Source organism: Anomaloglossus baeobatrachus, chromosome 4 (genome assembly GCF_048569485.1).
Source record: "Anomaloglossus baeobatrachus isolate aAnoBae1 chromosome 4, aAnoBae1.hap1, whole genome shotgun sequence".
In the NCBI taxonomy this organism is placed as follows: Eukaryota; Metazoa; Chordata; class Amphibia; order Anura; family Aromobatidae; genus Anomaloglossus; species Anomaloglossus baeobatrachus.
The window spans coordinates 387,047,052-387,191,230 of record NC_134356.1 but is presented as its reverse complement, the minus strand read 5'-3'; positions in this window follow the sequence as shown (position 1 = coordinate 387,191,230).

The window sequence follows — 144,179 nt, the reverse complement described above, 5'->3', positions numbered from 1 at the left end:
ATTTTATTCCTGGGCTTTACAGGTCAAGGGGAACTTGTGTGTACAAAAAAAAGCTTTTTCCCCATTGGTCAGTGGTAAATACCATTCCTAGTTCCTTTTCCCATTCTCTTTCAAACCACGGCTTAGTCCCATCATTTTGCCGGGTAAGGATTGAGAAGACCTGAGAGATGGAATGTCGAGGAGGTGTATCCTGAATCAGCAGAGAAACAAAAGGCATTAGTTCCAGCACCTGGTGGCCGGAGGGCATGTAGAAAGGATCGGAGCTGTAAATACAAAAACCAGGGTATATGCTGGTCTGGGAGGGAGCGTCTCAGGCTTGATAAAGTAGGGAATGACTGGAAGGTAGACCACACATGAGCAAGTCTGCTTTAAATGGCTAACTGTCCACATTAAAAAGCTCTCCACCCCCACTCCCAGTGGGAAGTCAGGGTTGTCAGTGTTGGCAAGTTTTGAACCAAATGCTATGTGACAATTTTTGTATCCACTTTTTCCACTCAATATGATACAGATTATCAACACAGATTATTTCCAAATTGCCATACGAAACTTCAGCAAATAGCAGCTAGTTACCCACCATTTTGATGAACAGTGAAGGTCCAAAATAAAGTTAAAAAAAATAACAATTCTCATGACACAGGTCATCTGACTCATTACTCTCTCTGTCTGCTATCCATTCCTCTTCATTTCTTCTTTTCACCTTCCATCTTCGCAGATATTTTCTTCAGCCTGCTTCACTCTGGGTTACAGCTTCTGGCGTGACTATGCCTCTGACGTTCCTTCTCATTGTGCCACGTTCCCTGAGGCACTGACTGACCTTAAACTCTTAGTTCTGTCAGAAGCTTGGGCCCAGAGTAAGGCAGGCCAAGACAATGTGTATGACAGTAGAAGGAGAAAAGTTGAGTAGGGAGGACTGTGGACTACAGGATTGGTGCAACAGATGAACGCTGAGGTGGGCATTATAGTTTTTTTTTCCTTTTTTTCCATAATATATTCATTATGCTCTTGGGTTTCCTTAATTGATTTATGCAATGATTCAATCATTTCTAAATGTTGCTTATTTTGCAAGTCAAGTGCTGCATTTAAATGGGCTGATCGGAGAATAAGTGTTCCCTAGAACTATGAGGACATCTAAACATGCTTGTAAATCAGTGTAATGATTTTTTTAGCCTGCTAAAAAAATAATAATAAAAAAAAAAAATAATCAATCTCGGCAGCACAAGATCCTATGTGAAGGCGACCATGTGCGGCTGAGAATAATGATATTGTATGTATACAGATCAATCTGTGCAAATTGAAGTGACATCAGCCCATCTAAATGGGCCATTATATGATCACCAATTAGCTTGCCAATAGCAAGTTGATCAGTCCATTAATGGCCCAGGTCTACAAGTGTGAACACAGTATTAGATAGGACAGTATAACCTCCCTAGGAAGATCTCTTTAAACAGAGGCAAATTCATTTCAATAGATAAAATACGTAACACTACATTTTAACGAGATTCAGAAAGATGCAATTGTTTTCTGTAGATTTCATTTATTTTCCTGCAACTTCATCATTTTAAATTACAGCTTTTCTCTATTGGCATTTGTTATATTACTTCATGTCTGCCTGGAGCTAGCTTTAGAAGCAGTGGTAGATCACAGTTTTTCCTTTATGAGTTTTGGCTCTTTGGGGTATAGTGGGTTTATAGCTATAAATGCAAAGTATTTAAAGCTAAAACAGACCATAGAAAACTCATCACTTAATAATCGCCAGAATATAGGCATTATGTACGTCTATACAAATTGTATTTGAAACTTTTATTATTTTAAGAAAGAAGGGTTTTAGTTGAAGACCTCCATGTCAGCTGTATCTACGCATGTCCTTTGTTCTTACTCAAATGTTAACTGTCTAAGTATTTGACATCCTCAAATCGATTATAAAAGATACATAATAATAAAATAAATTTGGGTTATATAGCTCATTTTGGCTATATATTCAGTATGTATTATTTTATATAGGGGTTTATACTGTATATTGATACCATTCAAAACTAGTAACTTAAATTTGATTCTGGAAATTTTGGGTCTATAGATGTATTGATTTTACCGAATTGCTCTTCAATGCACATTAATGTTTTTAGCTCTTAACCCTTTCATGTCCTATGACATACTGGTAAGTCTTAGTTCGTGTTCTTTGCTTTGATGTGGGCTCACACGTCGAGTCTGAATCTTTCCCTTCACATGATGGCTGATCTGATCAGCCAACATGTGTCTGTAACAGTTGCAGGTAGATCAGAGACCCGCCTGTGGCTGTTAACCAGTTGAATCCCACTGTTAATCTCTGATAGCAGCATTAACTCACGCCAGCGAGGAGTGTGCCATTCTTCATACTCATCTGCACTCTTGTGACATCAGTGTGGGGTGCTGATGTGTTATCATGACAACCAGTGGTCAGCTGATGACTCCTTTGTATTTAATGAGACTTTTCCTGTGAATGCCAGCTGTGAGCCAGCACTCACAGGAAACCCTGATTTCTGCTGTACAAAGCAGTGCTGATGAACTGCTTTGTTTTGCAGACGTGATCAGATGATTGCAGCTTCACATTACTAAGGGGACTAGTAAATATGATTAAAGTTAAAATAAAAAAAAGTTTTTGAAAACTGAGTTTTACAGGCAGTCAGTCACTGACACCGCTCTCACGTGCTACTGTACAACAGTCATAGAGATCAGTGATCAGAAATTTGTTCCACAGTGGGACTAAGTAAAAAAAATAAAAAGTTTAATAAAAGGTGTTAAAAAGTAATAAAAAAAAAACCACACAAAGAAATAAATGCACATAAATCATAAAAACTCATTTTGCCACTAAGAGTGCAACTTTTATGTTCAAACAAAAATAAACAAAGAGACATACAGAAATAGCGATACCAATTCTGTGTAACAATTATACAAATGTCACATTACTTATACTTTATGGTGAATACCATAAAGAAAAAAATAAACACATAAAAAAGGCATTTCTTCATTATACTGAAAAACAATATGTAAATTGATCAAAAAGTCATGCGTAAAAAAATGGCAGAAATTAAAACATCAATCTGTACCTCAAAAAACAAACCTAATACTGCTCATTAAAAAAAAAAAAAATTACACCTCTTAGAATATGGTGATTCAAAAACAAATTAATTTGTGTAAAATATAGATTTTAGTGTTGTGAAAGTAAAAAAGCATAAACAAGAGATGAGTCTGGTATCACTTAAAAAAAAAAAAAATTGCTGTTTTTTGTCAATTTTTGATCTGAAAATTTGAATAAAAAGCAATCAATAAATGTCATCTTCCTCAAAGAGATCCCCACAAAATCTCCAACTTGTTGCGCAAAAAATAGGCCCATATGCAACCTTAAAATTGGAATAAGGCTTGGCTGATTTTTATCCTTCTCTCTCCCCAGAGCACATACATTGTGGTTTCCGTGTAAATGCTGAATCCTACAATTCAAGCAAAACCACCATTGGAACTACTCACTCTAATGAGGCAGATGGAGATGCTCTGTACTCCATGTGGTCTCTGTTCTGTCCCGGCAATGTCCCATCATTTTAGGCATCTTTTCAGCACACAAATGTGGATGACCACAGACCTGTGCATGCCTAATAAGATGGACACCAGCAAAACAGTCGCCAAACAGAGTCTAAAGGGTCTCGAGCTGCCTAATAAAAAAGGGGGTAACAAACTGTGTGCCCACTTTTTGTTGGTACCTTTTGTGAAAGTGAGAAATTTAGTGCTAAATCAACATTTTGATGAAAAAAAAATTACATTTTCAATATAACAACTAATTATATAAAATTCTGTGAAATATCTGTGGGTTCAAAATGCTCACAATACCAGTGAATAAAATGCTTGATGTATCTAGTTTCCAAAATTGAGTCACTTGTAGGTGCTTTCTGCTGTTTAGGTACGTTACAGGCCCTGCAAGTGCGACAAGGTGCCCGCAATCTATTTCAGCCAAATTTGTGTTAGAAAATTCAAATAGCGTTCCTTCACTTCTGAGACCTCCTGTTTGTCCAAACATAGGTTTCTGACCACATGTGGGATATCAGTGCACTGAAGAAGCTGGGTGACACATTTTTTGTCTATTTTGCCATGCTACTTCTTGTAAAAGAGAATAATTTGGAGTTAAAGCAACATTTTTAGGTAAAATGTGTTTGTTTTTTTCGTTCCACTTTCCATTCATTCCTGTAAAGCATATGAAGGCTAAATAAACTTGAATGTTGGGTTGAGTACCTTAAGGGTACAGTTTTTAGAATGATGTCACTTTTGGCTATTTTCTGTCACCTAGCCTCTCAAAGTCACCTCAAATGTGATCCCTGAAAAAATAGTTTTGTAAATTTTGTTGGAAAAATTAGAAATCGCTGATAAGCTTTTAACTTTTCTAATTTCCTAACAAAAAAACATGTTTCAAAAATTGTGCTGATGTAAAATAAGCATTTAGTAAATGTTATTTATTAACTATTTTATGTGACATATCTCTGGTTTAAAGGGCATAAAAATTAAAATTTTGAAAATTGTGAAATTTTCCAAATGTTTGCAATTTTCCACAAATATTGTCTTAAGTTTTCCACAATCATTCTCAGGATCACAGGGATCTGTTGAACCATTCCAAAGTTATCACATCATATAGTCACAGTGGTCAGATTCTAAAATTTTGACTGGTCATAGTTACATAGTTACTTAGGTTGAAAAAAGGCCTAGGACCATCTAGTTCAACCTTCCTCCACCAATTCTACATTTTGTCCCTAAGTCATTTATAACCAACAATGTTATGTGTACTGAGGAAATCATCCAGCCCTTTTTTAAAAGCCATTATAGTATCTGCCAAAACTACCTCTTGTGGTAGGGCATTCCACAGTCTGACTGCTCACATGTATTTATACGTATAAATGAGATCTCCTCTGAGACGTCTTTTTTCTAAGCTAAACATATCTAACTTTTTTCAACCTCTCATCATATGTGAGGCCTTCCATTCCTTGTAGTAGTCTAGTTACCCACCTTTGAACTGACTCAAACTTCTGAATGTCCTTTTTAAAATATGGAGCCCAAAACTGAAGCCCATATTCTAGAAGTGGCCTTACAAGTGATTTATAGAGGGGTAACAATACGTTGGGATCACGGAATCTAATTTCTCTTTTTATACACCTTAAAATCTTGTTTACTTTAGCAGCTGCTGCCTGACATTGAATACTGCTGCTCAGCCTGTTCTGTAGTCCTGAGTTTACTTCCATTTAATGTATACGAAGTTATAGGATTACTCTGTCCTAGGTGCATTACTTTACATTTATTAACATTAAATCTCATTTGCCAAGTGTCTGCCCATTCTGACATCTTAAGCAGATCTTTTTGGAGTATTGTACTATCAAGGTCAGTTTTTAATATCCTACATAGTTTGGTGTCATCAGTAAAGACTGACACTTTACTATCTATTCCATCCACAAAGTCATTAATCAAGAGATTAAAAAGAATTGGTCCTAGCACAGATCCCTGTGGCACCCCACTGCTGACTATAGCCCATTTATATTAATTAATAATAATAATAACAATAAAAATAATAATAATAATAATGAGTTAGAGTATGTCCATTTAAGACTACTCTTTGTTTCATATCTTTTAGCTAATTCCTTACCCAGTTGCATATAATTTCCCCTATTCCTCACTTTTGAAGCTTTAGTATAAGGCTATTATGTGGTACAGTATAAAATGCCTTTTGCAGAGTCCAAATAAATCACATCAGCTGTATTACCAATATCCAGATTTGCACTTACCCCCTTATAGAACCCAACAGGTTGGTTAGACACGACTTTTCTTTCATGAATCCAAACTGTCTGACAGTTATATTATTTTCTGCAATATATTTTTGCATGTCATCCCTTAAAATGCCCTCAAAAACTGTGCATACTACTGATCTCAGGCTTACTGGACGGTGGTTGCCTTTATCCACCTTCTTACCTATCTTAAACATTGAAACCACATCAGCAATCCTTCAATCCTAAGGCATCAACCCTGTTACAAGCGAGTCTAAGAAGATGAGATACAGCGGTCTGTTGATTACTGAGCTCAATTCCCTCAATTATCGTGGATGAATGCCATCTGGCCCGGGGGATTTGTCAATGTTTAATTTACTCAGACGCAGACATACTTCTTGTGTTAAATTAATTATATCATGTGCTGAACTTTGATTTTTCATTTGTTGAATGATCCCTGGAATTGTCAGTTCCTTGGTGAACACGGTTGAAAAGTGCCTGTTTAATATCTCAGTCTTATGTTTGTCCTCTATAACTTGTTATTGTATTTTAAGGGGCCAATACAAAATTGCACTGTCATTAAGGGGTTAAACTAATGTATTTATGTGATGTGTTTTTACTGTAAAGTATCCAACACTTCTGCCCTCAACCAAAAAAGAATTTAAATTATTTTGTTTTTTGCTCTACAGCTATATCAATAAAAACAAATAATTATGTGGTTCTTAATCTTGCATTCTTACAGAAATGCAAGGTAGAATTAAAATTAAGTCCTTAAGAGCCAAATAGGTTAAAGGTCAACATATTGCACCAGTTGTACAGACTTGGTGAAAATATTACAAACCTAGTAATATTGATATTTCTTTGGGTACAGGTTTATTTTGCCCATAGTATCCCATTTGACAATTTTCTACACAGTAAAACTGTAACATTTAGTACAAACTTCATGAATATGAATTCCATTCAAGGAAATGTCAGTTGATATAACAACTGAAAATTTTTGACAGATGTTTGTATTCATTTAAGATTTAAATAACACTTTAACGTGTTGTATATTCTGCTAAGAACTCATTCTATTGTTTTGGTCAAATATGCTGATTTAAGATACTTGTGATATGTTCTTTACACCTGGAAAAACAAATGTACAATATATGCAATGATTCACATTCTTCACAATTTACATAATTTCCTACAATATAAATACTAAAACACTTTTCAAAGATTACTTTTGTAAAGATGATAGATAAGACAAAAAATAATGTTACCCAGTAAATCTGCGTGATGTCAAATACTGTTTGTCTAAAAAAAAAGTTGTGATATTATCAGAATGATCTCTTGAAAGAGGTGGTTCACTACTCTACAATAGTGGCCCCCTCTCTGTAAAACTGATAGGGAACGCTTTTTCTAACTACATTTGTCAGCCAATTCTGCCTCTGAACGATGCTAGCATGGTCCTCTTATCCCCATGAAGTGACCCCCGGGACTCCATGACCTTTGGGATTCTGTGATGTCAGGTCAACTTCCAGTTGACCTGACATCACCTAGGCCGGCCTCAGTCTTCCTGAGTAACTTGGCTGTGGGCAGAGTTTTACCGCTTGTCACAGCCCAGCATCGCTCCTGCTTGTGGCGCTCTGCAGTGACATAGAGTGCACGTGACATGCTGATTTGTGGCACTGGGTTGTGATGAGTGGTGAAACGTCTCACACAGTCCAGTCCCTCGGAAAGACTGAGGCCGGCCTCGGTGCTGTCAAGTCAACTGGACTTTGATGTGACATCACTGGATTCCAGAGGTCATGGAGCCCGGGGTTCACTTCATGGGAATGAGCGAACCATGATAGCACCGTTCACAGGCAGAATTGGCCGAACATGGTATTTAGAAAAGCATTCCCTATTAGTTTTACAGGGATATGGCCACTATTGCAAAGTAATGAACCAGCCCTTTAATGAGTAGCCTAATCAATGTGTTTTTGTTCTCTGAATATTTCTTGATTAGCCTATAACAGGTGTCATCCCTATAATATTGACACCTACATAAATATATTAACTGTTATGATGGGGACCCAGGGAAGCGTGCCAAGATGGTGAAGAGGCAGCTTCCACCGGTCAAGATCCACTGTGCAGTGTAGGGTACCGGCTATGGTCATTAGAGAGTGAGCGGGTTGTTGCTGACGATCGTCTGTTACGTAACAGATGAGTACACCGGCTCGCCCTAACCCGTGAGGGTTGTATGGGACGGGGCTTACAGCTCGGTGCACTTGTTACACAAAGAAGCACAGTGGCACCCACACACGTGTGCCCAAACGGAAGTCACAGAAACGTGTCACGAGGGTAGCACAGCGGTGCCCGCGCACGTGTGCTTCAATAACAAGGTGAATCCAAGGAGGTCCCGAGGAGCTCACCGAAGGCAAGGACACGACCTACAAAACAAGGCGCTGCCCGAGCAGCAAGGGCAAAGCCCACAAGAAGACAATAATGCCTGTACAGCGGCATAGCAGCACGCTGCCAGTCATCCAACAAAAGAGGACGGTCGCGCGCCACCATATTGGAAAGCAAGGCTTTTTAAGGAGGCGCAGCACCACCCAAAGGCGGGCGCGAGGCGGAGAAGACGGATTTGACCCAATCGGAATCCACAACGTCCAAGCCCGGCCAATCAGGGTTCACCACATCACCAGCCTCTTCATCAAGCCGTGTGATGTCAGTGGGCGAATCAAAACCTGCCACATGGTGCACATGCTCATTCTCCTGCCTCTGAGACATAGAGGTGGGATCTGTGGCTTCACAAGATGCAGGGATAACGAGATTCTTGCTGCTTCCCTGAGTAGCTATCCTCTGCACATTGTGTAGTCTTCTAGACCTTTGGCGCTGCTGAGCAGGAGGGCTCGTAGCAGGCAAGGAATGGGAGACCACATCATTCCTTGCAACAGGGGAGCCACATAGTCTCCTAAACCTTCAGCACTGCTGAGCAGGAAGGCTCGTGGCAGGCAAGGAATGGGAGACCACATAATTCCTTGCAACAGGTTAGCCACGAGGTGTAACATTACCCCCCCGTCTAGGGCCCCCCCTCCCGGAGCTCGAAGGCTGCTACCAAACCCGGGACGCGGATATGATCCTCTAACTCCCAGGATCTATGCTCCGGGCTACAAGCGGCCCACTCCACGAGGTAGTACCTCCTGCCCGATATGACTTTTGTCTCCACCAGCTTCACTATCTCAGGGTCGTCTTTCACTACCTCAGGGTCGTCGGACGAGAAGCCGGATTGTGTGAGCAAGGATGGTTGACCTTAGGGAGATCAACATCCACCACTGCGGAGACACCATCACGTGTTTCTCAACGCAGTGATTCTAGAGCAATGCCCCCTGGGAAATATTCAAAGCAAGAAGGCCTGCGGAGACACCATCACATGTTTCTCAACGCTGGCAGAAAACTAGCCAGGTCTTTCACCGGGAAGGAACAACCACGGGAAGGGCAGTCTCCAGTCAAGGAGACCACCTATGCCAAACATGGTATCCATCCACAGACAGCCGTTTCGGGGTATTTGCCCCTCATCAGTGTGGAGTAGGAATCTGGCTAGTGGGACATTGCCTAGTAAAAGACTATGTGAGCAAGGATGGTTGACCTTAGGGAGATCAACATCCACCACTGCGGAGACACCATCACGTGTTTCTCAACGCAGTGATTCTAGAGCAATGCCCCCTGGGAAATATTCAAAGCAAGAAGGCCTGTGGAGACACCATCACATGTTTCTCAACGCTGGCAGGAAACTAGCCAGGTCTTTCACCGGGAAGGAACAACCACGGGAAGGGCAGTCTCCAGTCAAGGAGACCACCTATGCCAAACATGGTATCCATCCACAGACAGCCGTTTCGGGGTATTTGCCCCTCATCAGTGTGGAGTTGGAATCTGGCTAGTGGGACATTGCCTAGTAAAAGACTATGTGAGCAAGGATGGTTGACCTTAGGGAGATCAACATCCACCACTGCGGAGACACCATCACGTGTTTCTCAACGCAGTGATTCTAGAGCAATGCCCCCTGGGAAATATTCAAAGCAAGAAGGCCTGCGGAGACACCATCACATGTTTCTCAACGCTGGCAGGAAACTAGCCAAGTCTTTCACCGGGAAGGAACAACCACGGGAAGGGCAGTCTCCAGTCAAGGAGACCACCTATGCCAAACATAGGTGTCTCCGCAGGCCTTCTTGCTTTGAATATTTCCCAGGGGGCATTGCTCTAGAATCACTGCGTTGAGAAACACGTGATGGTGTCTCCGCAGTGGTGGATGTTGATCTCCCTAAGGTCAACCATCCTTGCTCACATAGTCTTTTACTAGGCAATGTCCCACTAGCCAGATTCCTACTCCACACTGATGAGGGGCAAATACCCCGAAACGGCTGTCTGTGGATGGATACCATGTTTGGCATACGTGGTCTCCTTGACTGGAGACTGCCCTTCCCGTGGTTGTTCCTTCCCGGTGAAAGACCTGGCTAGTTTCCTGCCAGCGTTGAGAAACATGTGATGGTGTCTCCGCAGGCCTTCTTGCTTTGAGAAGCCGGATTGGGCCGGCAAAGACTTTGAGAATTTATTAAGTCGTACGGGTTTCAGAAGGGACACATGAAAGGTATTGGCTATAGTCCAGCGTGGAGGAAGCTGGAGCCGGTATGCCACCAGGTTGACCTGCTCTAAGACTTTGAACGGCCCCAGGTACCTAGGGGCGAACTTGGCTGCCTGTACCCGTAGATTGATATTTTTAGAGGACAGCCACACTAGGTCGTCAGGGGCGAAAGATGGTGCAAGGCGGCGGTGCTCATCAGCCGTCGTCACCATCCGGTCCTTGGCCCTCTTAAGGGCCTCCTGGGTGTTATCCCAGATCTCCCGGGCCTCGGTCGCCCAGTCCTACACTCTAGGGTCAGGTGACGTAAGGGGCATTGGAACCGGGATTCTGGGATGTTGTCCGTTGTTTAGCAGGAACGGGGTCTGGCCAGATGACTCGTGGACCACATTATTAATGGCAAATTCAGCCCAAGGAAGGAGGTTAGGCCAGTTGTTGTGGTGCGCAGAGATGAAGTGGCAGAGGTAAGTTACCAGGGTCTGATTGGTCCTCTCCACCAGTCCATTGGTCTCAGGATGGTATGCGGAGGAGATGTTAAGCTCTATCTGCAAGAGCTTACAGAGTTCTCTCCAGAAGCGAGACGCGAACTGGGGACCCCGGTCGCTCACCACCTTGTCAGGCATGCCATGCAGCCTAAATACATGCCGAATAAACAGGGTGGCGAAGGCACGTGACGGCGGGAGTCGTGGGAGAGGCACCAAGTAGACCATTTTAGAAAAGTGATCCGTGATGACCCACACGACCCTGTGCCCTGCTGACTTGGGCAGATCTCCCAGGAAGTCCATCCCTACCACTTCCCAGGGATGATCCGGCACCAGCAGTGGGTGAAGAAGACCCGCAGGTCTCTACAAGGATGGCTTATTCCGTACACACGACATACAGGCTCCCATATATTCCTGTATGTCCTGGGCTTCTCTCGGCCACCAATACTGCCTGGCCACTAGGTCTCTGGTCCTTTTGACCCCGAAGTGACCCCGACCTTGGAGGCATGGGCCCAGGATAGCACCTCGTTCCGTAACTCAGGGGGAACGAGGGTCTTGTCCGGTGGCACCTGGTCCAGAAAAGTGGGAGTGACCATCCTCAAGCTGTCCGGGGGTAATATAAGACGAGGCTCTTCCTCTTCTTCCTCCAGCACGACCATACAACGCGACAAGGCATCGGCCCGTGCGTTCTTCTCACCAGCCACGTGGTGGATAATTAAGCGCAACCGGGAGAAGAACAGAGACCATCGAGCCTGCCTTGGGTTCAGACGTTGTGCTGTCTGGAGGTATGTGAGGTTTTTGTGGTTTGAAAATACTTCAAATGGATGCTTCCACCCTCTAGGAGATGCCGCCATTCCTGGAATGCCAACTTCATCGCGAGTAACTCCCTATCCCCTATGGAGCAATTCCTCTCAGCCGGAGAGAAGGTTTTTGAGAAAAACAAGCACGGATGCTTCCTTCCTCGTTCGTTCTTCTGATACAGGACTGCGCCTGCACCGACCGAAGAGGTGTCTACCTCCAGTAGGAAGGGTTTAGAGACATCTGGACGATGGAGAATGGGAGCTCTGGAGAAGTGGGTTTTAAGAGCGTGAAAGGCCTCTACCGTCTCCCGTGTCCAGGCTTTGGGATTAGCACCCTTGCGGGTAAGGACAATGATGGGTGCTGCCACCGTCGAGAAGTTGGGAATAAACTGGCGATAATAATTGATGAACCCCAAGAATCGCTGGATCACCTTCAGCGAGCGGGGCTCAGGCCAGATCATCACTTTCTCCAACTTCCCCGGATTTATTGCCAACCCCTGACTGGACACGATATATCCTAGGAAAGGCAAGGACTCATGTTCAAAGACACACTTCTCCAGCTTGGCATATAACGAATGGGTGCGGAGCCTCTTGAGTACCCAAATGACATCCCTCCGATGGGTGGCAAGATCGGGAGAGAAAATGAGGATGTCATCCAGGTATGCAACCACGGAAAGATACAAATCCCGAAAAATGTCATTCACGAAGTCTTGGAACATGGCGGGGGCATTGCAGAGTCCGAAGGGCATTACGAGATACTCATAGTGAACGTCCCTGGTGTTGAAGGCGGTTTTCCACTCATCGCCTTTTCGGACTCGCACTAGATTGTATGCCCCCCGTAAGGCCAACTTCCTGAAGACCTTAGCCCCTCGGAATCGATCAAACAACTCTGTAATGAGGGGCAATGGGTATTTGTTCTTTATCGTGATTGCATTTAATCCCCTGTAATCGATACAGGGGCGCAGATCCCCTTCCTTTTTTTGCACAAAAAAGAACCCCGCACCGGCCGGTGATACAGATTTGCGAATAAACTCTTTCGAAAGGCTCTCCTGAATATACTTGGACATAGCCTCCGTCTCTGGAGCAGAGAGTGGATAAACTCTGCCCCTAGGTGGCTCGGAGCCTGGTTTCAGGTCAATTCGGCAATCATATGGCCGGTGTGGGGGAAGAATATCTGCAGCCCTCTTGGAGAAGACATCCCTGTAGGCCTCATAGGGCGCTGGTAAATCCGGGCCCCCTCTATTCCCCAAGGGTCCAACCGACCCAATAGTAGTGGGTAGTCCAGTGGTAACGAGGTGTTCTCTACAAGACCCTGCCCAGGACGAGATCTCCCCGGTTGCCCAGTTGAGCGTAGGAGCATGCCGTCTCAACCAGGGGAGGCCCAGTAAGATCTCATCCGTCCCCTCGGGAAGCACCACTAAGGACACCTGCTCATAGTGTCTTGGTGGTACGTCCATCCTGAGAGGAAAGGTGGTCTGGGTAATGGGATCAGCAAGCAGGGACCCATTGACTACCCGGATCTTAATTGGTTTAGGCAACAGAACCAAGAGAACTGAGTACTGAGTTGCCAGGGAAGTCGAAATGAAGTTGCCATCAGCGCCCGAGTCCAAGCAAGACAGGGCAGAAAAGACAGTAGTGCCGAATTGCAACAGGGCGTTGATGGTCAACCTAGAGGGAGATGCAGCGTCTAGAGTCCCCTCTCTGACGGAAACTAGACGCTGCCTTTTCCCGATGGTTTTAGGACATCGGGTAGCTATGTGTCCCCTCTGCCCACAGGAAAAGCAGAGGACAGAAGGTCGAGGACCTGTGGCTGCTTTGGACACCTCCATTGACTCCACGGAGTCATCTACAGAGCTGGCTGGGAGACCTGTCTGGTGGAAAGTAGGGACCAGACGCTTTTTGGGCCGGGTAAACGTGGGTGCCGAAGAGACCTCAAGCCTCCGCTCCGTCTGGCGGATATCTATGCGAGAGGCAACTTGAATCAAGGCCTCTAAAAGGTAGCAGGCACCTCACGTGTGGCCAGTGCGTCTTTGACGAACCCTGCCAGGCCCTCCCAGAACACAAGGACCTTATCTGAACAGTCCAGCTCTGCGGCGAGTGACCTGAAACGTACTGCAAAGTCCTTGTCTGAGGCAGACCCTTGCCGAAGGTGTTGGAGCCGCAGCGCGGAGTCGTGGGTGACTTGAGGCCCAAGGAACACCGTTGTCATGGCCCCAAAAAAAGCTGTAAGGTTATTCACCAGCCGATCCCCGCACTCCCACAAGGGCGTGGACCACTTCAGCGCTTTGCCTGTGAGCAGGGACTGGTCGAAGGTTACCCTTGCACTCTCAGTAGCCTAGTGGGTAGCGGATAGTTCCAAGTAGGTGGTAACCTGAGTTATAAAACCACGGCACTCGGCGCTATCCCCGCTAAAATGCTTTGGAAGCACAAGGCGAGATGAGCTTCTGCCCAATGCCACAGCCTGAGTGGCCGCCTAGGTGCCGACTGTCGCCAGAGCAGCCTTGGGGGAGGGCTGCTCCACTGCTGCCAGCCGTGACTCCAAATGCTGCACATAACGCAACAACTACTGCTGCTCTCCAGCCATAGCCAGACCTTTGGCGTGACCGTAATGTTACGAGGAGGACCCGGGGAAGCGTGCCAAGATGGTGAAGAGGCAGCTTCCGCCGGTCAAGGTCCACTGTGCGGTGTAGGGGACCGCTGCTATGGTCATTAGAGAGTGAATGGGTTGTTGCTGACAATCGTCTGTTACGTAACAGACGATCTTGCGTACACCGGCTCACCCTAACCCGTGAGGGTTGTATGGGACGGGGCTTACAGCTTGGTGCACTTGTTGCACGAAGAAGCACAGTGGCGCCCACGCACGTGTGCCCAAACGGAAGTCACGGAAACGTGGCACGAGGGTAGCACAGCGGTGCCCGCACATGTGTGCTTCAATAACAAGGTGAATCCAAGGAGGTCCCGAGGAGCTCACCGAAGGCAGGGACACGACCTGCAAAACAAGGCGTTGCCGGAGCAGCAAGGGCAAAGCCCATAAGAAGACAATAATGCCTGTATAGCGGCGTAGCAGCACGCTGCCTGTCATCCAACAGAAGAGGACGGTCGCGCGCCGCCATATTGGAAAGCAAGGCTTTTTAAGGAGGCGCAGCTTCACCCAACGGCGGGTGTGAGGCGGAGACGACGGATTTGACCCAATCGGGATTCACGACGTCCCAGCCCGGCCAATCAGGGTTCACCACATCTACAGCCTCATCATCAAGCCATGTGATGTCAGTGAGCGAATCAAAACCTGCCACGTGGTGCACATGCTCCTTCTCCTGCCTCTGAGACATAGAGGCAGGATCTGCGGCTTCACAAGATGCAGGGATAACGAGATTCTTGCTGCTTCCCTGAGTAGCTATCCTCTGCACATTGTGTAGTCTCCTAGACCTTCGGCGCTGCTGAGCAGTAAGGCTCATGGCAGGCAAGGAATAGGAGACAACATCATTCCTTGCAACAGGGGAGCCACGAGGTGTAACAATTAACCATGCCATTGATCATAGCCATAATGTTCAGAAGAACCCCGGCACACAGAATGGGAAAAGAGATATCCAGTCAATGGTTCTTTTTTAATATGCTCATGTTTTTATTCAAGAAGATTTTCATAACAATCAGTGTGTAGCAAAAAGGACAGATATAGTCCGACGTTTCAGCTCATACAAGAGCCTTCACCAGGGACATGAAATACTAAAACAATTTTAAACAGAAAAAAACACAGGAAAGAAAAATTACAATTGCATCATGATATAATATCCAGCATATCAACATAGCGCCCGTAGGGTAAGGTGAATAAACCTGAGTTAATTATACTGTGCATAGGTGAAAAAGGTGTACTGATTGAGTGTACATCCGAATTTTATTAGAAGGACCCAGGGGAGGGAAAGGAGTGAGGACGTGGGGGTCCAAAAGGAAAAAAGAGAAAAAGAGAAAAAAAGGAGGGAGAAAAAGGAAGAAGAGAATGAAGGAAGGCAAAGGGAGGTTGTAGGTGGAGTGAAGAAGTGAAGAGAAGAAGGAAGGACGGAGAGAGAGGGGGAAATGAGGAAAAGAATTATGAGGAAGAGAGCAGGTGAGACATACCCGTAATGTATAAAGGAAGAGTCCTGTACACATAAGGTGAGATGAAAATAGGGCACTGTAGGGAAAAATAGGGTATATAATATTAGGATCCAAGGGTTAAAATTGATAGTAAATGGGAGGGATAGTGACTTACATGTTATAGGAGAATTATAAGGCTCCCGATAAAGTCTATAGTTCCGGATGAACAAAGGCGTAGAGAAGTTGATCATAGCCATGACAGAGGAATATATTTATGCTCAGACTAATGACTTCCAATATGTATTATACAATAATTCGTTACCTGTAGATATTTCCAAATTCTAGTTTCAAATTAATATTTTCAATTAGTTGGTTTTCAAATCCAAACATCTGCTATGAAATAAAAAAGTATCACTTTCTACCAGAGTCCCAAAAATGACTTAAAATATCCTAATGTTCCATAGATGATTGGCACAGGGTTACAGCCTACCGTTGGCCATACACAACATATAAATGGGGGCTGCCAATTTAAGAATTGCCAAAAGTGAAATCTGCAGGCACAGAGCCCAGCTGTCTGTCATCTGGTGTCTGCCGTATATTTATCATTGGAAATATTGCCACTTCTTTTTCCATCAATAACATTTATGATACAGAGGGAGTTAATTTGGAGCTGTATTTTAAGAATATGTTAATAAAAACTGAATAAGTGAAGACACATTTTAGGAAACTCAAACCATCATTTAAAGCTGTGGTCAGGGTACAGACTGCAGTGTTTTCTCTGTCAGGCACGTTCCAAGTTTTGGGCTATGATTTGCAATGCACATTAATAAGTTACCAAACACCATAAATAATATATCCAGTATTTCCTACCACTAAAGTAAAATACTGAACTGTTACTATGAGGCTGTGGAAATGTCGTATTTGAATTGTCTAACCAAATCAATCATATTAATTAATTTAACTAGAACACACCTAACAAAACAAATATATTTTATTTTAAGTAATCTGTAATGTTTACTCTTAATTTGAGCAACAAACAGTAAAACATAATTATAACATGCTTATTTTGGCCCCACACATATTTTAATAATTCTATTCCATCATTAACCATTTAGGAAAAATTTAATTCAGACAAGAGTCGGTATATATATATATATAAATATTTTGCCTATAATGTAAGAAATATTGCACGTGCTGCTGGCATACAGTCTGTTATATTTGTTAGATTTCAACTTGGAGTGTTGACATTACTTAGGTTTATGATTTGTACATCGTAAAGTTAGTGGATATTTTCTTTCTTTCTTCCAAAGAGTGAAAGTGAACACATCTGAAAGGAGCCATTGAGTGAAAAGCATTTAAGAGTTATTTCATCATCTGACAGCTAATATATTTCCTTCCTAGCATAAGAAGGGTTCTGTTAAAAAGATTTTTTTTCTGTCCGCCAGCACAAGCTAAAAAAAGTCTGTTATAAAGTTCAATCTAAACTATTGGTTTATCAATGGCTTTCCTTTTATTTACTTTATTTCCTTTCTCTGCTCTATGTCTTTTAGTAATACACTTGATTAAAATTGCTTTTAAAGCCATAACTGCTTAATGTAAAGCAAGATAACACATGTGAACTATGGAGATTTCTTGACAAAAGTTAGTTATGTAGTTAAACTAATTCATAAACTAGCCTAAAAACATAATTTTTCACAAATCCCTTCTTTTTTACATTTTTGAAAGTTCAATCTATAATGATAAAAAAAATGGATCATGATGACCTCATTTTTATACTGGACAGATCTGAAAATTAGCTTCATAGAAAAAAATGGCTCATTTAAAGCCAGGAATTGGGACTCATCAACACAGCAGTTACATGTTTAAGATTGCAAAAATGATCAAGATATTTATTGCCTAGTTCAAGAGGACAGAAGCCTTTTCCCCCCTGACAAAATACATATGCATAGTGATTAGGGTAAAAGTGGTAAATGTATTTGACAACAGTATTTCTCAAACAACCCTGATTAGATTTTATGGGGAGGTGAATAGTAGACATGAGCTGAGAGTATGAAACTTGAATTTGCCTATTCAAGTGGATTTTTCTGGGAAATTTAATGTGCAACAAATTCATTTGCCACAAATCAATGTTTTTTATTATGTACTAGGGTCTACCCAGACTCCAGAGTATAATAAACATAAAATCAAAAAAAGTAATACCTCATCGATAGAGATGAAAGGACCCGTACTTTGAAGTTCGGTGTTTGTATGGAACACAGACATTGCAAAACAATCATTGTTCGAATTTGGAGTTTGGTGCTTTATGTTTGCAAAGCATACACGAGCATTGCTGTGCTTGGGTACGCTTGGTGCTCAGCCCAGTGCAAGGCGCTTGCAGTTTTTGAATGGCTCTGAGAGTAAAATCAGCATTATTGGATGTAGTGTGCACAGTACAAAAATTTTTGCAATTTTAAAACCCTGCCCCCCCTCAGTGCTTTATTTATGTATTTATGGCTGGCTGTATGTGGTTGGAAAATTGAACTGTCCAATCAGTGGCTTCCAATGAGGTTCAAGTCAAGTTCGAGTTCAGAAGAGAATGTTATCTAAAATCTGGCTGAACCCACAGAATTCGAACTTTCACAGGTCCGCTTATCGCTACTAGAGATGAGCAGACCCATCGAAGTTCGACTTGGGAGATTCAGACGAATTTTAGATAAAGTTGAGTTTGGGACCTGTAGTTGCCATGAACCCCAAGGGAAATAACTAGTTAGGCAGTTTGGGTCTCTACCCACATGCAGCCAGCCATAAACAGAAAAACAAAACCTATAAAGAACCATGAATGAACGAGCCTGATAATTAAAAATATATTTTTTATTGAGTAATTATTTAAAAACATAAACATGTAGAAGACAAAAATGAGGTCACAATCAGATACCCTCAGGTGTTACGAGGGGGACCCGGGGAAGCGTGCCAAGATGGGAAATGGACAGCTTCCGCCGGTCAAGGTCCACTGTGCGGTGTAAGGGACCGCCGCTATGGTGGGTGAAGAGTGAGCGGGTTGCTGCTAGCGATCGTCTGGAATGTCACAGACGATCTATGTACACCGATCTGCCCTAACCCATGAGGGTTGTATGGCAGGGATCTCACGGCTCGGTGTACCTGTTGCACGGGGAAGCACAGAGGTGCCCACGCACGTGTGCCAGTGGAAGTCACGAGAATATGGCACGAGGGTAGCACAGAGGTGCCCACGCACGTGTGCTTTCAATAACCAGGTGAGTCCGGTGGAGGCTTGAGGAGCTCACCTGAGACAGGAACACGGCCTGTTGAAGGGGATACTGCCGGAGCAGCAAGGCAGGAACACGGCCTGCAAACGAGGTACTGCCTAAGCAGCAAGGGCCAAGCCTACAGAAGACAGTAATGCCTGAGCAGTGGCGTGGCAGCACGCTGCCAGACATCCAAACATAGAAGGACGGTCGCGCGCCGCCATGATGGCAGGAGGAGCTTTTAAGGAGGTGTCGTTCCACCCAAGGGCGGGCGCGAGGCGGAGATGACGGACTTGACCCAATCAGGGTCCACGACGTCCCAGCCTGGCCAGTCAGGATTCACCACGTCACCTGCCTTGTCATCAAGCCGTGTGACGTCAGTGGGCGAATCAGAACCCACCACGCATAGCACATGCTCACCCTCCTGCCTCTGGGAAATAGAGGCGGGATCCTCGGTCTCACAATGTGCAGAGATAACGGGAGTCTCACTGCTTCCCTGAGCAGTAAACCTCTTCACATTGCTCAACCTCGCAGACCTTCGGGGCCGCTGAGCAGGAGGGCCTGTGGCAGGCCAGGAATGGGAGACCGCTTCACTCCTTGTAACAGGAGAACCACTAGGTGTCGCCCTTCTGCTGCCTCTCTGAGAAGGTATCTCCTGCACACTGCGCAGTCTGGCAGACCTTTGGCGCTGCTGAGCAGGAGCGCTCGTGGCAGGCAAGGAATGGGAGACTGCCTCAGTCTTTGCCTCAGGAGGGCCACGAGATGTAACACTCAGGTATCTGATTGTGACCTCATTTTTGTCTTCTACATGTTTATGTTTTTAAATAATTACTCAATAAAAAATATATTTTTAATTATCAGGCTCGTTCATTCATGGTTCTTTATAGGTTTTGTTGCTAAGTGATTGAGCCATTACTTATGACTTTTGGTCTAAAATTGGTTTTCATAAACAGAACAAATCTGGAGGATTGGTTGGGGTTTTTCCATTTTTGTTTGGTGTACACTACATCTGATCATGCTGTTATTATGCCCAGTGCGAGCCATTCAAACAGTGCAAGTGGCTCGCACTGGGCTGAGCATCGAGCCTACTCGAGAACAGCAATACACGTGTGAGTGGTTTGCATGCGTGAACCACCCAAATTCCAATTGCTGCTTTTTTGTAAAGTCTGTGTTTGGTACGAACTCTGAACATTGAATTTCTGATTTGCTCATCTCTAAATCTTTACTCATTGATCACCACTCTAGCTATCCCATTGTTTGATGCCAGCTGTCTTGTCCTCAGGGCCTCTTTAATTATACTGCATGGTAAATGCTGTAAAATATAATTTTAATAAATTCCAGATTTAAGCTGTGTGCCCAGAAAGAATTTTTGTTGAGATTTTGAAGCTGCTTATTTCTGCGTCATCAAGAAGAACAAAGCAGGAGAAGAAGGGTTAAATCCATTCTGCCATGTAAAGCAAAGAAGCATTCAGGAACAATCAGTATCGCAATTTTATTGTTCTACGCATTTCAGAATCTTGCATCTTCTTCGGGACAAAAATAATCATCTTTACCGTGGATATTCGACGTACCCAGGAAAGTGGGAACTTATCGTATTTTGGATATCCCTCTAGACTGCAATTCTTAGAGAACTGAAATTTGGGGATTCTAGGTATTTAATTGGGGATTTTAACAGAATCCCCAGATAGGGAAACGAACCCTCAGACCAACTAAAAGGGAACAATTGCAAATGTAGTTTGAGGGGATCTGGGATATTTATTCCAAGAATTAATTATTTAGATGCGTTGACTTTATAGTAGCTGATACTTCCAAAATTCTGAATTATATTAACAATCATTGAGAGTGAGGAGAGAGGATTGGAGACACAGAGGATTACATCATCCGCAAATAATTCTATACGATGTTCAACGGACCTATACGATTTTCCGTGAGGTTTGGGGAGCAGCACATTGTTTGAGCCAGGAGTTTCATCAATAAGAAAAATTAGAGGGGAAAGTGGGCAACCCTGACAAGTTCCATTAATTATGAGGAAAGGAGTGGAAATTACTGCCAATGTATAGACCTGAACAGAGGGTTTGGAACAGAGGGTTTTTCTGGCTGATTGAATGAGCCCAGTAAAGTTAAACTTTTTAAGCACCTCTTCGAGATACCGCCAATGAACACTGTCGAACATCTTCTCCTCGTCCAAAGAAAGGAGAGAAGTCACCTGACTCTCCTCCAAACCAGGAGATTAAATCAATAAATTGCCTAGTACCATCACTCGTTTGGCAGTTTTTAATAAACCTCACTTGGTCACGGTGGATCAATGTGGGGAGAATATTTACCAGTCTTGTGGTAAGGATTTTAGTGTAATGTTTCAAATCAGTGTTGATTAGGGAGATGGGCCTGAAGTTAGCTGGTAAGTCTGGAGATTTGCCCCGTTTAGTGATAGTCACTATCAGGGCCTTTGGCATTTCTTGAGGGCAAATAGCTGAAGAGGAATTTTGATTGAGCACTCCAACCAAGAAAAGGGACATAACATCTTTATACTTTTTATAGTATTCATTAGTTAACCCATGAGGGCCAAGGGATTTATAACATTTTAAACCATTAATGGATTTGGCAACTTCTTCTATGGAAAACGGACATGAGATAGACTCCAGCTGTTCTTGAGTGAGGGATAGTAGGTGTTTTGAGTGTCTCTCGCGGATGAGAGATGCGTGACAGTTCTATGATTTGAGCTTCACTCATTATTGAGTGGCTCAACATATTAAATGTATTTGCTTTCTGTTGGTACTTCAGGAGTTAATGCCAGTTTATCCCTGCTAGCAGCTTTTAGCTAATCTCCTTAGGTACAGCCGATGTGCTACCCCTCCCATCTCCTTTAAGTAGTCTCTCCATACTTCAGCTTCCGTCGGAAATAGAATATTCTGTTCCTGACCACCTTGGTGACACTGACTACATATCTGTAGGAGCTACTGTAGTTCTGCTGCTTTTCTAGTTGTTGGAGTTGTGTCAAAGCAGCTATCAAGTTTGTGTTGTTCAATTTTCCCCTGTCCTGTCTACCTTTCCCTTCCTGTTGATTAGTTCAGCGGTGAGGCTAGTGTTTCTCGCTAGTCATCTCCCTAGCCAGGGTGTTTGCAGGGCTAGTGAGGGATTAGGTATCCAGCTCGGCGACAAGTTGAAACACCCCATATAGGGATGCTAGGGAGCTCAGTATACAGCTTGAGGTGAGTCCAGGAGATGACCCTTCACCTCTCTCCCTAGCTACAGGGTCCATTGTTGTAAAAGTGCCCCCGTTGTCCCTCTTGTTTGTTTGGGGTTGTGTAGTGCGCCAGATGTCTGTGAGTCTGAGTGCAACTGTCACGCAGTATATCTTCCTACTCCGAGCGTTACATTATTTCTGGCCCCATAATACTTTGCCTGAGTCAATATGGATCAAGCAGCAGCTTTTGCACAACTTATGCAGTCCCTTTTGAAGGATGTTACAGATCTGCAATCACAAGTGGTGCAGCAGCTGCAGCATAGCTCAGGTCTTCTGGCTGTAGCTCACGTCCAGGCTCAGCCGGAACCCAAGATAACTGTCCCGGATAGGTTTTCTGGGGGGGGGGGGGGTGGAGTTTGTTACATTTAGGAAAGCTTGAAAGCTGTATTTCAAGCTTTACCCTCATTCCTTGGGGAGTGAGGAAAAGGAAGTGGGGGATCATTGTCTCTTTGTTGCAGGGAGATCACAAGTCATGGGCCTTCTCTCTGCTGACTGACTCGCAGTGGACAAGTTCTTTGTGGCTTTGGCCATTGTTTACAGAGACCCTGATGGAGTTACCCTGACGAAGTCTAAACTCCATAGGCTCCAGCAGGGGGTGGGGTCAGCAGAGGAGTACTGCTCGGAGTTCCGGAGATGGGCCACTAACACTCTTTGGAAAGATCCCTCACTCAGAAGTCATTTCTGCCAGGGGTTGTTAGATAGCCTGAGAGACTTTCTAGCACAATATTCTTCTCCTGAGTCATTGGAAACCCCCATGACCCTTGCTATCAGGGTGGATAAGTATCTAATGGAGAGATCCACTAAAACGCTGCTCTTATTTTCCTCCCTAGGGAGGAGGTTTAACTTGCACAGGTGGACAAACCCATGCAATTGAGGGGAGCCTTGCATCATACTGGCTCGCTTGCAGTTCGCCTTAGAATGGGTTCATGCTTCTATTGTGGTCACAAGGGTCATCATATTTGAGTTTGTCCTTTGATACCAAGACGTCAACATCACCTAAAAAGCTGTGCTCCCCTGGTTGTGTGGAGGGAGGTGACCAGGGAGTATACATTTCTTATATATACACATCTCAGTTCACCATAATGGCTGAAGTGGTTCTTGGTGAAAGAACTGAGACAATTTCTGTTCTTGTGGACAGTGGAGCAGGAACAAACATAGTGAATTCTCACTTTGCTCAGACTCGGGGTCTCTCTTGTAGTATGCTAGCAAGATCCATCCCTATATTAGCCATCGATTCTGCTCCTCTGAGCCAGAGGGAGTGTACCCATGAGGTAAACTTGCGAATAAGGTCTCTCCACAAGGAGAGTCTATCTTGATATGTCTTGATGGGTTTGCCAACTCCCATAATCTTGTGCCTTCCCTGGCTTAAAAAGCACAATCTGGTAATAGACTGGCAGACAAGAGAAGTGGTTAGTTGGGGCAGTTTTTGTGAAAACCATTGCCCAGGTACTATCATCTCCACCGTTCTAAATAAAACACATGCCCTCTTGCCAACCTAAGGTGACTACTGTGTTTCCTAAATAAAAGGGCTATATGCTACCCTCATCCCAGCTTAATAGTTGGCATCTACGCTCCCATGGTAGAGGTGTTCAAGGGAGAGTGGTCATCCCCTCTAAATGTCCTGCACCAGAGGGTAAAGTTTTGGTGACAAAGGAGGATGCCTCTGTTGTTGGTCCTTCAAGGAGTTTCACACGTGCCACAAAATGTATGTATGCTAATAAACAGGAAGGTCCATACCTGTGTGTGAATAAATATGTATGGGTGTCCACTAAAACATCAGCTGGAGGGGTGCATCTAGGGCTCTAGACTCAAGGTTTATCGGTCCATAAAGAGTTGTGGACATCATTAATAGGGATGAGCGAATGTATTCGCCACTATTTGGTATCCGACGGATAACAGGCTATTCGAGACATTCGGTATCCGACGGCGAAAACATCCGCTCCGATACTTTCATTTTCATTTCTCACTTCCTGGTGCCTGTTTTCCAGCCAATGAACACACATATGATGTTGCCTGCTCTCACAGTAACGCCATAGCCATCTTTGTTGTGGTGTTACTGTGATTGGCTTGGCCACACAGTGTCATAAGGGCTATATACGCCAGCGGCCATTTTGTGAACAGCAGTCATTGAGGAGCTGGCGGTGTAGATAAACTGTATTGTGTGCGGCTATAGGGCTCTCTCTGTCCTTCAGTCTCTCTTTGTCTGTCTCTCCCTCTCCCCCCCTCTCTCATACTCACCAATCACTGACCGATCACGGGCGCGGCACTGCACAGTTATCACACTGCCGCGGCTTCTCCTGCTTCTGAAAATGCCGGCCGCTCATTATTCCATCTCCCTCCGCCCACCGACGCTTATGATTGGTTGCATTCAGACAAGTCCCCACACTGAGTGACAGCTGTCTCACTGCAACCAATCACAGCTGTCGATGGGCGGGTCTATGTAAGTGCAATAAAATAAATAAATAATTTAAAAAAAAAAACGGTGTGCGGTCCCCCCAAATTTTGATACAAGCCAAGATAAAGCCACACAGCTGAAAGCTGGTATTTTCAGGTTGGGGAGACCCTCGTTATGGGGAGCCCCTTAGCCTAAAAATATCACCCAGCAGCTGCCCGGAATTGCCGCATCCATTAGATGCGACAGTCCTGGGACCCGCCTCTTCCCGAATTGCCCTGGTGCGGTGGCAATTGGGGCAATAAGGAGTTAATGGCAGCCCATAGCTGCCACTTAGTCCTAGGTTAATCATGGCAAACGTCTGAGACACCCCCATGATTAACCTGTAACTTAAAGAAAAAAAAAAAACACAAACACCCAAAAAATCCTTTATTTGGAATAAAAGACAAAAAAACCCACCCTCTTTCACCACTTTATTAATCCCTAAACATCCCTCCAGGTCCGGCGTAATCCTCACGAGGTCCCACAATGCATCCAGCTCTACTACGTGAAGCTGACAGGAGCGGCCATAGAACACTGCTGGTCCTGTGTGCTCCACGCAGAAACTGAAGTGAATCGCACTGTCAGCGGTGACATCACTCAAGTTTCCCGCGACCACCGCTCTCAGGAGGAGGACTCGAGCTGGCCGCGGGACACCTGAGTGAGGGCACCGCTGATCGCGCGGCTCACTTCAGTCACTCAGGAGATTTGCCGTCACCGGTGAGTCCTTCACCTGTGATCGCAAATCAGGCAGCGGCGCACAGAAGAGCCGCGCGATGACAATGAGGTTGGGTGAAGTTGATCCGAGTTCATTCTGATCAAGCGGCTGTCTGGCAGCCAGCCATGCTCTATGGGGATGTAGCAGAGCCGAGTGTGACCGCACTGTCAAAAATGCATTCAAAATGCATCCAAAACGCAGCGTTTTGGATGTTTTTTGAAACGCACATACAGTGTAAAGTATGAGGATGGGAATGTGAATGAGCAGAGCTGCAGTATAAAGCATGGTAAAGGAAATGTGAATAATTAGAGCTCCAGTGTAAAAGCCTGAAAAAATGGAAAATGAATGAGCAGAGCTGCAGTGTAAAGCATGGGACAGCAAACGTGAATGAGCAGAGCTGCAGTGTAAAGCATGGCAAAGGAAACATGAATGAGCAGAGCTGCAGTGTAAAGGGAAAAAGAGAGAGACCAGGCACGATTCCAGCACAGCCATTCTCACAGCAGGAAGCTGAGCTCACAGACACTCTCTGCTCTTGCGTCCAGCATTTATTGTGAAGGAGGAGGGATCGCAGGGATCAATGCTGCGCCAGGTACAGAGACACCGGGGGACACCGGGGAACACCAGGGAGACATAGGGAGTGACTTAGCTGGACTCGGGGAGGAGTTTTCTGTCGCATGTGTCATGGCAGAGGAAGAGGGTGAATTCGGGCGGCGCGGTGGTGTGTGTGCTGCCATCTTGGATGATCGGGAGTCGGTTGAGGGTCGGGAGGCAGAAATACAGTCACGCACCTTCTGTAGGCAGTGCCCACACTGTTTCTGCCTTTTCCCATCCATTTCAGCCTCTTCCTCAGTCACCACAGCTCACCGTTAGGTCCAACATGAAATTATTCGGGTTTTCCATAGGCTTACATTGGGTATCAAATATTCGTTGAAGCGGATATTTTGGTATTCAATCATCCCTAGTGATCAGAAGCGTTCTTCCTTCCCCATGTTTTGTGATATAGCAAAGCTGCATGGGTTGAAGAATACAGAAGACAGAAGACCAGAATCGTGGAGGGGTGAGAGGTAGTAATAAAGATGGAGTCTCTAGGTGTGTCTGTGTACAGTATTTAGTTCTTATAAAGTATTTTTTCTCTGTGTGGTGTCTTTTTTTTAACCCTTTATTGGAGATTCTTAATGGCCAGGTCAAACTTGGCCTGACGTTAAGAATCTCGGACTTTATATCAGCTGGTAAAACAAAGCTGGTATTAACCCCATTATTACCCAGCGTGCCACCCGGCACCAGGGCTGCTGGTAGAGTTGGATACAGCACCAGAATATGGTGCTTCTATGAGCGCACCATTTTCTGGGGTGGCTGCGGACTGCAATTTGCAGTGCGGGGGGTGCCAGAAAGATTGGGCTACCCTGCGCTGCGGATTCCAATCCTCAGCTGCCTAGTTGTACCTGGGTGGATACAAAAATTGGGTGAAGCCCACATCTATTTTTGGATTATTTCATGAACTAATTAAAAAAAGGGCTTCCCTATATTTTTGGTTCCCAGTTCGGTACAAATAGGCAGCTGGGGGTTGGGGGCAGCCCATACCTACCTGCTGTACCTGGCTAGCATACAAAAATTTGGCAAAGCCCACGTCTTTTTTTTTTTTCGGAAAAACTTAAAAAAGGGCTTCCCTGGATTTTCCATTGCCAGTGAAGGTAACATCTAGTATTAGGGGTTAGCAGCCAGTAGCTGCTTTGATTACCCTTAGCTATAGAAATGCAGTGGGAACCCATGCATTTTGTTTTTTACCCCTAACCTTGGGTTAGGTTTTTTTTTTTATTTCTTGAGGATTTAAAAAAAAAAAAAAAAATCGACATGGCCTTTGCCATATTTTTGTATGCTAGCCAGGTACAGCTTGGAACCAAAAATATAGGGAAGCCCTTTTTTTTTTAATTATTCCATGAAATAATAATAATTAAAAAAAAATATATATATATTATATATATAAATATATATATATATATATATATATATATATATATATATGTGTATTTTTGTGTCCTGCCAGGTACAACAGGCAGGTACGGGCTGCCCCCACCCCCAGCTGCCTTTTTCTACCCATCTGTGAACCAAAAATATAGGGAAGCCCTTTTTTTAATTATTTCATGAAATAATTAAAAAAAACAGAAAGACGTGGGCTTCGCTCAATTTTTGTGTCCAGCCAGGTACAACTAGGCAGCTGGGGATTGGAATCCGCAGCGCAGGTTGGCCCAAGCTTTCTGGGCCCCCCTCTGCGAATTGCAGTCCGCAGCCGTCCCAGAGAATGGTGCTTTCATACAAGCTCTATCGTCTGGCGCTGTAACCAACTCTCTCAGCAGCCCTGGTGCCAGAATATTAGAAATAAAACACCATACAATTAGTGACTCCATCCTTACAGAAATAAAGAAACCTCCCCCGATGTAGTCCTGGGACCCACGATGTCCAATCCGGATCTAGTATCATCTGATTGGTTTTCTGGAAGGCAAAGCGATCAGATATTGTGTCAGGTTCAAGGACGTGAATCAAATGACACATCAGCTGATTGTATAAATGCCGTTTATACAATCAGCTGATGCATCAGTAGAAAAAAAAACTACACACTTCTTTGCAGACTTCCGTCCGATAGCTCCAGGAGCCACCGGTAATCAGCTGATGTGGTCACATGGTGATCAGGTGATCAGTCAGGTGACCGCATCAGCTGATCACCGTCAGGTCCTGCAGAGATGGGACGTGTCCCGGGAGTCTGCACAGAAGTGTGCACAGAAGTGTGCATGCTATTTTTTTTCTCTGTTTACTTTCGATTTCACTTTGCAGTGAATGTAAAAGCAGAGATAAGCTGCCGCACATACGCTCTAAAGTGAAGTGCATGTCTCCTGTGCCATCGTTCCAGGAGCCGCCGGTAATCATCTGACGCGGTCACCTGGTGATCAGGCGATGCAGTCATGTGACCGCATCAGCTGATCAGCGTCAGGTCTTAAAGTGTTTTGACATATCCCGGGACTCTGCACAAAAGTGAGGATGCATTTTTTTTCTCTCTCTCTCTCACTCCCGCCCCGTCCAATGTGAATTATTCTTGTTTTACATAGACTTACATTGCACATCGAATATTCGCGAATACTCGAATAGCGGTGACCTATTCATCGGATTTCTGTCGAAGCAGATATTTTGCTATTCGATCATTCCAAATTATTAACCCTACGGCCATTTGCTTGGAACTACCCACTATACTATATTTAATACCCATCATGTGTTCCACAGGTCTTCACTCAGGAGATTTGTTGCACCTCCGGAACTCAGTTTATTATCATCACTTTCGGTTTGTGTTTGTAATGACCTTGATGATCAGATGACAGCACAGGGGAATACTAGTGTCTTGGTGCGTTCATTCCTTGGGTCATATCTGGCCAGGTCCGGTCTTGAGTGTCCCGATGCCCTTCATAGAAGGGGGGTACTGTCAATAGTTCTCTTGCGGTTGAGAGATGTGTGTTTTTGTAAAGTCCATGTTTTGGGTCGGAGATAAAGCGAATTTGCGTCCAAACCCCAATCTTGGACTTTACAGTTATGGGATGGGGCAGGGGGGCTGTAAAATAAAGAATATAGTTAATAATAAACATTGTCATTATACTTACAGGTACCGCGACGCGTCCTGCAGACTCTGTCTCCTGGCTGCTTCTGCTTCCGGTTCTGATCATTAACTTCTGGAGGTATTCACTGCCCTACTCATCACTTGGCAGTCTTCGGCTGTTTCCGGCCATGTACGCAGTGACATCGGGGTTCATCCGAGTCCTTGGCTTAGCCATGGACTCAATTGAACTTTGACTATCACTGTCAGAGTCAGCCTGCTTCTATCTCTGCAGAGACGCTTATCTGTACAGAGCAATGAAGCAGAGCTGACATTGCTCTGCCTGTGGACTACGTTGGACTTAAGATTTTTTATAATAAAGATGGAGTCTCTACATGTTTTTTTGGTTTTATTTCTAATAAAAAAAAAATATAGGTGTATTTTTTTTTACTGTTTACTAGAAATTCACAGTGGCCATGTCTAATTTGGCATGACACCATGAATTTCAGGCTTAGTACCAGCTGAGAATACAAAGCTGGTATTAACCACTTTATTACCCAGAGTACCACCGCCATCAGGGCCGCGCCTTGAAGTGGCACTAAGAAACAATGCACCATTTCCACAGGCGGCAGCGATCTGTGGTTTTTAGCATGGGGGCCCAGAATGCTTAATCCTTACCATGCTGAGAATCCCAGCCCCCAGCAGCCTGGTTTTACCTGACTGGTGATTAAAATATGGCAGGAGCCCATGTTTTTTTTGTTTTTAACTATTTTTTTAAATAATTAAAAAAAATAATAATGGGCTTCCCTGTTTTTTGATTGCCAGCCAAGGTAGAGTTAGGCAAATGGGAGTGGAAGCAAGTACCCATCCACTTTATCTGCACTGAGACTCAAAAATACCGTGGAGCGCTACATCATTTTTTTTAATTATTTCTTTATTTTAACACTACATGTGTGAGGGACCCAACAGACAATCTCAGACGCTGTCACATAGAATAGGCATCTGTGATTGGCTGTTGGAGTAACCTGGAATCTGCACATACATTCTAGATGCTAGAATGTATAGAATGTATGGACTGGTTTCAATTTACATTAGCATCCAATCAAGTAAAAAATATTTTATTAGAAATAAAACAGAAGACATTTAGGACTCCATCTTTATTACCCAAATAATCTCTCTGACGTAGTCCAAAGGTGGGCGAGCATCTTCAGCTCTGCTACATCTGTGCGAGAAGACAAACACAGGTCTGTGCACACAGACTCAGCTGATAGCTGTCAGGAACTTCAACCGAATGCACAGCTGAGGCCATGCATGAATGAATGGGGCCATGTATCGTGAGATTTTGAGTGCAAACCTCCTTTTATCAGCAAGGGCATTGAAGATGAAACGTGGCTGGGACTTTCAGCATGATAATGATTCCCAGCAAACAGCCAGGGCATAAAAGGAGTGGCTTTGTAAGAAGCATATGAAGGTCCTGGTGTTATGGACAAGATTATGAATTATTATGAGTATATAAGAGTTACATGGAGATATCCATAAAGAACAGGATTTAAGATGGTGTTTGAACTGTACCACAAATCTCTTGGCATAAGACTCAGACAGACAGTCTGGGCTATTCTTGTGACAAGTGAATCATGCTGACATTGCTTAATATAAATGAGGAACCAAGCACATTACAGTAAATTGTATATCACAGAATAAGCTGTTCTACTTTATCCAATAGGAGACGTGTTACGTATTCTTGGCACCTAGCCAATAAGCCCGGTTATATATATTTGTACAACTTCCGGAATAAAGCAGTCTTACTTTCTATTCATATCTGAGCACGTCTCTGGTGTGGGTGAAAGAGAGTGGAATGCATGCTACCATGAGTGACTCATAATTTGGACTGCAGACAGTTTAAGAGGGATGCATGACTGAATGGCATCAACCTAAATTAAGGCCTTATCATTTGGCGCCCAACGTGCCTTAGGACGGAGCTCTGGATGGCGGACGGCCGTGCTAACACCTTGATTCGAATGCAACTGCACGAGGAGATGGAGATGCGCACTCCAGCTGCAGGTGAGAAAATTTGTATAATCTCACCTTGCAAACCTCCTGCGTGTACTTGCATTTCGAAGGGGGGGTTGGGCTGTCCCAGTCTAGGCACCTAATGACCGCCATCTCGCATGAGATAAGCCGTCCTAAGAGATCCCACACCAAGGTGGTCAGGTTCACCTTAAGCTGTCTGTATAAATGTAATGTAATGTAATTCTAAACCACATGAAATGTAATGTGGTTTGAGGTTTTGTCTGCTCTTTGGAGAAAAGCAGAAGTTCTATGTTATTTTTCTCTGATTTAACTGCAGGGGAAAATAAGGAAGTTGTTTATGTATATGGATATATATGGGTATATCTGCAGGTGAGATCAGCCACCTGGATGGTGTATATAGTGTCCTTATTGTTATGTCATTGTGTTTACTTGTGTTTACCTATTGAAATGTCTGTTTATTTGCAGCAAGTGGAGTACTTGCTGGCTGCCTGAAAAAGAGGAAGTTCTATGTGCTTTGTTCGTACTTACTGGTTTACGGAAGAAGAGGAAGTAGTGTCACGAGAATGTACTTTGATATATTGAAGCTGTTTCTTCTATGAGTGAAGGAGAAAACTTGGAAAAGTTAACTGTATGTATACTGTTATGTATACTGCGAGATACACTGGTGTGTGACAAGTCCGGTCGATAGTTGATGTGATAAGGCCTTGGACGGACCTGATCTTCGGGATTAGAAGATTTGGAAGGGTTTTCTATGTACAGGTGCAGTGTTGTATAAAGTGGGGGACGGACCCTGACTGTTACCTGGTACGGTTTTCCTGCTAAGCAGTGAGTTGAACGTGGTATGCGTACTCATTGGTCTTGTTTTAGTGGATGTCAGTGTATTCTTACCTAGGATTGAATACATTGGGGAAAACCCTTGATTTTAGGCTTAATCATTGAGTATTGATGTTCTGGACGGATTTGTTCAAATAAGGTGTATATAGTGTGAACAGAGGTTACTAGTACTTGAAGTAAGAGATAGTGAGGGTGAATTTAGTTTCTATCACCCACGTGACACTTCTTCCTGGTAGGACAACCCGTTTGTGTTGTGGTTTTGTGGATAGAAATCTGTGTATTCTGTGGATGTGTATAGTTGCTGTTCCAGGAGAGAAAGTGCACTATGGCACAGACCAGACATCCAGGTTGACGTGTTAGTTTTAGGTCGTGTACCCTTTAAGCATGGGGTCTAATCAGTCCACACCTGTCAAGTTAACGGTAGATGAATTAGTAAGCGAGCAAAAAGGTAAAAAGTATATTAAAAACATGAAGTCGCTCCTTCAGTGATCACTGCAAAGAGAGGGAGATTAGAGGAGCAAGAATGGAACGATGTTTTGTTAAATAAGCGAGGGATCTTGAAAGATAAAGATCTCCTTATGGATGCTGAGGCATGGTATAGAACGTCAAAAGATGTTAGAAAATTGGCATGGAAAGAGGAATGGGATGGAGATAGTAGATATTTCTATCTTGCACCAGATCAGAAAATGGCACCTCAGGAAGTGGCCAAGCCCATTAGGAAACAACGCCCCCCTCCTTATAAGTCATCCCCAGAGGGTTGGACTTGTGTAGTTTGTCCCCCTGCCCACCAAACGCCCTCCCTAGCCTGCCCACCAAACGCCCTCCCTAGCCTGCCCAGACGTCATTTCAGGTTAGGCCGCACCTAGTTCCCTTTTCCAGCCATCTTAAGTCCCAAGGCCACTGGCCTATCTGTTGCTGGAGCCACAGAAGACACCGAGGGGGGGCAGGAAGATGACAATGATTTAACAATGATTCACCCCACCACCAAAACTGATTTGTATGGGCTCACCCAGATTAAAGCTGGGGATTCTTTCTGGCCAGTAATGAAGCCAGGTTTGCAGGTTTACAGTGAGGGTGCGTGTACCTTATCACCCAAGTGACACTGGAAGATGTTTTATGTATAATGTATGCAGTTTTTGGTGTGAAACACCGTAGCAGAAATTGGAAAAAAAAAAAAATAATAAAAGAAGTGTTAGTTTCTATTTCATGGGGGCTCGTCCTGTGAATAAAGTTCTGTGAAGTTTACTTGTAAGTGACAAACATATGTCGAAAAGGGAAATGAAGAATTCTCCCAAGGGGGGAGATTAGATGAGAATTGATGAGTAATTCTGAATCTAGCAACTACACTATGTGTATTGTACCTGCCTGTGAACATGGCTTGTCCAAGCCCATTATTAGAAATATAAGCTGATATATAGGGTGGACTTGTGTGCTGTCTGTGGAGCACTGTGTCCACGTAAGCCCACCCCATTATTTCCTGTCCTAAATGTAGATTGCTTTCTGTCACTCTGTGTTTTGCCCAGCCCTGGGTGGGGTATGGTATGGGGATAGTTATCAGGGTCTGACAGAAGATAGGGATATGCTGGAGGCTCGGCCCTGACCACCATCAGGTCTACCGTCGAGATGAGGGCAAGCACAGGGTCCCTAGTCACAGGGTCAGCCCAGGGGTCCCTATATAATCCGTATTCCCAGTGACAGATTGAATACCTCCTGAATGTAGATGTCACAATGCATGTCACTCTCTCCCAGGCCTCTTCAGACGCCATTTTTTGCCAACACCTACTTCCTCTTTTAGCGGCTGTTTCTTATCGGTAATTATCTTTAGTGGACGTTTTAACTCAGACACTACATAGTTCATCTTTTGACGCCATTTTAGTCCAGCCGACACCCAGTTCCCTATTTTTGTTTTAGCAGCCAAAGTCACTGCTTTGTTTATTGCTGACATAACAGGGACTGCAGAGGGGGGAGACAGGGACCTGAAATACACACTCCATTTTTGGTCATATATGCAGTTGCTCCCCATTGTGTTCCCACTCAAGAACCTTAGCAGAGGTTATTGCTGATAGTCCTGTGGAAACCTTTTCCCTTCACTTTTGCATGTTTGTTTTTGCTGTATCTAGTATACAGTTTAGTAGACCATATAGACTGCTCACTATTAGTCCTGGTGGACGGTGAATATTTTTCTGCCTATGGCAGTTGTTACTTAGCCTAGTTTTGAGATATTTTCACTTGTATGTTATCCTGCCTGGCATCTTGCACAAGAGTTCCCTGATAGAGAGGGTGGAGGTTCATGTGGTCCCAAGGGGACATTGATCATCAGGAGTTGGCATATATTAGGGTTTTCGTTGGCAGCACCCAGTAATCCTTTGTGTCCTAGTTTGCAGGGTCTGACAGGAGAGAGGGATACGCTGGAGGCCCGACCCTGACCACCATCAGGTCTACCGTCGGGATGAGGGAGAGTGCAGGGCCCCCAGTTACAGGGTCAGCACAGGAGAGGTAGAGTAGATACGCTCCACTGCTTTTTCCTGGTTGTGTATATGTAGTCAGGGGGTGCTGCTTGGTAGTTTCCAAACCCTCTTGTGGCTCTTTTCTCTTTTCCCCTGGGTTTTAGGGAGTCTTAGTTTTTAGAATTTCAGTGTTCTCCTGACCCCAAGTTACACTCATTGCTCTTTCTTACAAACCTAGGTATAGTCCTTTGTATCAGGTCTCCGAGAGCCCATATGCAAACAACTACAGCTGGTAACACCTGAGTTACAGTCACAGTCACCTGAAGAGTATCATCACGTCATCTCCAGCCCAGAAGTCATTCTACATGTTTGCCATGGAGGAAGACAGCAGCCCTTTGAACACTACTCAGCCAGATTGAACACCTACCTAAAGCACCAGTTGAAGATCAGTGCCCGTATGACATCACTGCTCCCTGACAAAGTCACCATCTCCCGGTGTGGGGTCCTTAATCCTGCTGAACTTCTCCCTCTTCTAAGGGGGGAGTGTCCCACCTCTGACACCTCTGGCATAGCTGAGGAAACTCTGGATTCGATACAGTGACGGATACACCTTTGGACCCTGACTTAACCCCTTTGCGGATGGATCAAGATGTGCATCAAGAAGACGGTTCCACATGGGTATGGTGCTGGTAGCAGAGGACGCTGTGCTGATAGAGCAGTCGCTACCCGCATGCCTGTCTGTGAAGAAGCAGATGTATGTGCTCTCGCTGAAGCCTGCAAGATGGCAGCCAGCATCTACTCTGTATGGAAGACAAGAGACTTGATCACTGCCAATGGAACTGTACGCCGCCATGAGGCCATAGAAGAACGGATGGAAGCTTTGCTATTGCCAGACAGAGTCGCGGTGAGCAGGGTTGAGGCCTACATTGGAGGAGTCAAGGGAAGCAGTATGAAGTGCCCTCACTGACAGAACATCCAAAGAAGCCCCAAGACCACTCACCAAAGAAGCAGTCAGTCAATCTGTGCTTTTTGAATGACCCCGATGTGAAGAAGAAAGGAAAGATGGAAAGTCTTGAGAAAACGTTGTCCTGACCCTACAAGAGCAAGTCTCAGAAGAAGAAGAGGACTGAGATAGGGTGCAGCTGTGGGCTCCCGGAGACCATTGAAAGTGGCTAGTGACCTGCTTTCACTGCCAGACAAAGAGATATGGCAGGCCTTAGACACAGAACTGACTCTACACACCCCATACCAGCCACAGAATAACGGGAAGGTTGGGAGGATGGGGCAGTGTAGAAGGCAAGGGCATGAGAGTCTTCCCCTTGAATTGTTCAGTGTCAGACACACCCCAGCAGGGACCACTAGGTTGAGACCCTATGAAATCCTGTTTAGAAGTACTCCCAGATACATCAACTAAGCTTGTTGTTTGTTTAAACATTTGCCTAATATACGTTTTGAGTTTTCTCCTCCAGATCCAACCAGATCTAGATTTTTCTCTCTTTCCTTTTCCTCTCTTTTCTTTTCCTCTCTCTTTTCCTCTTTTTCTCTCTCTTTCTCTCTTCTCAATCTTTCTCTCTCTTCTCTTCCTCTCTCTTCTCTCACTCTTTTCCTTCGGACGAAGATCCATGCATTCCACAACAAAGAGATGTCGGACCTGCCTGAGACCAGGAGATGGCTGTCTTCCCTCTTCTACCCGATACTTTGTGCCAGGACGATGATATCTAAGCATGTGGACCAGAAGACGACTGTGCATCCCACCTTTGATGATGTCCCACCATTACCGCCTGAGGACTGAGGAGCTTGAGACTCTGAGAGAAACCAACCCTGATAAATATTAGCCAATTAGAGGACTACTGCCACGTTCACCCTTCCTGAATAACGTGTGCCAGCGGAACATAGCCATGAGGACAGTCTAGAGAATACGGTCAGGATCTGGCTTCCTATGCATAGTCTGTTGGGTGGGAAGATTCATCCACAAGGGATGGGGTATCTCGTATGTGAGTGAGGTAATCATCGGCATTAGGACAGATCAATAGACCTGGAAAAGTAAGGAAAGACTTTTTGGCTATCTCCAAAGGGGGGACTGTTATGGACAAGATTATGAATTATTATGAGTATATAAGAGTTACATGGAGATATCCATAAAGAGCAGGATTTAAGATGGTGTTTGAACTGTACCACACATATCTCTTGGCATAAGACTCAGACAGACAGTCTGGGCTATTCTTGTGACAAGTGAATCATGCTGACATTGCTTAATATAAATGAGGAACCAAGCACATTACAGTAAATTGTATATCACAGAATAAGCTGTTCTTCTTTATCCAATAGGAGACGTGTTACGTATTCTTGGCACCTAGCCAATAAGCCCGGTTATATATATTTGTACAACTTCCGGAATAAAGCAGTCTTACTTTCTATTCATATCTGAGCACGTCTCTGGTGTGGGTGAAAGAGGGTGGAATGCATGCTACCACGAGTGACTCATAATTTGGACTGCAGACAGTTTAAGAGGGATGCATGACTGAATGGCATCAACCTAAATTAAGGCCTTATCACTGGAGTGTCCTAGCCAGGCTCCCGATCTCAACCCCATAGAATACCTTTGGAGGGAGTTGAAAGGCCGCGTTGCCTAGCGATGGGCCCAAAACATCACTGCTCTAGAGGAGATCTGCCTGGAGGAATGGGCCAACATACCACCAACAATGTGTGCCAACCTTGGGAAAACTTACAGAAAACGTTTGACCTCTGTCATTGCCAACAAAGGATATATAACAAAATATTGAGATGAACTTTTGTTATTAACCAAATACTTATTTTCCACCATAATTTAAAAACAAAAAAAATCTTGCCAAATAAAACAGGATGATTGTCTGGATTTGTTTTCTCATTTTGTCCCTCATAGTTGTGGTCTACCTATGATATCAATTACAGGCTTCTCTCATCTTTTTAAGTGGGAGAACTTGCACAATTGGTGGCTGACTAAATACTTTTTTTTGCACTGTGTTAACGCATTGTGGACAGTCTTACTAGGTGTGCAATTTGGCACATGCTTCACAATAGCCTTGCTTTAGGTATTTTTTCTGCTATTATGCTGTTACCATGTTTGTTTGATTCATCCATGCTAATCTGTTTCGCATGGTTTATCTGATTGAATTGTTTTGCCTTTCAATCCACACTTACAATACGGATGGCTTTGGTTTGTCCCTTTTTGGTCTTTTTCAATAAATATTTGCAACTTTTCCATATATATTATTTTTGTGACTCATTAGTTTTGGGGAGGTGATCCTTTATATGAGCACATCTTGATTTTTGTATTCATTATAGCTTCTTTCTGTGCTCACAGAGATCCCCTGTAGGTGGTGCCCCCTACCCATGTTGCTACAAGGTCTGTGTTTCTACTGCGAAAGTGTGGAACACTTCATACATGCCTGTGCAGTGAGGCCGGGTCAGTGGGAGGGGTCACGCTTAGTAAGAACAAATCCTCATTGGCCCTCTTTGCCCATATTGTGTGGAGGGATTCGGTTCTCTGAGATGGCATACCTTGATTCTGGATCTGATGGCAATTTTATCTAACAAGCTGTAGTGTATTGGTAGCAAATCCCCATCCGACACCTCCAGAGTCCCTTGCCAGTGTTTTTGGTAGATGGAACACTTTGGATGGAACCAATATGCTTTGTTTCCGAGCAGGTGGAATTTCAAGTGGGAGATGTACATTCGAGAAAATCTCATTCCTGGTGCTTCTGATCTTGTCCTATCTGCTTATCCTGGGACTGCCTTGGCTGTGTTCCCACATACCTTCCCTGGACTGGAAATCCAGAAAGGTGCTCCATTTTGGATGTAATTGCCGTAAAAGATTTCTGATTCCTGAAGCCTCTGATCACCCTGTATGATGGTGCCCAACTGCCATTTCTACAGCCATCAAGGACTTCTTGCTGGAGAATGAACCTCCTTCTGGCCTGTTGAAGAGGGAGTGTATGAAGGAGGATACTGTAGTGATGGCATCCCTGCAGTTTCCTGCCTGTCCTCATCAGAGACACTGACTCACTCACTACTACAGCTGGGCTATGGCCTCCTCCACACCCCCACAGCTATCCCCATGTGCTCCTACTTCCTCCTTCTGGGGCCTGTACAAGCAACACAGGTCCTCTGGGAGTAAGCTTAGGGCACGGGTGCATACACCTGCCCTCCTCTTAAAGGGTCGACACGCCATTTCTTGAAAATACCTTTCAGCCTACGGTTGAGCGGCACTAGGTACTTAAGGCATCCTCCCCCAAGAGGTGGTGCCTTCGCAATGCCTTTAGTTAGTTTTACAGTCTGCTAGCTAGCTTTCAGTTCCCGTACTCCTGTCCACCTTCTCATACCTATCTGTCCCTGCCATGCCCACCATACCTGTCTGTACCCACTTTTCCTATCTGCTTTAGCTACCCAGTCTGTACCTGTGCCCGTACCTGAGTCTATCTCCTATCCGGGGTGTCAGCTGCCACAGTCCCAGTCACTGCCCTGGGAGTGGTACCTGGCATCTCCACATAGCATATGCTTAGTTAAGCCCCTCCCACTAAAGGGTAAGCCCGTGTCCCCCCTGTGGTCCAGTGTGTCCACTCCCGCTCGCTGCCTCAAAAACACCAGCCACGAGAGTTACACACTTATGTTTTTACTAGGTATTTCTACAGTTTAACAATAAAACTCTCTAAGGCCAACTTAAAAGGTTTGTGTTTCATGGTCCAAGTGTGAACCATGACACATGGACTGGCCACCCACTTCCTGCATTGAAATTGACAACTTGATGGGCATGCATAAGGTGGTCGAGTTCAGGTCAGCAGACCCACAATCAATGTGGGCATCACGGTTCCTGGGCACATATGAATTTTCCTTAGTGAGTTTAAAAAAAAAAAAAAAAAAATGTAAAAATCACAAAGATTAAAAAAGCAACCAGTTTATGATAAAAAAAGATTTCATAAGTCGGTATTTTCAGTTATGTTAGTGGCATCCAAATATGAAAGATGAAAACATAGCTTATTGTAAAATGTAATCATTCAAAATAGTGAATTAGATATGTTTTAAAAGTAAAGGCTTATTGCTTCACAGGTATGATGGAAATGCTAGGGTTATATCCAATGTAAATGGCAGTTAAGCCATCATTGAAAATAATTTACAAGCATTTAAGAGTATTTTGTAAGAAAATGTAATTTTGTCACGTTAGTCTCCTAAACTGAACATCTGGATACCGTAGAGTTAGTCATGTATTGGTTTTATCTCTACTTCTCTTTATAAACATTTTTAAAATATGAATAGCTTATTTATAGCATAAGGAAGTTGTCAAGAGTCTGTAATACAATGTAGCCGGCATCAATATTTTTTCCCTCTGACAAAGAGGAATAAACAGAAAAAGTTAGGACAATTATTTCATGTAAATTTATATATATATTGTTATACTAATTATACGCACTCAACAGCATGCCATTACTGACTTAAGGTTAGCCCCTTTGTGTCGATGTATTTAGGACTGTGTATATGCAGCTTAGAAATTACAGCATTCAGCAAATATTGCACCAACGTTATTTGAAAACTGTATAACTCTTTACTGAGACAAAAAAAAGAAAAGTAAAAATATATATAAAAAATAATTAATGGCAGCAGAAAGGCCACATCACCAGAGAAAGCAGGCATACAATAGATATATCAAAAAGTGAGTTAATAGAAGCAAACTGTAGAGACAGATGGATGTATCAAAATGGAAAAAGCCTCTTTTACAGCAAGCAAGAAAATATATACACTATGAAAAGATGGACTGTGATTGTATGAACAGTGAGTATACTTATTTGCCCATTAATCACAATAGTGTATAAGGGAAGTACAAAATATACTGGCATTTTCCACAATAAATATCATGATTTAAAAAATTAAGGCCATGATTGAGAGATCAAAAAATGTAACTAATTACTGTGAGTAATGGCGAAATATATAATATAACTAGCTGTACTACCCGGCTTTGCCCATGTTAATAACTGTTGTTAACAAAATAGAATGTATTAACAAAAATGTATTCTGCACACAAAAGCCACAAAACAAAGATAGAAATGTAATTATTAAAAGGCAAAAACTAAGCTAATAGAAGCATTTCACAACATATATTTCAACACCACAGATATTCCACACAGATTTAACTAAATTGGCCAAGTAATGTGCTCCGTCTGTCTCTTTCCCCATCTGTCTCTTTCCCCGTCTGCCTGTTCTGTCTCTTTTTTTGTCTGTCTCCATCTCTCTGTTTCTTTCCCCATCTGTCTCTTTCTAGGTCTGTCTTTTCCCGTCTGTCTCCATCTCTGTCTCTTTCCCTGTCTGTCTGTCTCTCTTTCTGTCTGTCTGGCTGTCTCCTCCTTCCCTGTCTGCCTGTCTCTGTCCCGGTTTTCATGTCAGTCTCTTTCCCCATCAGTCTCTTTCCAGGTCAGTCTCTTTCCAGGTCAGTCTCTTTCCAGGTCAGTCTCTGTCTCTCCACCGACATCATATTACCTCACATATAAGCTTCTTATACTATGAATGTCTTTTGTTCCTATAGCAATCAATCACAGATCCTACTAATAATCTGTAGTTCCAAGCTCCGTTTACTTTAATGGAGGCATGTTTTTTGGAGAGTAACTGTAAAGTGCGGGGTTAAATTTTCATGTCAAAACAGTCTACGATGTTCCCTGGGTCACATGAGGTATCTGTGCAAAGTTTCGTGATTGTAAATGCGATGGTTCGGATACACTTTTCGTTTCACTTTTTCCCCATTATGTAGATAGAGGCCAAAATTGATTGGTAAATTGGAACGTGCGGGGTTACAATTTTGCCTCACAACATAGCATATGACGCTCTCGGGGTCCAGATGTGTGAGTGTGCAAAATGTTGTGGCTGTAACTGTGATGGTACAGATGCCAATCCCGGACATACACACATACATACATACAGCTTTATATATTAGATTATATTAAATGCATCACAAATCTATAATTTTCAATGTAGGTCGTAACAAGTAAACAAATAACAATAAGTAGATTAAGGTGCAGCAGAGAAGTTGATAATCATAAGGTAAGAAGCAAAATAAATTACGGGATGTGTGTGTTTCCTCTGGAATGGCACTTTCCACACAATGCGTATTTAACCCGTTAACTACAAATGACGTACATAGCACGTCATGAGCGGGGGTAAGTTCCCGCACCATGACATGCTATGTCCATCATGGCTTTGAACTGTCATTGTGCACACAGTGACAGTTTTGTGCGGATTTGCCAACAGCTATCACTGCAAAAACTTATTTTTTTTTTTTTTTAATCACCGTATTTTCAGAGCTATAATGTTTCTGTATACTGTATAGGTTTTCATTGGTAACAATTTCGGGCACATAATGTTTTGTGAACATTTTTTATTTTAATATTTTGGATGCAAATTCAACAAAAAAAACAGCAATTCAGAAATGGACTTCTAAGGGCGGCTTTGCACGTTGCGACATCGCAAGCCGATGCTGCGATGTCGCACGCGATAGTCCCCACCACCGTCGCAGGTACGATATCGTGTGATAGCTGGCGTAGCGAAAATTATCGCTACGCCAGCTTCACATGCACTCACCTGCCCTGCGACCGTCGCTCTGGCCAGCGACTCGCCTCCTTCCTAAGGGGGTGGGTCGTGCGGCGTCATAGCGACGTCACACGGCAGGCGGCCAATAGCGGCGGAGGGGCGGAGATGAGCAGGATGTAAACATCCCGCCCACCTCCTTCCTTCCGTAGAGCCGCCGGCGGCAGGTAAGGTGAAGTTCCTCGCTCCTGCGGCGTAACACACAGCGATGTGTGCTGCCGCAGGAACGAGGAAAAGCATCGTACCATCGCTGCAGCAAAATTATGGAAAAGTCGGAGCTTGCAACGATGATACGATAACGACGCTTTTGCGCTCGTTTATTGTATCATCTAGAATTTACACACAACGATGTCGAAAGTGACGCCGGACGTGCGTCACTTTCGATTTTACCCCACCGGCATCGCACATGCGATGTTGCAACGTGCAAAGCCGCCCTTAGTGTCCACATGTTTGTCTTTCTGTAAAGAGGAGTGCGAACCAAATTTACGTTGTGCAGGTCTACTGAAGCTCAAGTTGGGTAAAATGTATGGGCACGACAATATACTGGGCACTACAATTGGAGATTTCCATTTTAATTCTGCAACATCCATTGCTACTTGTTTCTGGATGATACACATGAAGTCAAAATCATCACTACACACCGATGAATTCCAAGAGGGGTATAATTTCTGAATTGGCATCACGTTCGGGAGTTTCTGCTATTTTGGCATGTAGGATATGGAATATGGAATCTGAAAACTATTCTAGGAAGCTCGGTGCTCCAAATGTCAAATAGCTCTTCTTTCCTCCCAAGTCTCGCCTTATCGCCAAACAGTACTGTTCATTCTCATATGGTGTATTATAATGTTCACAAGAAATGGTGTAATAATTATGCGGTACTGATGGGTGATTTCGTAGATACCCAGGATTGGCGGGACTAACCAGGTTTAAAAACAAAACTAAAAAAAAAAAAATCTCTGGACCGGAATTGATTACGGATATCTGGCTGGACACCTGTCTCCATATGAGTCTATGGAGACCTAAATCCAGCTCTTAAAAATGGTGGCATGAGGTATACGGGAATTGGAGCAGTCGCGTTATACTCAGTGTTACGGGGGGGACTGGCAGATTAGGACAAGGGGTACCAGGTATACATCCCAATCTCCAGTCGGGGCCCACCGTGCTCCAGATGGCAATGGAGCTGCTGGCACCCTGTGGGTTAGGCGGAGACTACAGAGCTGATGACTCAGAGATAACCCAGGAAACCTGGGAACCAGTCACGTGTGTAGGGAAACGTCAAACCGGACAACAACCCAGTTAGCGTTTCGGTGGAACAGGCACTACTCCGACCACATGTGTAGGGAACAGGTCAGGCTGGATGGTAACCAGTTAACGTTGACCGAGAAGACCGCTGTGACAGCGCCCTGTCGGCCATGTGTGTAAGACGTCAGGCTGAGTGGTCTTCCGATTAGCATTTCTGGTCACCACTCGACTGGCCACGTGTGTGAAGGACACGTCAGAACAGGTAGTCACACCAGAATCATTTGACCGGGAAGCCGAGGAGGGAAATAGGGTTCACACACCTAATCAAGGAACACCCTGGTAACTCCAGAGGGGTTCTGGGATACGCTGTCTGTGTGTGTAGAGGGCACAACTGGACAGGTGGCACAGCAGGTACGCTGTCTGTGTGCATAGAGGGAACTCTTGGACAAGTGACGCAGCAGGTATGCTGTCTGTGTGCGTAGAGGACACAACCGGACAAGTAACGCAGCAGCCAAAGCCCAGTTAACTCCATTGGACTGCTATAGCACCACTGGAACAGCAGCAAGGAAGCACGGCGCCTGACCCTGATGTCCTGAGCCACGAATCTTGGCGTGACAAGCACCGTTCGCCTAGCCCTTCCTACCGCTTCCAACAAAGCTTATGCCACCATGAACTATAAGTGATGATTGCGCACCTCCATGTTGTCTCCAGCCCCTTTTATAACCTGGGTCCACCCTAAACCTAGGGTGGAACCACCAAGGTCCAATAGCAGAGTGCCATGTCATCAGCGATGCCACCAGAGGCCTATCTTGAACCGCTACGTCATTGATGACCTCATGGCAGCCATGCCCCAAACACCTCACCAGTCATCATCTGACAACTAATGGTGAGGTGCCAGATCATAGGGGCGGGCCTTTGCGAGCCAGTCCGGAGTGGCCACGTCATCAGGACACCTGACACCCTCTGCCCTATCAGGGCCTGACACCTCACGGACATGCTCAGTGAGGTCCTTACTGGGCCTAGCCTCTAATGCACTAAGTGCCTGAGCATGCTCAGTAGGCACATCCCAGAACATAGACACAGCACGAAGTCCAAGTCCCTGTGCAAAAAGGCTGTTAGGATGAATTGTGGGAGCATGCTCAGTAGCCTGAACTGAGGACTTAGTCTCTAGTTGAGGTGAATTGGCACGCGCATGAGCACTAGCCGCCTCTCCACACTTGGACGTGGTGGAAGGAGCAGCCAGCTGGATGACCTGAGGCACGGCCAAGAACAGCAGCCAGCACCTGGGCGCAACAGGAACCGCAGCAGGCTGCTTGCGGCTATGACGGCGCCGGTTCGTAACGCTCAGTCTTCGGTGCAGCTCTAATGCTACTTCCGGGGCCACTTATGATCGCTCATACATATTCACTACTTTCCTCGCTCACCAGAAGTCCTGACATCTGGGATTGGTTGCAGTCAGACAGCGCTCCCCAACTTGTGTGACAGCGTGTCTGACTGCTTTTAATCAGAAGTGATGTCTGTGTGTCTATAGTGTAAAAATACCGTAAATAAAAAGACTGGATTAGGGTCCCCCCATCTTAGGATACCCAGCACAGAAAGCATACAGATACAGGCTGCAGCCCCCAGCCATGCCCTTATCTTGGCTGTGTATCAAAATAAGAGTAACCACATATGGCTTTAATTATTCTTATTTAAATAAATAAGCTTAAAGAAAAAACAAAACGCATGTGATACCCCCAATTTTGATACCCAGTCATGATAAAGCCCGACAGCTGGGGGTGGTATTCTCAGGCTGGGGAGACCCATGTTTATTGAGCCCCCAGGCCAAAAAAACCCAGCCTGCAGCTGTCCAGGTTTGTTGTATCCATTAGATGTGAAAATCCTGGAACTTTACAAAAAATATTTTATTTGAAATAAAATATAAAAAAGCACTCTCTTTCATACCTTTATTAACCTCCAAAACACCCAGGTCCAACATAATCCACACAAGGTACCACAACAATTCCAATTCTGTGAGCTCTTTGAGCTCCAGGTAGAGAATAACTGAGCAGTGTGATGACATCATTCATGTTATTTGCAGTCACAGCTGGAGATTCCCAGGACCCTCCACCTGTAATCGCAGGTAACCTTACCTCAGGTGACATCATTGAACTCAGTGACCTCACCTCCGGTCACAGATCTGCATCTCCTGGCAGAAAACCGCAGGTTTTTTTGCAAAGAAATGCAGATTTGGTGCCTGCTACATGCGGATAATGGGGAGTGTGGTGGCAGTTAACAGTTTACATCTTTGGGAAAAATATGCTCTTCACCTATTGACTCCTATTGTGCTCGGTAGTCAAGTAGAGCATTTCTGAGCATCCGACATGCTTCATTTGAGTATCGAGCACTCGAGCAGTTTTGTGCTTGCTCATCACTAGTCATCACTAGAGATTAGCGAACCGGTCCCGGTTCGGCTCGAGGCCGGTTCGCCGAACGGGGGTCCCGTTCCAGTTCGGCTCGTCGAACGTTCGACGAACCGAACTCGAACGTATAGGCTATAATGGGAGGCAATCACAAACACATAAAAATGCATTATAAATGTACACAAACAGTTAATAAACATTACCATAACACTTACCGGTCCCCGCGATCCCTTCTGCACTCTGTCTCCTGCCGCTATTCCATCCGATGATCGCTTAATCCTCCCGGTGACCTGCACTGCCAGCAGAGATGCAGGACCTATCGTGACGTCAAAATAGCCATGTGACCAGTCACGTGGCTATTATCTCATTGGCTACAGACTGGTCACATGACTATGACACGTCATGTAGGACCTGCGAGTGCATCTCTCCGGTACACGGTGCACATATGTGTATCGCCGTGTACCGGCGACATGCTCTAGCACACGGTCGACTCCCCATTCCGTTAGGGACCGGCTGACACAGCCGGTCATTAACGGAGATCACCCTTGCCATAGCAACGCAGTTAGCGGTGACGTCACCGCTAACCGCGGCTCCGAGAGCACCGTTGCTATGGTAACGCGTCTGTTAGCGTTACCGCTGTTACCGCTGACAGCCAGCACTGATCACTCACAGAGTGAAGGCTGCACGCTGCTTCCCAATTGTAGTGAGGATTGTACTGAGGATGAGGTTCCCCAGCCCCAAGTGATGAGCTGGTGCACATCATCCTCACTATAATCGTCACTACTACTACACTAGTGAGGATTGTAGTGAGGATTGTACTGAGGATGAGGTTCCCCAGCCCCAAGTGATGAGCTGGTGCACATCATCCTCACTACAATCGTCACTACTACTACACTAGAAAGAAAGAAGACAGAAGAGCAGGATCGTGGAGGGGTGACAGGGGGTAATAAAGATGGAGTCTCTAATGTGTCTGTGTATTTATTTCTATTAAAGTATTTTTTCTCTGTGTGGTGTCTTTTTTTTAACCCTTTATTGGAGATTCTTAATGGCCGGGTCAAACGTGCCTGACATTAAGAATCTCTGGCTTAATACTGGCTAGTAAATCAAAGCCAGTATTAACTCATGATTACCCAACAAGCCACCCGGCTCCAGGGCTGTTGGAAGAGCTGGATACAGCGCCAGATGATGGCGCTTCTATGAGAGCGCCATTTTCTGGGGCGGCTGCGGACTGCAATTCGCAGCAGAGGCGCCCAGAAACCTCGGGCTAACCTGTGCTGCGGATTCCAATCCCCAGCTGCCTAGTTGTACCTGGCTGGACACAAAAATGGGGCGAAGCCTACGTCATTTGTTTTCTAATTATTTCATGAAATTCATAATATAATTAAAAAAAACGGGCTTCCCTATATTTTTGGTTCCCAGCCGGGTACAAATAGGCAACTGGGGGTTGGGGGCAGCCCGTGGCTGCCTGCTGTACCTGGCTAGCATACAAAAATATGGCGAAGCCCACGTCATTTTTTTGGTGGGCAAAAAAATTCTGCATACAGTCCTGGATGGAGTATGCTGAGCCTTGTAGTTCTGCAGCTGCTGTCTGCTCTTCTCCATACAGATAGACAGCAGCTGCAGAACTACAAGGCTCAGCATACTCCATCCAGGACTGTATGCAGAAGTTTTTTGCCCCCTGAAAAAATTATGTGGGCTTCGCCATATTTTTGTATGCTAGCCAGGTACAGCAGGCAGGTACGGCTGCCCCCAACCCCCAGTTGCCTATTTGTACCCGGCTGGGAACCAAAAATAAAGGTAAGACCTTTTTTTATTATTTCATGAATTTCATGAAATAATTAGAAAACAAATGACGTAGGCTTCGCACCATTTTTGTGTCCAGCCAGGTACAACTAGGCAGCTGGGGATTGGAATCCGCAGCACAGGTTGGCCTGAGCTTTCTGGGCCCCACTGCTGCGAATTGCAGTCTGCAGCCGCCTCAGAAAATGGCATTTTCATAGAAGCGCCATATTCTGGCGCTGTATCCAACTCTTCCAGCACCTGCCTGCTATACCTGGCTAGCATACAAAAATATGGCGAAGCTCACATCCTTTTTTTGTAGTTTTTTGGCAAAAAAAATAAAAAATGCTTCCCTGGATTTTCCATTGCCAGTGAAGGTAACACCAAGCAGTGGGGGTTAGCAGCCAGTAGCTGCTTGGATTACCCTTAGCTAGCAATACAAAAAATGCAGCCGGAGCCCATATATATGTTTTTTTAATTATTTATTTAAATAACTAAAAATAAAATGGGCTTCCCTGTATTTTGATTGCTGGACATCACAGTGCTGTAAAAATAAATCTTTAAAAAAATGACGTAGCGCTCCGCGGTATTTTTGATTCTCAGCGCAGATAAAGCAGACAGCTATGGGTTGCCACCCCCATCTGCCTGCCGTTACCTTGGTTGGCAATCAAAATACAGGGAAGCCCATTAATTTTTTCTATTAAAAAAATAGTTAAAAAAAAAATGACGTTGGGTCCCCTCATTTTTGATAGCCAGCTAAGGTAAAGCAGACGGCTGTAGCCTGAAAACCACAGCTGGCAGCTTTACCGTGGTTGGGGATCCAATGTGGAGGTCCCCTCAGGCTCTTTTTTATAATTATTGTATAAATATTAATAATTACACAATAAAAGTAGGGTCCCCCCAAATTGGATCACCAGCCAAGGTAAAGCGGACAGCTGTGGTCTGGTATTCTCAGGGTGGGAAGGTCCATAGTTATTGGGCCTTCACAGCCTAAAAATAGCAGGCTGCAGGCACCCCAGACGTGGCGCATCCACTAGATGCGCCAATCCTGGCGCTTCACCCCAGCTCATCCCGTGCCCTGGTGCAGTGGCAAACGGGGTAATAAATCGGGTTGATACTAGTTTGTGATGTCATGGCGTCTATTAGATACTCAACATCATAAACTGTCAGTACTAACAAAAAAAAAAAAATCGACAAAAGAAATTTATTTGAAAAAACAGTCCCCAAAACATTTCCTCTTTCACCAATTTATTGTAAGAAAAAAAATAAAGGGGTCCCACGACGACTCTGGACCGTCTAGAATATGGGGGGGAGACACTCAGGGAACGTATCCCCCATTTTCTAGGAGTGCGGACCCTTCATGTGAGGAGTGTGGGTGCAATGAATCTGCACTCACTCTTCTCGGGTCCACAGCAGCAGAGTCCATGTCGTAATGGTTGCTACCAAAGCTGCAATGCCCTGCTCATGAGGTAAGGGCATGCCTAATCAGGAGAACTACTGTAGAGGAAGCTCTGCTCACTGGTATATAGGTGCTCAGAGGTAATAATAGATAAAATTAGTGAGTAACCTCGGCACTCTAAATCTCCCAGACTAAGTCAGTAAGTCACAACGGATAGTAATGCAAAATCACTCTTTATTGGTCCGTATTAGGAAAAAAAAAATTTTCATAAGCATATATGTTTTTGTCCAAAACAAGTTACAAATGACGTTTCGGCCTGAGCCTTCGTCAGATTGGACTTATCTGTATGTAATTATGAAAAATGACAATAATCAGTATCACATAAGAGTGAGAGAACAATAACATAAACTCGAACAATGTAGAGGTACAATTGGGATACAGCAAAAAAATTGCAACACAGCAAGAAATGAAACACATGATACAAATGTCATAATACAGTACAAGGACAATATAGTAATGACAAATATGGGGTCAGAGTAGACTTAGACAGCTCTGGTACGAAAGAGATGTCAATCATAAAGTAACATGTGCAGTAGGTGTAGAGCTACAGTGTGCATGGCAGAGCTAATGGGTAGACCGACCATAGAAAAAGAACGGAGAAAAAGTGGAGAAAAAGTGGAGAAAAAGTGGAAAAAAAGTGGAGAAAAAGTGGAAAAAAAGTGGAGAAAAAGTAGAGAAAAAGTGGAGAAAAAGTGGAGAAAAAGTGGAGAAAAAGTGGAGAAAAAATGGAGAAAAAGTGGAGCATCCTTTGGTGCCTTTCATGTGGCACTAAGGGGTGCTTAGCTTTGTATTTAGCCAAAAAAATGAAAAAAAAAATGACATAGGGTTCCCCCTAGTTTTGTAGCCAGCTAGGGTAAAGCAGACAGCTGCAGCCTGCAGACCACAGCTGGCAACCTCACCTTGGCTGGTAATCCAAAACTGAGGGCACCCCATGCTGTTATTTTAAATTAAATAAATAATTTTAAAAAAAAACACGTAGGGGTCCCCCAAAATTGGATCACCAGCCAAGGTAAAGCAGACAGCTGGGGCCTGATATTCTCAGACTAGGGAGGTCCATGGTTATTGGACTCTCCCCAGCCTAACAATAGCAGGCCGCAGCCGCCCCAGAAGTGGCGCATACATTAGATGCGCCAATCCTGGTGCTTCGCCCCAGCTCATCCCGCGCCCTGGTGCGGTGGCAAACGGGGTAATATATGGGGTTAATACCAGATGTGTAAGTCACCTGGCATCAAGCCCTGGGGTTGGTGAGGTCAGGCGTCTATCAGATACCCGACATCACCAACCAAGTCAGTAATAAAAAAAAATAGACGACAAACACATTTTTATTTGAAAAAACACTCCCCAAAACATTCCCTCTTTAACCAATTTATTAGAATGAAAAACAAATCCAGGTCTGGTGTAATCCAAGGGGTTGCCATGACGATCCACACTGTCCCAGTCAATGAAGAGCAGGATGTTCCCCATTGGCTGGGAGAGCAGTGCAGTGACCTGAGCTAACATCAATGGGTCAGCCCAGGTCACTGCAGGGGATGACAAGTGCTGCTGTCAGCGAGGTACATTACCTGCGCTGATCTCCAGCACTGCCGACAGCCCCTGTCACTGAGCTCAATGACCGGCGCCTTCACACCAAGTATCGCGAGAGGTCCGTGACGTCACCGCTAGTCAGTCTCGGGTCGGAAGCGAGAGGTGATGTGACAAGCGGCGGCTATGGAGGACAGTGACAGCGCTGAGGTCGGGATGGCGGGACTTCATCACTGCAGGTAAGCCGAGCGGGGGGTGTGGGTGTGTGTGTGTGTGTGTGTGTGTATGTGTACATGCCGCGGGCAGGAGGGGGCGGAGCGAGCTGAGCGGGGAAGTGTGGGCTTCCTGCATGTAACTAAGATAAACATCGGGTTACTAACCAAAGCGCTTTGCTTGGATACCCGATGTTTATCTTGGTTACCAGCTTCTGGCAGGCTGCCAGCGATGGCTCCTGCACACTGTAGCTGTAAAAAGCCCTGCTTTTTGCTGCTAGAACCGTTCTCGAACATATCTAGAACTATCGAGCTTTTGCAAAAAGCTCGAGTTCTAGTTCGATCTCGAACAGCCCCCAAAATCACTCGAGCCGCGAACTGGAGAACCTCGAACCACTAACCGCGCTCAACTCTAGTCATCACAAATCAATATAACATCTACAAATGCAACAATTATCAAAGGAAACACTGACATGTTATACTGTTGTTATAGTGTGGTGTTGAAAAATGTGTGAGTGAAATACATCTTTAGACAAAAAAGTAGCTTTTGTCATTAAAATATATCTTTTTTGCACATGCATATTTGACCATGCAAAATAGCGTAAAAAAAAATTAAAATACTTGATTTTGGTTTTCTATAAAATACAATGATGGCACAAAAGATATTTTAAGCTTTATTTCAAGATGTGAAATTATCTTTATGACTTGATGGTTCAGTGTGGTTTCTTGGCATCATATAACTACCTAGTGTGGTTGTCTTTAAGCAGACACAATATTTATGTGAAATCCTGAATATGTTTTGAACATTTGGAAGTACTTTATGTGGTATTTCTCTTTACGTGAGTATGAACTGTTACATTTCCACCACCCTTCCTGACTCAGGTTCATTTTCAATTAATGTTTGACTTTTTTTTCATTTCTCATGTTTACCTAAACTTTGGAAAATTCTTAGATGTTTGGAAACTGGTTTTATTCCTAGCGTTTTAGATATGTGAAGCATGTGCCTGTCAGTTTTTAATATTGCAGAATCTATGACCTTACTTTACCTGAGTGAAACAAATAATACAGTAGAAGTTAAAATAATTTAGATTGCACCAACATATTCTGTAGCACATTACATTTGAAAGTGTAAAGCACAAGTTAAATAAGCATTGCCATTTTAAAAAAAAAATTAACATGGGCTAAACCTGTGTGAATGTATTTGTAGTTTAGGTGTATTAATATACTCATTGATATGGATGAACAAACCTGAAAGGGAAAGTTTGGGGTTTGTACCGGACATCTGGTTTCCGGGGCTCAAAACAGATTTTTTTAAAAAGTCTCTGTCAGAGTTCAAGTGCTGTTTATATGCTATTTAATTTTGTTGAACGGCTGCAGTGCAGCCAATCAACAAGCTTTTCATTATGGGGAAGATGCCTGTACATTGTTGTGAAAAAAATCAATTAAAAAAAAATAAAAAATATATGATGTAGTGCCCCATCTATTTTTGATAACCAGTGCAGGTAAAGCAGACAGAGGAGGGCTGCAGCCCTAAGCTGTCTAATTTATCTTAGCTGGTTATCAAAAGTAGATGGTAACCCACACATTTTTTTAAATTTAAATAGTTTTAATTAAACAGTGTTTGATCCCCTTGTTTTTGATAACTAGCCAAGGTAAAGAAGACAACTGGGGGCTGCCATTATCAGACTGGGAAGGCCAATGGTTATTTGACACTTTCTAGCATAAAAAAAATTTCAGCCCACAGTCACTCTAGATGTAGTGCATCCATTAGATGTACCAATTCTGGCCGTTTGACCGGTTCTTCCCAATTGCCCTGATGTAGTGGCAATTAGGGTAATATTTTTGGGATTGATGTCAGCTGTGAATTGACAGCCAGCATCAAGCCCAGGGGTTAGTAATACCGTAGATAGGCGTCTTTTAGACACCTCCATCAGTGACATGGAAATTGTACAGTAAAACACAAAGAACACACACACACACACACACACAAAAAAATAGTTTATATGATTAAAGTGTAATGTACCACAATGCCCATAAATTCTAATGAAGCTTTGTTCTGAGCAGCAGGTATGGAATTTTCCGACATATATTTTCATAATATAATATAAATATAATAATTTACATCTAGATTTCTTTATTATTCTGTGGTCCAGACAAGAAAATAAATGTTTTCTGATTATTTTAAAAGGATCAGAGTGTCTGTAAGCTCTGACCATGCCACATACCACCTTAAAAATATAAGTGGTCTTGACAATATTAGGATCTACAAGTTCTGTACATTATAAAGTAACATATCAAGAAACTAAGGATACTGATAATGATACAGTATTACTAGTAACTTATTATTATGACAATTTTCCTAATTCTTCGTCACCAATGTCAATAGATCTGGATTTTTTAAAGTGCTGTTGATATAGATACAAAACATAGAAATGCTTCATCTTCAAACATTTTGAAATGTAGTAATTTTCAGTAGCTTAGCATTTAGTTGCTAGCGATACATAATAATTTTAAATGAAAAAACATATCAAAATATATGTGTTCATGTTAACTATTCATTGCAAAGTGCTTCTGTATATTTGTTCAAAAATAGGACCAAGAATAATAGAGTGGTATATTTTTCTCTAAAATACTCCTATGTAAAAAGATTTGTACTAAGATCTGGCCTGAGACCTTTCCAGTGACCAAACTAGTTCAGTGCTGCCCCTAAATGGCTTTTTGCAGTGCAGCTCTAGATGATTGACAGATTTCCTGCTAAAAATATTTTCATTGAAACATCAGAAATTCAAAGAAACATACAAGTGCATCTCAATAAATTAGAATATCCCTAAAAACTTTATTTCAGTAACTCAATACAAAAAGAGAAACATCATATAGAGTCATTACAAACTGAGTGATTTATTTTGAGTGCTTATTTCTGTTAACCCTTCGTCACATACAATAGGCCTGACAGGCACATCTCTTTTACTTTTATTTCTCCTTCCTCACCAGATTGTGAGGAAATCCCCTCCTTCCAGGTAGTCTCCTGTCTCTAGCAGCTCTGTGAAACCTCATACCACAGTTGGATTGCAGAGCTTCAGGAGGACAGATATAACTGCGCTAATCTCTCAGGCACATTGTATGTGAACACGTCACACTCAATAAGGTTGGTATTTTATGTTTTTATTCATACCATGCTCTGCAAGTGTAATTTTTCTGGGGAAACTTCAGGATCTAATTCTAATTGAATATGTGTTTAATAGTACTTAAGGTACCTTAAAATTAAGTTTGTTTCCATAAATTTTCTTTGTAGCGTTTTTTGACAGAGTCGAACTGGGGACTATTTGGGGGTAGTTTTGAAATGTTTGCATTTCAGAGTTATTAGTTTTATGTTAAGTAAATGGGTTTTTTTTTGCACCTGATTATGTGTAGTCTCTTTTATTACATCCCTATGAAGGTCACTGATCACTTTTAGAGCACTGAAATTGCAAACATTAGATATTATAGATATTTTTTTAGCCTGCGCCTGACAGTCACATTGTATGTGAACTCGTTAGAACCGATATTGTATGTGATGGAGGGTTAAAATTGATGATTATGGCTTACAGCCAATGAAAACCCAAAAGCCATTATCACAGAAAATTAAATTAATTACCACAAAACGCCTGCAAAGGCTTCCTAAGCGTTTCAAATGGTCCCTTAGTCTGGTTCAGTAGGCTACGTAATGGGGAAGACTGCTGACTTGACAGATGTTCAGAAAGCAGTCAATGACACACTCCACAAGGAGGGTAAACCACAAAAGGTCATTGATAAAGAAGCTGGCTGTAGAAGGAAAAAGTATAGTAGAAAAAGATGCACCAGCCCCAATCATCAATATTAACAGTAACAAACACTTGAAATAGATCACTGTAATGACTATATAACATGTGTTTCCATTTTTGTATTGAATCACTGAAATAAAGTAACTTTTTTTATGATCTTCTAATTTATTGAAATGTACTTGTACTTGTCTGGGCTGATTCATGCTGCCCATGCTTTCGGCCACATACATCAAGTGGCAGGTTCTCTTCTTTATGGTTCATAGGACGATGACACAAAAACATTTTTTTTCTATTGTTTTGTACAGAAGTAACACATAATAAACAAAACTGCAGAAATGTGGTATTGAGCGTGCTGAAAATCAGAATAAAGTTAATTCTGATATATATATATATATATATATATATATATATATATATATATATATATATATATATGTATATATATATATATATATACATATACATATACATATACACACACAGTACAGACCAAAAGTTTGGACACACCTTCTCATTCAAGGAGTTTTCTTTATTTTCATGACTCTGAAAATTGTAGATTCACATTGAAGGCATCAAAACTATGAATTAAAACATGTGGAATGAAATACTTAACGTGTGAAACAACTGAAAATATGTCTTATGTTCTAGTTTCTTCAAAGTAGCCACCTTTTGCTTTGATTACTGCTTTGCTCACTCTTGGCATTCTCTTGATTAGTTTCAAGAGGTAGTCATCGGAAATGGTTTTCCAACAGTCTTGAAGGAGTTCCCAGAGATGCTTAGCACTTGTTGGCCCTTTTGCCTTCACTCTGCGGTCCAGCTCACCCCAAACCATCTCAATTGGGTTCAGGTCTGGTGACTGTGCAGACCAGGTCATCTGGCATAGCACCCCATCACTCTCCTTCTTAGTCAAATAGCCCTTACACAGCCTGGAGGTGTGTTTAGGGTCATTGTCCTGTTGAAAAATAAATGATGATCCAACTAAATGCAAACCGGATGGAATAGCATGCCACTGCAAGATGCTGTGGTAGCCATGCTGGTTCAGTATGCCTTCAGTTTTGAATAAATCCCCAACAGTGTCACCAGCGAAGCACCCCCACACCATCACACCTCCTGCTCCATGCTTCACAGTGGGAACCAGGCATGTAGAGTCCATCTGTTCACCTTTTCTACAAAGACACGGTGGTTGGATTCAAAGATCTCAAATTTAGACTTATCAGACCAAAGCACTGATTTCTACTGGTCTAATGTCCATTCTTTAGCCCAAACAAGTCTCTTCTGCTTGTTGCCTGTCCTTAGCAGTGGTTTCCTAGCAGCTATTTTACCATGAAGACCTGCTGCACAAAGTTTCCTCTTAATAGTTGTTCTAGAGATAAGGTCTGTACTGATATATCTATTTGAACATTATAATAAAAATGATTAAAGAAGGGATATTATAAATACATAGTAATGAATGGGAACTTTTTATATACAGTATGATGCTTCCTGTATATTTAGTCTTGCTGTGATTTCTGCCTCACAGCATCTTGTGTTCCCAGTTTAAAATTATGGTTCTGGTTTTCATTTCATGGAAGGATGGACTAATTAAACCTAATCCTTCTTGTACAAGTAATGAAGGTATAGGTGAGTTACTTTATTTCTTCCAGTTAAGTGAAGCAGTCAGGATATGTATTCAGTAATAATAACACTTTAAAACTTCAGACTTTCTGGTTCATTTCCTAAATTAATAGGATTATTTTCTTTAAGAGGGGGTATAATTATACTTTTGGCTCTACCTGTTTGGTGTTGGTTGAGTGAGCCCATCATGGAGCCCTATACTGACTTAATAAATCATTAAATGCCATACTAATTACTGTCGTTTGTAGAAAAAGATTTTCAAAAATTATCTGCATTTTAGATGTTCAAAACGTCTAGAACTAATTATTTTGTAGATGGATAAAACAGTGTTAATGCTAAAATATCATTAATTTTAACAGTAGGTGTACCCAGCTTAAAAGCTTGTGCACATGACTGATTTTCTCGTCTGAGTGCTATGCACAGTTTTAATGGATAATACTCGGTTAGACCTCTGATATTCTACGGGGCTGTGAACATGTCCAGTTTTGAACAGTATTGGATCAAAATCAGCAATGCAAGTCTGTTGGTCCATGAAAAACATTGGACTGCACTTGGATTGACATATTGATTAGAGTTGAGCGATGTTCGAGGTTCGCCAATTTCATGTTTGAGTGATTTTGGGGGGTGCTCGAGATCGAACTCGAGCTTTTTGCTAAAAGCTCGACAGTTCGAGTTACGTTCGAGAACGGTTCGATCACCAAAAAGCCTAGCTGGTTACTAGCTGGCTTTTCACTGTAATAGTGTGAGTCACTGTGATTCGCGCTATTATCAAATTTTAGCGTATAGTGTGCGGGGGGCGGGGACGTGGTTTAGATCTGTACTGCTGCTGAGTGCTGATATAATGCTGATCGCCATTTTTTTTTTCTCTTAAACGCGCATGCAGTGGGGCGTGCCAGGATGTCAGCCAATCACAGACTAAGCTAAGACACAGCTGTGGATTTTTGCCAGACAATCAAGGGCATGTGTCATAGGCTGTGCATGTCACATGTCCTTGCCTTATAAGATACGGCCATTTTCCCCGTCGCCGCCATTATCTGCCTTCTGGTGTGGGTGATAGTCACCGCTCACGCTGCTGCTCCCGCTCCTGCTGTGTGCACTATAGACATAGTGCAATCTACATCGTGCTGTAAGGATTAGGGACTGCTAGTTATTTCACCCCTTTTCACGGCTGATTTCCAGGCGTTCATAGCCATATCTGCTAGGCAGGTCCGGGCAAACGTTGTGTACAGCTTTAAATAACAGCATCTGCCTACCTCAGCTCAGGAAATTTCTTGCTGCATTTTTTTCAATAGCAGGGATAAAAAGTGAGGCTTCCTTACCTGTCGTGGTACCCAAAGAACCCGGGCACTCTACCTACCTGCCCAGTTTTGCCACGCTATTTTATTTGCAAACTGTGCTGCCACTGTTAAATGCATACTGAAATTGTCTGGGATAGTCAGTGTTGTTTCTTCAGCTGTCAATAAAGCTAGACCACCTCTGCAATCTACACCACTTCTCAATTTTTGCATCCACATTTTAAGTGGCCAATCTTGTTGCTAAGAAAATGAGTGGCAAAAGGACAGATGCTTGTGGAAAGGGGAACAGGTGTTGTAAAAGTAAAAAACGTTTGTGTCCGTGGTGAAGGTCGGAAAGCTACATTAACATCTGCTGAAGATAAGCCATCTTCCAGCAAAAGTAAGATGTCTACTACTTTCCGTGGACAATCCGATGTGCTACCTTTTTTACGGAACTGAACAACTGTAACAAAGGTAGATGATGCACAAAAAAAGAACATGCTTAATGGATCTCAAGTGCTCCAACAAGTGCCCTCTCCTCCACCTCAACTTCAACATCCAAAAAAACAAACAGTCCTCTGAGTTGTCATCCCAATAACACTTGCTTTCTCCCAGCTCTCAAGTCTTCACCCGCCCTGCAGAGTATGGTGTAACAAAGATGGCTGAGTCTGCAGAGCTGTTCAGTCACACTATAGCCTGGGAATCAGAGGTCTGCTCCCAAGCTACAGTGAATACAGACCAGGAAATGGTCTGCAGTGATGTCCAGAAGCTTTGTGAGTCAGATTCAGGCCCTGATGACCACGTTTCTGAGCATAATGTAGACCCTCATTCCCAAACTGTAACACCTGTTGGTGGAGACAATGAGGAACATACTGATGACGATGAGATGCAGATACCAGATTGGGATGCTAAATAAACTGTTTAGTCAGGGCAGGAAGAGGTTAGGTCTGAGGGTGAGGGAAGTGCAAACACATCGCTTGATGCTGAAGTTCTAGATCCCACTTACTGTCAACCCACAGTCAGGCACTCGAGGAGGTCACTAGAGGCGGTGGAGGAGGATGCAACTGACGACAAAGTTACCTTGTGCATTCCAGGACAGAGTCGGAGTACTGGAAGCACGTCTACAACTGTATCCTCAACCCACAACTCTGCCTCTGAGCACAAGTTGGGGTGGCTCTGCAGGACGCATGGGCTCCAAGCCTTGCCTAGCCTGGTCCTTTTTTGACCTTGAAAAGGATCTCCCAAATCATGTGATCTGTAAAATTTGTCAGCAATCTATAAGTAGAGGCCAAAACCTCACCAGTTTGACAACTTCTTCCATGAATCGTCACATGAATAACAAGCATAAGTTCCAGTGGGAAGCTCAACGTGCTGCAATGCGGCCTAGCGGAGTGGGCCAAACACTGTCTGCCCCTTCAAGTTCTTCCGTGTGCTCTTCATCTTCTATGACTGTGGGGACAGCTGTCACACCTGTTTTTTCCACGCAGACCTTCCAGCACTTTAACCGCAACAGGCAGTTTACTTGGCAGGTCGTCAGTTGGTTTGGAAGGGGAAACAAGTGCTGGTGTAGAGCTCTCTCAGACATCGAGAGCAACAAGTTTGGATGAAGGCAACATCATGTTTCCGCCTTCACTTTCCTCACAGACCTGCAGTTTTCCAGGGACACCCTACTCACCACCGTCTCCACACAGCAGCCAGATCTCTGTCCCTCAGATGTGGATAAATAAAAGGCCATTTCCTCCGAGCCATGACAAAGCTAAGAGGTTGACTTTATCCCTTTGTAAGCTCTTGGTTACCAAAATGCTGCCTTTCCGCCTGATGGACACAGAGGATTGTCTAGACCTTATATCCGTCACAGTGCCCCAGTACCAGATGCCCAGTCGCCACTACTTCTCCAAGAAAGGTGTGCCTGCGCTACACCAGCATGTCACACACAACATCACCGCTTCCTTGAGAAACTCTGTGTGTGACCGGGTGCATTTCACCACCGATACTTGGACCAGCAAGCATTGACAGGGGAGTTACATGTCGCTGACTGGGCACTGGGTAACTATGGTGATAGATGGAGAAGGGTCTGCTGAACAAGTCTTGCTGTCCTCTTTATTTCGAAGTTTCTCCCCTGCTTCTGCCTCCTTAACCTTGTCTGGGTCCTCCACCTCTGCCCCAAGCCTGCCTGGTCAGGCCACCAGCATTGTAACTACGCACAAGGAATCACGCAAACCTCCTTACTATGCTGGCAGCAGAGCTCAACGACATCAGGCCGTCTTTACCTTGAAAGGTCTTGGAGATAAGAGTCACACAGCGGAGTTGTGGTCAGCTCCTGCGAGCGAGTTTCATAAATGGTTGTCTCCACTCAACCTGCAGCCAGGGAAGGCCGTGTGCGACAATGCTGCAAACCTGGGTGCGGCCCTTTGCCGGGGCAAGGTCACAGACGTGCCTTGTATGGCTCACGTGTTGAACCTTGTTGTCCAGCAATTTTTAACCCACTATCCCGGCCTAGATGGGCTTCTGCACAGGGCACGGTCACTCTCTGATCATTTGCACCGTTCAACCATCGCAGCTGACCGACTTGCATCACTCGAGAAATCGTTCGGCCTGCCGGTTCATCGCCTGACATGCGATGTGGCGACACGCTGGAATTCGACTCTCCACATGTTACAGCGACTGTGGAAGCACCGTCGAGCCATGGTGCAATACGTTATGACGTATAGCCTGGGCCAACGAGATCTAGAGGTGGGGCAGATCCCGCTGATGGAGTGGTCCCAGATCAAGGACCTATGCACCCTTCTGCACAGTTTCAACATGGCGACGAATATGTTTAGCGCTGACAACGCCATTATCAGCATGACAATTCCAGTCATTTACATGCTGGAGCACTCGCTAAACACTATTCGTAGTCGGGGGGGGACAAGAGGAAGGGAAGGAAGTACAGGAGGATTCATATGTGCAAGGGATACCAACATCTACAAGGTCCAGACGTTCAACATCTCCAAGGCGGCAGGCATGGGACGGTGGGAGAGAGGGATTAACAAGGGCGCATAGTAGCAGCCAAAATGTTGAGAAAGGTGCAGGAGACCATGAATAGTGGATGAACTCTCGATGGGCATGGAAGACTCAGTAGATGAGGGAGACCTTGGTCAAATTTCATATGAACGAGGTTGGGGGGAGATGTCAGAGGAAGAAAGCACAGTTACCACCTCTGTGCCCCAAACACAGCGAGGACTTGGTCCGCATGGATGAGCAAGACACATGAGTGCTTTCTTGCTGTACTGATGACTACTGGGTTGCCACACTATTAGATCCCCGGTACAAGTTCAAATTTGGCGAAATAATTCCAGCCATAGAAAGGGACGCACGTATGCAGGAGCATCAGCATAAGCTGTTACTTAATCTTAGCTCAACTTTTCCACCAAACACCAGTGGTGGACGGAGTGAATCTCCCAGTTGTCACTTGCCAAGCATGGGACTGTCTCGTCATTATCAGTCAAACCGTACCAGCAATACCGTATCTGGTGCTGGTAACAGCAATTTTATGGAATCGTTTCATAATTTTCTTGACCATCCAATGCAAGGCCACAAGAGACAAGAAGTCTGACACATAGTCAACAGCTGGAGAGGATGACACAGGAGTATCTCCAAATGAACATCGATGCCATGACTTTGGAACTGGAGCCTTGCTCATTTTGGGCTTCCAATCTTGAAAAATGGCCTGAGCTCACCACTTACGCCTTGGAGATCTTGTCGTGTCCTGCAGCCAGCGTTGTCTCTGAACGTGTCTTCAGTGCTGCTGGGTGTGTGCTGACAGATGAGTGCACGCGTCTGTCCAGTGACAATGTGGACAGAGTAACGTTCATCAAGATGAACAAGTCATGGATCCGCAAAGACTTTACTATCCCTGTGCCATCCTGGGGAGAGTAAAGGCTGGAGTATTTTTGACTGTGCTTGATGCAAATCAACCTGTCCAGTTTGCAACTGGGGCGCAAGTGATGCCACTGAAGGGGTGTCTGTGTGGCCCAATTTTTGGAAAAAAGGGACACTCTGATTGGAGTCCCCTTGCTGTGTTTTACATGATTTTAGAAGGGCGTGACATGCCTATATCTGTGTCTCCTCCTCTTTTTCCTCGTCCAGCTGTTTTGTTTTCGCATGAGTATATGTCCTTGTCACTTTCCCATGTGTTTGTGTTGTCTTGGGAGTTGTTTGTCACCTTTTGGACACCTTTGAAGGTGTTTTCTAGGTGTTTTTATGTGTTTGTGATTGCCTCCCATTGTGTTCTATGGGGTTCGAGAGGTTCATCGAACGGTTCGCAAAACCGAACTCGAACGCGGCCTCCGTTTGAAGAGCCAAACTGAACTCGAGCCTCTAGAGGCTCGCTCATCTCTAAATTTTATTCTCTTACCGCCACCAAAAAATACTGGTCCCACTCATATTAAACTCTAAATCAGAGTCCTAGTTGAATAATCGGACATATTTTCTTGGATGGAGAAAAAACGGTTGTGTGCATGAGCTCTTAATATCCAGTTGCGTGTACCACCAGTTGTGTGAAGGTCACAGCAATCAGTAAGCTTCCCCATATCCTATGGATAGAAAATAACATTCTGTCACGCTCCCCGGCTCCTCTGCCATGCTCTCCGGCTCCCCTGCCATGCTCTCCGGTTCCCCTGCCATGCTCCCCGGCTCCCCTGCCTTGCTCACCGGCTCCCCTGCCACGCTTCCCCGCTCTCAGGTCACGCTCCGCCGCTCCCGTGCCATGCTTCCCGGTCCCCCGCTCCACAGCCTTCATGCCCCATCACCTGCGGTCTCCAGGCAGCCCGGTCCCCGCTCCCGGCGCCCATCGGCAACGCTGAGCCAGCCCGGCACTCCTGCCTCCTGTGCACTGCTCCCTGCTCTGGCTTCTGGCACCCGGGCCTCGGGCACGCGCGCGGTCATTGACCCTCTCTTAAAGGGCCAGTGTCCTCCAACAGGATATTGTAGAATCAGGTACAGGGTATATAGGGGGATCCTTTCCAAGTGGGCGGGGCCTGTTCTTCGTGTTTGCTAAGCTAGGAGTCAGGTCTCCCTGTGTCTTGTGCCATACTTACCTATCTCTCTTGTAGAGTCGCTCCTGTCTCGCCAACCGGTCCTGACGCTTACCGAACCCCGAACGGTGACTGTCTGCCATCTCGTCAGTCCCTACAATCTCCGATCCCTGGATCCGTGTGGTGACCCACCTCCTCACTCCGTTGGTTCCGGACTCTGCCTAACATCATCTCGGCCTCCGAACCTGAGCCCCGTCACCCGGACTACCTTCAGAGACTCCGTGGTCCCAGGGACTTCTTCACTCCACTCCTCTGAACGGACTGTCCTTCTACCCGTAGTGCTCTGGCTACCGGGCACCTTGCCCTCGGTGAGGTGTTCAGCCCAGTGGATCCACCTCCTGGGCCTACCCGTCCACCTGGTCCTAACAGTAAGAACAGGCCATGGATCCCGCCGAAGCACTAGCGGCCCAGCTGGGCAACTTGCAGCAGGAGCTCGGACGACAGCGCGAGACCCAGTCCCGCATGCTCGCCTTCATGTCCTCGGTGGATACCCGCCTGAACACGCTACAAGCAACCGCCACGTCCCTGGCATCTCAGGCTTCTACAGCACGGCCCATGGCCACAGTTCCCGTGGCGGCTACCTCGGAAGCTTCTAAACTCCGCTTGGCCTCTCCACCCCGCTATGCCGGAGATCCTAAGACCTGCAGAGGATTCTTGAATCAGTGCTCCCTCCACTTTAACCTGCTTTCACACCTGTTTGCCTCCGACCAAGCCAAGGTGGCGTTTGTGATGTCCCATCTGGAGGGTGAGGCACTGGCCTGGATGAACCCCTTGTGGGAGAGGGAGGACCCTGTAACTGCAAACATCCAGGACTTCCTGCAGGCATTTAGAACCACCTTTGACGAACCCGGACGTGCCGCCGCGTCCGCCTCATCACTCCTCAGGCTATGTCAGGGGACCATGACGGTGGGGCAATATGCCATCCGCTTTCGCACCTTGGCCTCAGAATTGGGGTGGAACAATGAAGCCCTCACCGCCGCCTTCTGGGAAGGACTCTCCAGTCGTATTAAGGACGAGCTGGCAGGCCGCGATGTTCCTTCCACTCTGGATACCCTAATTGCACTAGCCACCCGCGTGGACCTCAGATTCCAGGAACGATCCAAAGAGGTGTCCCGCGAGAGACGTCCGATACGGCATTCCTCTCCTCCGCAGAAGCCCGTCGTACCTCAGTCGGCATCGTCTGGCGTCTCTGTCCACGAACCCATGAAGATTGACCGTCTGAGGCAGTCCGAACAACGCCGAGCAGAACGGCTCGCTAAGGGTCTCTGCTTCTACTGCGGAGAGGGCACACACCTGCTACGTTCCTGTCCAGAGAGGCCGGGAAACTCCAAAGCCTAGGGTTGGTAGGAGAGGCCACCCTAGGTGCTGGGACTCTCTCAGACCCGGTTACGTGGACTGTTCAAGTGACAACTGGAGAGACGCGGTTCACGGCCGAGGCGTACCTCGATTCCGGGGCAGCAGGCAATTTCATCCAGCAGGCCACGGTGGACAAGTACCAGGTGCCGGTTACTCCACTCGACAAACCCCTTGTGATTGCCTCTGTAGATGGGAGACCCCTCTCTGACACCATCTCGTGGATCACCAAGCCAGTAAAACTACGTATCGGTGCCCTGCACACCGAGAACATCACTCTCTACGTCCTCCCACACATGTCTCATCAAATCTTGCTGGGACTCCCCTGGTTACGGACACACGAACCGTCGGTCAGCTGGCGTACTGGTGAAATTACCCGATGGGGCTCCTCTTGCCATGAGAACTGCCTGAAGGCTATACAGCCCATCCGACGACCTCCGGTTCCGGAGTCCCTACCAGGACTGCCTTCGGCCTATTGGTCCTTCGCGGACGTCTTTGATAAAAAGGAGTCAAAGGTACTGCCGCCACATCGTCCTTACGACTGTGCCATCGACCTACTCCCGGGAACTACACCACCTCGAGGACAGATATATCCTTTGTCCCCTGCTGAAACAAGGGCCATGTCTGACTACATCACTGAGAACCTGGCAAGGGGATTCATCCGGAGATCCTCCTCTCCTGCTGGAGCAGGCTTCTTCTTTGTTAAGAAGAAAGAGGGCGACCTGCGCCCATGCATTGACTACCGGGGATTGAACCAAATCACCGTAAAAAATAAATACCCCCTGCCGCTCATCCCCGAATTGTTTGATCGACTTAGAGGAGCTCGTGTGTTTACCAAGTTGGATCTTCGGGGTGCCTACAACCTGGTCCGCATCCGCTCTGGGGACGAATGGAAGACCGCATTCAATACTCACGATGGGCACTACGAGTATTGTGTGATGCCCTTCGGCCTGTGTAACGCACCAGCAGTCTTTCAAGAATTGGTGAACGACGTGTTCCGGGACCTTCTCTACGTCTGTGTGGTGGTATATCTGGATGACATCCTGGTCTTCTCTCCGGACCTCCAGATCCACAGAGAGAACAAGCAGCTGGTACTACAAAGACTGAGAGAGAATCGTCTGTATGCCAAGTACGAGAAGTGTGTCTTCGAGCAGTCTTCTCTTCCCTTCCTGGGTTACATAATCTCCGATACCGGTCTACAGATGGACCCAGAGAAGGTCTCTTCCATTCTCAACTGGCCCCCTCCTTCCGGACTGAAGGCAATCCAACGGTTTCTTGGATTTGCGAACTATTACCGTCAGTTCATCCCTCACTTCTCTGCCCTGACTGCGCCTCTCTCCGCCTTGACCAAGAAGGGGGCTAATCCAAATGACTGGTCACCTGCGGCCGACGCCGCGTTTGGCTCCCTGAAACAGGCCTTTGCTTCCTCTCCTGTGCTCCACCATCCTGAGTTAAACCGACAGTTCACCTTGGAGGTGGATGCCTCCTCCTCGGGAGCCGGAGCAGTGCTCATGCAGAAGTCCTCCTTCGGGAAGATGGTTACTTGCGGTTTCTACTCCAAGAGCTTCTCAGCGCCTGAATGCAACTACACCATCGGTGACCAAGAGCTATTAGCAGTCAAACTGGCTCTGGAGGAATGGCGCTACCTTCTGGAGGGAGCAGTGTACCCCGTGATCATTTACACGGACCACAAGAACCTGGAATACCTGCGGTCTGCTCAGCGACTGAACCCACGACAAGCCAGGTGGTCCTTGTTCTTTGCCAGGTTCGATTTTCAGCTCCATTTTCGGCCCGCGGATAAGAATGTGCGAGCAGATGCCTTTTCCAGGTCATTCGTACCCATGGAACAGGAGGAGGAGACATCCCAGCTCATTATCTGCCCAAGTAAAATCATTCCGGTGGCCCCTGTCACTCTGGCACAGATACCGCCCGGGAAGACCTATGTCTCTGAGACTGACAGACAAAAAGTGTTGCATTGGGGCCATGCCTCGAAAATAGCCGGCCATGCTGGTCAGAAGAGAACATGGAGTACAATTGTACGTCACTACTGGTGGCCATCCCTTCGCATGGACGTCGCGTCTTTTGTCTCAGCCTGCTCCTCTTGTGCCCGGAACAAGACGCCCAAACACCTGCCATATGGTCGCCTTCTGCCGCTGCCAATCCCCTCCGTTCCGTGGCAACACATTGCAATGGACTTTATTACAGACTTGCCCTTGTCCGCCGGATACACAGTCATATGGGTCGTGGTGGATCGGTTCTCCAAAAGGGCTCATTTCGTCCCTATGGCTGGACTTCCCTCTGCCCAGGAACTCGCTGATGCCTACATTCAGCACATCTTTCGGTTTCATGGCTTTCCATCACACATTGTGTCCGACAGAGGAACTCCGTTTACCTCCCGCTTCTGGAGGGCCCTCTGCAAACATCTGGGAGTGGCTCTGGACTTTTCTTCAGCCTACCATCCTCAGTCGAATGGCCAAGTGGAACGAGTCAATCAGATCCTGACCTCCTTCTTGCGCCACTACGTTAATACCCATCACGATGACTGGTCCACGCTACTTCCTTGGGCTGAATTCTCCCATAACCACCACGTCAGTGAGTCCTCCTCCAGCTCTCCCTTCCATGTCGTTTACGGACTTCAGCCTTCCGTCCCATTACCTGTATCTTCTTCCTCGGATGTCCCTGCTGCTGATGTTGTAGTCCGTGACTTTACAACAATTTGGGACTCTGTCAAGACGTCCCTTGGACGTGCTTCCCTGCGGATGAAGAGACACACAGACAAGAGGCGTCTGGATCCTCCGTGTTTCTCTCCAGGAGATCTGGTCTGGCTTGCTTCCAAGTACGTCCGATTGAAGCTACCATCGTACAAGCTGGGTCCTCGCTACATCGGGCCGTTTAAAGTCATCGGCAAAATAAATGAGGTCTCCTACAAGCTGCAGCTCCCAGCCACGATGAGAATCCCCAACTCCTTCCACGTCTCCCTGCTCAAGCCGGTTGTCCTTGGTCCCTTCTCCGCTGCTGCCAGTTCTGCTCCTCCTCCTATTGCTGATGATGACATCTATGCGGTAAGGGATATCGTGGCCATGAAGACCGTGCGGAGCCGACAGTTCTTCCTGGTGGACTGGGCTGGGTATGGCCCTGAGGATAGGTCCTGGGAACCCCGGGAGAATGTGGGTACTCCCCTGATACGTGCCTTCCTGTCCTGGTTGCGGGGAGGGGGGCGTGGGGGAGGGGGTACTGTCATGCTCCCCGGCTCCTCTGCCATGCTCTCCGGCTCCCCTGCCATGCTCCCCGGCTCCCCTGCCTTGCTCACCGGCTCCCCTTCCACGCTTCCCTGCTCTCAGGTCATGCTCCGCCGCTCCCGTGCCATGCTTCCCGGTCCCCCGCTCCACAGCCTTCATGCCCCATCACCTGCGGTCTCCAGGCAGCCCGGTCCCTGCTCCCGGCGCCCATCGGCAACGCTGAGCCAGCCCGGCACTCCTGCCTCCTGTGCACCGCTCCCTGCTCTGGCTTCTGGCACCCGGGCCTCACGCATGCGCATTAGGGCGCGCGCGCAGTCATTGACCCTCTCTTAAAGGGCCAGTGTCCTCCAACAGGATGTTGACGAATCAGGTACAGGGTATATAGGGGGATCCTTTCCAAGTGGGCGGGGCCTGTTCTTCGTGTTTGCTAAGCTAGGAGTCAGGTCTCCCTGTGTCTTGTGCCATACTTACCTATCTCTCTTGTAGAGTCGCTCCTGTCTCGCCAACCGGTCCTGACGCTTCCCGAACCCCGAACGGTGACTGTCTGCCATCTCGTCAGTCCTTACCATCTCCGATCCCTGGATCCGTGTGGTGACCCACCTCCTCGCTCCGTTGGTTCCGGACTCTGCCTAACATCATCTCGGCCTCCGAACCTGAGCTCCGTCATTCGGACTACCTTCAAAGACTGCGTGGTCCCAGGGACTTCTTCACTCCACTCCTCTGAACGGACTGTCCTTCTACCCGTAGTGCTCCGGCTACCGGGCACCTTACCCTCGGTGAGGTGTTCAGCCCAGTGGATCCACCTCCTGGGCCTACCCGTCCACCTGGTCCTAACACATTCAATCCAGGGAATACTCTTTCAATCTGTTAAATGGAGGGACTGCTAATGATTAGATATGAATGGACCCGTGGAAATTCGAGTTCTGTCGGTTCAGCCAGATTTTAGATAAAGTTTGGTTTGGGACCCAGACTTGACCTGAATCCCAATGGAAGTCAATAATTGGGCAGTTCGGGTCTCTGCCCCACATACAGCCAACCTGATACAGAACACTTCCAGGGGACGGTGGGCAAGGTTTTTCCACTTTTTTTGCTTGGTGCACACTATATCTGATCATCCTGTTATTACCCCTAGTGCAAGCCATTCAAACACTGAAAGCGGCTTTCATTGTGCTAAGCACTCAACGTACTTGAGCATAGCGATGCTTGTTCAAGTGGTTTGCATATCTAAACCATCCGAAGTCTTAACCCGAACTCTCTATTTTTTTTATAAAGTCTGTGCTTGGTACGAACATCAAACACCGAACTTTGCTTTAGCTCATCTCTACTAATGATTAGGGATGGGTGAATAGTAATTATTCATATTCGGATTATTTTTAACGAATCTCAAAGTACTTTTTTTGGTATTTGTCATAAACAATGCAAGTCAATGGAGAAAAAGAGCATTTTTCTTGTCGTGGCGAACACTAGAATAGTACTCTGTATTCGGTAAGCATTAGTTAAACATGAATAGTTACTATTTGCCCATCTCTAGTTATGATCTCTTTACAAAGTAGACATCCTGAGTACACAGGAAAGATATAGTTGCAACAATAATAATGAATTTTGTATCATTGCATCGACAACAGTACCTCCTTATCTTACATCAGTATTGGTATATGCAATAGGATAGGAACTATTCATAAAATTAAATATGATAAACAATGAACACATTTTCAAAATAAAGAACTCTTTACGTGGGGGAAACACAAATTCAAATGAAAGTGTAAGGGTTCATGCACACATAACTGCAGAATATTCTGCAGCGATTTGACAGCACATGTGCACTTCAAATTGCTGCAGAAACACTGCATAATGGATGCAGTTTTTTTGTAGAAAAAAGGCGATTTCATGCGCTATGGCCGCTGCTCCCACCATAGACAGAGTGGGGGCAGCAGAACACACAAATAATTGACATGCTGCTTTTATGAATGCATGGATTTGGGTCAAAATTTTAGCACCCAAATCGCTGTGTTTAAAATGCAAAGTGCGCACGTCTCATGCACATTCATAGATTGTGCAGGGGGACGCACGCTTTTATGCTGCAGTGCAATACACAGCGCAAATGCATGCAATTACGCAACGTGCGCATGAGCCCTAATAGTAGAGCTTTCACAAGTGTCCATGCAGGACCCTGCATTGTGAGGTACACTTCAGCAGTTCATAGTAGACAAATGGCTTTGTATACTCTATATTTAATCACGCCTGTAAATGAGGCCTAAGGATCCATATACCATTTAGTTGACTTCTATGGAAAGACTATGTTTGGTTTATTTATTTTCCATGATTTTGTTCATAAGCGGATTCCCTCAACTCCAATAAAATTATTTCAAAGATGTTAAAATAAATAATATACTGTGAAAAAAATGAAGTGTTTAGATGTAAGCTATATTGATCTCATTGTAAGGCTATGTCCGCACGTTGCTTTTTACCTGCTTTTTTGCTGCTTTTTCAACTGCAGCGTTTAATGCCAAAATGGTTGTGTTCTGCTTTTCAAGCAAAGTCTATGGGAATTTGGTTTTCTTGTCCGCACTATGCAGTTCAAACTGCAGCCTTTTTGTTGCAGAACTTTGGTCAAAAACTCAGCTTTGCAGTGCAAAACCCAAATGGCAAAAACAATTGACATGTCAGTTGTTTTTGCCATTTGGGTTTTGCACTGCAAAGCTGAGTTTTTGACCAAAGTTCTGCAACAAAAAGGCTGCAGTTTGAACTGCATAGTGCGGACAAGAAACCCAAATTCCCATAGACTTTGCTTGAAAAGCAGAACACAACCATTTTGGCATTAAACGCTGCAGTTGAAAAAGCAGCAAAAAAGCAGGTAAAAAGCAGGTAAAAAGCAACGTGCGGACATAGCCTAACACTTCTAAGGTTTTCATAGTGTAAATTTTTTAAAAATATCTGAAGACATTGTTATAGTTTTACAAGCTCATTATCAGCATCAAAATATTGAAGCTGGTGTCAAGTGGAGATATCTCTAATCCACATTGCTTTGAAAGAATATTATCTGGTATTAACTTAAATCTGCAATGAATGTTAAGAGGTAAGGTCAAACGTGAGGTTGTAGGTTAACCTGCAGTTCAAACGTGGTGTGTCACAGCTGGCATATTCTCCCTGATAATCTGGTTTGTGTAATGTTACTGTCTATAATAGCTTGTTGGAAAGGAAAAATATTTCTTAAACATCCACAATGATAATTAATGTATATTAACAAATCAAATATCACTGGCTCTTGATATAAATATGGAAAGGACAGTATATTTGGAGTGGAAAACTGAAGGCACGTGTATTTTACAACTATACTAACAATATTGACTAATAGTGTTGTTAGGGTTTATGGCCATGATGATAAGGGTATGTGCACATGCTGAGTGTTGATTGCAGAAATTTCTGCAATAAATCTGCATCTTTTGGCAGATACAATGCATATATTTGCTGCCCATTTTTTCAGTGTTTTACGTATGATTTTCTATTTGTTTTCTATGCATTTTGGAGATGGAAAAAAGGCTACAAAAATGCTGAAAGAATTGACATGCTGCTGATTTATTTCTGCACCAAATCTGCAAGGGGAAAGAAAAGCAACATGTGCACAGTACTCCAAGATTTTCATTTACTTTGTTGGCATAAGGATTTGTATGCAGTTTTGTGACTAAACTGCATTAAAAATGCAATAAAAACACAGTGTGCACATAGTCTTAGACACAAATTTCTAGCGCAACATAGCTTCACATATATGGATATATAGCACCTGTTTGGTAGCTCACAACAGACATACAGCTGGCTAATGAGAAAACATACAGTTTTGTATGTACTGATTTGTAGGTTCTGTGTATAGGTCCCAAATATGAGTCATTAGTGGTAAAATAGTGACAACATTGCTATATCCCATTATAATTAGAGATGAGTGAATGTGATGAAATATCAATGTGATAGATTTGCTCATTTTCAAGAGGGAAATTTGATTTGTATATACTTTTTATAGTATTACTTGAATGTTGCCGATTGCTCATAAAGGACGTTTAAAAAATAAAAATTATACTCACCAATAGAGATGAGCATTCGTCGAACGAAGCCCACGTTTGAGTTCGGTTCGACGAACCTCTCGAACCTCATAGAAAACAATGGGAGGCAATCACAAACACATAAAAACACATAGAAAACACCTTCAAAAAGGTGTCCAAAAGGTGACAACTCACAAGACAACACAAACACATGGAAAAGTGACAAGGACAAATACTCATGCGAAAACAACACAGCTGTACGAGGAAAAAGAGGAGGAGACACAGATATAGGCATGGCATGCCCTTCTAAAATCATGTAAAACACCGCAATGGGATTCCAAGCGGAGTATCCCTTTTTTCCAAAAATTGGGCCCCACAGACACCCCTTCAGTGGCATTACTTGTGCCCCATTTGCAAACTTGAAAGTTAGATTGCATCAAGCACTGTCAAAAAAACGCCAGCCTTTACTCTCCCCAGGATGACACAGGGATAGTAAGGTCCTGGCGGATCCATGACTTGTTCATCTAGATGAACGTTAGTCTGTCCACATTGTCACTGGACAGACGCGAGCGTTTATCGGTCAACACACACTCAGCAGCACTGAAGACACGTTTAGAGACAACGCTGGCTGCAGGACATGACAAAATCTCCAAGGCATAAGTGGCGAGCTCTGGCCATTTTTCAAGATTTGAAGCCCAAAATGAGCAAGGCTCCATTTGCAAAGTCATGGAATCGATGTTCATTTGGAGATACTCCTGTATCATCCTCTCCAGCCGTTGACTATGTGTCAGACTTCTTGTCTCTTGTGGCCTTGCATTGGATGGTCTAAAAAAAATTATGAAACGATTCCATAAAATTGCTGGTACCAGCACCAGATACAGTGTTGCTGGTATGGTTTGACTGATAATGACGAGACAGTCCCATGCTTGGCAAGTGACAACTGGGAGATTCACTCCATTCACCATTGGTGTTTGGGGGAAAAGCCAAGCTAAGATTGAGTACCAGCTTCTGCTGATACTCCTGCATACGTGCGTCCCTTTCTATGACTGGAATTATGTCACAAAATTTGGACTTGTACCGGGGATCTAATAGTGTGGCAACCCAGTAGTCATCATCACTTCTAATTTTGACAATCCGAGGGTCATGTTGTAGGTAGTGCAGCAAGAAGGCGCTCATGTGTCTTGCGCATCCATGCGGACCAAGTCCTCACTGTGTTTGTGGTGTAGAGGTGTTAACCGTGCTTTGTTCCTCTGACATCTCCCCCCAACCTCATTCAAACGAAATTTGATGAAGGTCTCCCTCATCTGCTGAATCTTCCATGTCCATCGAGAGTTTGTCCTCCATTTCTTCATGGTCTCCTGCACCTTCCTCAACATTTTGGCTGCTACCATGCGCCCTTGTTAATCACTCTCCCCCACCGTACCATGCCTGCCGCCTTGGTGATGATGAACATCTGGACCTTGTAGATGTTGGTATCCCTTGTGCATATGAATCCTCCTGTACTTCCTTCCTCTTGTCAAACCCCCTGACTTCGAATAGTGTTTAGCAAGTGGTACAGCATGTAAATGACTGGAATTGTCATGCTGATAATGGCATTGTCAGCGCCAAACATATTCGTCGCCATGTCAAAACTGTGCAGAAGTGTACATAGGTCCTTGATCTGAGACCACTCCAGCAGCGTGATCTGCCCCAACTCTGCATCTCGTTGGCCTAGGCTATACGTCATCACGTATTGCACCAGGGCTCATTGGTGCTGCCACAGTCACTGCAACATGTAGAGAGTCGAATTCCAGCGTGTCGATACATCCCATTTCAGGCGATGAACTGGCAGGCTGAAAGACTTCTGGAGCAATGCAAGTAAGTCAGCTCCGGTGGTTGAACGGCGAAAGTGAGCAGAGAGTGACCGTGCCCTGTGCAGAAGCCCATCTAGCCCGGGATAGTGGGTTAAAAATTGCTGGACAACAAGGTTCAACACTTGAGCCATACAAGGCACATGTGTCACCTTGCCCCGGCGAAGGGCCGCACCCAGGTTTGCAGCATTGTCGCACACAGCCTTCCCTGGCTGCAGGTTGAGTGGAGACAACCATTTACGAAACTCGCTTGCAAGAGCTGACCACAACTCCTCAAGGTAAAGTCAGACTGATGCCATTGCGCTCTGCTGCCAGCATAGTAAGGAGGTGTGTGGGATTCCTTGTGCGCAGTTACAAAATGGGTGGCCTGACCAAGCAGGCTTGGGGCGGAGGTGCAGGACCCAAATGAGGTTGAGGAGGCAGAAGCAGTGGAATAACTTGGACAAACAGAGGCTTGATGCACAAGTCTTGGGGACGGCAAGACTTGTTTAGCAGACCCTTCTCCATCTATCACCATAGTTACCCAGTGCCCAGTCAGCGACATGTAATGCCCCTGTCCATGCTTACTGGTCCAAGTATTGGTGGTGAAATGCACCCGGTCAAACACAGAGTTTCTCAAGGAAGCTGTGATGTTGTGTGCGACATGCTGGTGTAGCGCAGGCACACCTTTCTTGGAGAAGTAGTGGTGACTGGGCATCTGGTACCGGGGCACTGCGATGGACATAAGGTCTCGAAAATCCTCTGTGTCCACCAGGCGGAAAGGAAGCATTTCAGTAGCCAAGAGCTTACAGAGGGATAAAGTCAACCTCTTAGCTTTGTCATGGCTCAAAGGAAATGGCCTTTTATTTGTCCACATTTGAGGGACAGAGATCTGGTTGCTGTGTGGAGATGGTGGTGAGTAGGGTGTCCCTGGAAAAATGCAGGTCTGTGAGGAAAGTGCAGGCGGAGACATGATGTTGCCTTCATCCAAGGTTGGTGCTCTCGATGTCTGAGAGAGCTGTACACCAGCACTTGTTTCACCTTCCAAACCAACTGACGACCTACCAAGCAAACTGCCTGTTGCGGTTAAAGTGGTGGAAGGGCTGCGTGGAAAATCAGTTGTGACAGCTGTCCCCACAGTCATAGAAGATGAGTAGCGCGTGGAGTAACCTGAAGGGGCAGATGGTGTTTGTCCCGCTCCGCTAGGCTGCATTGCACCACAGTGAGCTTCCCACTGGGACTTATGCTTGTTATTCATGTGACGATTCATGGAAGAAGTTGTCAAACTGGTGAGGTTTTGGTCTCTTCTCAAAGATTGCTGACAAATTTTACAGATCACATGATTTGGGAGATCCTTTGCAAGGTAAAAAAAGGACCAGGATAGGCAAGGCTTAGAGGTCATGCGACCTGCAGAGCCACCTCGACTTGGGCTCAGAGGCAGAGTTGTGGCTGAGGATGTAGTTGTAGACATGCTTCCAGTACTCCAACTCTGTCCAGGAAGGCGCAAGGTAACTTCGTCGTCAGTTGCATCCTCCTCCACCACCGCTGGTGACCTCCTCGAGTGCCTGACTGTGGGTTGACAGTAAGTTGGATCTAGAACTTCATCATCAAGCGTTGTGTTTGCACTCCTCTCGCCCTCAGACCTAACCTCTTCCTGCCCTGACTGGATTGTTAAGTTGTCATACCAATCAGGTATCTGCGTCTCATAGTCATCAGTATGTTCCTCATTGTCTCCACCAACAGGTGTTACAGTTTTGAAATGAGGGTGTACATTATGCTCAGAAACATGTCTTCAGGGCCTGAATCTGAGTCACAAAGCTTCTTGGCATCACTGCAGACCATTTCCTGGTCTGTACTCACTGTAGCTTGGGAGCAGACCTCTGATTCCCAGCCTATAGTGTGACTGAACAGCTCTGCAGACTCAGCCATCTCTGTTACACTCGTGCAGGGCGGGTGGAGACTTGAGAGCTGGGAGAAAGCAAGTGTGATTGGGGTGACAACTTAGAGGACTGTTGTTTTTTGGATGTTGAAGTGGAGGTGGAGGAGAGGGCACTTGTTGGAGCACTTGAGATCCATTCAAGCATGTTCTTTTTTTGTGCATCATCTAACTTTGTTACAGTTGTACGGGTCCGTAAAAAAGGGAGCACATCGGATTGAAAGTAGTAGACTGTTACACGTCGTGGCTCTCTTGTTGCAAGGAATGAGGTGGTCCCCCATTTCTTGTCTGCCACGAGCCCTCCTGCTCGGCAGCGCCAAAGGTCTGGGAGACTGTGCAGTCTGCAGGAGTTGCCTCCTCAGAGATTCAGCAGAAGGGTGACACCTAGTGGTTCTCCCCTTGCAAGGAATGGAGCGGTCTCCCATCCCTTGCCTGCCACGAGCTCTCCTGCTCAGCATCACAGAGGCTCTGGGAGGTTGCGCAGTGTGCAAAGAATAGATGCTCAGGAAAGCAGCAAGACTTCCCATGTCTCTGCACATTGTGAAACCGAGGGATCCCGCCTTTATGACCCAGAGGCAGGAAGATGAGCATGTGCTCCACGTGACGTCTTCTGATTCGCTCACTGATATCACACGGCCCCATGACGAGGCTGGTGATGTGCTGAATCCTGACTGGCTGGGCCAGGACGTCACGAACCCTGATTGGCTCACGCCCGTCTCGCGCCCGCCCTTGGGTGGAGCTACACCTCCTTAAAAGCTCCCCCTGCCATCATGGCGGGGCGCGACCGTCCTTCTATGTTTGGATGTCTGGCAGCGTGCTGCCACGCCACTGCTCAGGCATTACTGTCTCTTGTGGGCTTGGCCCTTGCTGCTCCGGCAGTACCTCGTTTGCAGGCCGTGTTCCTGCCTTGCTGCTCCGGCAGTACCCCCGTCAACAGGCCGTGTTCCTGTCCCAGGTGAGCTCCTCAAGTCTCCATTGGACTCACCTGGTTATTGAAAGCACACGTGCGTGGGCACCTCTGTGCTACCCTCGTGCCATATTCTCGTGACTTCCACTGGCACACGTGCGTGGGCACCTCTGTGCTTCCCCGTGCAACAGGTACACCGAGCCGTGAGATCTGTGCCATACAACCCTCACGGGTTAGGGCAGATCGGTGTACATAGATCGTCTGTGACATTCCAGACGATCGCTAGCAGCAACCCGCTCACTCTTCACCCACCATAGCGGCGGTCCCTTACACTGCACAGTGGACCTTGACCGGTGGAAGCAGTCCATTTCCCATCTTGGCACGCTTCCCCGGGTCCCCCTCGTAACAGTAGACATCTTACTTTTGCTGGAAGATGGCCAATCTTCAGCAGATGTTAATTTAGCTTTCCCATCTTCCCCACAGACACAAACTTTTTTCCTTTTCCAACTTTCCACCAGCATCTGTCCTTTTGCCACTCATTTTGTTAGTGACAAGATTGGCCACTTAAAATTTGGATGCAAAAATTGAGAGGTGGTGTAGATTGCAGAGGTGGTCTAGCTTTATTGACAGCTGAAGAACTAACACTGACTATCACAGACAATTTTTGTATGCCCCTAACAGTGGCAGCACAGTTTGCAAATAAAATAGCGTGGCAAAAGTGTGCAGGTGGGTACAGTGCCCAGGTTCTGTTGGTCAGTGGACAGGAAAGGAACACTAACTTAGTATTCCAGACACTTTTAGGATGGTAGAAAAAGTGTCAGCTTTTTGGGCAAATAAAATAGCGTGGCAAAACTGGGCAGGTGGGTACAGTGCCCGGGTTCTGTGGGTACCAGGACAGGAAAGGAAGCCTCACTTTCTATCCCTCCTAATGATGAAGTGCAGCAAGGAATTCCCTGAGCTGAGGTACATAGACGCTGTTATCTAAAGCTGTACACAGTGTTTGCACGGACCTGCCTAGCAGCTATGGCTATGAACGCCTGGAAATCAGCCCTGAAAAGGGCTGAAATAACCAGCAGTCCCTAATCCCTACAGTGCAAGCTACACAGTGCTATGTCTATAGCGCACACAGCAGGACCGGCAGCAGCAGCGTGAGCGGTGACTGTCACCCACGCGTAGAAGGCAGATAATGGCGGCGACAGGGAAAATGTCCGTATTTTATAAGGCAAGGACATGTGAGATTCACAGCCTATGACACATGCCCTTGCTTGTCTGGCAAAAATCCACTTAGATGTGTGTTTGTCTGTGATTGGCTGACATCCTGGCCCACCCCACTGCACGCGCGCTTAGGGAAAAAAAAAAAATGGCGATCGTCATTCTCTCAGCACCACAGATCTAAACCGCGTCCCCCCGCACACTATACGCTGACATTTGATAATAGCGTGAATCACAGTGACTCACACTATTACAGTGAAAAGCCAGCTAGTAACTAGCTAGGCTTTTTGCTGATTGAACCGTTCTCTAACGTAACTCGAGCTATCGAGCTTTTAGCAAAAAGCTCACGTTCGATCTCGAGCACCCCCCCAAAATCACTCGAACATGAAATTGGCGAACCTCGAACATCGCTCAACTCTACTCACCAAGCCCTATATCTCCACTAGCTTCATCTCTGACTACAGGTTTTTTCTTTAGTTTACTTTCTTTAACCTTTTTTGCTCTGACTATCCTTTAATAGACAATATGACATTGTAAAGTATGCTCCATGCTAATAATCATGAAACAAAGTCACAATTCATGCATTTGTGCATAATCAGTACAGTTTTTGCCACGATTTTCAGGTTTTATTTCATACCCGGGCGAGTGCAATCCGATAAAACATCTGGTTGCTCTCACTCTAGTGCAAAACTATCGGGCAGTGTCCATCTGCGACTGATTTCTAATGTCATAGCGGCAAGCACCCTTATACAAGTCAATGGGAGTGTGGGAAACATCACACTGCACTCATATGTAATGAGTGCAGTGAGATATACGAAGAGACAGGCAGCGGAGGAGATGGGGAGAAAGTGCTCCCTCATTCTCCGCAGCTGTGATACGATTGCAAGATCGCATCACAGTCGCATGACCTTCAACTAACGCTCGCAGCAGAGTGTCATTAGGATATCGCTTCCAAAGATATACGATTGTGGAACCGCACCCATACACAGTTTGTTTCAGCTTTGTTATATGCAAGCAGCTGCCTCAAACAGCAGCAAAAAGAACTAGCTCTGATCACTGCTGTTTAACCATTATAAATACTGCTGTCAATCACCGATGGCACAATCACAGCGGCATGTCAATTTGGACATCTATTGCATCTTTTGGGAGACAATTGAGAGTTACCAAGACCTTTATCAATATCATATTTTGATATGTTTGAAGCCCTATGTAATTTAATGCATACAGTAATACTGAAGTAGTAATCGCAGGTCCAAGCACCCTGTTAAAAAGTAATAAAAAGTTTTTAAAAAGTTAAAAAAACATGGAAAAAAATATATCATTTCCCTTTTCTGAATACAGAAGTTAATTAAAAACAAACAAAAAAACTAACCATATCCACAAAGGTTTAACTGGTCATAACGTAATATTATTTAACCAGTATAATAAATCCTAGAAATAAAGCACTTTCTTCCACATGCTTGCTGTGTCCCCTACACAGCATGTGAAGAATTTGCTTATGAAAACACAGTAGAACTTTTTTTGCTTACTGTAAAATACTATGTGTGGTGGCAAACTAATACTACAAAAAAACCCTGAAAACACCATCTCCTCACACAAACGTGGAGGTAGCAGCATCATACTGTGGGGAGGTGTTTCTTAAGCAGGGACAGGGAGGTTGGTCAGAATTGATGAGAAAATGGATAAATACTTGCAATCCTGAAGGAAAATCTGTTAGAAGATGCAAAATTCTTCAGACTTGGGCAAAGGTTTATTTTCCAGCAGGGCAAGGAACCTATACATACTGACAGACCTACACTGGAAGGCTGTCTCTCGGAGATCACCAACCGGGAACTGTGCCTTGCTCTCAACCATGGACACCGGTGAGTCCAGATCCCAGGAGGACTCTTGCTCCCTAAGTGCAGAGCGACCACAGGTTCCATACACCTGGCCTCCAAGCCAGTGACATCAGGGGAAACTGCAGCCGACTCTAATCCACATGGACTTCTTCCAGGGTGTCTCCAGGAAGTAAAGTCCTTCCAAGCACCCATGTGACCAAACAAACAGTCTCTTAAATCAGACCGGACACACCCATAGGTGGAGGTATGTGATTATGCAGACCTGTACAGCACACTGGCCATTGTTAGGCCGGTTTCACACGTCACCAGTTTGCTGGATTCAGCGCACGCCAGTACAGTGTATACAGTACAATGGCAGCGCCGAAACCTCCGGGTCACATGCTCCGGTCACATGACAGCATGTGACCAGCGCTTGTCGCGCTATCATTGTACTGTATACACTGTACTTGCATGAGCCGAATCTGGAAATCCGATGAAAAGCCAGATGTGTGAAATTAGCCTTAAAGGGAACCTGACCCCTTAAATATAATACCAAGTCTTATGGAACTACAGGTCCCATAGTAACATTTTCAGTTTAATATTGCAGGGGACCTTCTCCACAGCGATACATAGCGACCATTTACAACATCGGTGGTCGCTACCTCCCTATATATATTGAACCCCTTCATCCCCAGCCAATTTTCAGTTTATTGGGGGGTTTTTTGTAGCCATTGCATTGAGAGCCGTAACTTTTTTACTTTTCCATTCAATCTTGCATTATAAGGGCTTGTTTTTATGGGATGAATTGCACTTTTAAATGAAACCATTTTTTTCCATATATTGTACTGGAAAACTGCAATATAATTCTAAGTGCAGAAAAATTGCAAAAGAAGTGCAATTGTATGATTGTTTTTGGGATATTTTATTCACTGTGCTCATTATATGTTAAAACTGATGTGTTGGTATGATTTCTCAGGTCAGTATGAGTTCGTAAATGGCAAACAGGTATAGGTTTATGTGGTGCCCCTGAGGCTTCCGTCGCCACAGAGGTACTGCACCTCACCCAGAGGTCTGGTATCCCATCCCGGATAAAATGGGGTCATCTACCAGTTTACAGACAAAACCCACACACACCAATTGGTAGGTATATACCGGGTCAGGGATAGAGGCAGTAACCCCCATTGATGGTTCGGTCATGGGGCCGTAAATCCCTTCCATCTGTCCCAATGGTGAGGGGTGGGGCCTAGCCAGAGGGAGTGTGGGAGGAGTCAGTGAGTAGAAAGGGAAACTAGTAAGTTCAAGTTTGGGCAGTGAGTGAGAAGGCGTAGAGGAATGAGGAGGTGGGCAGTCAGGAAAGGACAGCAGACAGGAAAGACAGAGATAGAAGGAGGTTCCTGGTGGAGATCCTGGGGTCTTGCTAGGCCCAGGTGACACCTATAGAAGGGATTCCCGGGTACACGGAAGGGCAATTGTCCCGTGACCTGTTCTACTAGAAGATCGGGTGGAGGGATCTGGCTGCAATACAGGGACGGTCCCTAGACTGAAAGAAGAAAGACATTACTTTTAGTGAAACCGAAGGCGTGGGAGATCGTTGCAGGCGCCCAAGGCCACAACCCGCCACAGATCACCGGTGAAGGAGAGCAAGATACGACTGAGGTCAGTCACCTTTGTACAGGCCCTGTGGTAGAGGCGCAAGACAGCTTAGCACAGTTTGGCGCTAAAGAGACAGCCAGAGAGGACACATAGAGGGGTGCACCGGTACTGACCCTTGAAATATCCGGGATCGGCGGAGGTCTCTGATAGCGGATCCTGGCACTTCGTGGGTAACCGGTCAGCTGCAGGATTGAAACTGAACAGTGAGTAAACATCTTGACTGCAAGCCCTGTGTCGTCTGCTTTATCCTGCACCACATCAAACACCATAGACTCTACCAAGCACCAAAGGTTGGCCCGGGGTACCCGCTCTACCTGTGGAGAGCAAGAAACATCTCAGCTGCCATAACATCAGCCCCGGAGGTCCCTTCAAGCACCTGCGGCTCCATAGCTGCAAATTACCACAGGTGGCATCACGAATTTTATATAAACTTTATTACCATCTCCCCCATACCCCCATTTTAATTGACTCCACCAGGGTCACGGATTCGGGCCCCGCCACCGCTGACTACCCTGGACTAGTCCGGCCCGACACCGAGTCACCTAAGGCCCGGGGGCGGGCGAGTCATTTACTTTTAGCTAAGGGATTAAAAAAATTCAGAAATCTATCCAAAAATAGTGGCACACACTTTGCGCCATTTTCCACGACCCATAGCGTTCTCATTTTTTGGGATCTATGGTGCAGATATGGCTTATTTTTTGCTCCTCAAGCTCACATTTTTAATGGTACCATTTTTGCGCAGATGTTACATTCTGATCGCCTGTTATTGCATTTTGTGCAAAATTTGTGGCGACCATAAAATGTAATTTTGGCATTTGAAATTTTTTTGCTGCTGCGTCATTTAACAATCAGATTAATTGATTTTATATTTTGCTAGATCGGGCATTTGATAATTCGGCAATACCAAATGTGTGTATATTTTTATTTTTTTAACCCTTTAATTTTTAATGGGGTGAATGGGGGGTGATTTGAACTTTTAGGGTTTTTTTCATTTTTTTTTACTTTTTTTATTTTACTAGTCCTTTAGAAGGATCAGCAGTTTGATCATTCATTCATTTCTGTTGATCACAGCTACACAGCTGTGATCACCAGAAACACTCACCTCTTGTTACTGGCAGCACTCGGCCAGGTGAAACAGGAAGTGAGTCATGTGAGCTACAGGAGTCAACACATACATGTGGTACCATGGCAATTATTGGCTCACAGTGATCCCGTCACTGCGCCGCCAATAGGGTCAAGTAAGTGAATATTTACTGTGGCGGTTATTTAAATCACCATGCCACATTTTGACATCACGATTTAAGAGGTTAACAGATGCGAGTGGATCACGGATCCACTTGTACCTGCGAGGCACATATGTCAGCTGTTCAAATCAGCTGAGATGTGTGTTGATCACCGGTTGCTGCCGCAGCAGCCGTGGGTGATTACTCTATGACCAGTTAGGACATACCAGTATGGCCCGTGGTCATTAAGGGGATATACAATACAAGTTTGTCATAGCTGTAATTGAACTAACCTGGAATATCATGCTGTCAGGTTATTTTTTACTGCATACTGAAGGCATTTAATTTATATAGCTTCCTATGGGCAGATGTCTTAACTAGTCGGCATCTAGATGCATATTATTGCCAGAAGATGCAGATTTGATGCAGGAATTTGATGAATAAATTTCAGCTACAAATCTGCATCTCTTTGCAAAAAAACACAAAAACGGCCAACACATTTTTCCGCCAGGAGATGGAAATTTGGTGTATAAATTTGGTACAGAGATTTCAGCACCAAATTTGTATCTCCTGGCAGAAAACCACACCAAAACAGCATCAAAACAATTGTTGTGAATTTTTTTTACCAAGAGATGCTGATTTGGTGCTCAATTTTATAAAATAAATTATACTATACTGCACCTTCTGGCAAAAAATTGCATCAATACTGCATCGCGTTTTGATGCGTCTTTTTGCCAGAAGATGCAGATTTGGTTGAGGAATTTGGTGTATAAATTTTAGCACCAAATCTGTATCTCTTGGCAAAAAAAATCAAACAATTTTCTGCCAGGAGGTGCAGGTCTGATTGAACTCAGTTCACCTGATGTGCAGTTAAGTTCAATGAGGTCACCTGATGTGAGTTCACTTGCGGTCACAGGTGGGGTACTGTGGGCATCCCCAGCTGTGACTGCACATAAACTCAGTGACATCACTGCTCACAGCTGTGGCTCACACAGTCTCTGCCTGCAGTGACAGTGTGCAGTCATGTCCTGTGCCCCTGCACTGCAACTGCAGGATCTAGCAGAGCCAGGATCATCATGGGACCTCATGTCGATTACTTTGGACCTGAGTGTTTGTGAGATTACTAAGTTGGAGAAAGAGGTTGTTTTTTGTATTTTATTTCAAATAAAGGATTTTTCTGTTGTTTGTGGTTTTCTTTTCATTTACAGGATTAGTAATGAAGGGTCTCATAGACCCATACCCATTACTAATTTAGGACTTAGTGGCAGCTGTGAGCTGTCATTAACCGCTTATATTACCCTATTGCCCATTTTTAGGCTGAGGAGTGTACAATAACCAACCTGAGAAAGCCAGCCCCCAGCTGTCAGCTTTATCTTGACTAGGTATAAAGTGGGGAACCACGCACCATTTTTTTTATTATCTAAATAATTTAAAAATGTTGCATGGAGTCAGTCGTATTTTGATAGACAGACAATATATCGTGCACAGCTGGGGGCTGCAGCCTGTAGCTGTATGTTTTATCTGCGCTGGGTATCTATTTATGGCCACTCTACATAATTTTTTTCTTTATTAATTTGTTTTAACACTTTACTTGGTCAGATAGACAGCCTCTGTGAGAGCAACCAATCAGAGATACCGGTCTGACTGCAGGCAATCACAGGTCACAGACGATGGGCAACAGAAGCACTTATTATGCATGAGGGATAATAAGTGGACCCAGAAGCAGTGCTACAGCTGCACCACTGAGACTGGTAAGTAGGTAATACGTTAACCATTTTGCTTCCTTTTTTTTTTTACAGTGATTTCCTTGGCTAATAATGGCTGTGATGGCTTTGGAAGTGCCAACATCTTAAAAGCTTGCTGATTTATTGCTCTGCAACCTTTCAACAAGCTTTATTTGGGTTACAACCCCGAGCAGAAACATACAGTAAAAAGTCTTGCAATCTGTCATTTTTATTGATACTTTTTAGGGTGGACAAAACAATTTTAGTGTTTTTTTTATTGCAATATATTTAGTATGTTTTGTGATCAAACTAAAAAAAACCAGTAGTCTGATGCCTAAACTTTCTCCTCACTATAGTATTAACCTTTTGGGTTCATAAAATATATATTTTGATTAATCAAACTTAATTGAATTTGATGATTCGAAATATACTTCATTTTTTTTATCTAATTGTAATTAATGGGGAATAATTTAAATTGTTATTTTTTCCATTTGTAATTTTTTTTGCTTTATATTTAATACTCTTAGGAGAATTTAATTTTCAATCTTTTGTTGGATATATGGCAATACAATTTAATTACCATCCGCAAAACAGAAATGTTCAGCTCACCTGCTCTCAAGATATGCATGGATACTGAATAGCAGTTTAGAAGGATGATTGAAAACATGAAAAAACAGTAATCTTCTGCAGACCTCAATCTCCAACCCCAAATTTCCATTTTTGCATTTTTTTTCTCCTTCCTTGAGCCATAACTTTTTTTTATTTTTCTGTCCACATAGACATACTGTATGTATTCTTGATTTTTCCTGGATAAGTTGTACTTTTAAATGACACCATTCATTTTACCACATAGTGTATTGGGAAAAAATATGAAAAAATACAGTTCTTACTTGCTTTTGTGATTTCTTTTTTTTACAGTGTATATTTTTTTTATAATATTGACCTCCAATGTGATTCTCCATGATTCTCCTCATCAGTACGATTACGGCGATACTAAACATATTCTGTTTTTTTACTTTTTCAGTGACAAAAAAATCTAAAGCTTGCAACAAAACAAAAAAAATTGGGAGAGGGTTGTGTAGCCATTTTCCAGACCAGTTCACTTTTTGGTCAATGGAGCTGTAAGATGACAAATTTTTTGAGGGGTGGGAATGTGTTTTTATTAACACTTTTTATTGCTATACATATATTTTGATTGCTTGTTATAACATTTTCTTTGGTATTGCAGTGACAAAAAATAATGTAATTTTGTCGCTCTTGATTTTTTTGTTTACAGTAATTACTGATGTAACTCACTGATGTCATCTGAGTGCAGTCCAAGGTTTCACAGGCACCCATAGACTTATATCGTTGTCCATGAGCTGAGCTATTCTGCCAGTCGCAGCATACTACGATTTTTCTCTCATTCTGATTCGTCATGAGAAAAAAATATCAGATCTACTCTGACTCATTGAATAACATTAGTCTAAGTACAATACAATATTGTTTTGCATTCCACTTGTCCGCTCATGTAAGTGAGACTTCAGGCAGGACATCAGCTGCCATGACAGTTAATTGATCCCCCTTTACTCACAGGGGGAGTGTGATCACCCTATTAGTATGCCAATGTCAGTAATTGACAGTGGAATTTAAATGGATAAAAAGCAGCAATTAGGGTGCGTGTGCACGATCAGTATTTGTAGCGTTTTGGATGTAGCGTGTTTTTGCTGTGTCCAAAACGCTGCGTTGTACAGTACAAGCACAGTGGATGGGATTTTGAGAAATCCGGCGCCCACTGTGCTTGTTTTTTCCACAGCAAACACTGACCTGCAGTGTGGCCTTCCAAGCTGCAGCATGTCAATTGTTTGCTGCAGATTCACATGTGTATTCTGTAGGGAGAAATCAAGCGAGAGATCGCAGCGCACGGAACCCTGATCATGAGTATAAGCAGCTTCATTCTCCTGCATTCTCCTGCAGAGGAGACTTGCGACCCTAAAGGTCAGGACCTGCTAAGTCCAGGACGCAATGAGTAATGATTGTAGGCACATACCCTGAGGCCTCTTTTACATGTCCGTGAAAATTACACACGTTTTTCACAGATGTGTCAAAGGTGCGTATTACCCTCTGTGTGCTGTGTTTATGGCACACATGTGATCTCCGTGTGCTATCCGTGATAACACATGGAGAACAGGAACTTTCTGCTCACCTGTCCCTGTCGTTGCTGTCCATGGTTCTGATCTATGGTGTCCGATCCTGCCGACTCCCCGCTGATGCTGCTTCCAACCCGCAGTGGAGTGAATATGCGATGAGCATAATGAGCAGGGGTCGGAAGCAAGTGACAGCAGTAGCAGAGACAGCAGTGGTGGAGAAGGTGAGTATAGAAATTCCTTTTAATTCACAGACACGTGTGTTTTCTCCACTGTGTGTCACACGGATCACATCCGTGCAGTCCGTGTGCAGTCCGTTTGACATCTGTGATGCCGGAAAAAGCGGAGATGTTTACGTGTGGAGCACATGGGCACACGTATGCTCCACATGGACACACGGTCCATGGTAAAACATGCACGTGGGCGCAGACCCATTGACTTTAATGTGTCTGTGTGTGCCCATGACTCTGGAACATGAGGAAAAGGACCAGACATGGACGTGTGAAGAAGGCCTTAGAAATAGCTGTCGTCACTGTTTTATAGCTCCTCACCCCCTTATTATCACTTTCAATGAGAATCCTGAAAGCCAGCACCAGTCCACAAAATAATCATTGACAAACTTGATTGATTCAATTAAGAAATATTTTTCTTTTCCTTTCCAAGCCTTATCACTAATTTTCTTATAGCAAAAAAATACAGAGATAGAGTCATGATATTTACTGCAACATACCTAATAAAAAGTCCTTGAATACCATAGACTAGACATGGAACAACACACCTGGACGTTTTAGGAGCCCTCATGTCTAACCCACTGCAAACACCATCACCTGACTTGTCATATTATTATGTAGCATGTTGGGAAGGGGTAATTTTTACATCGTATGCTGTATATAGCACACTGCCATATTTTTAATGTGGTTTAACGTTTGTTAAGAAAGGGAATTTGAGGTGAAATTGCAGAATGCTAAAACCATTGAATTATTTTTATGTTGCATGTTTCTTGTGCATTTTAGCAAAAAAAGGGGCCAACACATCTGTGTAAGTGAGATGGTTTTGACGCATTTTGGACTAAAAAAGTATGCCTATGCATTATGTTTTTATTCTAGGTTATATTCTCTTGGATTTTAGCCTACAATAATGCAAAGAATAAAATTGTCTAAAAATATTACAAGAAAATCTGGATTAGTAAGAAAATATAGTCACTATTGCTCTGAAATATGTTTTTGTGTAATTTACTTTTAGTGCTCTAGGGGACAGCCATTTGTTTTTACTTGCAATGAGATGGGATTAGAGAAGTTCCTATTTGTTGACTTAAATGTCAATTTTTAAAAATATTGGAAGACTGGACATAAGTGAGAGCAAAATATTTAGATATGCAATTGGTTATATGTAACAAGTGATTCCACATGTTTTCCATACTCCTTTTCTTCCCGATGATATTGCTCTGCTTGTCAATAATGTGAACTTATAGTTTCTTTAAAGTCAATAAGGACCTAAAAGACCCCAAATTCTGCATTTTTAAACTTAGTTCACATACATATGCTAAACATTTGAAATTTTCATGGGAGTTATAAAAAGTGTATTATCCCTTTCTAGAGAACTTCTTAAACAGCATTGAATTCACTGATGCACCTGTTTAAATTAATTAATTAATTGATTAATTAATTAATTAACTATCAATTTTTCATATCTCAGTTTATAGATACTTTCAAAAAGTTTAAATAGACAATGTCCAATACTTCTGAAAGTCAAGCTGGACATCATTTTATATCCTTATTGCAGCATAGGAAACAGTTTTATTTTACGGTTATTTTATGGGTCAACAAAACAATTACAGTCCAATCTCTTGTTACCAACATTTTTATAGAACACCTTGTTAACAATATCTTTAAATTTAGTATAAAAAAATAGCCTATTGCACAGTAAGGGGGACTTAACTTTAAAGTCATTCCTGTGCTTGAAAAAATCATTAGACTCTTCTTTGATGCCTAAATAAAGAACAAGGAAAGAAAAGAAGCAAATGCTCTCTGGTCCATTTAATCTATTACAAACAAAGATTTATTATCTTCACAAGTGAATGTACTTACAAAACAGCATGTAAAACCTATATATAATTTGTCTATAAAAGACCTAGAAAATCTGGTTTGTCTGCCTGAGTTGAGTCTTAATTTTACCATATTCTTCATGACCTTATCATTCACACAAATATTGCCAACCACCTGTAAATTCATATGCTGTTGAAAAAAAACTGGTGTTTTTTCTGCCCACATTAGTCCTTGTCAGTAAAAAACCCTTTCCAAAATGTTATGCCTTTTTTTTAAAAAGTTTGCAATCCGCATGTGCTACAGACATGGGTAGTGTAAGCTGTGATCAGACACTCTTGCTCTGTACATTAGAAGAACGAGTTGACAGACAGCTAAACTCTTTCCCATCAATGCATTGACTTGGACGCTGAGGGTCCTTTAAAACTTTTATTGATTAGATCAGTGTAAAACTACAAGAAACAACTAAAAGTACACAGTACAACACACAGCATATCTGAGATACATAGCATTTCATTTGATACAGGACATGCGGTTTACATGGCGAATACACAATAGCTATAATGGCAGAAGATTACCATGCAGACAGAGCAGCTACATTATACAATTTGAAGAGCTCTAGAAAGGGGATCATAATAACTCACCGATAGAGATGAGTGAACCGGTCCCGGTTCGGCTCGAGGTCGGTTCGCCGAACGGAGGTCCCGTTCGAGTTCGGCTCGTCGAACGTTCGACGAACCGAACTCGAACTGCATAGGAAACAATGGCAGGCAATCACAAACACATAAAAACACCAAGAAAACACCCTCAAAGGTGTCCAAAAGGTGACAAACAACTCAACAAAACACAAACACATGGGAAAGTAACAAGGACATATACTCATGCGAAAACAAAACAGCTGGACAAGGAAAAAGAGGAGGACACACAGATATAGGAATGGCACGCCCTTCTAAAATCATGTAAAACACCGTAAGGTGACTCCAAGCGTAGTCTCCCTTTTTTTCCAAAAATTGGGCCCCACACACACCCACCCATTCAGTGGCAGCACTTGTGCCCTAGTTGTACACTTCACAGCTAGATTTGCATCAAGCACATTCAAAAATACGCCATACTTAACCGTCCCCAGGATGACTCCGGGGTAGGTAGCAAAGTCTTTGCTGAACCATGACTTGTTCATCTTGGCTCCTATTAAAAAACACAGCAAGCAAGGGTTACTCCAAGCGGAGTCTCCCTTTTTTCCAAAAATTGGGCCCCACACACACCCACCCCTTCAGTGGCAGCAGTTGTGCCCCAGTTGTACAATTCACAGCTAGATTTGCATCAAGCACATTCAAAAATACGCCATTCTTATCCGTCCCCAGGATGACACCGGGGTAGGTAGCAAAGTCTTTCCTGATCCCAGCTCTGTTCATCTTGGCTTCTTTTAAAAACAATGTAAGCAAGGGTTACTCCAAGCGGAGTCTCCCTTTTTTCCAAAAATTGGGCCCCACACACACCCACCCCTTCAGTGGCAGCAGTTGTGCCCCAGTTGTACAATTCACAGCTAGATTTGCATCAAGCACATTCAAAAATACGCCATTCTTATCCGTCCCCAGGATGACACCGGGGTAGGTAGCAAAGTCTTTCCTGATCCCAGCTCTGTTCATCTTGGCTTCTTTTAAAAACACAGCAAGCAAGGGTTACTCCAAGCGGAGTCTCCCTTTTTTCCAAAAATTGGGCCCCACACACACCCACCCCTTCAGTGGCAGCAGTTGTACCCCAGTTGTACAATTCACATCTAGATTTGCATCAAGCACATTCAAAAATACGCCATTCTTATCCGTCCCCAGGATGACACCGGGGTAGGTAGCAAAGTCTTTCCTGATCCCAGCTCTGTTCATCTTGGCTTCTTTTAAAAACAATGTAAGCAAGAGTTACTCCAAGCGGAGTCTCCCTTTTTCCCAAAAATTGGGCCACACAGACACCCCATCAGTGGCCGCACTTGTGCCCTAGTTGCAAACATGATGTTTTGATTTGCATCAAGCACATTCAAAAATACGGCCTAATTAACCGTCCCAAGGATGACACCGGGGTGGGTAGCAAAGTCTTTCCTAATCCCAGTTCTGTTTATCTTGGCTTCTTATAAAAACACAGCAAGCAAGGGTTACTCCAAGCGGAGTCTCCCTTTTTTCCAAAAATTGGGCCCCACACACACCCACCCCTTCAGTGGCAGCAGTTGTGCCCCAGTTGTACAATTCACAGCTAGATTTGCATCAAGCACATTCAAAAATACGCCATTCTTATCCGTCCCCAGGATGACACCGGGGTAGTTAGCAAAGTCTTTCCTGATCCCAGCTCTGTTCATCTTGGCTTCTTTTAAAAACAATGTAAGCAAGGGTTACTCCAAGCGGAGTCTCCCTTTTTTCCAAAAATTGGGCCACACAGACACCCCATCAGTGGCAGCACTTGTGCCCTAGTTGCAAACATGATGTTTTGATTTGCATCAAGCACATTCAAAAATACGGCCTAATTAACCGTCCCCAGGATGACACCAGGGTAGGTAGCAAAGTCTTTCCTGATCCCAGCTCTGTTCATCTTGGCTTCTTTTAAAAACACAGCAAGCAAGGGTTACTCCAAGCGGAGTCTCCCTTTTTTCCAAAAATTGGGCCCCACACACACCCACCCCTTCAGTGGCAGCAGTTGTGCCCCAGTTGTACAATTCCCAGCTAGATTTGCATCAAGCACATTCAAAAATACGCCATTCTTATCCGTCCCCAGGATGACACCGGGGTAGGTAGCAAAGTCTTTCCTGATCCCAGCTCTGTTCATCTTGGCTTCTTTTAAAAACACAGCAAGCAAGGGTTACTCCAAGCGGAGTCTCCCTTTTTTCCAAAAATTGGGCCCCACACACACCCACCCCTTCAGTGGCAGCAGTTGTGCCCCAGTTGTACAATTCACAGCTAGATTTGCATCAAGCACATTCAAAAATACGCCATTCTTATCCGTCCCCAGGATGACACCGGGGTAGGTAGCAAAGTCTTTCCTGATCCCAGCTCTGTTCATCTTGGCTTCTTTTAAAAACACAGCAAGCAAGGGTTACTCCAAGCGGAGTCTCCCTTTTTTCCAAAAATTGGGCCCCACACACACCCACCCCTTCAGTGGCAGCAGTTGTACCCCAGTTGTACAATTCACATCTAGATTTGCATCAAGCACATTCAAAAATACGCCATTCTTATCCGTCCCCAGGATGACACCGGGGTAGGTAGCAAAGTCTTTCCTGATCCCAGCTCTGTTCATCTTGGCTTCTTTTAAAAACAATGTAAGCAAGAGTTACTCCAAGCGGAGTCTCCCTTTTTCCCAAAAATTGGGCCACACAGACACCCCATCAGTGGCCGCACTTGTGCCCTAGTTGCAAACATGATGTTTTGATTTGCATCAAGCACATTCAAAAATACGGCCTAATTAACCGTCCCAAGGATGACACCGGGGTAGGTAGCAAAGTCTTTCCTAATCCCAGTTCTGTTTATCTTGGCTTCTTATAAAAACACAGCAAGCAAGGGTTACTCCAAGCGGAGTCTCCCTTTTTTCCAAAAATTGGGCCCCACACACACCCACCCCTTCAGTGGCAGCAGTTGTGCCCCAGTTGTACAATTCACAGCTAGATTTGCATCAAGCACATTCAAAAATACGCCATTCTTATCCGTCCCCAGGATGACACCGGGGTAGTTAGCAAAGTCTTTCCTGATCCCAGCTCTGTTCATCTTGGCTTCTTTTAAAAACAATGTAAGCAAGGGTTACTCCAAGCGGAGTCTCCCTTTTTTCCAAAAATTGGGCCACACAGACACCCCATCAGTGGCAGCACTTGTGCAATAGTTGCAAACATGATGTTTTGATTTGCATCAAGCACATTCAAAAATACGGCCTAATTAACCGTCCCCAGGATGACACCAGGGTAGGTAGCAAAGTCTTTCCTGATCCCAGCTCTGTTCATCTTGGCTTCTTTTAAAAACACAGCAAGCAAGGGTTACTCCAAGCGGAGTCTCCCTTTTTTCCAAAAATTGGGCCTCACACACACCGACCCCTTCAGTGGCAGCAGTTGTGCCCCAGTTGTACAATTCACAGCTAGATTTGCATCAAGCACATTCAAAAATACGCCATTCTTATCCGTCCCCAGGATGACACCGGGGTAGGTAGCAAAGTCTTTCCTGATCCCAGCTCTGTTCATCTTGGCTTCTTTTAAAAACACAGCAAGCAAGGGTTACTCCAAGCGGAGTCTCCCTTTTTTCCAAAAATTGGGCCCCACACACACCCACCCCTTCAGTGGCAGCAGTTGTGCCCCAGTTGTACAATTCCCAGCTAGATTTGCATCAAGCACATTCAAAAATACGCCATTCTTATCCGTCCCCAGGATGACACCGGGGTAGGTAGCAAAGTCTTTCCTGATCCCAGCTCTGTTCATCTTGGCTTCTTTTAAAAACACCGCAAGCAAGGGTAACTCCAAGCGGAGTCTCCCTTTTTTCCAATAATTGGGCCCCACACACCCACCCCTTCAGTGGCAGCAGTTGTGCCCCAGTTGTACAATTCACAGCTAGATTTGCATCAAGCACATTCAAAAATACGCCATTCTTATCCGTCCCCAGGATGACACCGGGGTAGGTAGCAAAGTCTTTCCTGATCCCAGCTCTGTTCATCTTGGCTTCTTTTAAAAACACAGCAAGCAAGGGTTACTCCAAGCGGAGTCTCCCTTTTTTCCAAAAATTGGGCCCCACACACACCCACCCCTTCAGTGGCAGCAGTTGTGCCCCAGTTGTACAATTCACAGCTAGATTTGCATCAAGCACATTCAAAAATACGCCATTCTTATCCGTCCCCAGGATGACACCGGGGTAGGTAGCAAAGTCTTTCCTGATCCCAGCTCTGTTCATCTTGGCTTCTTTTAAAAACACAGCAAGCAAGGGTTACTCCAAGCGGAGTCTCCCTTTTTTCCAAAAATTGGGCCCCACACACACCCACCCCTTCAGTGGCAGCAGTTGTACCCCAGTTGTACAATTCACATCTAGATTTGCATCAAGCACATTCAAAAATACGCCATTCTTATCCGTCCCCAGGATGACACCGGGGTAGGTAGCAAAGTATTTCCTGATCCCAGCTCTGTTCATCTTGGCTTCTTTTAAAAACAATGTAAGCAAGGGTTACTCCAAGCGGAGTCTCCCTTTTTCCCAAAAATTGGGCCACACAGACACCCCATCAGTGGCTGCACTTGTGCCCTAGTTGCAAACATGATGTTTTGATTTGCATCAAGCACATTCAAAAATACGGCCTAATTAACCGTCCCAAGGATGACACCGGGGTAGGTAGCAAAGTCTTTCCTAATCCCAGTTCTGTTCATCTTGGCTTCTTATAAAAACACAGCAAGCAAGGGTTACTCCAAGCGGAGTCTCCCTTTTTTCCAAAAATTGGGCCCCACACACAACCCACCCCTTCAGTGGCAGCAGTTGTGCCCCAGTTGTACAATTCACAGCTAGATTTGCATCAAGCACATTCAAAAATACGCCATTCTTATCCGTCCCCAGGATGACACCGGGGTAGGTAGCAAAGTCTTTCCTGATCCCAGCTCTGTTCATCTTGGCTTCTTTTAAAAACAATGTAAGCAAGGGTTACTCCAAGCGGAGTCTCCCTTTTTTCCAAAAATTGGGCCACACAGACACCCCATCAGTGGCAGCACTTGTGCCCTAGTTGCAAACATGATGTTTTGATTTGCATCAAGCACATTCAAAAATACGGCCTAATTAACCGTCCCCAGGATGACACCGGGGTAGGTAGCAAAGTCTTTCCTGATCCCAGTTCTGTTCATCTTGGCTTCTTATAAAAACACAGCAAGCAAGGGTTACTCCAAGCGGAGTCTCCCTTTTTTCCAAAAATTGGGCCCCACACACACCCACCCCTTCAGTGGCAGCAGTTGTGCCCCAGTTGTACAATTCACAGCTAGATTTGCATCAAGCACATTCAAAAATACGCCATTCTTATCCGTCCCCAGGATGACACCGGGGTAGGTAGCAAAGTCTTTCCTGATCCCAGCTCTGTTCATCTTGGCTTCTTTTAAAAACACAGCAAGCAAGGGTTACTCCAAGCGGAGTCTCCCTTTTTTCCAAAAATTGGGCCCCACACACACCCACCCCTTCAGTGGCAGCATTTGTGCCCCAGTTGTACAATTCACAGCTAGATTTGCATCAAGCACATTCAAAAATACGCTATTCTTATCCGTCCCCAGGATGACACGGGGTAGGTAGCAAAGTCTTTCCTGATCCCAGCTCTGTTCATCTTGGCTTCTTTTAAAAACACAGCAAGCAAGGGTTACTCCAAGCGGAGTCTCCCTTTTTTCCAAAAATTGGGCCCCACACACACCCACCCCTTCAGTGGCAGCAGTTGTGCCCCAGTTGTACAATTCACAGCTAGATTTGCATCAAGCACATTCAAAAATACGCCATTCTTATCCGTCCCCAGGATGACACTGGGGTAGGTAGCAAAGTCTTTCCTGATCCCAGCTCTGTTCATCTTGGCTTCTTTTAAAAACACAGCAAGCAAGGGTTACTCCAAGCGGAGTCTCCCTTTTTTCCAAAAATTGGGCCCCACACACACCCACCCCTTCAGTGGCAGCAGTTGTGCCCCAGTTGTACAATTCACAGCTAGATTTGCATCAAGCACATTCAAAAATACGCCATTCTTATCCGTCCCCAGGATGACACCGGGGTAGGTAGCAAAGTCTTTCCTGATCCCAGCTCTGTTCATCTTGGCTTCTTTTAAAAACACAGCAAGCAAGGGTTACTCCAAGCGGAGTCTCCCTTTTTTCCAAAAATTGGGCCCCACACACACCCACCCCTTCAGTGGCAGCATTTGTGCCCCAGTTGTACAATTCACAGCTAGATTTTCATCAAGCACATTCAAAAATACGCCATTCTTATCCGTCCCCAGGATGACACCGGGGTGGGTAGCAAAGTCTTTCCTCATCCCAGCTCTGTTCATCTTGGCTTCTTTTAAAAACACAGCAAGCAAGGGTTACTCCAAGCGGAGTCTCCCTTTTTTCCATAAATTGGGCCACACACACACCCACCCCTTCAGTGGCAGCAGTTGTGCCCCAGTTGTACAATTCACAGGTAGATTTGCATCAAGCACATTCAAAAATACGCCATTCTTATCCGTCCCCAGGATGACACCGGGGTAGGTAGCAAAGTCTTTCCTGATCCCAGCTCTGTTCATCTTGGCTTCTTTTAAAAACACAGCAAGCAAGGGTTACTCCAAGCGGAGTCTCCCTTTTTTCCAAAAATTGGGCCCCACACACACCCACCCCTTCAGTGGCAGCAGTTGTGCCCCAGTTGTACAATTCACAGCTAGATTTGCATCAAGCACATTCAAAAATACGCCATTCCTATCCGTCCCCAGGATGACACCGGGGTAGGTAGCAAAGTCTTTCCTGATCCCAGCTCTGTTCATCTTGGCTTCTTTTAAAAACACAGCAAGCAAGGGTTACTCCAAGCGGAGTCTCCCTTTTTTTCCCAAAATTTGGCCCCACACACACCCACCCCTTCAGTGGCAGCAGTTGTGCCCCAGTTGTACAATTCACAGCTAGATTTGCATCAAGCACATTCAAAAATACGCCATTCTTATCCGTCCCCAGGATGACACCGGGGTAGGTAGGTAGCAAAGTCTTTCCTGCTCCCAGCTCTGTTCCTCTTGGCTTCTTTTAAAAACACAGCAAGCAAGGGTTACTCCAAGCGGAGTCTCCCTCTTTTCCAAAAATTGGGCCCCACACACACCCACCCCTTCAGTGGCAGCAGTTGTGCCCCAGTTGTACAATTCACAGCTAGATTTGCATCAAGCACATTCAAAAATACGCCATTCTTATCCGTCCCCAGGATGACACCGGGGTGGGTAGCAAAGTCTTTCCTCATCCCAGCTCTGTTCATCTTGGCTTCTTTTAAAAACACAGCAAGCAAGGGTTACTCCAAGCGGAGTCTCCCTTTTTTCCATAAATTGGGCCACACACACACCCACCCCTTCAGTGGCAGCAGTTGTGCCCCAGTTGTACAATTCACAGGTAGATTTGCATCAAGCACATTCAAAAATACGCCATTCTTATCCGTCCCCAGGATGACACCGGGGTAGGTAGCAAAGTCTTTCCTGATCCCAGCTCTGTTCATCTTGGCTTCTTTTAAAAACACAGCAAGCAAGGGTTACTCCAAGCGGAGTCTCCCTTTTTTCCAAAAATTGGGCCCCACACACACCCACCCCTTCAGTGGCAGCAGTTGTGCCCCAGTTGTACAATTCACAGCTAGATTTGCATCAAGCACATTCAAAAATACGCCATTCCTATCCGTCCCCAGGATGACACCGGGGTAGGTAGCAAAGTCTTTCCTGATCCCAGCTCTGTTCATCTTGGCTTCTTTTAAAAACACAGCAAGCAAGGGTTACTCCAAGCGGAGTCTCCCTTTTTTCCAAAAATTGGGCCCCACACACACCCACCCCTTCAGTGGCAGCAGTTGTGCCCCAGTTGTACAATTCACAGCTAGATTTGCATCAAGCACATTCAAAAATATGCCATTCTTATCCGTCCCCAGGATGACACCGGGGTAGGTAGAAAAGTCTTTCCTGATCCCAGCTCTGGTCATCTTGGCTTCTTTTAAAAACACAGCAAGCAAGGGTTACTCCAAGCGGAGTCTCCCTTTTTTCCAAAAATTGGGCCCCACACACACCCACCCCTTCAGTGGCAGCAGTTGTGCCCCAGTTGTACAATTCCCAGCTAGATTTGCATCAAGCACATTCAAAAATACGCCATTCTTATCCGTCCCCAGGATGACACCGGGGTAGGTAGCAAAGTCTTTCCTGATCCCAGCTCTGTTCATCTTGGCTTCTTTTAAAAACACAGCAAGCAAGGGTTACTCCAAGCGGAGTCTCCCTTTTTTCCAAAAATTGGGCCCCACACACACCCACCCCTTCAGTGGCAGCAGTTGTGCCCCAGTTGTACAATTCACAGCTGGATTTGCATCAAGCACATTCAAAAATACGCCATTCTTATCCGTCCCCAGGATGACACTGCGGTAGGTAGCAAAGTCTTTCCTGATCCCAGCTCTGTTCATCTTGGCTTCTTTTAAAAACACAGCAAGCAAGGGTTACTCTAAGCGGAGTCTCCCTTTTTTCCAAAAATTGGGCCACACAGACACCCCATCAGTGGCAGCACTTGTGCCCTAGTTGTACACTTCACAGCTAGATTTGCATCAAGCACATTCCAAATCCACAAGCATTTACTCTCCCCAGGATGACACAGGGGTAGTAAATTCCTTCTGGATCCATGACTTGTTTATTTTGATGAACGTCAGTCTGTCCACATTGTCACTGGACAGACGCGTGCGCTTATCTGTCAGCACACACCCAGCAGCACTGAAGACACGTTCAGAGACAACGCTGGCAGCTGGACACGACAAAATCTCCAAGGCGTAACTGGATAGCTCTGGCCATTTTTCTAGATTTGAAGCCCAAAAGGAGCAAGGCTCCATTTGCAAAGTCATGGCATCGATGTTCATTTGGAGATACTCCTGTATCATCCTCTCCAGCCGTTGACTATGTGTCAGACTTGTTGTCTCTGGTGGCCTTGCAAAGGAGGGTCTAAAAAAATTATGAAAAGATTCCATAAAATTGCTGTTACCAGCACCAGATACGGTCCTACTGGTACGGGTAGACTGTTGAAGATGACGAGACCGTCCCATGTTTGTCAAGTTACAACTGGGAGATTCCCTCCCTGCACCTGCATGGTTGTTTGTTGGAAAAGCCGATCTAAGATCGAGTAACAGCTTCTGCTGATACTCCTGCATACATGCGTTCCTTTCTATGGCTGAAATTATGTCACAAAATTTGGACTTGTACCGGGGATCTAATAGTGTGGCAAGCCAGTAGTCATCATCACTTCTAATTTTGACAATACGAGGGTCATGTTGGAGGTAGTGCAACAAGAAGGCACTCATGTGTCTTGTGCAGCCATGCGGACCAAGTCCACGCTGTGTTTGTGGCATAGAGGTGCTAACCGTTCTTTCTTCCTCTGACATCTCCCCCCAACCTCTTTCAACTGAAATTTGACCAAGGTCTCCCTCATCTGCTGAGTCTTCCATGTCCATGAACAGTTTGTCCTCCATCTCTTCATGTTCTCCTGCACCTTCCTCAACATCTCGCCTGCTACCATGCACCCTTGTTGATCCCTGTCCCCCATGGTCCCATGCCTGGCGCCTTGGTGATGATGAACGTCTGGACCTTGGTGATGTTGTTGTGTCTTGCGCATATGAATCCTCCTGTAGTTCATCCCCTTCCTGTTGTCCCACCCCCTGACTCCGAATAGTGTTTAGCGTGTGCTCCAGCATGTAAATGACTGGAATCGTCATGCTGATAATGGCATTGTCAGCGCTAAACATATTCGTCACCATGTTGAAACTGTGCAGAAGGGTGCATAGGTCCTTGATCTGAGACCACTCCATCAGGGTGATCTGCCCCACCTCTGCATCTCGTTGGCCCAGGCTATACGTCATGACGTATTGCACCAGGGCTCGGCGGTGCTGCCACAGTCGCTGTAACATGTGGATAGTTGAATTCCAGCGTGTCGCCACATCGCATTTCAGGTGATGAACCGGCAGGCCGAAAGACTTCTGGAGCGATGCAAGTCGCTCAGCTGCGGCGCTTGAACGGCGGAAGTGAGCAGACAGTTTTCGTGCCCTGTTCAGAAGGCTATCTAGGCCGGGATATTGTGCAATTTGGACGACAAGGTTCAACACGTGAGCCATACAAGGTACGTGTGTCACCTTGCCTAGGCAAAGGGCCGCACCCAGGTTTGCAGCATTGTCGCACACGGCCTTACCAGGCTGCAGGTTGAGTGGAGACAACCATTTATTAAACTCGGACCGCAGAGCTGACCACAACTCCTCAGCTGTGTGACTCTTATTCCCAAGACATGTCAAGCTAAAGACCGCCTGATGCCGTTGCGCTCTGCTGCCAGCATAGTAATGAGGGGTGCGTGATTCTTTCTCCGCAGTGAGAACGCTGGTGGCCTGACCAGGCAGGCTTGGGCGGAGGTGGAGGAGCCAGACGAGGTGGAGGATGCAGAAGCAGTGGCGGAACTTGGACAGACAGAGGATTGACACACAAGTCGTGGGGACGGCAAGACTTGTGCAGCAGACCCTTCACCATCTATCACCATAGTTACCCAGTGCCCAGTTAGCGACATGTAACGTCCCTGTCCATGCTTACTGGTCCAAGTATCGGTGGTGAAATGCACCCGTTGACACACAGAGTTTCTCAAGGAAGCAGTGATGTTGTGTGCGACATGCTGGTGTAGCGCGGGCACACCTTTCTTAGAGAAGTAGTGGCGACTAGGCATCTGGTACTGGGGCACAGCGACAGACATAAGGTCTCTAAAATCCTGTGTGTCCACTAGGCGGAAAGGCAGTATTTCGGTAGCCAACAGCTTACAGAGGGATAGAGTCAACCTCTTCGCTTTGTCATGGGTCGCAGGAAGTGGCCTTTTATTTGACCACATCTGAGGGACAGAGATCTGGCTGCTGTGTGTAGACGGTGTTGAGTAGGGTGTCCCTGGAAAAATGCAGGTTTGTGAGGAAAGTGCAGGCGGAGACATGATGTTGCCTTCATCCAACGTTGGTGCTATCGATGTCTGAGAGAGCTGTACACACTCACTTGTTTCCCCTTCCAAACCAACTGACGACTAGAGTTGAGCGCGGTTCGTGGTTCGAGGTTCTCCAGTTCTAGGCTCGAGTGATTTTGGGGCCTGTTCTAGATCGAACTAGAACTCGAGCTTTTTGCAAAAGCTCGATAGTTCTAGAAACGTTCGAGAACGGTTCTAGCAGCAAAAAAACAGCTAAATCCTAGCTTGGTTTCTGCTGTAATAGTGTAAGTCACTCTGTGAATCACACTATTATGACATTTCAGTGTATAGTGTGCGTGAACAGCGCCTTCAGATCACTGCTGTTTCTATAATGGCGATCGCCATTTTTTTTTTTTTTTCCTTGTCTTCCTTCCCTAAGCGCGCGCGTGTAGTGGGGCGGGCCAGCATGTCAGCCAATCCCAGACACACACAGCTAAGTGGACTTTTAGCCAGAGAAGCAACGGCATGTGTGATAGGATGTCCATGTCACATGTCCCTGCATTATAAAACCGGACATTTTCCTCCAGGACGCCATTATCTCTTCTGCGTCTTTGGTGTCAGACATCACTGTCGCAGCTCCGTCCTTTGTCCTATCGCTGATACAGCTGTATGCGCTCCATACACAGCGCTGGACAGCTTTGGGAGAGCACTTTCTAGCAGTCCTTTTAAGGGCTCAAACCGGCAGGGTCAGAGTTAAGGTGACAAATCCTGAAAACAGCGACAGCATCTGGGTAGCCAAGGTCAGGGATTTCCTCCCTGCATTTCCCTATTAGGAGGGAATAGAAAGGCAGGCTTCCATTCCTCTACCCAGACCCCACAATCCTGGCACTGTACCCTCCTGTCCTCTGCACACTCCAACTCATTATAACTAAGCCATTATAATAGCTAACACTCAGTGTACCTAGTGGCATCCTATACGTGGCTATTGGACTTTGCTATAGTCCCACTAGTGCAAAGACATTTGCAGAGCGCGTCTGCCTGCAATGCACACTCCAACTCATTATAACTAAGCCATTATACTAGCAAACACTCAGTGTACCTAGTGGCATCCTATACGTGGCTATTGGACTTTGCTATAGTCCCACTAGTGCAAAGACATTTGCAGAGCGCGTCTGCCTGCATTGCACACTCCAACTCATTATAACTAAGCCATTATACTAGCAAACACTCAGTGTACCTAGTGGCATCCGATACGTGGCTATTGGACTTTGCTATAGTCCCACTAGTGCAAAGACATTTGCAGAGCGCGTCTGCCTGCATTGCACACTCCAACTCATTATAACTAAGCCATTATACTAGCAAACACTCAGTGTACCTAGTGGCATCCTATATGTGGCTATTGGACTTTGCTATAGTCCCACTAGTGCAAAGACATTTGCAGAGCGCGTCTGCCTGCATTGCACACTCCAACTCATTATAACTAAGCCATTATACTAGCAAACACTCAGTGTACCTAGTGGCATCCTATACGTGGCTATTGGACTTTGCTATAGTCCCACTAGTGCAAAGACATTTGCAGAGCGCGTCTGCCTGCATTGCACACTCCAACTCATTATAACTAAGCCATTATACTAGCTAACACTCAGTGTACCTAGTGGCATCCTATACGTGGCTATTGGACTTTGCTATAGTCCCACTAGTGCAAAGACATTTGCAGAGCGCGTCTGCCTGCATTGCACACTCCAACTCATTATAACTAAGCCATTATACTAGCAAACACTCAGTGTACCTAGTGGCATCCTATACGTGGCTATTGGACTTTGCTATAGTCCCACTAGTGCAAAGACATTTGCAGAGCGCGTCTGCCTGCATTGCACACTCCAACTCATTATAACTAAGCCATTATACTAGCAAACACTCAGTGTACCTAGTGGCATCCTATACGTGGCTATTGGACTTTGCTATAGTCCCACTAGTGCAAAGACATTTGCAGAGCGTGTCTGCCTGCATTGCACACTCCAACTCATTATAACTAAGCCATTATACTAGCAAACACTCAGTGTACCTAGTGGCATCCTATACGTGGCTATTGGACTTTGCTATAGTCCCACTAGTGCAAAGACATTTGCAGAGCGCGTCTGCCTGCATTGCACACTCCAACTCATTATAACTAAGCCATTATTCTAGCAAACACTCAGTGTACCTAGTGGCATCCTATACGTGGCTATTGGACTTTGCTATAGTCCCACTAGTGCAAAGACATTTGCAGAGCGCGTCTGCCTGCATTGCACACTCCAACTCATTATAACTAAGCCATTATTCTAGCAAACACTCAGTGTACCTAGTGGCATCCTATACGTGGCTATTGGACTTTGCTATAGTCCCACTAGTGCAAAGACATTTGCAGAGCGCGTCTGCCTGCATTGCACACTCCAACTCATTATAACTAAGCCATTATACTAGCAATTTTTGCTGCCAGTTTAAGGGCCGTAGTTGCATTGCAAGGATATTTATTCTTTATTATTCTGCTGTTAATAAAGCTAGACCACCACTGCAATCTACACCACCTCTCAATTTTTACTACCACATTTTCAGTCCACAATCTTGTCGCAATCAACATGAGTGGCAAAATGACAGATGCTGGTGGAAAGGGGAAGAGGCGTGGTGGAAAAGGCAAAAAAGGTTTTGTCCGTGGGGAAGGCTGCAAAGCTCCATTATCATCTGCTGAAGATAGACCATCTACCAGCAAAAGTAAGATGTCTACTACTTATCGTGGACAATCCGATGTGCTCCCTTTTTTACGGACACGAACAACAGGAACAAAGGTAGATGATGGGCAAAAAAGGAAAATGCTTGAATGGATCTCAAGTGGTCCAACAAGTGCCCTCTCAGCCACTTCAAGTACCGCATCCAAAAAACACCAGTCCTCTGAGTTGTCATCCCAATCAAACTTGCTTTCTCCCAGCTCTGAAGTCTCCATCAACCCTGCACAGTATGGTGGAACTGAGATGGCTAAGTCTGCAGAGCTGTTCAGTCACACTATAGCCTGGGAATCAGAGGTCTGCTCCCAAGCTACAGTGAGTACAGAACAGGAAATGGTCTGCAGTGATGCCCAGAACCTTGGTGACTCTGATTCAGGCCGTGAGGACCAAGTTTCTGAGCATAATGTTGACCCTTTGTCACAAACTGTAACACCTGTGGTTATAGACAATGAGGAACATTCCGATGAAGATGAGACGCAGATACCCGATTGGGATGACAACTTAAATATTCGGTCAGGGCAAGAAGAGGCTCGGTCTGAGGGGGAGGGGAGTGCAAACACAACAATTGATGATGAAGTTCTAGATCCCAGCTACTGTCATCCCCCAGTCAGGCACTCGAGGAGGTCAACAGAGGCGGTGGAGGAGGATGCAACCGACGACGAAGTTACCTTGCGCCTTCCTGGACAGAGTCGGAGCACTGGTAGCACGTCTACAACTGCATCCTCAGCCACCACTCTGCCTCTGAGCATTATTCGGGGTGGATCAACAGGTCGCATGGCCTCTAAGCCTTGCCTAGCCTGGTCCTTTTTTGACATAGAAAAAGATCGCCCAAATTATGTGATCTGTAAAATTTGTCATGGTTCTCTTAGTAGAGGTCAAAACCTCAGCAGTTTGACAACTTCTTCCATGAATCGTCACATGAATAAATATCATATGGCCCGGTGGGAAGCTCACCGTGCTGCAATGCGGCCTAGCGGAGCGAACCATCCACCGCCTGCCCCTTCCAGTGCATCCGCGCGCTCGTCATCTTCTAGGACTGTGGGGACAGCTGTCACACCTGTTTTTCCACCCACAACTTCCACCACTGTAACCGCAACAGGCAGTTTGCTTGGTAGGTCGTCAGTTGTTTTGGAAGGGGAAACAAGTGAGTGTGTACAGCTCTCTCATACATCGATAGCACCAACTTTGGATGAAGGCAACATCCTGTCTCCGCCTGCACTTTCCTCACAAACCTGCATTTTTCCAGGGACACCCTACTCAACACCGTCTACACACAGCAGCCAGATCTCTGTCCCTCAGATGTGGTCAAATAAAAGGCCACTTCCTGCGACCCATGACCTTGGTCAAATTTCAGTTGAAAGAGGTTGGGGGGAGATGTCAGAGGAAGAAAGAACGGTTAGCACCTCTATGCCACAAACACAGCGTGGACTTGGTCCGCATGGCTGCGCAAGACACATGAGTGCCTTCTTGTTGAACTACCTCCAACATGACCCTCGTACTGTCAAAATTAGAAGTGATGATGACTACTGGCTTGCCACACTATTAGATCCCCGGTACAAGTCCAAATTTTGTGACATAATTCCAGCCATAGAAAGGGACGCACGTATGCAGGAGTATCAGCAGAAGCTGTTACTCGATCTTAGATCCGCTTTTCCACTAAACAACCGTGCAGGTGCAGGGAGTGAATCTCCCAGTTGTAACTTGACAAAAATGGGACGGTCTCGTCATCTTCAACAGTCTACACGTACCAGTAGGACCGTATCTGGTGCTGGTAACAGCAATTTTGTGGAATCTTTTCATAATTTTTTTAGACCCTCCTTTGCAAGGCCACCAGAGACAACAAGTCTGACACATAGTCAACGGCTGGAGAGGATGATACAGGAGTATCTCCAAATGAACATCGATGCCATGACTGTGCAACTGGAGCCTTGCTCCTTTTGGGCTTCAAACCTAGAAAAATGGCCAGAGCTCTCAACTTACGCCTTGGAGATTTTGTCGTGCCCAGCTGCCAGCGTTGTCTCTGAACGTGTCTTCAGTGCTGCTGGGTGTGTGCTGACAGATAAGCGCACGCGTCTGTCCAGTGACAATGTGGACAGACTGACGTTCATCAAAATGAACAAGTCATGGATCCAGAAGGAATTTACAACCCCTGTGTCATCCTGGGGAGAGTAAATGCTTGTGGATTTGGAATGTGCTTGATGCAAATCTAGCTGTGAAGTGTACAACTAGGGCACAAGTGCTGCCACTGATGGGGTGGGTGTCTGTGTGGCCCAATTTTTGGAAAAAAGGGAGACTCCGCTTGGAGTAACCCTTGCTTGCTGTGTTTTTAAAAGAAGCCAAGATGAACAGAGCTGGGATCAGGAAAGACTTTGCTACCTACCCTGGTGTCATCCTGGGGACGGTTAATTATGGCGTATTTTTGAATGTGCTTGATGCAAATCTAGCTGTGAAGTGTACAACTAGGGCACAAGTGCTGCCACTGAATGGGTGGGTGTGTGTGGGGCACAATTTTTGGAAAAAAAGGGAGACTCCGCTTGGAGTAACCCTTGCTTACATTGTTTTTAAAAGAAGCCAAGATGAACAAGTCATGGTTCAGCAAAGACTTTATCTACCTACCCCGGTGTCATGCTGGGGACGGTTAATTATGGCGTATTTTTGAATGTGCTTGATGCAAATCAAAACATCCTGTTTGCAACTAGGGCCCAAGTTCTGCCACTGATGGGGTGGGTGTCTGTGTGGCCCAATTTTTGGAAAAAAGGGAGACTCCGCTTGGAGTAACCCTTGCTTGCTGTGTTTTTAAAAGAAGCCAAGATGAACAGAGCTGGGATCAGGAAAGACTTTGCTACCTACCCTGGTGTCATCCTGGGGACGGTTAATTATGGCGTATTTTAGAATGTGCTTGATGCAAATCAAAACATCCTGTTTGCAACTAGGGCCCAAGTGCTGCCACTGATTGGGTGGGTGTCTGTGTGGCCCAATTTTTGGAAAAAAGGGAGACTCCGCTTGGAGTAACCCTTGCTTGCTGTGTTTTTAAAAGAAGCCAAGATGAACAGAGCTGGGATCAGGAAAGACTTTGCTACCTACCCTGGTGTCATCCTGGGGACGGTTAATTATGGCATATTTTTGAATGTGCTTGATGCAAATCAAAACATCCTGTTTGCAACTAGGGCCCAAGTGCTGCCACTGATGGGGTGGGTGTCTGTGTGGCCCAATTTTTGGAAAAAAGGGAGACTCCGCTTGGAGTAACCCTTGCTTGCTGTGTTTTTAAAAGAAGCCAAGATGAACAGAGCTGGGATCAGGAAAGACTTTGCTACCTACCCTGGTGTCATCCTGGGGACGGTTAATTATGGCGTATTTTTGAATGTGCTTGATGTCAATCAAAACATCCTGTTTGCAACTAGGGCCCAAGTGCTGCCACTGATGGGGTGGGTGTCTGTGTGGCCCAATTTTTGGAAAAAAGGGACACTCCGCTTTGAGTAACCCTTGCTTGCTGTGTTTTTAACAGAAGCCAAGATGAACAGAGCTGGGATCAGGAAAGACTTTGCTACCTAACCCGGTGTCATCCTGGGGACGGATAAGAATGGCGTATTTTTGAATGTGCTTGATGCAAATCTAGCTGTGAAGTGTACAACTAGGGCACAAGTGCTGCCACTGAATGGGTGGGTGTGTGTGGGGCACAATTTTTGGAAAAAAAGGGAGACTCCGCTTGGAGTAACCCTTGCTTGCTGTGTTTTTAAAATAAGCCAAGATGAACAGAGCTGGGATCAGGAAAGACTTTGCTACCTACCCTGGTGTCATCCTGGGGACGGTTAATTATGGCGTATTTTTGAATGTGCTTGATGTCAATCAAAACATCCTGTTTGCAACTAGGGCCCAAGTGCTGCCACTGATGGGGTGGGTGTCTGTGTGGCCCAATTTTTGGAAAAAAGGGACACTCCGCTTTGAGTAACCCTTGCTTGCTGTGTTTTTAACAGAAGCCAAGATGAACAGAGCTGGGATCAGGAAAGACTTTGCTACCTAACCCGGTGTCATCCTGGGGACGGATAAGAATGGCGTATTTTTGAATGTGCTTGATGCAAATCTAGCTGTGAATTGTACAACTGGGGCACAACTGCTGCCACTGAAGGGGTGGGTATGTGTGGGGCCCAATTTTTGGAAAAAAGGAAGACTCCGCTTGGAGTCACCTTGCGGTGTTTTACATGACTTTAGAAGGGCGTGCCATGCCTATATCTGTGTCTCCTCCTCTTTTTCTTTGTCCAGCTCTTTTGTTTTTGCATAAGTATACAGTTAGGTCCAGAAATATTTGGACAGTGACACAATTTTCGCGAGTTGGGCTCTGCATGCCACCACATTGGATTTGAAATGAAACCTCTACAACAGAATTCAAGTGCAGATTGTAACGTTTAATTTGAAGGTTTGAACAAAAATATCTGATAGAAATTGTAGGAATTGTACACATTTCTTTACAAACACTCCACATTTTAGGAGGTCAAAAGTAATTGGACAAATAAACCAAACCCAAACAAAATATTTTTATTTTCAATATTTTGTTGCGAATCCTTTGGAGGCAATCACTGCCTTAAGTCTGGAACCCATGGACATCACCAAACGCTGGGTTTCCTCCTTCTTAATGCTTTGCCAGGCCTTTACAGTCGCAGCCTTCAGGTCTTGCTTGTTTGTGGGTCTTTCCGTCTTAAGTCTGGATTTGAGCAAGTGAAATGCATGCTCAATTTGGTTAAGATCTGGTGATTGACTTGGCCATTGCAGAATGTTCCACTTTTTTGCACTCATGAACTCCTGGGTAGCTTTGGCTGTATGCTTGGGGTCATTGTCCATCTGTACTATGAAGCGCCGTCCGATCAACTTTGCGGCATTTGGCTGAATCTGGGCTGAAAGTATATCCCGGTACACTTCAGAATTCATCCGGCTACTCTTGTCTGCTGTTATGTCATCAATAAACACAAGTGACCCAGTGCCATTGAAAGCCATGCATGCCCATGCCATCACGTTGCCTCCACCATGTTTTACAGAGGATGTGGTGTGCCTTGGATCATGTGCTGTTCCCTTTCTTCTCCAAACTTTTTTCTTCCCATCATTCTGGTACAGGTTGATCTTTGTCTCATCTGTCCATAGAATACTTTTCCAGAACTGAGCTGGCTTCATGAGGTGTTTTTCAGCAAATTTAACTCTGGCCTGTCTATTTTTGGAATTGATGAATGGTTTGCATCTAGATGTGAACCCTTTGTATTTACTTTCATGGAGTCTTCTCTTTACTGTTGACTTAGAGACAGATACACCTACTTCACTGAGAGTGTTCTGGACTTCAGTTGATGTTGTGAACGGGTTCTTCTTCACCAAAGAAAGTATGCGGCGATCATCCACCACTGTTGTCATCCGTGGACGCCAAGGCCTTTTTGAGTTCCCAAGCTCACCAGTCAATTCCTTTTTTCTCAGAATGTACCCGACTGTTGATTTTGCTACTCCAAGCATGTCTGCTATCTCTCTGATGGATTTTTCTTTTTTTTCAGCCTCAGGATGTTCCGCTTCACCTCAATTGAGAGTTCCTTAGACCGCATGTTGTCTGGTCACAGCAACAGCTTCGAAATGCAAAACCACAGACCTGTAATCAACCCCAGACCTTTTAACTACTTCATTGATTACAGGTTAACGAGGGAGACGCCTTCAGAGTTAATTGCAGCTCTTAGAGTCCCTTGTCCAATTACTTTTGGTCCCTTGAAAAAGAGGAGGCTATGCATTACAGAGCTATGATTCCTAACCCTTTCTCCGATTTGGATGTGAAAACTCTCATATTGCAGCTGGGAGTGTGCACTTTCAGCCCATATTATATATATAATTGTATTTCTGAACATGTTTTTGTAAACAGCTAAAATAACAAAACTTGTGTCACTGTCCAAATATTTCTGGACCTAACTGTATGTCCTTGTCACTTTCCCATGTGTTTGTGTTGTGTTGTGAGTTGTTTGTCACCTTTTGGACACCTTTGAGGGTGTTTTCTAGGTGTTTTTCTGTGTTTGTGATTGCCTGCCATTGTTTCCTATGCAGTTCGAGTTCGGTTTGTCGAACGTTCGACGAGCCGAACTCGAACGGGACTTCCGTTCGGCGAACCGGCCTCGAGCCGAACCGGGACCGGTTCGCTCATCTCTACTGATGACCTACCAAGCAAACTGCCTGTTGCGGTTACAGTGGTGGAAGTTGTGGGTGGAAAAACAGGTGTGACAGCTGTCCCCACAGTCCTAGAAGATGAAAAGCGCGCGGATGAACTGGAAGGGGCAGGCGGTGGATGGTTCGCTCCGCTAGGCCGCATTGCAGCACGGTGAGCTTCCCACCGGGCCATATGATATTTATTCATGTGACGATTCATGGAAGAAGTTGTCAAACTGCTGAGGTTTTGACCTCTACTAAGAGAACCATGACAAATTTTACAGATCACATAATTTGGGCGATCTTTTTCTATGTCAAAAAAGGACCAGGCTAGGCAAGGCTTAGAGGCCATGCGACCTGTTGATCCACCCCGAATAATGCTCAGAGGCAGAGTGGTGGCTGAGGATGCAGTTGTAGACGTGCTACCAGTACTCCGACTGTGTCCAGGAAGGCGCAAGGTAACTTCGTCATCAGTTGCATCCTCCTCCACCACCTCTGTTGACCTCCTCGAGTGCCTGACTGTGGGTTGACAGTAGGTGGGATCTAGAACTTCATCATCAATTGTTGTGTTTTCACTCCCCTCCCCCTCAGACCGAGCCTCTTCTTGCCCTGACCGAATATTTAAGTTGTCATCCCAATCGAGTATCTGCGTCTCATCTTCATCAGTATGTTCCTCATTGTCTATAACCACAGGTGTTACAGTTTGTGACAAAGGGTCAACATTATGCTCAGAAACTTGGTCCTCATGGCCTGAATCAGAGTCACAAAGGTTCTGGGCATCACTGCAGACCATTTCCTGTTCTTTGCTCACTGTAGCTTGGGAGCAGACCTCTGATTCCCAGGCTATAGTGTGACTGAACAGCTCTGCAGACTCAGCCATCTCAGTTCTACCATACTGTGCAGGGCTGATGGAGACTTCAGAGCTGGGAGAAAGCAAGTTTGATTGGGATGACAACTCAGAGGACTGGTGTTTTTTGGATGCGGTACTTGAAGTGGCTGAGAGGGCACTTGTTGGACCACTTGAGATCCATTCAAGCATTTTCCATTTTTGGCCATCATCTACCTTTGTTCCTGTTGTTCGTGTCCGTAAAAAAGGGAGCACATCGGATTGTCCACGGTAAGTAGTAGACATCTTACTTTTGCTGGTAGATGGTCTATCTTCAGCAGATGATAATGGAGCTTTGCCACCTTCCCCACGGACAAAACCTTTTTTGCCTTTTCCACCACGCCTCTTCCCCTTTCCACCAGCATCTGTCATTTTGCCACTCATGTTGATTGCGACAAGATTGTGCACTGAAAATGTGGTAGTAAAAATCGAGAGGTGGTGTAGATTGCAGTGGTGGTCTAGCTTTATTAAAAACAGAATAATAAAGAAAAAATATCCCTGACAATGCAACTACGGCCCTTAAACTGGCAGCAAAAATTGCTAGTATAATGTCTTAGTTATAATGAGTTGGAGTGTGCAATGCAGGCAGAGGTGCTGAAATGTCTTTGCACTAGTGGGACTATAGCAAAGTCCAATAGCCACGTTTAGGATGCCACTAGGTACACAGAGTGTTTGCTAGTATAATGGCTTAGTTATAATGAGTTGGAGTGTGCAATGCAGGCAGAGGTGCTGCAAATGTCTTTGCACTAGTGGGACTAGACAACAGTCCAATAGCCACGTTTAGGATGCCACTAGGTACACTGAGTGTTTGCTAGTATAATGGCTTAGTTATAATGAGTTGGAGTGTGCAATGCAGGTAGAGGTGCTGCAAATGTCTTTGCACCAGTGTGACTAGACAACAGTCCAATAGCCACGTTTAGGATGCCACTAGGTACACTGAGTGCTTGCTAGTATAATGGCTTAGTTATAATGAGTTGGAGTGTGCAATGCAGGTAGAGGTGCTGCAAATGTCTTTGCACCAGTGTGACTAGACAACAGTCCAACAGCCACGTTTAGGATGCCACTAGGTACACTGAGTGTTTGCTAGTATAATGGCTTAGTTATAATGAGTTGGAGTGTGCAATGCAGGTAGAGGTGCTGCAAATGTCTTTGCACTAGTGTGACTACACAACAGTCCAATAGCCACGTTTAGGATGCCACTAGATACACTGAGTGTTTGCTAGTATAATGGCTTAGTTATAATGAGTTGGAGTGTGCAATGCAGGCAGAGGTGCTGCAAATGTCTTTGCACTAGTGGGACTATAGCAAAGTCCAATAGCCACGTTTAGGATGCCACTAGGTACACTGAGTGTTTGCTAGTATAATGGCTTAGTTATAATGAGTTGGAGTGTGCAATGCAGGCAGAGGTGCTGCAAATGTCTTTGCACTAGTGGGACTATAGCAAAGTCCAATAGCCACGTTTAGGATGCCACTAGGTACACTGAGTGTTTGCTAGTATAATGGCTTAGTTATAATGAGTTGGAGTGTGCAATGCAAGTAGAGGTGCTGCAAATGTCTTTGCACTAGTGTGACTAGACAACAGTCCAATAGCCACGTTTAGGATGCCACTAGGTACACTGAGTGTTTGCTAGTATAATGGCTTAGTTATAATGAGTTGGAGTGTGCAATGCAGGTAGAGGTGCTGCAAATGTCTTTGCACCAGTGTGACTAGACAACAGTCCAACAGCCACGTTTAGGATGCCACTAGGTACACTGAGTGTTTGCTAGTATAATGGCTTAGTTATAATGAGTTGGAGTGTGCAATGCAGGTAGAGGTGCTGCAAATGTCTTTGCACTAGTGTGACTACACAACAGTCCAATAGCCACGTTTAGGATGCCACTAGATACACTGAGTGTTTGCTAGTATAATGGCTTAGTTATAATGAGTTGGAGTGTGCAATGCAGGCAGAGGTGCTGCAAATGTCTTTGCACTAGTGGGACTATAGCAAAGTCCAATAGCCACGTTTAGGATGCCACTAGGTACACTGAGTGTTTGCTAGTATAATGGCTTAGTTATAATGAGTTGGAGTGTGCAATGCAGGCAGAGGTGCTGCAAATGTCTTTGCACTAGTGGGACTATAGCAAAGTCCAATAGCCACGTTTAGGATGCCACTAGGTACACTGAGTGTTTGCTAGTATAATGGCTTAGTTATAATGAGTTGGAGTGTGCAATGCAAGTAGAGGTGCTGCAAATGTCTTTGCACTAGTGTGACTAGACAACAGTCCAATAGCCACGTTTAGGATGCCACTAGGTACACTGAGTGTTTGCTAGTATAATGGCTTAGTTATAATGAGTTGGAGTGTGCAATTCAGGCAGAGGTGCTGCAAATGTCTTTGCACTAGTGGGACTATAGCAAAGTCCAATAGCCACGTTAAGGATGCCACTAGGTACACTGGGTGTTTGCTAGTATAATGGCTTAGTTATAATGAGTTGGAGTGTGCAATGCAGGTAGAGGTGCTGCAAATGTCTTTGCACTAGTGTGACTAGACAACAGTCCAATAGCCACGTTTAGGATGCCACTAGGTACACTGAGTGTTTGCTAGTATAATGGCTTAGTTATAATGAGTTGGAGTGTGCAATGCAGGCAGAGGTGCTGCAAATGTCTTTGCACTAGTGGGACTATAGCAAAGTCCAATAGCCACATTTAGGATGCCACTAGGTACACTGAGTGTTTGCTAGTATAATGGCTTAGTTATAATGAGTTGGAGTGTGCAATGCAGGCAGAGGTGCTGCAAATGTCTTTGCACTAGTGGGACTATAGCAAAGTCCAATAGCCACGTTTAGGCTGCCACTAGGTACACTGAGTGTTTGCTAGTATAATGGCTTAGTTATAATGAGTTGGAGTGTGCAATGCAGGTAGAGGTGCTGCAAATGTCTTTGCACTAGTGTGACTAGACAACAGTCCAATAGCCACGTTTAGGATGCCACTAGGTACACTGAGTGTTTGCTAGTATAATGGCTTAGTTATAATGAGTTGGAGTGTGCAATGCAGGCAGAGGTGCTGCAAATGTCTTTGCACTAGTGGGACTATAGCAAAGTCCAATAGCCACGTTTAGGATGCCACTAGGTACACTGAGTGTTTGCTAGTATAATGGCTTAGTTATAATGAGTTGGAGTGTGCAATGCAGGTAGAGGTGCTGCAAATGTCTTTGCACTAGTGTGACTAGACAACAGTCCAATAGCCACGTTTAGGATGTCACTAGGTACACTGAGTGTTTGCTAGTATAATGGCTTAGTTATAATGAGTTGGAGTGTGCAATGCAGGCAGAGGTGCTGCAAATGTCTTTGCACTAGTGGGACTATAGCAAAGTCCAATAGCCACATTTAGGATGCCACTAGGTACACTGAGTGTTTGCTAGTATAATGGCTTAGTTATAATGAGTTGGAGTGTGCAATGCAGGTAGAGGTGCTGCAAATGTCTTTGCACTAGTGTGACAGACAACAGTCCAATAGCCACGTTTAGGATGCCACTAGGTACACTGAGTGTTTGCTAGTATATTGGCTTAGTTATAATGAGTTGGAGTGTGCAATGCAGGCAGAGGTGCTGCAAATGTCTTTGCACTAGTGGGACTATAGCAAAGTCCAATAGCCACGTTTAGGATGCCACTAGGTACACTGAGTGTTTGCTAGTATAATGGCTTAGTTATAATGAGTTGGAGTGTGCAATGCAGGTAGAGGTGCTGCAAATGTCTTTGCACTAGTGTGACTAGACAACAGTCCAATAGCCACGTTTAGGATGCCACTAGGTACACTGAGTGTTTGCTAGTATAATGGCTTAGTTATAATGAGTTGGAGTGTGCAATGGAGGTAGAGGTGCTGCAAATGTCTTTGCACTAGTGGGACTATAGCAAAGTCCAATAGCCACGTTTGATGCCACTAGGTACACTGAGTGTTTGCTAGTATAATGGCTTAGTTATAATGAGTTGGAGTGTGCAATGCAGGTAGAGGTGCTGCAAATGTCTTTGCACTAGTGTGACTAGACAACAGTCCAATAGCCATGTTTAGGATGCCACTAGGTACACTGATTGTTTGCTAGTATAATGGCTTAGTTATAATGAGTTGGAGTGTGCAATGCAGGCAGAGGTGCTGCAAATGTCTTTGCACTAGTGGGACTATAGCAAAGTCCAATAGCCACGTTTAGGATGCCACTAGGTACACTGAGTGTTTGCTAGTATAATGGCTTAGTTATAATGAGTTGGAGTGTGCAATGCAGGCAGAGGTGCTGCAAATGTCTTTGCACTAGTGGGACTATAGCAAAGTCCAATAGCCACATTTAGGATGCCACTAGGTACACTGAGTGTTTGCTAGTATAATGGCTTAGTTATAATGAGTTGGAGTGTGCAATGCAGGTAGAGGTGCTGCAAATGTCTTTGCACTAGTGTGACAGACAACAGTCCAAAAGCCACGTTTAGGATGCCACTAGGTACACTGAGTGTTTGCTAGTATAATGGCTTAGTTATAATGAGTTGGAGTGCGCAATGCAGGCAGAGGTGCTGCAAATGTCTTTGCACTAGTGGGACTATAGCAAAGTCCAATAGCCACGTTTAGGATGCCACTAGGTACACTGAGTGTTTGCTAGTATAATGGCTTAGTTATAATGAGTTGGAGTGTGCAATGCAGGTAGAGGTGCTGCAAATGTCTTTGCACTAGTGTGACTAGACAACAGTCCAATAGCCACGTTTAGGATGCCACTAGGTACACTGAGTGTTTGCTAGTATAATGGCTTAGTTATAATGAGTTGGAGTGTGCAATGGAGGTAGAGGTGCTGCAAATGTCTTTGCACTAGTGGGACTATAGCAAAGTCCAATAGCCACGTTTGATGCCACTAGGTACACTGAGTGTTTGCTAGTATAATGGCTTAGTTATAATGAGTTGGAGTGTGCAATGCAGGTAGAGGTGCTGCAAATGTCTTTGCACTAGTGTGACTAGACAACAGTCCAATAGCCATGTTTAGGATGCCACTAGGTACACTGATTGTTTGCTAGTATAATGGCTTAGTTATAATGAGTTGGAGTGTGCAATGCAGGCAGAGGTGCTGCAAATGTCTTTGCACTAGTGGGACTATAGCAAAGTCCAATAGCCACGTTTAGGATGCCACTAGGTACACTGAGTGTTTGCTAGTATAATGGCTTAGTTATAATGAGTTGGAGTGTGCAATGCAGGCAGAGGTGCTGCAAATGTCTTTGCACTAGTGGGACTATAGCAAAGTCCAATAGCCACGTTTGATGCCACTAGGTACACTGAGTGTTTGCTAGTATAATGGCTTAGTTATAATGAGTTGGAGTGTGCAATGCAGGTAGAGGTGCTGCAAATGTCTTTGCACTAGTGTGACTAGACAACAGTCCAATAGCCATGTTTAGGATGCCACTAGGTACACTGAGTGTTTGCTAGTATAATGGCTTAGTTATAATGAGTTGGAGTGTGCAATGCAGGCAGAGGTGCTGCAAATGTCTTTGCACTAGTGGGACTATAGCAAAGTCCAATAGCCACGTTTAGGATGCCACTAGGTACACTGAGTGTTTGCTAGTATAATGGCTTAGTTATAATGAGTTGGAGTGTGCAATGCAGGTAGAGGTGCTGCAAATGTCTTTGCACTAGTGTGACTAGACAACAGTCCAATAGCCATGTTTAGGATGCCACTAGGTACACTGAGTGTTTGCTAGTATAATGGCTTAGTTATAATGAGTTGGAGTGTGCAATGCAGGCAGAGAGGCTACAAATGTCTTTGCACTAGTGGGACTATAGCAAAGTCCAATAGCCACGTTTAGGATGCCACTAGGTACACTGAGTGTTTGCTAGTATAATGGCTTAGTTATAATGAGTTGGAGTGTGCAATGCAGGCAGAGGTGCTGCAAATGTCTTTGCACTAGTGGGACTATAGCAAAGTCCAATAGCCACGTTTAGGATGCCACTAGATACACTGAGTGTTTGCTAGTATAATGGCTTAGTTATAATGAGTTGGAGTGTGCAATGCAGGCAGAGGTGCTGCAAATGTCTTTGCACTAGTGGGACTATAGCAAAGTCCAATAGCCACGTTTAGGATGCCACTAGGTACACTGAGTGTTTGCTAGTATAATGGCTTAGTTATAATGAGTTGGAGTGTGCAATGCAGGCAGAGGTGCTGCAAATGTCTTTGCACTAGTGGGACTATAGCAAAGTCCAATAGCCACGTTTAGGATGCCACTAGGTACACTGAGTGTTTGCTAGTATAATGGCTTAGTTATAATGAGTTGGAGTGTGCAATGCAAGTAGAGGTGCTGCAAATGTCTTTGCACTAGTGTGACTAGACAACAGTCCAATAGCCACGTTTAGGATGCCACTAGGTACACTGAGTGTTTGCTAGTATAATGGCTTAGTTATAATGAGTTGGAGTGTGCAATTCAGGCAGAGGTGCTGCAAATGTCTTTGCACTAGTGGGACTATAGCAAAGTCCAATAGCCACGTTAAGGATGCCACTAGGTACACTGGGTGTTTGCTAGTATAATGGCTTAGTTATAATGAGTTGGAGTGTGCAATGCAGGTAGAGGTGCTGCAAATGTCTTTGCACTAGTGTGACTAGACAACAGTCCAATAGCCACGTTTAGGATGCCACTAGGTACACTGAGTGTTTGCTAGTATAATGGCTTAGTTATAATGAGTTGGAGTGTGCAATGCAGGCAGAGGTGCTGCAAATGTCTTTGCACTAGTGGGACTATAGCAAAGTCCAATAGCCACATTTAGGATGCCACTAGGTACACTGAGTGTTTGCTAGTATAATGGCTTAGTTATAATGAGTTGGAGTGTGCAATGCAGGCAGAGGTGCTGCAAATGTCTTTGCACTAGTGGGACTATAGCAAAGTCCAATAGCCACGTTTAGGCTGCCACTAGGTACACTGAGTGTTTGCTAGTATAATGGCTTAGTTATAATGAGTTGGAGTGTGCAATGCAGGTAGAGGTGCTGCAAATGTCTTTGCACTAGTGTGACTAGACAACAGTCCAATAGCCACGTTTAGGATGCCACTAGGTACACTGAGTGTTTGCTAGTATAATGGCTTAGTTATAATGAGTTGGAGTGTGCAATGCAGGCAGAGGTGCTGCAAATGTCTTTGCACTAGTGGGACTATAGCAAAGTCCAATAGCCACGTTTAGGATGCCACTAGGTACACAGAGTGTTTGCTAGTATAATGGCTTAGTTATAATGAGTTGGAGTGTGCAATGCAGGTAGAGGTGCTGCAAATGTCTTTGCACTAGTGTGACAGACAACAGTCCAATAGCCACGTTTAGGATGCCACTAGGTACACTGAGTGTTTGCTAGTATATTGGCTTAGTTATAATGAGTTGGAGTGTGCAATGCAGGCAGAGGTGCTGCAAATGTCTTTGCACTAGTGGGACTATAGCAAAGTCCAATAGCCACGTTTAGGATGCCACTAGGTACACTGAGTGTTTGCTAGTATAATGGCTTAGTTATAATGAGTTGGAGTGTGCAATGCAGGTAGAGGTGCTGCAAATGTCTTTGCACTAGTGTGACTAGACAACAGTCCAATAGCCACGTTTAGGATGCCACTAGGTACACTGAGTGTTTGCTAGTATAATGGCTTAGTTATAATGAGTTGGAGTGTGCAATGGAGGTAGAGGTGCTGCAAATGTCTTTGCACTAGTGGGATTATAGCAAAGTCCAATAGCCACGTTTGATGCCACTAGGTACACTGAGTGTTTGCTAGTATAATGGCTTAGTTATAATGAGTTGGAGTGTGCAATGCAGGTAGAGGTGCTGCAAATGTCTTTGCACTAGTGTGACTAGACAACAGTCCAATAGCCATGTTTAGGATGCCACTAGGTACACTGATTGTTTGCTAGTATAATGGCTTAGTTATAATGAGTTGGAGTGTGCAATGCAGGCAGAGGTGCTGCAAATGTCTTTGCACTAGTGGGACTATAGCAAAGTCCAATAGCCACGTTTAGGATGCCACTAGGTACACTGAGTGTTTGCTAGTATAATGGCTTAGTTATAATGAGTTGGAGTGTGCAATGCAGGCAGAGGTGCTGCAAATGTCTTTGCACTAGTGGGACTATAGCAAAGTCCAATAGCCACGTTTGATGCCACTAGGTACACTGAGTGCTAGTATAATGGCTTAGTTATAATGAGTTGGAGTGTGCAATGCAGGTAGAGGTGCTGCAAATGTCTTTGCACTAGTGTGACTAGACAACAGTCCAATAGCCATGTTTAGGATGCCACTAGGTACACTGAGTGTTTGCTAGTATAATGGCTTAGTTATAATGAGTTGGAGTGTGCAATGCAGGCAGAGGTGCTGCAAATGTCTTTGCACTAGTGGGACTATAGCAAAGTCCAATAGCCACGTTTAGGATGCCACTAGGTACACTGAGTGTTTGCTAGTATAATGGCTTAGTTATAATGAGTTGGAGTGTGCAATGCAGGTAGAGGTGCTGCAAATGTCTTTGCACTAGTGTGACTAGACAACAGTCCAATAGCCATGTTTAGGATGCCACTAGGTACACTGAGTGTTTGCTAGTATAATGGCTTAGTTATAATGAGTTGGAGTGTGCAATGCAGGCAGAGAGGCTACAAATGTCTTTGCACTAGTGGGACTATAGCAAAGTCCAATAGCCACGTTTAGGATGCCACTAGGTACACTGAGTGTTTGCTAGTATAATGGCTTAGTTATAATGAGTTGGAGTGTGCAATGCAGGCAGAGGTGCTGCAAATGTCTTTGCACTAGTGGGACTATAGCAAAGTCCAATAGCCACGTTTAGGATGCCACTAGATACACTGAGTGATTGCTAGTATAATGGCTTAGTTATAATGAGTTGGAGTGTGCAATGCAGGCAGAGGTGCTGCAAATGTCTTTGCACTAGTGGGACTATAGCAAAGTCCAATAGCCACGTTTAGGATGCCACTAGGTACACTGAGTGTTTGCTAGTATAATGGCTTAGTTATAATGAGTTGGAGTGTGCAATGCAGGCAGAGGTGCTGCAAATGTCTTTGCACTAGTGGGACTATAGCAAAGTCCAATAGCCACGTTTAGGATGCCACTAGGTACACTGAGTGTTTGCTAGTATAATGGCTTAGTTATAATGAGTTGGAGTGTGCAATGCAAGTAGAGGTGCTGCAAATGTCTTTGCACTAGTGTGACTAGACAACAGTCCAATAGCCACGTTTAGGATGCCACTAGGTACACTGAGTGTTTGCTAGTATAATGGCTTAGTTATAATGAGTTGGAGTGTGCAATTCAGGCAGAGGTGCTGCAAATGTCTTTGCACTAGTGGGACTATAGCAAAGTCCAATAGCCACGTTAAGGATGCCACTAGGTACACTGGGTGTTTGCTAGTATAATGGCTTAGTTATAATGAGTTGGAGTGTGCAATGCAGGTAGAGGTGCTGCAAATGTCTTTGCACTAGTGTGACTAGACAACAGTCCAATAGCCACGTTTAGGATGCCACTAGGTACACTGAGTGTTTGCTAGTATAATGGCTTAGTTATAATGAGTTGGAGTGTGCAATGCAGGCAGAGGTGCTGCAAATGTCTTTGCACTAGTGGGACTATAGCAAAGTCCAATAGCCACATTTAGGATGCCACTAGGTACACTGAGTGTTTGCTAGTATAATGGCTTAGTTATAATGAGTTGGAGTGTGCAATGCAGGCAGAGGTGCTGCAAATGTCTTTGCACTAGTGGGACTATAGCAAAGTCCAATAGCCACGTTTAGGCTGCCACTAGGTACACTGAGTGTTTGCTAGTATAATGGCTTAGTTATAATGAGTTGGAGTGTGCAATGCAGGTAGAGGTGCTGCAAATATCTTTGCACTAGTGTGACTAGACAACAGTCCAATAGCCACGTTTAGGATGCCACTAGGTACACTGAGTGTTTGCTAGTATAATGGCTTAGTTATAATGAGTTGGAGTGTGCAATGCAGGCAGAGGTGCTGCAAATGTCTTTGCACTAGTGGGACTATAGCAAAGTCCAATAGCCACGTTTAGGATGCCACTAGGTACACAGAGTGTTTGCTAGTATAATGGCTTAGTTATAATGAGTTGGAGTGTGCAATGCAGGTAGAGGTGCTGCAAATGTCTTTGCACTAGTGTGACAGACAACAGTCCAATAGCCACGTTTAGGATGCCACTAGGTACACTGAGTGTTTGCTAGTATATTGGCTTAGTTATAATGAGTTGGAGTGTGCAATGCAGGCAGAGGTGCTGCAAATGTCTTTGCACTAGTGGGACTATAGCAAAGTCCAATAGCCACGTTTAGGATGCCACTAGGTACACTGAGTGTTTGCTAGTATAATGGCTTAGTTATAATGAGTTGGAGTGTGCAATGCAGGTAGAGGTGCTGCAAATGTCTTTGCACTAGTGTGACTAGACAACAGTCCAATAGCCACGTTTAGGATGCCACTAGGTACACTGAGTGTTTGCTAGTATAATGGCTTAGTTATAATGAGTTGGAGTGTGCAATGCAGGCAGAGGTGCTGCAAATGTCTTTGCACTAGTGGGACTATAGCAAAGTCCAATAGCCACATTTAGGATGCCACTAGGTACACTGAGTGTTTGCTAGTATAATGGCTTAGTTATAATGAGTTGGAGTGTGCAATGCAGGTAGAGGTGCTGCAAATGTCTTTGCACTAATGTGACAGACAACAGTCCAAAAGCCACGTTTAGGATGCCACTAGGTACACTGAGTGTTTGCTAGTATAATGGCTTAGTTATAATGAGTTGGAGTGTGCAATGCAGGCAGAGGTGCTGCAAATGTCTTTGCACTAGTGGGACTATAGCAAAGTCCAATAGCCACGTTTAGGATGCCACTAGGTACACTGAGTGTTTGCTAGTATAATGGCTTAGTTATAATGAGTTGGAGTGTGCAATGCAGGTAGAGGTGCTGCAAATGTCTTTGCACTAGTGTGACTAGACAACAGTCCAATAGCCACGTTTAGGATGCCACTAGGTACACTGAGTGTTTGCTAGTATAATGGCTTAGTTATAATGAGTTGGAGTGTGCAATGGAGGTAGAGGTGCTGCAAATGTCTTTGCACTAGTGGGACTATAGCAAAGTCCAATAGCCACGTTTGATGCCACTAGGTACACTGAGTGTTTGCTAGTATAATGGCTTAGTTATAATGAGTTGGAGTGTGCAATGCAGGTAGAGGTGCTGCAAATGTCTTTGCACTAGTGTGACTAGACAACAGTCCAATAGCCATCTTTAGGATGCCACTAGGTACACTGATTGTTTGCTAGTATAATGGCTTAGTTATAATGAGTTGGAGTGTGCAATGCAGGCAGAGGTGCTGCAATTGTCTTTGCACTAGTGGGACTATAGCAAAGTCCAATAGCCACGTTTAGGATGCCACTAGGTACACTGAGTGTTTGCTAGTATAATGGCTTAGTTATAATGAGTTGGAGTGTGCAATGCAGGCAGAGGTGCTGCAAATGTCTTTGCACTAGTGGGACTATAGCAAAGTCCAATAGCCACGTTTGATGCCACTAGGTACACTGAGTGTTTGCTAGTATAATGGCTTAGTTATAATGAGTTGGAGTGTGCAATGCAGGTAGAGGTGCTGCAAATATCTTTGCACTAGTGTGACTAGACAACAGTCCAATAGCCATGTTTAGGATGCCACTAGGTACACTGAGTGTTTGCTAGTATAATGGCTTAGTTATAATGAGTTGGAGTGTGCAATGCAGGCAGAGGTGCTGCAAATGTCTTTGCACTAGTGTGACTAGACAACAGTCCCATAGCCATGTTTAGGATGCCACTAGGTACACTGAGTGTTTGCTAGTATAATGGCTTAGTTATAATGAGTTGGAGTGTGCAATGCAGGCAGAGGTGCTGCAAATGTCTTTGCACTAGTGGGACTATAGCAAAGTCCAATAGCCACGTTTAGGATGCCACTAGGTACACTGAGTGTTTGCTAGTATAATGGCTTAGTTATAATGAGTTGGAGTGTGCAATGCAGGCAGAGGTGCTGCAAATGTCTTTGCACTAGTGGGACTATAGCAAAGTCCAATAGCCACGTTTAGGATGCCACTAGGTACACTGAGTGTTTGCTAGTATAATGGCTCAGTTATAATGAGTTGGAGTGTGCAATGCAGGTAGAGGTGCTGCAAATGTCTTTGCACTTGTGTGAATAGACAAATGTCCAATAGCCACGTTTAGGATGCCACTAGGTACACTGAGTGTTTGCTAGTATCATGGCTTAGTTATAATGAGTTGGAGTGTGCAGAGGACAGGAGGGTACAGTGCCAGGATTGTGGGGCTCTGGGTAAAGGAAAGGAAGCCTGCCTTTCTATTTCCTCCTAATGGGGAAATGCAGCGACGAAATCCCTGACCTTAGCTACACAGATGCTGTCGCTGTTTTCAGGACCAGTCACCTATGGCTCTGACCCTGCCGGTACGAGCCCTTAAAAGGACTGATGGAAAGTGCTATCCCTATGCTGTCCAGCACTGTGTATGGAGCGCATACAGCTGTATCAGCGATAGGACTCAGGACGGAGCTGCGCCAGTGATGTCTGACACCAAGGACGCAGAAGAGATAATGGCGTCCTGGAGGAAAATGTCCGGTTTTATAATGCAGGGACATGTGACATGGACATCCTATCACACATGCCGTTGCTTCTCTGGCTAAAAGTCCACTTAGCTGTGTGTGTGTCTGGGATTGGCTGACATGCTGGCCCTCCCCACTACACGCGCGCGCTTAGGGAAGGAAGACAAGGAAAAAAAAAAAATTATACAATTATACAAACAGCAGTGATCTGAAGGCGCTGTTCACGCACACTATACACTGAAATGTCATAATAGTGTGAGTCACAGAGTGACTTACACTATTACAGCGGAAAGCCAGCTAGGAATTAGCTGTTTTTTTGCTGCTAGAACCGTTCTCGAATGTTTCTAGAACTATCGAGCTTTTGCAAAAAGCTCGAGTTCTAGTTCGATCTAGAACAGGCCCCAAAATCACTCGAGCCTAGAACTGGAGAACCTCGAACCGCAAACCGCGCTAAACTCTACTCACCGACTGTACTATGTAGAGGTCAACAAAATCGAAGAGCTGAAACTTAGAGAGAAATCAGCATGAAGGATATCAGCGTCCATGAGGCTATGATGGCTGCTGTTGAAGAAGGGGCAGGGTTAGTGCAAAAGGCTAATGGGAAACTACAAAAGCCTTGGTGGGACAATTTACATTGCACAGTAACTAATGAAACAAGAGATAAACAAGTTGCAGTAACACAACATTGTCAACAGATGGTGCTGTTGGATAAGTAAAACTCAACTTTATCACAAGGCAAAGTCAACTATTACAGTTAGGTCCAGAAATATTTGGACAGTGACACAATTTTCGCGAGTTGGGCTCTGCATGCCACCACATTGGATTTGAAATGAAACCTCTACAACAGAATTCAAGTGCAGATTGTAACGTTTAATTTGAAGGTTTGAACAAAAATATCTGATAGAAATTGTAGGAATTGTACACATTTCTTTACAAACACTCCACATTTTAGGAGGTCAAAAGTAATTGGACAAATAAACCAAACCCAAACAAAATATTTTTATTTTCAATATTTTGTTGCGAATCCTTTGGAGGCAATCACTGCCTTAAGTCTGGAACCCATGGACATCACCAAACGCTGGGTTTCCTCCTTCTTAATGCTTTGCCAGGCCTTTACAGCCGCAGCCTTCAGGTCTTGCTTGTTTGTGGGTCTTTCCGTCTTAAGTCTGGATTTGAGCAAGTGAAATGCATGCTCCATTGGGTTAAGATCTTGTGATTGACTTTGCCATTGCAGAATGTTCCACTTTTTTGCACTCATGAACTCCTGGGTAGCTTTTGCTGTATGCTTGGGGTCATTGTCCATCTGTACTATGAAGCGCCGTCCGATCAACTTTGCGGCATTTGGCTGAATCTGGGCTGAAAGTATATCCCGGTACACTTCAGAATTCATCCGGCTACTCTAGTCTGCTGTTATGTCATCAATAAACACAAGTGACCCAGTGCCATTGAAAGCCATGCATGCCCATGCCATCACGTTGCCTCCACCATGTTTTACAGAGGATGTGGTGTGCCTTGGATCATGTGCCGTTCCCTTTCTTCTCCAAACTTTTTTCTTCCCATCATTCTGGTACAGGTTGATCTTTGTCTCATCTGTCCATAGAATACTTTTCCAGAACTGAGCTGGCTTCATGAGGTGTTTTTCAGCAAATTTAACTCTGGCCTGTCTATTTTTGGAATTGATGAATGGTTTGCATCTAGATGTGAACCCTTTGTATTTACTTTCATGGAGTCTTCTCTTTACTGTTGACTTAGAGACAGATACACCTACTTCACTGAGAGTGTTCTGGACTTCAGTTGATGTTGTGAACGGGTTCTTCTTCACCAAAGAAAGTATGCGGCGATCATCCACCACTGTTGTCATCCGTGGACGCCCAGGCCTTTTTGAGTTCCCAATCTCACCAGTCAATTCCTTTTTTCTCAGAATGTACCCGACTGTTGATTTTCCTACTCCAAGCATGTCTGCTATCTCTCTGATGGATTTTTTCTTTTTTTTCAGCCTCAGGAGGTTCTGCTTCACCTCAATTGAGAGTTCCTTAGACCGCATGTTGTCTGGTCACAGCAACAGCTTCCAAATGCAAAACCACAGACCTGTAATCAACCCCAGACCTTTTAACTACTTCATTGATTACAGGTTAACGAGGGAGACGCCTTCAGAGTTAATTTCAGCCCTTAGAGTCACTTGTCCAATTACTTTTGGTCCCTTGAAAAAGAGGAGGCTATGCATTACAGAGCTATGATTCCTAAACCCTTTCTCCGATTTGGATGTGAAAACTCTCATATTGCAGCTGGGAGTGTGCACTTTCAGCCCATATTATATATATAATTGTATTTCTGAACATGTTTTTGTAAACAGCTAAAATAACAAAACTTGTGTCACTGTCCAAATATTCCTGGACCTAACTGTATATTCATTTCTATAAAGGCATGACAAGCTGTCCCAGACAAGTCAAGATAGATAGTAGACTGGGTTTTCTAAAGTGGTACTATTCACATAATGTTCTACATCACAGGGCAGGGAAAGAGATGTATGCTAATTTAGAGTCACTTTTGGCAGTTCCTCATATCTGCAGTAAAGGTTAGCACTATAGAACACAAAGGAAAGGCAGGATATGTGGGGCTGGTGTGACAATGTAGAGTTAGTTGCCTTGGCCAAAGCTACAGAGTATACAATAGAAATATGACTTGGCTGGCATGGCAATATCTGGCAGTGTAGTGCCAGTTCTAGTGGTCAGAAAAGCTGCAGCGTAATATTTATGACATGATGGACACAAAACAGATGCCTAGATGACTATAACCGATTGGAACAGGCGGTAGCAAAATAATGTACTGTATTAGACAATAGACAAGCAGTCAAAGGCAATGGCCAATTTAATCAATGGCATCAGTTGTAGGTGAATGATAGTTGATCCAAGCCTGAATCATTTTGACAAATTTGAGAACAACCTAGGTCTGCTTGGGCAAGTTTTTGCTTGGTCCAATACGACCCATTTCTTGCTCAATCCAATATTGCCCAGTCTGGTGTGCCAGATGTGCATGGGCTTTAGGGCGGCTTTGCACACTACGACATCGCAGGTGCGATGTCGGTGGGGTCAAATCGAAAGTGACGCACATCCGGCGTCACTTGCGATGTCGTAGTGTGTAAATCCTAGATGATACGATGAACGAGCGCAAAAGCATCGTTATCGTATCATCGCTGCAGCCTCCGACATTTCCATAATGCCGGTGCAGCGACAGGTGCGATGTTGCTCCTCGCTCCTGCGGCAGCACACATCGCTGTGTGTGAAGCCGCAGGAGCGAGGAACTTCAACTTACCTGCCGCCGGCTGCAATGAGAAGGACGGAGGTGGGCGGGATGTTTACATCCTGCTCATCTCCGCCCCTCCGCTTCAATTGGCCGCCTGCCGTGTGACGTCACTGTGACGCCGCACGACCCGCCCCCTAAGGAAGGAGGCGGATCGCCGGCCAGAGGGACGTCGCACAGCAGGTATGTGCGTGTAAAGCTGCCGTAGCGATAATAATCGCTACGGCAGCTTTCACTAGATATCGAACGTGCGACGGGGGCAGGACTATCGCTGCAGCATCGGTAACACATTGTTACCGATGTTGCAACGTGCAAAGCCCGCCTTAGGCTCAGGTTGTCTGCTGGAGAGAAGACACTGTCCAGGTATGTCTAAACCTGACTGTTTTGCCAATGCACCTCTGTTTGCTGAAGTGCAGCAGCATATAAAACCTTTGATAAATCATGTTATGAATGATTTAGTCCCTGCTGCTGCCTTGGCTACTTTGGCTATAGTGCTGACACAGGGAAAGAGAGGGGTCTTCTGGTTGCTAAAGCAATCTGCAGGCATCACATACTTTGCCTTCTGGGACTCATCATACTGAAAGGAAGGAGGATCAGAGTAAAGGGTGCTTTAAACGTTGCGACATCGCTAACGATATATCGTCGGGGTCACGTCATTAGTGACGTACATCTGGTGCCGTTAGCGACATCACAGCGTGTGACACCAATGAGCGACAATCAACGAGCGCAAAAACGTGAAAAATCGTTGCTCATTTGCACATCGTTCATTTCCTTAATATCGTTGCTGCTGCAGGTACGATGTTGTTCGACGTTCCTGCAGCATCACACGTCGCTATGTGTGACACCGCAGGAACGACGAACATCTCCTTACCTGCGTCCACCGGCAATGAGGAAGGAAGGAGGTGGGCGTGATTTTCCACCCGCTCATCTCCGCCCCTCCTCTGCTATTAGACGGCTGCCGTGTGACGTCACTGTGATGCCGCACGAACCGCCCCTTTATAAAGGAGGCGGTTCGCCGGCTAGAGCGACGTCACAGAACAGGTATGTGCATGTGACGCTGCCGTAGCGATAATGTTCGCTACGGCAGCGATCACCACATATCACACCAACGACGGGGGTGGGTGCTATCGCTCGCAAAATCGCTTGCAATCACTAGCGATGTTGCAGCGTGTAAAGCACCCTTAATTCTCTGGGCTAGTGAAACTGGACTATGTGAAAGACAGGTTGCTGCTGGGAAACAGACTGGAAGTATTTTCCAACCACCTGTTAGCAACACTCTGGCTTCAACAGTGGTGTCCCGCTCCCCTCTGCATAGTGGGACAGGAAGATGGTCTAGATGATGACTGTAATTGTTATTGTCCAGCAATAGACATAGTTTGGCTTTTGCCTGCACCACCATCATCGAGATGTCCACTGTGCTGTCCCTTCTGTGTTCTTTGACCATTTTAATTTATTGTATGCAGCTAAGAGAGGAATTAATAGAGATTAGAATATTTTTAATTAGTCCTGAAATGGACTTTTGGTTTGTATGTTGAAGCTTCAAGGACTGGCTAGAAGCCTCTTATACAATATCTCTTCTCCAGCAGCTCTCCCTATACTAATTTTAGCTAAGAGCAGTAGAATTGAGCGCGGTTCGTGGTTCGTGGTTCTCCAGTTCGTGGCTCGAGTGATTTTGGGGGCTGTTCTAGATCGAACTAGAACTCAAGCTTTTTTGCAAAAGCTCGATAGTTCTAGATGCGTTCGAGAACGGTTCTAGCAGCAAAAAAACCAGCTAATTCCTAGCTGGCTTTCCGCTGTAATAGTGTAAGTCACTCTCTGACTCACACTATTATGACATTTCAGTGTATAGTGTGCGGGAACAGCGCATTCAGATCACTGCTGTATGTATAATGGCGATCGCCATTTTTTTTTTTTTCCTTGTCTTCCTTCCCTAAGCGCGCGCGTGTAGTGGGGAGGGCCAGCATGTCAGCCAATCCCAGACACACACACAGCTAAGTAGACTTTTAGCCAGAGAAGCAACGGCATGTGTGATAGGATGTCCATGTCACATGTCCCTGCATTATAAAAATGAGTATCTGCCCGTCCGGACGCCATTATCTCTTCTGCGTCCTTGGTGTCAGACATCACTGGCGCAGCTCCTATCACTGATACAGCTGTATTACGCTCCATACACAGCGCTGGACAGCTTAGGGATAGCACTTTCTATCAGTTCTTTTAAGGGCTCATACCGGCAGGGTCAGAGCCATAGGTGACAGGTCCTGAAAACAGAGTTTAACAGCTACACAAGATGACTGCGTCTGTGTAGCTAAGGTCAGGGATTTCCTCACTGCATTTCCCGATTAGGAGGGATAGAAAGGCAGGCTTCCTTTCCTCTACCCAGAGACCCACAACCCTGCCACTGTACCCTCCTGCCCTTTGCACACTCCAACTCATTGTTACTAAGCCATTATACTAGCAAACACTGAGGAAAGTTAGTGGCATCCTAAACGTGGCTATTGGACTTCTGTATAGTCCCACTAGTGCACAGATATTTGCAGCACGTCTGCCTGCATTGCACACTCAAACTGATTATAACTAAGCCATTATACTAGCAAACACTGAGTGAACCTAGTGGCATCCTAAACGTGGCTATTGGATTTCTGTATAGTCCCAGTAGTGCAAAGATATTTACAGCACGTCTGCCTGCATTGCACACTCCAACTCATTATAACTAAGCCATTATACTAGCAAACACTGAGTGAACTTAGTGGCATCCTAAACGTGGCTATTGGACTTCTGTATCGTCCCACTAGTGCAAAGATATTTGCAGCACGTCTGCCTGCGTTGCACACTCAAACTCATTGTTACTAAGCCATTATACTAGCAAACACTGAGTGAATCTAGTGGCATCCTAAACGTGGCTATTGGACTTCTGTATAGTCCCACTAGTGCAAAGATATTTTCAGCACGTCTGCCTGCATTGCACACTCAAACTCATTGTTACTAAGCCATTATACTAGCAAACACTGAGTGAACCTAGTGGCATCCTAAACGTGGCTATTGGACTTCTGTATAGTCCCACTAGTGCAAAGATATTTGTAGCACCTCTGCCTGCATTGCACACTCCAAATCATTAAAACTAAGCCATTATACTAGCAAACACTGAGTGAACCTAGTGGCATCCTAAACGTGGCTATTGGACTTCTGTATAGTCCCAGTAGTGCACAGATATTTGCAGCACGTCTGACTGCATTGCACACTCAAACTCATTATAACTAAGCCATTATACTAGCAAACACTGAGTGAACCTAGTGGCATCCTAAACGTGGCTATTAGACTTCTGTATAGTCCCAGTAGTGCACAAATATTTGCAGCACGTCTGCCTGCATTGCACACTCAAACTCATTATAACTAAGCCATTAAACTAGCAAACACTGAGTGAACTTAGTGGCATCCTAAACATTGCTATTGGACTTCTGTATAGTCCCAGTAGTGCAAAGATATTTGCAGCACGTCTGCCTGCATTGCACACTCAAACTCATTATAACTAAGCCATTATACTAGCAATTTTTGCTGCAAGTTTAAGGGCCGTAGTTGCATTGTCAGGGATAGTTATTCTTTATTATTCTGCTGTTAATAAAGCTAGACCACCGCTGCAATCTACACCGCCTCTCAATTTTTACTACCACATTTTCAGTGCACAATCTTGTCGCAATCAACATGAGTGGCAAAATGACAGATGCTGGTGAAAAGGGGAAGAGGCGTGGTGGAAAAGGAAAAAAAGGGTTTGCCTGTGGGGAAGGTGGCAAAGCTCCATTATCATCTGCTGAAGATAGACCATCTACCCATCTACCAGCAAAAGTAAGATGTCTACTACTTACCGTGGACAATCCAATGTGCTCCCTTTTTTACGGACACGAACAACAGGAACAAAGCTAGATGATGGCCAAAAAAGGAAAATGCTTGAATGGATCTCAAGTGGTCCAACAAGTGCCCTCTCAGCCACTTCAAGTACCGCATCCAAAAAACACCAGTCCTCTGAGTTGTCGTCCCAATCAAACTTGCTTTCTCCCAGCTCTGAAGTCTCCATCAGCCCTGCACAGTATGGTGGAACTGAAATGGCTGAGTCTGCAGAGCTGTTCAATCACACTATAGCCTGGGAATCAGAGGTCTGCTCCCAAGCTACAGTGAGTACAGACCAGGAAATGGTCTGCAGTGATGCCCAGAACCTTTGTGACTCTGATTCAGGCCGTGAGGACCAATTTTCTGAGCATAATGTTGACCCTTTGTCACAAACTGTAGCACCTGTGGTTATAGACAATGAGGAACATACTGATGACGATGAGACGCAGATTCCAAATTGGGATGACAACTAAAATATTCGGTCAGGGCAAGAAGAGGCTCTGTCTGAGGGGGAGGGGAGTGTAAACACAACAATTGATGATGAAGTTCTAGATCCCACCTACTGTCAACCCCCAGTCAGGCACTCGAGGAGGTCAACAGAGGCGGTGGAGGAGGATGCAACCGACGACGAAGTTACCTTGCGCCTTCCTGGACAGAGTCGGAGCACTGGTAGCACGTCTACAACTGCATCATCAGCCACCACTCTGCCTCTGAGCACTAGTCGGGGGGCTCAGCAGGTCGCATGCCCTCTAAGCCTTGCCTAGCCTTGTCCTTTTTTGACATAGAAAAAGATCGCCCAAATTATGTGATGTGTAAAATTTGTCGTGATTCTGTTAGTAGAGGTCAAAACCTCAGCAGTTTGACAACTTCTTCCATGAATCGTCACATGAATAAATATCATAGGTCCCGGTGGGAAGCTCACCGTGCTGCAATGCGGCCTAGCGGAGCGAACCATCCACGGCCTGCCCCTTCCAGTGCATCCGCGCGCTCTTCATCTTCTAGGACTGTGGGGACAGCTGTCACACCTGGTTTTCCACGCACAACTTCCACCACTGTAACCGCAACAGGCAGTTTGCTTGGTAGGTCGTCAGTTGGTTTGGAAGGGGAAACAAGTGAGTGTGTACAGCTCTCTCAGACATCAATAGCACCAACGTTGGATGAAGGCAACATCATGTCTCCGCCTGAACTTTCCTCACAAACCTGCATTTTTCCAGGGACACCCTACTCAACACCGTCTACACACAGCAGCCAGATCTCTGTCCCTCAGATGTGGTCAAATAAAAGGCCATTTCCTGCGACCCATGACAAAGCTAAGAGGTTGACTCTATCCCTCTGTAAGCTCTTGGCTACCGAAATGCTGCCTTTCCGCCTAGTGGACACACAGGATTTTAGAGACCTTATGTCTGTCGCTGTGCCCCAGTACCAGATGCCTAGTCGCCACTACTTCTCTAATAAAGGTGTGCCCGCGCTACACCAGCATGTCGCACACAACATCACCGCTTCCTTGAGAAAGTCTGTGTGTGAACGGGTGCATTTCACCACCGATACTTAGACCAGTAAGCATGGACAGGGATGTTACATGTCGCTGACTGGGCACTGGGTAACTATGGTGATAGATGGTGAAGGGTCTGCTGCACAAGTCTTGCCGTCCCCACGACTTGTGTGTCAATCCTCTGTCTGTCCAAGTTCCGCCACTGCTTCTGCTTCCTCCACCTCATCTGGGTCCTCCACCTCCGCCCCAAGCCTGCCTAGTCAGGCCACCAGCGTTCTCACTGCGCAGAATGAAACACGCACCCCTCATTACTATGCTGGCAGCAGAGCGCAACGGCATCAGGCGGTCTTTAGCTTGACATGTCTTGGGAATAGGAGTCACACAGCTGAGGAGTTGTGGTCAGCTCTACGGTCCGAGTTTAATAAATGGTTGTCTCCACCCAACCTGCAGCCTGGTAAGGCCGTGTGCGACAATTCTGCAAACCTGGGTGCGGCCCTTCGCCTGGGCAAGTTGACACACGTGCCTTGTGTGGCTCACGTGTTGAACCTTGTTGTCCAGCAATTTTTAACACACTATCCCGGCCTAAATGGCCTTCTGACCAGTGCACGAAAACTGTCGGCTCACTTCCGCCGTTCAACCGCCACAGCTGAGCGACTTGCATCGCTCCAGAAGTCTTTCGGCCTGCCGGTTCATCGCCTGAAATGCGATGTACCGACACGCTGGAATTCGACTCTCCACATGTTACAGCGACTGTGGCAGCACCGCCGAGCCCTGGTGCAATACGTCATGACGTATAGCCTGGGCCAACGAGATGCAGAGATGGGACAGATCACCCTGATGGAGTGGTCTCAGATCAAGGACCTATGCACCTTTCTGCACAGTTTCGACATGGCGACGAATATGTTTAGCACTGACAATGCCATTATCAGCATGACAATTCCAGTCATTTACATGCTGGAGCACTCGCTAAACACTATTCGGAGTCAGGGGGTGAGACAACAGGAAGGGAAGGAACTACAGGAGGATTCATATGCGCAAGACACAACAACAACACCAAGGTCCAGACGTTCATCATCACCAACGCGGCAGGCATGGGACCATGGGGGACAGGGATCAACAAGGGCGCATGGTAGCAGGCGAAATGTTGAGGAAGGTGCAGGAGAACATGAAGAAATGGAGGACGAACTGTCCATGGACATGGAAGACTCAGCGGATGAGGGAGACCTTGGTCAAATTTCAGTTGAAAAAGGTTGGGGGGAGATGTCAGAGGAAGAAAGAACGGGTAGCACCTCTATGCCACAAACACAGCGTGGACTTGATCCGCATGGCTGCGCAAGACACATGAGTGCCTTCTTGTTGCACTACCTCCAAAATGACCCTTGTATTGTGAAAATTAGAAGTTATGATGACTACTGGATTGCCACACTATTAGATGCCCGGTACAAGTCCAAATTTTGTGACATAATTCCAGCCATAGAAAGGGACGCACGTATGCAGGAGTATCAGCAGAAGCTGTTACTCGATCTTAGCTCGGCTTTTCCACCAAACAACCGTGCAGGTGCAGGGAGTGAATCTTCCAGTTGTAACTTGACAAACATGGAACGGTCTCGTCAACTTCAACAGTCTACCCGTACCAGTAGGACTGTATCTGGTGCTGGTAACATCAATTTTATGGAATCTTTTCATAATTTTTTTAGACCCTCCTTTGCAAGGCCACCAGAGACAACAAGTCTGACACATAGTCAATGGCTGGAGAGGATGATACAGGAGTATCTCCAAATGAACATCGATGCCATGACTTTGCAAATGGAGCCTTGCTCATTTTGGGCTTCAAATCTAGAAAAATGGCCAGAGCTCTCCAGTTACGCCTTGGAGATTTTGTCGTGTCCAGCTGCCAGCGTTGTCTCAGAACGTGTCTTCGGTGCTTCTGGGTGTGTGCTGACAAATAAGCGCACGTGTCTGTCCAGTGACAATGTGGACAGACTAACGTTCATCAAAATGAACAAGTCATGGATCCACCAGGAATTTACTACCCCTGTGTCATCCTGGGGAGAGTAAATGCTTGTGGATTTGGAATGTGCTTGATGCAAATTTAGCTGTGAAGTATACAACTAGGGCACAAGTGCTGCCACTGAATGGGTGGGTGTGTGTGGGGCCCAATTTTTGGAAAAAAGGGAGACTCCGCTTGGAGTAACCCTTGCTTACATTGTTTTTAAAAGAAGCCAAGATGAACAGAGCTGGGATCAGGAAAGACTTTGCTACCTACCCCGGTGTCATCCTGGGGACGGTTAAGTATGGCGTATTTTTGAATGTGCTTGATGCAAATCTAGCTGTGAAGTGTACAACTGGGGCACAACTGCTGCCACTGAAGGGGTGGGTGTCTGTGTGGCCCAATTTTTGGAAAAAAGGGAGACTCCGCTTGGAGTCACCTTGCGGTGTTTTACATGATTTTAGAAGGGCATGCCATGCCTATATCTGTGTCTCGTCCTCTTTTTCCTCGTAACGCTGTTTTGTTTTCACATGAGAATTTGTCCTTGTCACTTTCCCATGTGTTTGTGTTGTGCTGTGAGTTGTTTGTCACCTTTTGGACACCTTTGAGGGTGTTTTCTAGGTGTTTTTATGTGTTTGTGATTGCCTGCCATTGTTTCCTATGCAGTTCGAGTTCAGTTCGTCGAACGTTCGACGAACCGAACTCGAACGGGAGCTCCGTTTGGCGAACCGACCTCGAGCCGAACCGCGACCGGTTCGCTCATCTCTAAAGAGCAGTATTATTACAAAATACAATTTATTTGAATTAGGTCTCAAAAAGACTTTTGGGTTAATGTAGCAGCTGCATTTACAATGTTTTGCATTTGATAATCACAAAGAGTGGTCCTCTTCTTCTTGCTCTTGCACAATTTGCCATTAATTGTTGCCATGAATCTTCTAGGGTATCTCCTTTATTTGTGAGTCTATGGTCAGCATTCAATGCTCAGTACATTTCAGGAGGAGCACTCATCAGGGGTGCTTGGCGAAGACCTATTTGCCTCATCATTATTGTCTACATGGGAGAAGGCACAACACCATTCGTGTGACATGGGTTCTAAGTATAAATATGCAGCTGACTGTATACTTATACCTTTTCCGGACCTGTGTTTGGGTAATCTGATATGGTTATCTACCAAAAACAGAAACATTTAAGATACCTTCTTTGAAGTAAAGACCCCGGTATATTGGTCAGTACAAAATTACAGCTGTCATTAATCCTGTTGCGTTCCATCTGGCTTTACCTAAATCTTTAAAAAAATCATGATGTATTCCACAGATCTCTGTTAAAGAAATATTTGGTTTCAGGAACCTCTCTTCCCTTACCTCCACCTTCAGTCTTAGGTAATGGGTCTTTAAATTTCCAGGTGTCTAAGATTGTTGATTCTCATTTTGTTTGCTGTTCATTGTAATATTTGGTTCATTGGTTATGATCCTGAGATGAGGACTTGGGTACTAGACTGATATCCATGCTCAGCGCCTTGTGAAGAGTTTTTATCATATCCATCCAGAACAACTGAGTCCTGTGGTTCCAGAGACCCCTCTTAGAGGAACTGTACTGTCATATGGAGATTTTTACAAACTTGGCCTACTGTCATGGCAGTGCTGGGTCTTGTTCGAACTATAGTTTCTGACACTCTGCACGATAACTTCTCTTGTGTCTGTGATCAATGCAGGCAGACTCGGGCATCTACCTGCAAAGTGGTAATTCATAGGCAGGCTAGCAAGAGTTCATCTCTCCTATTCTGCTTGTTTGTCACCTTTGATCACATGTTGTAAGGAAGACAGTTACATCCTTCCACCCATGCCAACTATGGTTTTTCTTAGCTGGTCTGACAAGGTTTTGTGATCCAGAGTATCTGGTGGTTGTTATACTTGTTGCTGAGTGCAGTTGTGGAGTTAACAATGCATCTATAAAATATCGGATTCTATATGAAAGATTTGTAAGGAATCCGATTGCTTTTTACCCACCCATTGACTTGAATGGGCTAGTCTTATTAGAGATGTGCAGGAAATTTGCACATGCTGCAATCAATCCATGTGAAAAAAAATATATAATCTGAACAGCTGATTGAATTACATTAGTCAGTGTGCTGTTTGATTTTTTTTCTCAGATTGCATACAGTATGTCTATATTACATATTCTTTTGAATAAGCTATATATTACCCCATGTAAAATAGGAACAGAGTATACTCACCACTAGTGATGTGCGAGCAGTAAAATGCTTGGGTGCTTGATGCTTGGGTCAAGCATATTGAAATGCTCTGGTGCTCGACCCGAGCACCGAGCACAATGTTAGCCTATGGGATACCCGAGCATTTTTCCAGCGGCTCCCCCGGTGCTCTGGAGAAAGCTCAAAAATGTTACAAATGTATAAGAACAGTGCTCAAATGACATGGAAGCAGCATGGGGAAGACCCCTGTAAGCATTTCTGACTCCCATGTCACTGCTGTGAGCAATGTTGTCTGAGTATTAGGGGGAGGAAGAATCCTGTGTTCTTCCTTCCATGTGACATGTGTGACATGCACTTTCATTTTGTAGTGTATGTGCGGCAGCTTATCTCTGCCTGTACATTCCCTGCTAAATGAAACCAAAAGAGAACATTAGAAGAAAAAATAATATATTCACCTGCCTGTAGACTCCCGGGACACGTCCGATCGATCCAGGACCTGCTGGTGATCAGCTGATGCGGTCACCTGACGGCATCAGCTGACAGTTTAAGTTCAGTTGTGAGGCCGGCATTTTACCGCCCAACCGGTTTAAACGATTAGCTGATTCCGTCCAGTGACCGCATCAGCTGATTACCGGCGGGTCCTGGAGCGATCGGGCGTGTCCCAGGAGTCTGCACAGAGGTGTATAGTTTATTTTTTCTACTGATGCATCAGCTGATTGTTTAAAAGCAGTTTATACAATATGCTGATGTGTCATGTGATTCAGGTCCTTGAACCTGATACATCTGATCGCTTTGCCTTCCGATCAGATAATATTGGATCCAGATTGGACATCGCAGGACCCGCGTCCCAGGACTATGGCAGAGGGGGGGTTCTTTAGTTCAATAAAGATGGAGTCACTAATTGTGTTGTGTTTTAGTTCTAATAAAAATATTTTTCTCTGTCTTGTTTTTTTTTCTTTACTAGAAATTAATAGTAGCCATGTCTATTATTGGCGTCATACCATGAATTTCAGGCTTAGGGCCAGCTGATAATATACAGCTAGCCCTAACCCCTTTTTACCCAGCGAGCCACCTGGCACCAGGGCCGCTGGAAGAGTTAGATACAGCGCAAGAAGGTGGCGCTTCTATGATCGCGCCATTTTCTGGGACAGCTGCGGATTGCAATTCACAGCGGGGGGAGGCCAAGAATGCTTGGGCCAAACTGCACTGCGGATTTCAATCACCAGCTGCTTAGTTGTACCTAGCCGGACACTAAAATTGGGTGAAGCTCACGTCATTTTTTCTAATTATTTCATGAAATTCATGAAATAATTAAAAAAAAATAGGGCTTCCCTATATTTTTGGTTCTCAGCCGAGTGCAAATAGGCAGCTGGGGTTCAGGGCAACCTGTAAAAATATGGTGACGCACATGAAAATTTTTTTTTTTTTTTTTAAATCATTAAAAAATAAAACAGAAAAACCCAAACACATAACCCTAACCCAAGGGTTAAGGTTAAAAAAAAATAATGCGTGGGCTCCCGCTACATTTTCTATTGCTAGTTAAGGGTAACCTAAGCAGTTACTGGCTGCTAATCCTTACTTCTTGGTGTTATCTTCACTGACAGTGAAAAATCCAGGGAAACCCCTTTTTTAAGTTTTTTTTTTCCCAAAAAACTAAAAAACAACTTGGGTTTCGCAATATTTTTGTATGCTAGCGTGTTACAGCAGGCAGGTACGGGCAGCCCCCAACCCCAGCTGCCTATTTGTACCCAGCTGGGAACCAAAAATATAGGGAAGCTCTTTTTTTAATTATTTCATGAATTTCATGAAATAATTAAAAAAAATGATGTGAGCTTCGCCCAATTTTTGTGTCCAGCCAAGTACAACTAGGCAGCTGGGGATTGGAATCCGCTGTGCAGGGTGACCCAAGCTTTCTGGGCCCCCCCGCTGATAATTGCAGTCCACAGCCACCCCAGAAAATGGCTTTGTTTTACCAGCTGGTATTAAAGGGAACCTGTCACCTAAAATATGCATTCTGAGCTATCAGCAAACACATGTGTGCCCTAATTACACCTCCTACCCATCCCTGTGTTATAAAATTGTATAATATGAAAGTAATAAAAAACGTTTTATTACCTTCCTATTTCATATGTAAATAGCAGGGAATATGGTCACAGGGGCGGCGCCTTGCCCTGCATACTTTCCGTGGTATCACGCCTCTGTGGGCGTGATACCATGGAGTCACATGAGCAATGTCACCGTCGCCCATTCTATCCTGTGTGCATTGTGGCAGGCTTCGTTTCCGGGTGTTCACGCGCCGGCTTCAGACGCGCACTGCGCATGCTCAGTGCGCGTCTGAAACTGACAAGGAGAACCCGGAAGAGAAGCCTGCCCAATAGTAAGTGTAAATGCGCGCAGGATAGAATGAGCGACGGTGACGTTGCTAATGTGACTGAATGGTATCACGCCCACAGAGGCATGATTCCACGCAAAGTATGCAGGGCAAGGCTCCACCCCTGTGACTATATTCCCTGCTATTTACATACGAAATATGAAGGTAATAAAATGTTTTTTTATTACTTTCATATTATACAATTTTATAACACAGGGATGGGTAGGAAGGTGTAATTAGGACACACATGCGTCTGCTGATAGGTCAGAACGCATATTTTAGGTGACAGGTTCCCTTTAAGCCTGAGATTCTTAATGTCAGGCCAAGTTTGACCTGGCCATTAAGAACCTCCAATAAAGGGTTAAAAAGAGACACCACAAAGAGAAAAAATACTTTATTATAAATAAATACACAAGCACACTTAGGAACTCCATCTTTATTACTCCCTCTTACCCCTCCACTGAGCACAGTGCCATCAGGTGTCATATAGACCCGATGATGCTGTGCAGCCAGCCAATCACTGTAATGCCACAACCAACATGGCTGTGGCATGACAGTCTGTGACAGCCAATCCCTGCATGTGGGCTGACTCTGTAAACAGCGCCCATATGCAGGGAGGGGGAGCCGAGCATCTGCACGCGCATCTCTTAAGTACTTGAAGCTCACCGAGTATACCGAGCACTGAGATGCTCGGGCGAGCACCAAGTATCGGCGAGCATGCTCTCTCATCCCTACTCACCACCATTGTAGGTGCTATTCCAATGATGTACACACCTAGTCTCCAAAGACACTTGTAAAACTATGGCCCTGCACCCAATTTATCTTTTGTTCCAATTTTTTTCTTCTTACTTAACTGCATGTATTATTGGCTAAAAGGTATTTTTGTAATTAGAGCCATTAAACATTTTTCACCATGTGCCTTCTATAGTCTTTTGACTATATCAAAATAAAACAACATATTTTAAATACTTTATTATACGTGATCTTAAAAGAACCACCTATAGGGGTCAAAAGAAAAAGACATTAATTCAAAACTTAATCTGCTCACTGAAGAGACACTTTGCATATTTCCCAGAGGAGCATTGTGGCTTAAAGTCTCCTCATCACTGGCATACTGGAATGATGTATTAGTCTCCGCAAGGAGAATAGTTTTCCCTTTAGACCTTGTCTTAGCCTGTCATACAGCCAGATCAGATCTCATACTTTGCACTGACAAGTGACAACCATCCCAAAACACCATATCTGCAAATTGTGATTCTGATTAGGCATACATCCTAAGTTCTATGACAAGGCTTTTTAAAAGGGTCACTTTTGACTTTTAGAATTACTACTTCCAATAAGTATCAAAATGCTGTGGAGAAAAAAGCGCACATAGGGTCTTATCTGGCAAACAATGCAGGCTTAGAAAATGAAAACAGGTGCTCACCTATGGAAGTTGTGACAGGCACAACTCCTATGTATGCAGAAAATGGTCAAGCAGCAGCCCCGATGATGCAACAGGGAATCATGAATGGATGAGAAAGTCGGGTTTAACACTGCGCTAAAACCATGAAGCCAAACGATGTGATGAATTCTTTGCTATATTTTCTTTATTTAGGCCAAGTCTACGCGTTTCAAAGGCATGTCCGCCTTCTTCATCAGGACAAAGGAAAAAACAGCATGATACCAATTGCTACTTGGGGATACATATATATTGAAAAAGAGGCTCCACACCTACACAGGTGATGTCAGTCAGGGAGTGGCTGAACATCACGTGTGTGAATAACAGAAAGCAGTGGAGAAAAAAATGGAAGAAACAGAAAGAAAAAAAAAAAAAAAAAAAATGTGCTTTATTTATAAAGCTTGCGCCTAAAAATACATAAAAATATAATGTCAGGTCGCTGCCAAAACAATCAGCAAGAAGGTGCAAAAATATATCAGCAAGAAGGTGCGAAAATATATATATGTATAATACTGGAGATGATCCAGCAGTAAAAAAAAGGGGGGTTTATGCTTTAATAAAAACAAATGTGCTTTATTTGTAAAACTTGTGCCTAAAGATACATAAAAATATAGTGTCAGATCGCTGACAAAAACAATCAGCAAAAAAGTGCAAAAATATATATATGTATGATACTGGAGATGATCCAGCAGTGAAAAAAGGGGGTTTTTTTTCGAGGTACAAAAATGTGAAAAAAAGGGGGGGTGGGACACACGGGTTTTTGCTTTAATAAAAAACAAATGTAAAGAAATGTGCTTTATTTGTAAAGCTTGCGCCTAAAAAATACATAAAAATATAGTGTCAGGTCGTTAACAAGACAATCAGCACTTTTTTGCATATATTTTTTTGCACTTTTTTGTTGATTGTCTTGTTAACGACCTGACACTATATTTTTATGTATTTTTTAGGCGCAAGCTTTACAAATAAAGCACATTTCTTTACATTTGTTTTTTATTAAAGCAAAAACCCGTGTGTCCCACCCCCCCTTTTTTTCACATTTTTGTACCTCGAAAAAAAAACCCCTTTTTTCACTGCTGGATCATCTCCAGTATCATACATATATATATTTTTGCACTTTTTTGCTGATTGTTTTTGTCAGCGATCTGACACTATATTTTTATGTATCTTTAGGCACAAGTTTTACAAATAAAGCACATTTGTTTTTATTAAAGCATAAACCCCCCTTTTTTTTACTGCTGGATCATCTCCAGTATTATACATATATATATTTTCGCACCTTCTTGCTAATATATTTTTGCACCTTCTTGCTGATTGTTTTGGCAGCGACCTGACATTATATTTTTATGTATTTTTAGGCGCAAGCTTTATAAATAAAGCACATTTTTTTTTTTTTTTTTTTTTCTTTCTGTTTCTTCCATTTTTTTCTCCACTGCTTTCTGTTATTCATACACGTGATGTTCAGCCACTCCCTGACTGACATCACCTGTGTAGGTGTGGAGCCTCTTTTTCAATATATATGTATCCCCAAGTAGCAATTGGTATCATGCTGTTTTTTCCTTTGTCCTGATGAAGAAGGCGGACATGCCTTTGAAACGCGTAGACTTGGCCTAAATAAAGAAAATATAGCAAAGAATTCATCACATCGTTTGGCTTCATGGTTTTAGCGCCGTGTTAAACCCGACTTTCTCATCCATTCATGATTCCCTACTTCCAATAAGTGGCGCTAGAGTTCATCTACTTCCTCACGGAAGAGACAATTTGCATATTCTTTTGGTATATGCACACAGTGTCTTTTTTCAGTCAGATTCCAAAATTAGAAAATGCTCTGATGACTGACCATGTCCATTTGAAATGTAAAAGCAAGTCTTTTCAACATCTATTACCCATTTCAGGTTTCCAAAAATGCCAAGAAGAAGTGAAATGTCCATTCTTCTGACACTGTACTTTACAATACAAATAAATGGAAAAGTCCAAATAGACATCTGGGTGTCTTTTAGAGTGATTTTCACATAATTCTGCTTACAAAAATGTTAGCAGTTTCTTCATTATTCATTGAAGTAAAAAAAGAATGACTAGAAAATGACAGTAAAAAAGATCACAAAAACTAAAAAGAAAAAATCCACCCAAAATTCATCAGCAAAACTATTAGAAAAACGATAGGAAACACTGTAAAGACAATTCAAAAGTTGCTTCAGGAAAAAAAAATAATAGTTAAAATAAAAAACCACTGTAGTTTCCTGAAATATTTTAGCTTTAAAAACTATGCAGGTTTGCCTGAGTTTAAAGGATGTCATGTGCACATACAATACCATCATTTGTATTTTTTTTCAGCTCTTCTCAGCTGACCACAAATACCCTGGAAAACAAGGAGCATGTAAAAGCTAAACGGTGCAAAATGTTTATAGAAATTCAACTGCAAAAAATATTTTTATCCCTGAAATTGTGTATTTAGGCATTCAAAACATATTTTTCAAGGTGAAAAACCTTTCTAACTTTCAAGAGTCTTCTTTTAATGAGTAGTTTGAGCACTGAGAAACTGACAAGATTTGGCAGGTTGGCAAGGTGATAATATCCCATGCGCCTACGGAAAACAAGCAAAACCCATGTAATGTTGACAGATTTTTGTTCTTCCTTCCTATTTTTCTGACACATCTGTGAATTATTCCTAATCAACTATCAACAAGGACGACAAGATTCCATCTAAATGTCACTATTGTTACATAAATGCATGAAAACACTACAAATAATATGAGGTTGTTTAGCTACAGAATGGTAATATGACAAATACAAAGCGCATGGATGCCAACAATTTAAAGGGAATCTGTCAGCAGGTTTGTGCTATGTAAGCTGATGACAGCTTGCTATGAGGGTTAAAAAATAGAATGCAGGGCTGCCTGTCTTGTCAAGGTCTAATCTGTTGTTTATTTGCTATGTTTGTTTAAGTACTGTTGCTTATCAATGCTCAGACTACAATGTCACATGCACTGCAGTCTGGCACACCCCCTAATCTGATTGACCTGTTCAATCTCTATAAAGAGCCTGTTGTGGGCGGGCGCAGCTCTCTCAGCTCTGATAGACGGCTTAGTCTAAAGAGTTGAATTGTGTCAGAACAGCTGCACCCAGTAATCCCCATGATACAAAATCTACTAACAGATTCCTTTTAAGTATGTATCTCAAAAAATTGCATTTCCTCTACTACATAACTGACTATATAGGTCCACACTGCCACTAGAAAAGACATCAGCACCTACCTGTGTCAAGAACCTCATGGGTTATGGGTTAGTGGGATGCGTTTTTATGGGGTATTTTCCAAGAGATGAAGACTTAGTGCAGGAATTGTATAAATTCCAGCACCAAAACTGCATCTAAGGCAGAAAACTACACAATAACTTCTGTTTCGATACCATTTCAGTGTGGTTTTCTGCAAGATGATGCAAATTTGTTGCAGAAATCTGGTGCTGACACTTCTGCACCAAGTCTGCAGCTCCTGACAGAAACCTGCACCTAAACTGTGTTTTTTTGCCAGGAGATGCAGATTTGGTAGTAAAATTTATACATCAAATTTCTGTACAAAATCTGCAACTTATGGCAAAAAAAACCCACGTCAACATACAATGTGATTTTGATGTGGTTTTGATGCGTTTTTTTGCCAGGAGAATAAAAAAACCCCACAAAAACCTTTTAATGGGAGGCAAAAACAAAGGCACAGAGAGTCCCTAAGCTGCCAAAAAAAGTTAAACATTTTTGCTTTGGAGCCACATTGTTGTGTCACAGCCATTAGCTTTCTAGACTATTAACCCCTTCACGACCGGCCGATTTTTCACTTTCCGTTTTTTTTTTCGTCATTTTTTTTCTGAGAGACGTAACTTTTTTATTTTTCAGTCAATATGGTCATGTGAGGGCTCATTTTTTGCGGAACGAGCTGTACTTTTAAATGAAACCATCAGTTTTACCATATAGTGTACTAGAAAAAGGCACAAAAATTGCAAATGCAGAAAAATTGCAAAAAAAGTGCGATAGCACTATGGTTTTTGAGATATTTTATTCACTGTGTTCACTCTATGGTAAAACTGATGTGTGGGTGTGATGCCTCAGGTCAGTGCGAGTTCATAGACACCAAACATGTATAGGTTTACTTTTATATAAGGGGTTAAAAAAAATCGGAAAATTGTCCGAAAAAAGTGGCGCACGTTTTACGCCATATTCCGTGACCCGTAGTGTTCTCATTTTTCGGGATCTATGGCTCAATGGTGGCTTATTTTTTGCGTCTCGAGCTGACGTTTTTAACGGTACCATTTTTGCGCAGATGCTACGTTTTAATTGCCTCTTATTGCATTTTGCGCAAAAGTTGTGGCGACAAAAAACCATCGTTTTGGCGTTTGGAATTTTTTTGCCGCTACGCCGTATACTGATTAGATTAATTAATTTTATATTTTGATAGATTGGGCGTTTCTGAACGCGGCGATACCAAATGTGTGTATATTTTTTATTTTTTTAACCCTTTAATTTTCAATGGGGCGAATGGGGGGTGATTTGAACTTTTAGGTTTTTTGTTTTTTTTTTAAATTTTTTAAAACTTTTTTTTTTACTTTTTTTTTAATTTTACTAGTCCCCCTAGGGGGCTATTGCGATCAGCATTCCGATCGCTCTGCAGTATCTGCTGATCACAGCTACAAGGCTGTAAACAGCAGATACACTCTCTTTCTCTTTTGCTGTGCCGCTGGCACAGTGAAAGTGAAAGCAAGTCAGGTGTAGTACAGGAGTCATCACATGGCCCTGTGCTACCATGACAACTATCGGAAGTCACGTGATCGTGTCACGTGACTTCCGGTATCGGGCAGTAAGTAAATGTTTACCGCGATCGCGCTTATAATGGCGCTGTCACATATTGACAGCGCCATATAAGGGGTTAAACGGCACGAGCAGACAACGATTCTGCTCGTGCCTAGCAGGCACACATCTCAGCTGTGAAAATCAGCTGAGATGTGTGCCGATCGCAGCATGATGCTGCCGGCAGACCGCGGGCAGTAACATTATGACTGCAAGGACGTAATTTTATGGCCCGCGGTCATTAAGGGGTCAATATATTGAGGTGGATATTGAGGTGGATGAGTGACAGGAATAGGCCTGGTGGACTAAGAGCCTTAAACCTCATGCAACAGCTTACACTTCTTTTCTGCTCAGCCACACTCAGGTGACTGCAATCTCAGCTTCATAGACTGTTATTGCTAGACACATTTAAGTATTGTAAAATAGGTAGATGAGTGAAAGGTAGCTGCATGCCTGCTAGGGGGGAAAACATGTGCTATAGAGAACACACAACAAGGAAATCCAACTGGGAATCCCCATTTTTCAAAATTAGGGACAGACACCAGGACAGTTTCATTAAATGTCTTATAGTATCCATAGTCTCACAGCAGTGAGGCACAGACCATGTACCAGACAGGGTCTAGCCCAGAATTTACAGCTTTGAAATGAAGAGGTGGATGGACCCAGTGCTGTTTAATATTTTTATAAATGATCTGGACATTGGAATTACTTGGGAACTCAATAAGTAATTGGAATTACTAGGGAACTCATAACTAGGGAACTCATAAAATTCACAGGTGATACTAAGATAGGAGGAGTAGCCAACATTAAAGAGCCGAGAGATCGTATTCAGAAGGATCTAGACACACTCGAACAATGGGCCAAGGCAAACAGAATGGTGTTTAACAGGGACAAATGCAAGGTCCTACATCTGGGTGAAAGAAATGTAAAATGCATATATAGTATGGGAGGCATAGAACTAGGTGATAGCCTAGGGGAAAAGGACTTGGACATAATAGTAGATCTTAGGTTTAACATGAGCCAACAGTGTGGTGCTGCAGCTAAAAGAGCCAACAAAACTCTAGGATGTATCAAGACAAGCATTGAATCTAGATTAAGAGAGGTAATTATTCCCCAATACTCTGCCCTAGTCAAATCTCATCTGGAATACTGTGTACAGTTCTGGGTGCCTCAATTCAGTAAAGACATCGATATATTGGAGCAAGTCCAGAGAAGAGTAACTTAGATGGTAGAAGGTTTGCAAACCATGTCATATGAAGACCGGCTAAAAGAACTAGGAATGTTTAGCTTGCAAAAGTGAAGGCTGAGAGAAGGCTTAATAGTGGTCTACAA